The following is a 144,179-nucleotide window of genomic DNA, read 5'->3' as shown; positions in this document are numbered from 1 at the left end:
GTTAGAAAAAGAAACTGAATTCTATGACGGCCCACTCGATGAGTGATTAGACATAAGGACAGATGACATTCCGTCAAAAAAATACGACCCATTAAAAAAATATAAGTTGAAACAAGATTGCCATAGTACTTTTTAAGTTAAAATTAATTAGACATACTAAATTGTATTTTGAAGTAAAAGGATTTTGCCATTTAATGATTGCACCAATTTCAATTGTTCATTGTATAACCTCAATGTCGGTAATTTACGAGATGATTTTAATTTACGTAAATGTATTAATGTTTTGTATCTGTTTATTTTAGACACCCTGAAGAAGCAATAAAGTATTGCGAAAGCTTGGTTTAGAAAAAAGAGTACCACTTTTTTTTTCCTATCACAATTGAGCCTCTATTCCCTGAAGCATAGTGTTTATAGTTAAAAAGGCTCTTATCTCAGATTACTATATACAGGGTGAGTCTTTGACTTGTACATATATTTTAACCGAAGATTCTTGAGGTCAAAAGAAACACTTTTTTCATTTACCATTTTTTCCGATTCGGCCCTGTTAAAAAGATATAGCCATTTTAAATTTTCATAAGGAGCTAATTCACCCCTGGTAACCGGAACACTGAAGTTTTCGCAAGTATAAGATATACAATTTGAACCTTGGAAATAAGCTACTAGATTGAAAAAACCATCATAAACTCACTTTTAACATTCCATTTGTTGAACAAAGTAGTATTTATAATACAATTTCATTGACGATAAAGATTAAATATTTTTCTCTGGATTTTCTATTTCATTTTCGATAATCATAACGAATTGAGCTCGCTACCACCCATATTAGCTTAGCTCTGATACTCATAATTCATATCCATTCATTTATTGTATCGCATTTATAATATATTGTACAAGAATTGACATTTAACCTCACATTCTCAAATAAATCTGTAAAAGTTCTAACACAGACTAGTAGTCTGTGGTCTAAAGTTTGAACCTCAAATTTCGAGTGTTGCAAATTTAAACACAGCAGTTCGAATAATCTATGTTCTAACCTAAAATATTCATTTACACTGTTGTTGTTATTATGATGAAATGAAAATCATCGAAGATTTGAAGAATCCCAACAGAATATTGAAGTTCCATACATATTTTCGAGAAATTTAAAAACAATTTCCAAAATAATTGTGTAGATACAAAATAAATAAGTGTGCATTTGAATCCATCAGTGTGAAAATATGGAAATGAAGTTTTATAGCTCTGTAATCAATGGAAAATGTTAGACTCCACTTGTAATCAAATTTGTTCTATCCTACATTATAGCCAACTCTACTACTTGATTCTTCTTGATTTTGCCATTGAAAATAAATGAGAAGTATTCAATAATATCCACAGTTGAATATCCTGTTTCTTTCAACTCACCTATTTGTTTTCATAATAAAACAATTATGGCACTCTTTGAAGTATGTCAATCATATGCTCTAGGATGAATTTATGGAATAGCAAAAGAATAAAAGTATTTAATCTCAATCACATGAAAATTTGTCCAGTATGCACTTGTGGTATGTTTCGATGTGAGTTTGAATGACCCTCGAAGAATACAGTATTGTTCGATAGCAGCAGTCTTTAGTGGGATATTGACTGTTGTCATTATTATGGGACTATTTTGTGAAAACTTTTTTAAACATGGGCTTTATGGGAAATCTGGACTTTTCAAAATAGAATGTTGATTTTAATGAAGTATCTTCTTATTATAAGAGCTGTGTCAAAGCTCAGTAATTTGTAATCAAATAGATGAGTTGAGGTGAGCTTATTCAAATAACTTCATTTTCAAACTAAGTTGGCTAGTACTTCAATTCTAAAATCTGAGACATGACATCATAGTAAATATTCATTTCTGTGGTTTTTTTTCCACAACAGAACAGAGTTGCATTTAGCCAAAGTACCCAATTTTTCGAATTTCACAGATAATTTTTTTTTTTAAGATCAAGTTACTCGAAAACGGCGCTTCGTAGGAGAAAATATGAAGAATACTTTTATTTTCCAAATTAGCCAAATATTGTTCGATGAACGTTCAAATTACTTTTAAGAGTTGGGTTCTTCGAATTTCTGGTATTTTTATGTGATGTAATGTTCATAATGAAGAAATTGAAAGATGTGTAGGGAATCTTGTGTTAGGAGAAGATGTATCACATCAAGGAAAAGCTATATTCCAAAAATAATTTCCTTCAATAGAACCATTTACGAGATATAGCTGAAAACCACATTTTTTTATCGATTTTCATCAGCCTGTATCTTTGTAACCGGGCCGAATCGGAAAAAACTATACAGGAAAAAAGTGTTTCTTTTGACCTCAGGAATCTTCGGTTGAAATATATGTACAAGTCAAAGACTCACCCTGTATATATATATATATACAGTAAGAGAAATGATTTGCCGAATAAAGTAAGGAGGTGTGGTTTGGGTATCTAGGCAATTTGAAAAGATCAACAGTTCAATTCCGTCAGTACGTAAAAAATGCAAATCTCATATAAATATGGAAAAAATTATTACGGCATAATTTTAGGCTCTATTCAAATTAATTAATTATCACCCTATTCCGAAATTTTTTGCTCCTCAAATTACCGAGAACTCATGAGTGCATCTACTGCATTCATGCCAAAGAATACAGTGGTCTCGGTGATAATTTAAAATTTAACCGCCCAGCCAACTCCTGCCAAATTGGATGAACTTTCGAGATGACTTTATTATTTTCATATATGAGTTTTTCAGTTTCTTTGAAAAGCTCAATAACAAGTGCTCTGTTTACATTTTCTGGTCTTCCAGGTCTATTTACAATTTTGGAATTCATGGTACAATAACAACCTATACCACACTATTCGGGCTACTAGCTCTAAAGGCAATAGACAAACGATGCTGTTTCTTGAGAAGGGGAATGAGATTTATGAAACTTCCCCATCTGGTATTTTTTTACATAGAGTATTACGCATCATATAACATAAAATAGCAGTCCGCATCTGGTTTTTTCAGTCCTAGAGCAATAAAAACTGATAAACATGATTATTCTGGGTTTCTATCAAATTCAAGTTCAAAGTATAGAAATCTGTACTTATCCGAAACCCAAATAAATACCTGTAATGGGTCTATGTATATTGTAGTGTCCCAACGAAGGTTTTACTGGCGTCTATTGGAGAATCTATTGTATTTTGTAGGTTCTCATGTAATAGAACTAATTGCAGGATTTTACAAACGACAATTTGATTATGAAAATATGACAATGTTTTCGGAGAAACCAGGAGTTTGGACTTTCCAAAAATGACGAACGTTTTTACATTCATCATCAGATAGCGATATTACCTGTTCGTTAAATAGATCTGTTGAATAGTTATGCATATTTTTTTGCTAGATATCAACAAAGGTCCAGTACAGTAATAGGTGAAATATTCGAATGACTATTAACTGAATAAACAGTTATCATATCATGAGAGCATAGACAATATTCGATTAAACACCGAGTCATGAATGTAGTAGTAAAACTCATGAGTTCTCGGTATTCTGGGAGGCAAAAAATTTCGGAATGGGGTAATTAATTAGTTTGAATAGAGCCTAAAATTATGCCGTAATAATTTTTTCCAAATCCATATGAGATTTGCATTTTTCACGTATTGACGGAATTGAATGAATGAAGTAGTGGAACTCATGAGATCTCGGTAATCTGAGGGGCTAAAAATTTCGGAATGGGTTAATTAATTAGTTTGAATGGAGCCTAAAATTATGCCGTAATAATTTTTTCCAAATCCATATGAGATTTGCATTTTTCACGTACTGACGGAATTGAATGAATGAAGTAGTGGAACTCATGAGATCTCGTTAATCTGAGGGGCAAAAAATTTCAGAATGGTGTAATCAATTAGTTTGAATAGAGCCTTAAATTATGCCGTAATAATTTTTTCCATTTTCATATGAGATTTGCATTTTCCACGTACTGACGGAATTGTATGAATGCAGTAGCATTACTCATGAGATCTCGGTAATCTGATGGGCAAAAAATTTCAGAATAGTGTAATCAATTATTTTGAATAGAGCCTTAAATTATGCCGTAATAATTTTTTCCATATTCATATGAGATTTGCATTTTTCACGTACTGACGGAATTGAATGAATGAAGTAAGGAACTCATGAGATCTCGTTAATCTGAGGGGCAAAAAATTTCGGAATAGGGTAATTAAATAGTTTGAATAGAGCCTAAAATTATGCCGTCATAATTGTTTCCATACTCATATGTGATTTTCGCTTTTCACGTACTGACGTAATGGCATGAATGCAGTAGAAGTACTCATGAGTTCACTGTAATCTGAGGAGCAAAAAATTTCGGAATGGGGTAATTAATTAGTTTGAATGGAGCCTAAAATTATGCCGTAATAATTGTTTCCACATTCATATGAGATTTTCGCTTTTCACGTACTGACGGAATGGCATGAATGCAGTAGAAGTACTCATGAGATCTCGGTAATCTGAGGGGCAAAAAATTTCAGAATGGTGTAATCAATTAGTTTGAATAGAGCCTTAAATTATGCCGTAATAATTGTTTCCACATTCATATGAGATTTTCGCTTTTCACGTACTGACGGAATGGCATAAATGCAGTAGAAGTACTCATGAGTTCTCGGTAATCTGAGGAGCAAAAAATTTCGGAATGGGGTAATTAATTAGTCTGAATAGAGCCTAAAATTATGACGTAATAATTATTTCCATACTCATATGAGATGTTCGCTTTTCACGTACTGACGGAATGTCATGAATGCAGTAGAAGTACTCATGAGTTCACTGTAATCTGAGGAGCAAAAAATTCCGGAATGGGGTAATTAATTAGTTTAAATAGAGCCTAAATTTATGCCGTGATACTTTTTGTCAAATTCATATGAGATTTGCATTTTTCACGTACTGACGGAATTGAATGAATGAAGTAGTGGAACTCATGAGATCTCGGTAATCTGAGGAGCAAAAAATTTCGGAATAGAGTAATTAATTAGTTTGAATAGAGCCTTGAACTTATGCCGTATTAATTTTTTCCATATTCATATGAGATTTGCATTTTTCACGTACTGACGGAATTGAATGAATAAAGTAGTGGAACTCATGAGATCTCGGTAATCTGGGGGGCTAAAAATTTTGGAATGGGGTAATTAATTAGTTTGAATGGAGTCTATAATTATGCCGAAATAATTTTTTCCATATTCATATGAGATTTGCATTTTTCACGTACTGACGGAATTGAATGAATGAAGTTGTGGAACTCATGAGATCTCGGTAATCTAAGGGGCAAAAAATTTCGGAATAGGATAATTAATAAGTTTAAATACTGCCTAAAATTATGCAGTAATAATTTTTTCCATATTCATATGAGATTTGCATTTTTCACGTACTGACGGAATTGGATGAATGCAGTAGAAGTTCTCACGAGTTCTCGGTAATTTGAAGAGCAAAAAATTTCGGAATTGGGTAATTAATTAGCTTGAATAGAGCCTAAAATTATTATGATATTCAAATTATTCTGAGGTCTTTATTTACGATTGGGTTCTGCTAGCTTAACCGTAAAGCTAGCAGAACCCAGGGTTTTTTTTAAAAAACGTATATTCAGAAAATTGTTAATGGGTTCAAACGTGTGCCTAAAAAGAGCCTAAAATTAAGGTGTTATCCTATTTTCCATAATGCCCGCCACTCACGAAGCGTATTTTCGAGCGTTTGGTAGCTAGCGACGCGCGCTAGCGTTCATGTAGCTTGCGCCGAATGGTAGCTAGTCTGTCATCCCTTGCTGCCATCGAAACCTGCTACTCGAGAGGTTGTTTACTTATTTTATTGGGTATCCGGGTCGGATTTCAGACGGTCACAGACAGCTGGCAATTTATCAGGTACCGTCGGAACTTCGTAGCGTACCAAATTCTTGTGAAAAATGAAAGAATTTTTGATAGGTTTCATCGAAATATTTAGGCAAAAAACCTGTCGATGGAAAATAAAAAGTTCAGTATACGCAAACAGGAATATCAAAAGTAAATCCTATGGGGAACTAGTAGAATACTCCAAAGGAAAATTACAGAATTAAAGAGTGGATGTAAATTTCTATTTGGCCGATATCGTTTTCCATTGTTATTGTTATTATCTTCCTCTTTACATTGAAATAAACATTCATTAATTGGAGATCTTCTTTCCCTGAAATGTCCCATTGGAAGGTAGTCTTCCTAGTCAATCATTTTTACCAATTTGAAAACCGTAATCGAAAAAAAAATTTTTTTGCAACAACTTTTACCCATATCTGTAATGTGAGGAAATGAGGTTTGATAAGTTCGAACCAAATTACTCGAAATGATTTTTTTATTACCAATTGTTCTTATCTAATACTGGATTTTCTTAAAATGGAGTTACCAAGGAAAATGAGAGATTCCTGGAATAATTTTAAGAATAAGAAGTCCCATAAACATGAGCTCGCTTATGCATTATTGTCGAGATACAGGGTGTTTCTTGTGTAGTCGTACTTTGTCGTTATGATTTTATCAGTTTATCGAATCTTGATTAATCTTCGCTATAGAATGGGTAAATAAGTATAATAATTAATTTATTCATCACAGCTCTCTTACTGGATGTTTATAATAATGTGGTTTTTTTCTCGAAATCGATAGCAGTTACGACAAAACTACAACAAACCAAAAAATATAGAACTGGATCAGAATTTCTAATTACATTTTGCTTAACTACCAGTGGTTCACAAAAAATTGTTCTGGAGGAATGAAGTGTTCCAGAAAATATCACCCTGTAGATTTGCATTCAAAATTAACATATCACAAGATGAAAACTTTTATTTGGAATATCTATGCCAATTCAAGTTGAATATCTTGTGAACGCAAGGTGCTATGAGAAAAAACTTGGACCGGCATCTCAGGAACAGAGCGCTCGCAGACTCATGTTATAGGACAAAATTCTTAACATGATCCGAGAAATCTGTCATTTTCAATTTTACCTCCAAAATAGGATCATCGTATTGATATAGTCAATTCAAAACTGATATCTTCACAAATCAATAGCAATTTGAATGACACCCAATAAATTGTACAACACAATTTTTCGATGCAAATTACTCAGTTCAGTTTTTTGATAACTAAAGTATTGCAATCTTGTGACGAGAATGATACAAAAATCCGAAAAAAAACGGTTAAGTGTATAACGATGACGAATGCAAAAATCACAGATGGCAAATATGAGGCCGACAAAGCGGATAGATAAAGGAAAATAATAAATTTCGGACAAAGACGTGCTAGTTGTCCAAAAAAGTACTCATCTTGAAGGCGATAATAAACTCATAAACCGTAAAAGGGAAGATATGCCAATAACGATGGAAAACGATATCAGCCATAGAAATTCACATCTACTCTTTTTCTAGAACCCTTCATTCCTCCAGAACAATTTTTTGTGAACCACTGATAGGTAAGCAAAATGTAATTAGAAATTCTAATCCAGTTCTAAATTTTTGGTTTGTTGTAGTTTTGTCGTAACTGCTATCGATTTCAAGAGAAAATTCCACATTATTATAAACATCCAGTAAGAAAGCTGTGATGAATAAATTAATTATTATACTTATTTACCCATTCTGTAGCGAAGATTAATTAAGAATCGATAAACTGATAAAATCATCACGACAAAGTACGACTACACAAGAAACACCCTGTATCTCGAAAACAATGCATTAGCGAGCTCATGTTTATGGGATTTTTTATTCTTAAAATTATCCCAGGAATCTCTCATTTTCCTTCGTAACTCCATTTTAAGAAAATCCAGTATTAGATAAGAACAATTGGTAATAAAAAAATCATTTCGAGTAATTTGGTTCGAACTTATCAAACCTCATTTCCTCACATTACAGATATGGGTAAAAGTTGTTGCAAAAAAAATTTTTTTTCGATTACGGTTTTCAAATTGGTAAAAATGATTGACTAGGAAGACTACCTTCCAATGGGACATTCCAGGGAAAGAAGATCTCCAATTAATGAATGTTTATTTCAATGTAAAGAGGAAGATAATAACAATAACAATGGAAAACGATATCGGCCAAATAGAAATTTACATCCACTCTTTAATTCTGTAATTTTCCTTTGGAGTATTCTACTAGTTCCCCATAGGATTTACTTTTGATATTCCTGTTTGCGTATACTGAACTTTTTATTTTCCATCGACAGGTTTTTTGCCTAAATATTTCGATGAAACCTATCAAAAATTCTTTCATTTTTCACAAGAATTTGGTACGCTACGAAGTTCCGACGGTACCTGATAAATTGCCAGCTGTCTGTGACCGTCTGAAATCCGACCCGGATACCCAATAAAATAAGTAAACAACCTCTCGAGTAGCAGGTTTCGATGGCAGCAAGGGATGACAGACTAGCTACCATTCGGCGCAAGCTACATGAACGCTAGCGCGCGTCGCTAGCTACCAAACGCTCGAAAATACGCTTCGTGAGTGGCGGGCATTAGAGCCAAAATTTTCGATTGTTCCTTCACAAACTTAATTACATTTTCATAGGTAGGTATCCCATTACCCCTAATAGTCATTTCAAACGATCTCACCGTATCAGTATCAAGCTTAGAAAGGGCCTGATGCATTAAAATGAAGTCCGACATATCATCTATTTTAAGCTTTTTCAAAGCCTGTACCGCACAATCAAATATTTCCAAAAATATATTGAGACCCTTAGATGACTCACCCTGTATCGATTTGAACTCTAAAATTGGGCATAGATAATTAGTTGCAAGAGCGCGCTTATCCTGATATTTTTCCACAAGCGAATTCCAGATGATTTCATAATTTTCTCCAGTAGGAGCTAACGAAGAACAAATAGTCAACGCAGATCCTTTCAAACGACCTACCAAATAATTTACTTTATCAGTATTCGTAAGTAACTTATTTTCATGTATCAAACTCTTGAATATTGAATAAAAAGTTTCCCATTCTCTAATATTTCCCGAAAATTCCGGCAATTCAATCTTCGGTAGTGTAGGAAGATTACGTATCAAACTTCCCTGAGGTTCAACATTAACCGAAGAAACATCTTTCTGAATTTGTTCTCGTTCCAATTCAGCCGCTGAAACTTGAATGTGACAACTCATTTCATCAATGGTTCTAAATATATTGAAGTCTGGTTCGAACTCATCATTAATTTCAAAACTGAGCTCTGTTATATCGTCTATTATTTTCAGTAGGTCATTCTTTGTTGAATTAATTGAACTGACCATTGTTAAAAATTTAGATTTAGCTACTTCACTTGTTGATGACTTTGACAAATCCAATAAATTCTGCAGTATCGAAAATAAAGATTCTTTCTTAGCAATAAGCATCTTCATTTTCCATTCAGTTGACGTTCTACCCATTGTGTTGAAAGTCAAGTGAGCAGAATACTCGAAAACTAACCCCGCGAGTCTAAACTGTGAATTGAATACTTTTGTGTACGCTTGGCAACAAGGCTTACTCTGGGACCTGAATCGTATTTGACAACAGCTGAAAAAATACAAAAAACTACCGCACGTTTTTACTTCGGTCAATACTTTATGAACGAACAAAATAAACTGAATTAATATTTCCGAATACAATTAGGAATGAAATGAAAATGAGTTCCGAAACTCTGTATACCGATTGAAACCAAAATAAATGTAACTGAAACTTTAATTAAAGTTCAAATATCCCGTGCTCGGAAGGAACAAAAAATGTTGCATTTTCCCTATATTTGAACCAATAAAATGATGTTATAAATTGTCTTACCAATATAAAATGCTCTCTTGCTTCCACACATCACCGCACTGAATAAGGATGTAAGGGAACAGGGTAAGGATTGAAATGGAACAAAATGGGACTTTACAATGCAAACTGACCTTCTAATGAACTGTAATCCGAATATATTTGAAATGTCCGTGAATGTAATCAAAACCGTTTTATTAAACACCGAAAACTTTATACCACCAAACTTCAACCGTTCTTTCCGATAACCGATACATCTCATTACTTGATCTGTCAAAACATACGTCTCGATATTCCCAGAATCCGCGACGTTGCCAAAACTAAACATCATAATAACATAAAAAGGGCTAAAACAATAGTAAATATTCATTTCTGTGGTTTTTTTTCCACAACAGAACAGAGTTGCATTCAGCCAAGGTACCCAATTTTTTTAATTTCACAGATAATTTTTTTTTTCAAGATCAAGTTACTCGAGAACGGCGCTTTGTACGTGAATATATGAAGAATACTTTTATTTTTCAAATTAGCCAAATATTCTTAATGAACGTTCAAATTACTTTTGAGATTTGAGTTCTTCGAATTTCTGGTATTTTTATGGGATGTAATGTTTATAATAAAGAAACTGAAAAATGTGTATGGAATCTTTTGATCGGAAAAGATGTATCACATAAAAAAAAGCTATATTCCAAAAATCATCTCCTTCGATAAAACCATTTACGAGATATAGCCGAAAATCACATGTTTTTAACGATTTACAACAGCCTGTATCTTTTTAACCGGGCCGAATCGAAAAAAATGTTGAAAGAAAAAAGTGTTCCTTTTGACCTCACGAATCTTGAGTTTAAATATATGTACAAATCAAAGACTCACTCTGTATATACCGGTTGTAACAGGATCATGGTGCACCCCCCTTATCTCCGTTAGTTTTGAAGATAAAAGATTGAAATTTGGGATATCCCATAACCATAATAAGCTACACTTTTTGATCTGAAAATGATTTTTTTTTCACTTCCTGTTTCGCCGGAAGTGATACCAACTTACGATTTTCAAATGGAACACTGTATATTATTTCATTTTTGAAATCTGCATAAGTTTCTATATCCAATGATGTCACATAAGTGACATTTCAAAATCAAAATCAACATTTTTTATAATTTGATTTTCAGTTTTCCATTCAAGTGTGCAATGACGGTTCCGATTTATTTCAATTGAGTCGTCTAATAACGGAAAAATCAAAATCCCGTCAGAAATACCAAATTGCGTTTTTTATGAGCAAATAATGTTCATCGTCATTGTTCTGTGGGAAAAACTCAATTTTTTCAAATGGAACCATATTGATACCGTGGTACTATTTATTAGTAGATACTATTAATAAGGAATTTATCCAAACCTGGTAATAAAATGTGCGATCAATACAGTCAAAATTACAGCTAAAAGAAAATAAGAAAATACAATTATTTTGTTTTAGCTGTAATTTTGATTTTATTGAACGCACATTTAATTATTATTTTATCAACAGGTTATTAATAGAACTAATGAATGGTACCACGGTACAAATATGGTTCCATTAGAAAAAATTGACATTCATCCCAAAAACGATTACGATGAACTTTATTTACTCATAAAAAACGTAATTTAGTATTTCGATTTTTCTGGTATTAAAAGGATCAATTAGAATAAATCGGAACCATCATGGCACACTTAAATGAAAAACTTAAAATTAAATAATAAAAATTTTGACGTTTAAAATATCACTTGGGTGGCATCATTCGATTCAGAAAATTATGCAGATTTCGAAAATGTAATAATTTACAGGGTGTTTCATTTGGAAATCGGAAGTTGGTATCACTTCCGGCGAAACAGGAAGTGAAAAATAAATCATTTGTAGATCAAAAGGTGTCGCTTATTATGTTTATGGGATATCCCAAATTTCAATCTATCACCTTCAAAACTATAACGGAGATACAAGGGGTGTACCATGATCCTGATACACCCGGTATATATGTATAGATATATATATATACCTATATATTTTTTTTTTTTTTTTTTATCACCATTTATCGGGTTGGTACGTGAGACAACCGGGCTGATTCTTCAGCCAAGATTGTTCTCAGGAGCTGGTCAAGAACCTCCTGACTATCCTGACACTATATAATATATATATATATATATATAATAGATAAGAATGTTAGGATGTTTCGATCTAGGAAATTCAGTGATACACTTATATATCATCCAAGCTTTCGGTAAGACTTCTTACCTTTCTCAAGGATCTGCAATATACCTATATATTAAATATAAACATTACAAAAAGCAAGTTCACAAAACTAACGTACATATATTGTGGTTTTATTCCTTCCTGTTGATCTTATTTCAAAATATTCAAAAAACAAAATAGTTCAACCCAACTACTCTCTCACAGTAATAAAGATTAAACAAGTAACTAATATTATTGATAACACTCATATATTCTGTCAGACATCAATACGTGTAAGGTAAACAAACCATGACACCATCCGTCAAAGAGAGATATAAATGACAACTGTTTGGTTCCACAGAATAATATTCACTTTCTTAATTTTGTTTATTATTTTCAGGTGTTGAAACTACGAATTGGTGGATGCGAAATTTTTAGATAATTCTATCAAGTAGGAGTAGATGTTATTAAGATTGTTAGTATCTTGTTTTGTATTCATAGTATTGTCAGTCACTGCTATTGATAACATCTTCAAGAATAATCTTTTATGGTAATTGGGTTCCTTAAAGAGTAGTTTTGTGTTAGAATAATCTATTACATGGTCATTGTTGTTCACATGTATAGCCAAGGCACAAGTTCTTAAATTTCTTCTTGCATCACTCTTATGAGATGTTATTCTTTCTTTGATCCATCTGGAAGTCTGTCCTATGTATGTTCTCTCACAACTGCCACAAGGTATACTATACACGACTCCAGATTCATATTCTTCTTTTTCTTTGTCTTTCAAGCGGCTGAATACTAACTTAAATAATGGATGTTTCATAGTTTTAACAATCTTGATATGTTTGTAGTCCTTGAAAATCAGGGAAATCTTATTAGAGAGTACTGGTATGTATGGTATAGTGGCGTAAACGATGTCAGCTCGGTCTATCATGGCATCGGTGTTTAATGACATGGTGACTTCGACTGGGGGTGAAGATGATGTATTGCAAAGTAACTTATTAAGTAATTTTATCGGGTATCCATTCATTACAAATAGCTTTTTCAGTTTGAAAATACATTGACTATGAAAAGTTGGATGTGTCAACCTTAAGACTCTAGTTTTCATCTGTGTGACTAGATTTAGCATCATATTTTGTGGATGGCAAGATCTATAATGCAAATATCTGCCAGAGCTACTAGGCTTGTTATACCAATCAGTCCTCAACACTTCTCCCATTCTTATCACCCTGATGTCTAAAAAAGGTATGGAGTTGTCAACCTCTTCTTCTGCCGTGAATTGTAGGTGGGTGTTATAACTGTTGAAATGTTCCAGAACTGTAGCAAGTGATCCCTCTGGAATCATACATATCAGATCGTCGACATACTTTTTTAAAAAGGGCATAACAAAAGGCAAACCGGGCAGTACCGAAGTCAAAAGATCCTCCAGCACGTATTGTGCCAGGACGTATTGTTGAGGACTGATTGGTATAACAAGCGTAGTGGCTCTGGCAGATATTTGCATTATAGATCTTGCCATCCACAAAATATGAAGCTAAATCTAGTCACACAGATGAAAACTAGAGTCTTAAGGTTGACAATTCCAACTTTTCATAGTCAATGTATTTTCAAACTGAAAAAGCTATTTGTAATGAATGGATACCCGATAAAATTACTTAATAAGTTACTTTGCAATACATCATCTTCACCCCCAGTCGAAGTCACCATGTCATTAAACACCGATGCCATGATAGACCGAGCTGACATCGTTTACGCCACTATACCATACATACCAGTACTCTCTAATAAGATTTCCCTGATTTTCAAAGACTACAAACATATCAAGATTGTTAAAACTATGAAACATCCATTATTTAAGTTAGTATTCAGCCGCTTGAAAGACAAAGAAAAAGAAGAATATGAATCTGGAGTCGTGTATAGTATACCTTGTGGCAGTTGTGAGAGAACATACATAGGACAGACTTCCAGATGGATCAAAGAAAGAATAACATCTCATAAGAGTGATGCAAGAAGAAATTTAAGAACTTGTGCCTTGGCTATACATGTGAACAACAATGACCATGTAATAGATTATTCTAACACAAAATTACTCTTTAAGGAACCCCATTACCATAAAAGATTTTTCTTGGAGATGTTATCAATAGTAGTGACTGACAATACTATGAATACAAAACAAGATACTAACAATCTTAATAACATCTACTCCTACTTGATAGAATTATCTAAAAATTTCGCATCCACCAATTCGTAGTTCCAACACCTGAAAATAATAAACAAAATTAAGAAAGTGAATATTATTCTGTGGAACCAAACAGTTGTCATTTATATCTCTCTTTGACGGATGGTGTCATGGTTTGTTTACCTTACACGTATTGATGTCTGACAGAATATATGAGTGTTATCAATGATATTAGTTACTTGTTTAATCTTTATTACTGTGAGAGAGTAGTTGGGTTGAACTATTTTGTTTTTTGAATATTTTGAAATAAGATCAACAGGAAGGAATAAAACCACAATATATGTACGTTAGTTTTGTGAACTTGCTTTTTGTAATGTTTATATTTAATATATATTGCAGATCCTTGAGAAAGGTAAGAAGTCTTACCGAAAGCTTGGATGATATAAAAGTGTATCACTGAATTTCCTAGATCGAAACATCCTAACATTCTTATCTATTAGATATATTGCGATCAATAATTTTCTTACGAATTATATATATATATATATATATATATATATATATATATATATATATATATATATATATATATATATATATATATATATATATATATATATATATATGATGACTTGAAAAGAATCCACACCAACTGGATGGAAGCCGCACAGAATAGAGAAAGATGGAAATGCCTTGGGGAGGCCTATGTCCAGCAGTGGACGGTTTAGGGCTGAATGATGATGATGATGATATATATATATATATATATATATATATATATATATATATATATATATATGTATATATATATATATATATATATAGATTTATATATTCACATTACAGTTACAGTTAATGTGGCAACAACAAACAATAAACTTATCGTGAGTAATTGCACAAGTGAATCAAAATTACCGATAATTTTGCATGATAGCGTGTTGTCATAAAAAATGCATGAGTTCATTTTCATTTTTGAAGAAAGAGACCGACACCGAAGGTGGAGGGCTCCAAAAATGAAAATGACCGAATGCAGTTTTTCAAAGAAAACACGCTGGAATGCGAAATTATCCGGTCATTTTGATGCACGAGTGTAACTCGGGGGAATATTTCCCGAATAAACTGTTACATTACTTGTCAATCTGATTTAGAATGGAATTGACATAGATTCGAACTGTGTTAGATGCATAGAAACTAAGCATCTATGAACAGAACAATTATCGCAGTGCTGTTTCGCTTCCTACAATGCAATTATCGCTGTAATTCTCGATAATTATTCTCCAGATACATTGAATTTTTGACAGGAGGGAGATATTCAGTATAATTTGAGTGATTGAATAAAATCAATGCCTGTTAATTTGAGAGAAATCAACGATGAATCTCGAACCCTCACAATTATGACAAACTCATCATGAATGCTGTGAGGGGGGTACAAATAAAGACTCTTTATCGATAGAGTTAAGAAAAGTAACATCAAATGTTGCCAAGCAACCCTAGTGACCTTGAGAAATAATATGTTTTATTCAACTCACATTTTAGCGACGTAAAAACAAGAGAGTGTGTCATCACGAACTGAATCCAATAACCACACCACGAATCATCGTAGCTAACAACAGGTGAGTCGCGCTGGTACTGAACCCGAACAGCATCCTCATACCAATACCACAATTGTGATCTCTAGTTGCTGATATCGCCAGCGAGGGCACTACCTGTTAGTGGTTCCCAACTCCAAAGCCCCCACCACCTTCCAAGAACGCCTTCAATATTTCATATTGGTTATTCCAACGGATACGAGCTGGTGGTGACCAATATTTAGAGGGGGAGGAGTCGTTTCCCTTCAAAGTCGCCTATCAGAAAGTTGTCTTAATTGGTATTTGTGTATTTTTCAGGGCGTTGATTTATAATATTGATTCTGCACGTTTCATTTTCGCTATTAGGTAGTTAGGGCAGGTTTTCAATTCATTAATCTTTAGTAGGTTTTTTTGATCGAGATCCAGTCTACTAATGGCTTTGAATATGCATTATTAATAATTATTTTATTTGATATAGGTACAATTAACATTATTTTTAATTTTCGTTTCTCCTATAAGCTTGTCAATGTTACATAACCTTCGATAATTATTGATCTGACAGACCTATTATACCTATTATATTATAAATAAATTTTATTATTATTATTTTTATTATCATTAGATATAATGTTCATCCAAATGTAGTAATTTTTCGTTTTATATTATTTCTACACTACTATCAAAATTGAGTGGAATTTTTTTTGGGGAAATTCTATCATATATATCCCTCGTATTTGCCAAATTATCGTAAGTATCGTAAGTGCATCAAAATTACCGATAATTTTGCATGACAGCGTGTTGCAGTTTTTCGAAGAAAACACGCTGGAATGCGAAATTATCCGGTCATTTTGATGCACGGGTGTAATTCGGGGGAATATTTCCCGAATAAACTGTAACATCACTTGTCAAACTAATGTTTAATGGAAATGCCATAGATTCGAACTGTGTAAGATGCATAGAAACTATTCATCTATGAACAGAACAATTATCGCAGTGCTGTTTCGCTTTCTACAATGCAATTATCGTAAGTAATTGCACAAGTGCATCGAAATTACCGATAATTCTCCACCTTCGGTGTCGGGCTCTTTCTCCAAAAATGAAAATGAACGAATACAGTTTTTCAAAGAAAACACGCTGGAATGCGAAATTATCCGGTCATTTTGATGCACGAGTGTAATTCGGGGGAATATTTCCCGAATAAACTGTTACATTACTTGTCAAACTGATTTAGAAAGGAATTGCCATAGATTCGAACTGTGTAAGATGCATAGAAACTATGCATCTATCAACAGAACAATTATCGCAGTGCAGTTTCGCTTCCTACAATGCAATTATTGCTGTAATTTTCGATAATTGTTCTCCATATACATAGAATTTTTGACAGGAGGGAAATATTCGCTGTAATTTTCGATAATTGTTCTCCACATACATAGAATTTTTGACAGGAGGGGAATATTCTTAAGTAATGGCACAAGTGCATCAAAATTACCGATAATTTTGCATGACAGCGTGTTGTCATAAAAACTGCATGAGTTCATTTTCATTTTTGGAGAAAGAGCCCGACACCGAAGGTGGAGGGCTCTTTCTCAAAAAATGAAAATGGCCGAATACAGTTTTTCAAAGAAAACACGCTGGAATGCGAAATTATCCGGTTATTTTGATGCACGAGTGTAATTCGGGGGAATATTTCCCGAATAAATTGTTACATCACTTGTCAAACTGATGTAGAAAGGAATTGCCATAGATTCGAACTATGTAAGATGCTTAGAAACTATGCATCTATGAACAGAACAATTATCGCAGTGCTGTTTCGCTTCTACAATGCAATTATCGCTGTAATTTCCGATAATTGTTCTCCACATACATAGAATTTTTGACAGGAGGGAAATGTTCGCTATAATTTTCGATAATTGTTCTCCATATACATAGAATTTTTGACAGGATGGAAATATTCGAATATATTCCCTCCTGCACTTCGAGCAGTCGAGAAAATTATCTAGTATTTGGCGAGCACTCGGGATATAACTACTGAGTAGGTATAGTAAGTAGTAAAGTTGTAATTCCATACTTGGAAACTTTAGTTACAACTCAGATACAAATTAATGTATGTATCCTTTTCACTTCAATAAATATGTCAAATAGAAATGGTCTCAGTAAAGGATGAAATAAAGGAAGGACCTAGCCCGCATGTTGATATAGGGATACCTACCTATATTTGTTCCATCGAGGCTCGAACCATGTTGTGTGTTGATACAGATCTAGTCCAAAACTAAATGCTAAAAAAAGTTTTGAGGATCATGTTTCATTTTTTTGCTAAAATATCTTGTGGTGGACACTTTGAAGACTTGGATGGACAATATTCCTAAAACTATAAGAATTTCAACATTACTAGGCATATTCTCCCTTCTGGTGTTCTCAAGTGCTTTGATTAATAGATTACATTAAGGTAAAAGCACCAGTTATCGTCAGTTTAAGCCAATTCACGGATTGATATTTCTTGTAAATCTACATCACGATCACAAAAGATTTCTAAATTTTGATATATTTTCCTCAGAATCTTCATTTTATGAAAGATACGAATTATGTTAAACCAAAGATTTGATCAAAATAATAAAATTATAGGATTTTACCCGGTAATCGTCATATCCAACTTAACCTATCTTAGTATTCGTCACAGCAATGTCGGAATAACCGTCAGTCAGAAAGAATAAGGAAATTGAATCAATAAACTATATGAAAAACAGACAATCATCGCAAAAACGTTTTATTCTAATTTTTCTTCATTTGCAAAGTGAACAATTAAACTTCTTAGGACTCTTAGAAACTCCAGCGCATATTTCATGGATCCAACATTTGCAGGATAAACATTGTATCATATCTTTCTCAGGTTCCTCTTCACATATTTTGCAATACCATCTTGAGGAAACATTTGTTTTTCTCTTCGTATCCTTACACAGCTCCTTTTTTCCTGCTATTTTCTCCTCATGTTTTTTGTTTGCAGTTTCTTCTCTTTTTTTTTTAAATTTTTCTAATTTTGTCTTCTTTTTCCTGTTCTTTCTTGGAAAAATACTGTTGCCATTCCATGGAAGTTGCCACGGCAGGCACCTTTTCTTTATTTTTTTTTCTTTGAAGATTCGAACTTGTGGTAGATGTGGAAGGCCAATATAAAGTTTTTTTAAAAGGTGTTGGAAATTCTTCCATTATTGTAGATTCTTTTATAACGGCTTCTGATGGAGGTGACTCGCATGTTGGTAGTTTCCTTAATTTTTCTTGTGAAGGCTGGATGTAAAGTGTTGCAGAAAAATCACTTTCCTCTCGATTTTCCTGTTTTTCCAAGTTGGGTTCTGCCATTTGGAAATTTGTCTTGCTTTCCTAATTGTTTTGATAATATTTGAACGCTATCTAGAAGTTGTTCTTTAGTTACTGGAAAACGAACAGATGCTAGATGAAGGATCCATTTTTCCAATAACATTTCCTCTTCGCTGGATAAAATGGAAGGAAGTCCCATTTTTCTTATAATGGGTGTTTTTCCTCTTAATTTATCTGATAATGTCATTCTTGGTACTTTGAAAGCCTTCGCGGCTGAATAGATAGACATTCCATTTTCAACAGCCAAAAGAGCTTTATGCATATCATTTTCCGAAAATCTGAACCGCTTTGATTCCATTTTTCTTGCGTATATCTGAAAAAAATCAGAGTTCGTCAGGTATAAGTCCCTATAGTCATAAGATTTTAAGCTTTTCAATTCGACAAGTCTTTCATAAAACAATATGACGATTACTGATCCTCGTAAACTTTGGACTTTCAGCATAATTATACGAATAAGAGCTAAGTTATTGTGTTTGAACAAAGTTGTTTTATGCAACTTTGATCTTATTCGTATTCGTCAACTTCGACGGTTACTAAGACATATTCTATCTGTGATGTACCTGTGTTCGTCACACTAGAATTACTATGTTTTTCGGTAGTTTACTTCCCAATTTCATTAGCAATAACGTTATTTGTTACTTTATTCCCGAAATAATCAATAAAAACTTCATTTTACGGTATCGGGAATCTATAGTAGCAATAATAATGTTACCACCTACCTTAACAGAATTGCTTAGCAAACACTGTTAACCGGTACTTTCTCAAACTCTACTTTTTCAACCCTGTTAAAAAAACAGTGTTAGCCACATTATTGTAACTAAAGTAGATAACACAAAATAATCACATTTTGAATTTTAAGCATAATTAATCACTTAAAGCTAGATGTCTCTAGATATTTAATAAAACGGAAAATTGTGTAATTGGGACGAATACTAAATCACTGACGATCACTGGTTCTTTTACCTCACATAAATTGATATATCACTAGTTTTTCAGTTAGTTAGAACTGAAAAATTAGTAAAGTATTATGGGCATAAAACTCAAATAACAGTCAAAAAATATCAAACATTATCATATATGATGTATAGATAGATAATCAACTTTATTTCAAGTTTTACACAACAAAAGCTACATAAAAGATTAAATGACGTCAGAATAAAGAACTTGAATCAACAAGTTCTCAGAAACAAAATAATCCCCATAATTGTAAGGTTCCAAATGAATTAACATTCTCTTTACAGTTTTCTTAAATCTACATAAACTATCACAGCATTCAATATAATTAGGTAGTCTATTGAATATTTCAATACGCATATAATAAGGATCTTTTTCACTCAAGGTTGATCTATGATAAGGATAGATACAATAAATCTTGAGTTCTTGTATTATAATTATGACCAACTCCCATATCAAATTTATCCCTATTTTTAAAAACAAACAACAAACATTCATGAATATACAAAGCATATACCGTCAATATATTCATATTTACCCCTGCATGAATCCCTGTACTTCATTTAGCATATAGTTCTAATAATTCTTTTCTGAGCTATGAATATTGATTGGATTCTAGAATTGCCAATTCCGAATCTAATGATCGATTCACAAATCGCATGATATAAAATTTTCAAAGTACCCTCATTCATATACTGAGCAACAACCCTGATTCCATAACCAACACTGGTTAATCTTAAACAAAGTTTATGTATACAGGCTGGCCACTTTTTTAATGGGATTGTATTGGTAACTTGTAAACACATCTTCTCCGAACACAAGATTCCCTGCACATCTTTCAGTTTCTTCATTATGAACATTACATCACATAAAAATAACAGAAATTCAAAAAACCCAACTCTTAAAAGTAATTTGAACGTTCATTTAACAATATTTGGCTAATTTGAAAAATAAAAGTATTCTTCATATTTTCTCCTACAAAGCACCATTTTCGAGAAACTTGATCTTAAAAAAAAAATTATCTGTGAAATTCGAAAAATTGGGTACTTTGGCTAAATGCAACTCTGTTCTGTTGTGGAAAAAAAAATGAATATTTACATTGATGTCATGTTCTCAGATTTTAGAATTGAAGTACTAGCCAACTTTGTTTGAAAATGAAGTTATTTGAATAAGCTCACCTCAACTCTTCTATTTGATTACAAATTACTGAACTTTGACACAGCTCTTATAATAAGAAGATACTTCATTAAAATCAACATTTTATTTTGAAAAGTCCAGATTTCCCATAAAGCCCATGTTAAAAAAAGTTTTCACAAAATAGTCCCATTATAATGGCAACAGTCAATATCCCACTAAAGACTGCTGCTATCGAACAATACTGTATTCTTCGAGGGTCATTCAAACTCACATCGAAACATACCACTTAGTACATTATAGACAAATTTTCATGTGATTGAGATTAAATACTTTTATTCTTTTGCTATTCCATAAATTCATCCTAGAGCATATGATTGACATACTTCCAAGAGTGCTGTAATTGTTTTAATATGAAAACAAATAGGTGAGTTGAAAGAAACAGGATATTCAACTGTGGATATTTATATTGAATACTTCTCATTTATTTTCAATGGCAAAATCAAGAGAAATCAAGTAGTAGAGTTGGCTATAATGTAGGTACATATTATAGAACAAATTTGATTACAAGTGGAGTCTAACATTTTCCATTGATTACAGAGCCATAAAACTTTATTTCCATATTTTCACACTGATGGCTTCAAAAATATTGATGCAGATCATTATTTTTATGAGATAAATGGAACAAATCAAATGCTTCATTTCATAAAGGAATTCCTTTCTATCAGAATGCACACTTATTTATTTTGTATCCACACAATTATTTTGGAAATTGTTCAAAAAAAAAATTTGGTATCAGGTGTGTGAATAAGTCTTTCCCGTGTTTTTCCAATTTTGAGCCTTTATTGTGAAAAAATGGTTACAAATGAATTATTGAAAGTATTGGCCATCGCTAGCTACAACTTTTCCCCATCTTTCTGGCAACTTACGAATCCCGTTGCGAAAAAATTCGACCGGTTTGGCCTCTATCCAGTCATCCACCCATTTTTTGGCTTCCTCGTAGGAATGGAAGTGCTGGTCAGCCAGGCCATGCGTCATCGATCTGAAGAGATGGTAATCAGACGGAGCAATGTCTGGACTATACGGCGGGTGGGGTAGGACTTCCCATTTGAGCGTTTCTAAGTATGTTTTCACCGGCTGTGCAACATGTGGGCGAGCATTGTCATGTTGCAAAATAACTTTGTCGTGCCTGTCGGAGTATTGTGGCCGTTTTTCTCGCAGTGCGCGGCTCAAACGCATCAATTGTCGTCGATAGACCTCGCCTGTGATCCTTTCATTCGGTTTCAGAAGCTCATAGTAAACCACACCTAGCTGGTCCCACCATATACAGAGCATGAGCTTGGCGCCATGAATATTTGGCTTGGCCGTCGATGATGATGCATGGCCGGGTAGTCCCCATGATTTTCTTCGCTTCGGATTATCGTAACGGATCCACTTTTCATCGCCAGTCACGATACGATGCAGAAAACCCTTTCTTTTATGTCGCTGAAGCAGCTGTTCGCAAGTGAAAAAACGCCGTTCGACGTCTCTCAGCTTCAGTTCGTACGGCACCCAATTTCCTTGCTTTTGGATCATTCCCATGGCTTTCAAACGCTTGGAAATGGTTGTTCGGTCAACTCCCAATGCTTCAGCAAGTTCTTCTTGCGTTTGACACGAATCTTCATCAAGCAAAGTCGCCAATTCTTGATCTTCAAAGATTTCCGGCCGCCCGGAACGCTCCTTGTCTTCCACGTCGAAATCGCCACTTTTGAAGCGTCCAAACCATCCGCGAACACTTGAATCATCGACACAACCTTCTCCATAAGCTTCCTGAAGCAACCGATGCGCCTCGGCAGCAGATTTCTTCAAATTGAACCAATAAAGTGAAACTTCCCGCAAATGACGTCGACTCGGCTCAAATTTCGACATTTTCACGATTTCAAAAATTTATGATGCGAAAAAATTTCAACTAATGTGTTAGTGTGGAATTGTTGACAGATGAATAAGCTTTGATTATGACATATGTAACCATTAAATACTAGCACAGTATTGGTGGCGCCATCTCTTACAAAAAACGGGAAATACTTATTCACACACCTGATAATAGACAAGGGCAGAAGATATTTCAATTCAATAATAAATCCCCAGTAGCGCTCACCATTCTTCGCTGATTTTTGCTTGAAGGGAAGTGAAAAAATTACTTACCAAATGCAACCTTCCTCCATATATGTGTGATCATTGATTACTGTGCTATTGAATTTTTGTTGATTTTTATATTTTGTTGAAATATGTTAAATGAAATTGATCTTGATTTGTGAATTTATTTGAATACTGGCTACTGTATTATATTTTGATTATTTAGAAGTCACGTACTGGCTCACGCCTCTGTGATTATATGTTTATACCCTGTAGCTTACAGAATAAACCATTTTATTATTATTATTATTATATTTCTGGAAAATATGTATGGAACTTCAATATTCTTTTGGGATTCTTCAAATCTTCGATTATTTTCATTGCAAGCTACAATAACATAATATCAAATATCATAAATAACAACAACAGTGTAATCTGTAAATGAATATTTTAGGTTAGAACATAGATTATTCGAACTGCTGTGTTTAAATTTGCAACACTCGAAATTTAAGGTTCAAACTTAAAACCACAGACAACTAGTATGTGTTGGAACTTTTACAGATGAATTTGAGAATGTTAGGTTAATTGTACGAAATGAAATAAACAACGATATATTATAAATGCGATATAATAAATGAATGGATATGAATTGTGACTATCAGAGCTGAGCTAATATGGGTGGTAGCGAGCTCAATTCGTTATGATTATCGAAAATGAAATAGAAAATCAAGAGAAAAATATGTAATCTTTATCGTCAATGAAATTGGGATAACTGTATTATAAATACTACTTTGTTCAACGAATGGAATGTTAAAAGTGAGTTTATGATGGTTTTTCCAATCTAGTAGCTTATTTCCAAGGCTCAAATTGTATATCTTATACTTGCGAAAACTTCAGTGTTCCGGTTACCAGGGGTGAATTAGCTCATTATGAAAATTTAAAATGGCTATATCTTTATAACAGGGCCGAATCGGAAAAAATGGTAAATAAAAAAAGTGTTTCTTTTAACCTCAAGAATCTTCGGTTGAAATATATGTACAAGTCAAAGACTCACCCTATATATATATATATATATATATATATAGGGTGAGTCTTTGACTTGTACATATATTTCAACCGAAGATTCTTATATATATATATATATATATATATATATATATATATATATATATATATATATATATATATTTCAGGGAGATGGCCTGAGCCCACCATGGTTTTGCTTGGCGCTCAATATACTGAGCAAAATGCTGAATAGATCGGCATATGGATACAATGTCGATACGGAAAAGAAAATTACTCACCTTTTCTATATGGATGACTTGAAACTCTATGCGAGGGGACGAGCACAACTGGAGGGATTATTGGAGCTGGTTAGAAACTTCAGCGTGGATATAGGCATGACACTGGGATTAGAAAAGTGCGCGGCGATTATAGTTAAGAGAGGAAAAATTGTGGAAGAGGAAAACGTGAGGCTGAGAGATGGAAAAGAAATAAATACTCTAAGTACGGAAGAAAAATATAAGTATTTGGGCATACAACAAACATTTGAAATACGACAACAGGAAAATAAAGAACATGCTAAAACAGAACTACTTAGGAGGGTTAAGCTTATACTAAAATCACAACTGTCATCAAAAAATAAAATAATGGCCATCAACATCTGGGCGATTCCGTCATTCACATACACTGTGGAAGCACTCACATGGTCGAGAACGGATCTACAACTAATTGATAGAAAAATTAGAACTACAATGACACAGTTCGGCCTGCTGCATCCTAACTCGGCCATTGAGAGAATTTACTTACCTAGGAAGGAGGGTGGCCGAGGCCTCAGTTCCTTAGAAGACACCTGTAAAAAAGAAATAGTTAACATCAAAAAATATTTCAAAAATACCTACTTACCAATCCATCAATGGGTCACAGCACAGGAAAGTATGGCACACGAAGACGGAGAGGACAGAGAAAACTCAGCAGAAATGCTTAGACAGAATTGGCAAACTAAGCAATTGCACGGTAGGTTCTATGCAAGTCTGCATCTGGAAGAGGTGGATGTAGCTGCTTCCAATATCTACCTGACCCAGGGTTACCTCTTCCCACAGACAGAAGGAACGATCTTTGCCATTCAAGACCAAGTAGTGCCAACCCGAAATTACAGCAAGCATATCATGAAAAAACAGATAGAAAGCACGAAATGTCGGCTGTGCAATAATGCTGAGGAAACCACACAACATCTAGTATCGGGATGCTCAGTTATAGCCAGCACAAAATATCTGTCGCGACACGATAACATGGGGAAGGTGGTACATCAACTTCTGTGCCTGAATAAGAACCTCATACAGCATTTCACACCCCACCACTTGTACGTCCCAGCAGCAGTGATGGAAAATAACGAAACGAAGATATACTGGGACCTCACGATACTTACCGACATAGGAACAGAACACAATAGACCGGACATGGTGGTATGGGACAAAAAGAATAGAACGGCAGTAATTATCGACTTTGCCGTTCCGCAAGATCAAAATATGATGAAAACCTATGCAGAGAAGATAAGGAAGTACGAACCACTGTCAAGGCAGATGAGAGACATGTGGAAGTTGAGAAGGGTGGAAATAATCCCACTTATAATCAGTGTCAATGGACTGGTACTAAAGAAAACTGTCCAGCATATCAAAGATCTAGAAATGCAAAATAATACCATTACATGGATGCAAAAAGCCGTTTTGCTTGGCACTGTGAATATCATCAGACAGGTCATCTATCCACACTGAGGAGCAGATCTTCTCTTGGTAGAAATACCCGGGAAGCCCTGTAAGAAGTACCACTAAAGTGTGAAATTAAAAAAAAAAAAAAATATATATATATATATATATTTTTTTTTTTTTTTTTTTTAATTTCACACTTTAGTGGTACTTCTTACAGGGCTTCCCGGGTATTTCTACCAAGAGAAGATCTGCTCCTCAGGGTGAGTCTTTGACTTGTACATATATTTCAACCGAAGATTCTTGAGGTTGAAAGAAACACTTTTTTTATTTACCATTTTTTCGGATTCGGCCCTGTTATAAAGATATAGCCATTTTAAATTTTCATAATGAGCTAATTTATATATATATATATATATATATATATATATATATATATATATATATATATATATGAATTAGCTCATTATGAAAATTTAAAATATATATATATATATACATATATATATACATATATATACAATATATATATTGTTGATCATTTCAAATTGCCTAGATACCCAAATCACCCCTACTTACTTCATTCGGCAAATAATTCTCTTACTGTATTACTGTATATATATATATATATATATATATATATATATATATATATATATATATATATATATATATATATATACGAGACGGGAGAACTCGCTGGACAGAGGAAGAAAATATTCTCCTAATGAGAGTTCATTATATAGCAGAGGATCTTCAACAAACTTCCAACAGAACTTACCGAGAGATACTCACTACAACGTGGAATGATATCAACCCGAACAAGATATCATACCCAAATCTCCTCTCAAACAGAGTCCGATGGATCCTACAAAATTCGAAGTTCTCAAGTGTTGAGCTGGCAAACATCAAAAGAAGCTACAGACCCCACACACCAACACCAACCCAAGATCTCACAGAAACTGAGGAAGTCAATCGAGAAAACCAACATCAACAAAACCCTCAGATAAAAAACACCAGCAAAGTCTTCAACAGAAATTTGCAATTGTATAGCAAAATCTCCCCCCAAGATAGACCTGGAATCCCGAGACTAAGAGGATCTCGAAAAATCTTTGAAAGCGTGGGAAGAACAAACGAAGTCATAAGAATGCATATAAATAACAACTCAACTCTTGAAGATATTGTGGATTTTGTCTATGCCGGAGCGATCACAGTGTGTGAAGAGAACAACATAGGACGAAAAACAAAGAAACGAGAGACGGAAACACAAAAAGACCCTCCATGGAAAGCTCGTCTGGAAAAGAAAATAAACGGTATTAGAAAAAGAATTGGCACACTTCATACTTACCTAAACACCGCTTCACCATCTAGAAAGGTAATTAAAAGAGCACTCCACATTGCATCGGTATCAAACATCAGCAGAGAACAAATTAAGGATCGCCTCACAGTAGAATGCGATATTCTGAAACAAAAAGCGAAAGCATTAGGAAACCGATTGAGGAGATACAATGAGAGGGTCAAACGATACAGAAACAATAATCTTTTCTATAAAAACCCGAAACAATTTTACCGCACACTTGAAACAACAACAACAACAACATCTGAGCAAAAACACCCAACAAAGGAAAGCATACAGTCAACATGGGAAGAAATATGGAGCAGAAATGAGGAGCATGATGATGATGCGTTTTGGATAAGGGAAGCAGAGGAGGAAGCAAGTGGATACATTATGGAAGAGGAAAACATCACTGAACAAGACATAAAAACGGTTTTAAAGAAAACAAATAACTGGTCTGCACCGGGCCCGGATGGTCTACACAACTATTGGTGGAAATACTTCACCTCAACACATACATGTCTAGCAACAGTATTCCAAAAAGCCCTAAGTAAGCCTTCACTCATACCTGACTTCTGTACACTTGGTGTAACGCACATGATACCCAAGGGAACGAACAGCGAAGACCCCAAAGACTATCGACCTATCACATGTCTACCCACGGTATATAAAATATTGACAGGAATAATTACGAAGAAAATATGGAAACATGTAGGAAAATACAAAATAATGGCACAGGAACAAAATGGGTGCAGAAAAGATGCGAGGGGATGTAAGGAATTATTAATAATAGACACTCTAATAACAAAACAGGCCAAGAAGAAACAACGGAATTTGTCCATGGCTTGGATTGATTATAAAAAAGCCTTTGATTCAATACCACACTCGTGGCTACTCAAAACCCTGAAGCTCTACGGTGTATCTGAGGCCATAATCAACCTACTTAAACATCTTATGGATACATGGAGAACAAGACTACATATAAAAACCAACTGTAGCAACTATACAACAGATGAAGTCAACATTCGAAGAGGAATTTTTCAAGGGGATAAATTGAGTACCCTATGGTTCTGCCTAGCGATAAACTTCTTGAGTAAGCTCCTAAATAACTCCAGCTATGGTTATGTCATTGAGAAACGAAACAACACGAAAATAAACCATCTCCTTTACATCGACGACCTGAAGCTTTTTGCTGCGAATGAAGATCAGCTCCTAAGGCAACTCAAAATTGTAACATCATTCACAAAAACCATAAAAATGGAATTAGGACTAAAAAAATGTGCTGCTATACATGTAAAAAGGGGAAAAATATCCGGGGGAGACATGATGAGGATACAAGATGACTTGTCCATTAAAATTCTACAACCAGAGGACACATATAAATATCTAGGTATCCAACAGGGAATGGAAATTAGAACAACTGAAGCCAGGGAAGCATTCAAACATAAATTTTTCAACAGGTTAAAAAAAGTACTACAGGCCAAATTGAATGCCAAAGCTATGAACACGGCAATAAGCACCTGGGCAATACCATCCCTGTCTTATTCTTTTGGAATTGTGAAGTGGACAACAACAGATCTCAGAGCACTGGACATTCAAGTGCGAGGGCTCCTCACCAGGCATGGAATGCATCATCCTCATGCCTCAGTAAATAGACTATACATACCGAGGAATAAAGGGGGTAGAGGTATGCAAAATATCGAAACCATACACCACAATATAGTTAAGGATATGAGAGAGTACTTCAAATCAAAACACTTACCTTTCTATAAAGCTCTCTCCAGGGAAGATCAAGGCATTACGGCGCTGAACCTGGCTTCTGAACATCATCCGGCTGAATCTCCAACCATCGAGGAACTGTGCGAGGATTGGCATGGCAGGGCACTTCACGGAAGATATCCAACGGTCCTAAAAAATAGAGATATAGATACAGAAAGATCGCTCTCATACCTCAAAGCTGGATACCTTTTTCCAGAAACGGAAGGTAGACTGGCAGCGATCCAGGATCAGGTGGTCCCTACAAGAGCGTATCAGAAAAACATAACGGGCAGAAATCTTCCTAGTGATAAATGCCGTAAATGCTCTCAGGCACCAGAAACAATTCAGCATGTCACATCATCTTGCCCCGCGCTCGCTCCCAGGGAATACACTGATCGGCACAATGCCATGGCAAAAGTATTCCACCAAGCCATCGCCCTGAAATATGGATTATTAAAAACAGAAAGAAAAATACATGAATACTTACCAAAACAAGTTCAGGAAAATGATGCTGTGAAGGTGTATTGGGACCATCCACTGATAACTGATAGGCCAATCGCGCACAACCGGCCTGATATTGTCATCCTTGAAAAGATGGAAAACCGAGCCACTATAGTTGACATCACCGTACCGGCCGACGACAACACTGAAAAAGCGTACACTGAAAAGATAATTAAATATCACGATCTGGCATTTGAATTAAAAGAACTGTATAGACTTACCCACATAACGATACTTCCTCTAGTCATCATAGTCGAATGGGCTGGTTGAGATGCATCTAACTGGGAACACAGCCAAACTTGGACTTCACGAGGACCTAATAGAGAAGGCGCAGAAGGAGGTGATCTTGTGGACCACGAGAATTGTGAGGAGTTTCCTCACTAGCAATTGAGTGTTGCCTTGTTCTGTGAGGAACCGGCAACCTCGAAGCCTTACCCTACAACAGTGACAAAAAAAAAAAAAAAAAAAAAAAAATAAATAAATATATATATATATATATACAGTAAGAGAATTATTTGCCGAATGAAGTAAGTAGGGGTGATTTGGGTATCTAGGCAATTTGAAATGATCAACAATCTATATATATATATATATATATATATATATATGTATATATATATACGTGTGGTGTGGCCGACCCACATTTTCAAATTAGACACCTAGTATATTTTTCAATTTTTGGAATCAGTACAACACACTCTACAATTTTTCTATTCACGTCCCTATACCTATCTCAACTGGATTCCGAGTTATATGCGTTTATTAGATTTCACATTGATTCAATAAGTGTTAATTTCTTTTGTATTGTTATTTTCTCTTTGTCGTTCATAGATCGATATATCAATGAATCAGTTCAATCCATAAATGTCAAAATAAACAATTATTGCCTAACAGGTGTTTTGTTCCGAGGTTTTTCTATAAATAATGACTCAAGAAAGATATACACATATAACGCATATAACTCGGAATCCAGTTGAGATAGGTATAGGGACGTGAATAGAAAAATTGTAGAGTGTGTTGTACTGATTCCAAGAATTGAAAAATATACTAGGTGTCTAATTTGAAAAAATAGACTTTTTTACAATTTTGTAACTTGGCAAATGATGATTTTTTTTGGTCCGTCCTGTATTATTGACATCCATAATTCAAAAGCAGTGACACAGATCAGATCAATATCTAACGACTTGCAAAATTTCTGACTTAAATCTCAAATATTGAGTGAACTAGAGTCATTTTCGTAATACGCCAATTTGATCTTAAATTTCGAAAAATAATTAATAACTCAAAAACCGTTGAAGATAGGGATGGAAAAGTAAGAGTGAATAGATTCAATATTTCATGGAGTATCATAAAAAAAATAGAAATACCGGATGTCCTATTCAAAATAACAAAGTTGTTGCCAAATTGTCGTACATCCGGCAACACTGGAAATATGAAATTATTTTAAAAATGTACCTTACATGGCCAAATATCTATCCACAAAATTTGAAATCTTTACCATCAATAGTTTCCATAATAATCTAATAGGCCACTCACCTTGGGACACCCGATATATATATATATATATATATATATATATAATATAATATAAATTAATATAATAAATAAATATAATTTATATATATATATATATATATAAAATGATTTTGGGAACCGTGAATATCTTACGGAAGGTCGTATACCCCCATTGACCAAAAAGAGGGTTATCCTTGATGCCTTGGCGTCCGGATAACTCTACGAAACCCACTAATAAGTGTGAAATATAAGAAAAAATAAATAAATAAACACTATGCTTCAGGGAATAAATAAATATATATAAACAAATAGATTTCCACGTCACCCAAGAGGTACTATTTGACGACGCGTTGGTTTTTTGTTTTTAATGGGAAACCTCGCCTAGAATAGCCCTATTATAACCCAATATAAAAATGTTGTTCTCAAATCAATGAAAACTGAAATAAAAAGAAACTCTTGAAAAAACAGAAATAATAAAATATTCAATTATCAACATAACATATATATTTGAATAAACATAGAGAAAACCTCTCATGAATACATATAAATAAAAGTATAAAATAAAAATATAAAAAATCTTATAAAGACCACAAAAATATTGTGGAAATGACCGCATGTATTCTGGTCAAAAATGTATGAGCTTGCGTACCCTTTATTCATTTTTATAGATCAAATCAATTCGACGATCTTTCTTAGTCGCGAAGTCATCAATTATTTTCTCGAAAAAATGTTTCCTCTGGCTAGTTCTTTAACTAAACCTCTTTCGATTGATATCAGTGCCAGGTTATTTAAACGGTCTTGAGACATCGTGTTCCTACTGAAAGATTTTATTCTTTTGAGCGCTGAAAAACTTCTTTCTACTGACGCGGATGTTGGTGGCAGGGACAAAATCATACAAAATAACTTATATAATTCAGGAACATCGGAAACAATATTATTTGAGAAAATGAATTCCGTAATACCATTCAGCGTATTTGAATTGCCGAAGATAGCATTGTCCGAGTACAAAATTTGTAACTCACGTTTGAGTTTATCCTTATCGAAAAAGTTTTTGTAATTATCGATCAAAGATTTGAAAGGTATTTCCAGAAAATTACGAACGTATATATCAAATTTATTAAAATTCTTTATTTCCAAAAAATGAAGTGATGAAGTGTCTTTAAACCTTATTTCAATTTGAGTTATAATTAAATCCAGAATTTCACAAAAAAGCCGTTTCATTGAGGAATTATCCGTGAGCTGAATTTCGGAATCTATTTTACGTTTTCGACGTCTAGCACTCGGTGGCATTACTTCTGCGAGTTTTTCTACTTCTGAATATAAGCGGATGAAATACTCATCTTCTGTGCGAAATTTTTTCAGAGTCGATAATAAAGAAGTGATTCTGGCGTTGCAATAAGTTATATCTGATAACTTATGCTGGATTATAGAAAAAACGGGATCTGTGTATGTAAAAATCAAATCAAAAGAGTAGAGAATGAACAAAAATTCTAAATCATTCAACATTTTCTTCAGACCGGTAGCTTCACGTATTGTAATATCATCCCATTCATCTAAATTGTCGCTGATATGATCAAAAACTTCAATTAATTCTTCTCTCTTATCGAATATTGTTTTTACAGCGCGAGATTTGAAATTCCAACGAGTTTCCGAGCTAGAGGGTAATCTTTTTTTGCAAATTTCGTCTAGAATATTAGTGCGTTTACCTGTTTTAGTGAAAAACGACGAAAATCCTGGAAGATTCGAAAAAAACACACGACACTCATTGATTTTCTTGGTCGAATCTTGTAACACTAAATTCAATTTATGTGCATAACAGTGCGTGAATAGTGCTTGAGGAGCTATTGTTTTTATTCGCGCTTGTAACCCATTAATTTCCCCCGCCATCACAGCTGCCCCGTCATATGTTTGACCTATTAATTTAGTCGCTAAATTGAAATCTTTAAAATTGTCCAACAAGGCATTGAAAATATCATTCGCGGTTCGACCTTTACTAACATCGAAAAAACCCCAAAATCGTTCGGATATTTTACCGTCTCGAACGAAGCGGAAAATTACTGACATCTGACAAAAACATCATCCGTTGTTTCGTCTATTTCCCAAGAAAAGCACGCAGAATTATTTATTTCCTCGCGAATTTTCTCCCTCGAAATTTTGGTTATTGAATCTATTGAATCATTTTGTATGGTTTTTGACAAACCACAAAACACGGAAGGGAAAGGGTCAATAATTTTTTTAAAATCTCGATTTAAAGTGGCGGCGAATGCAGCGAGCTCCTTAAAATTCCCCCGATTGTCGGAATCGACACTTTCATCGTTTCCCCGAAAGACCAGCTCTTGTGTTGATAAAAAAATTATGATGTTCAATAAATGCTTCATCATTTTACGATTTTCTGCAACCTTATCGTTAAAGCTTTTAAGGAATTCGCAATGAGCACTGTCTAAACTATTGATTATATTTTGTTTGCCGAACAATTTGAATTTTAGTGAAGAATGGATAATATGCTCTTTGGTGACTTCATGTTTACCCGACGCGCGATGAATTTCTCTCAAATTATCGTACCCAGTCGAACAAGAAGGGCTTTTTTGATCCGAAAATAGCAGGCAGTTCCAACAAAAAAGTTTATTTTTAGTTTCGCTACCGGTAAACCAATAAAATTTTTCATAAATTGTTTTTGAAAAGGCCCGATTATGACTCATTGTGCGCTGGATCAGATTCGACATAGACGGTCTAGGAACAGGTAACTCTTTTACGAATTTTTTGTCGTCGTACGAAAGCTTGGAAAATTTGTTCTCTAGCAAAAAACTCACCAAGTCGCCGGTACTTGATACTACCTCTCTTACATTTGCCATCACTATAACTCGATAACGATAACTAACATAAACTAAAATTTTGTTATGAACTTACGGAAATAGCCAAAAGAAAACAAATCTGAGAGCACACGCGCCGCGCACTTGCTTCTATTCAATTTCAAATACAAACAACTGCGAAGCCATGTGCATGCAATTATCCCCCCTACTGAGATACGGCTGGCCGATCTTACCGCGAGGCGCGAATTACAGAACTTTTGAAATCAGGATGTTTTCAAAGTTAGGAATATATTAATTATATTTTCATGATCAGAAAATCAATACCTAACTACTATCCAAAGGCATAAATAAGTTCTTTTCTGATTAAGACGTAATATCCCATAATTAACCATTCATTTGAATATATTAATTATATTTTCATGATCTGAAAATCAATAGCTACTATCGAACGGCATAAATAAGTTCTTTTCTGATTAAGACATAATGTCCCATAATTAACCATTCATTTAATTATCAAATATTTGAAATAAACTGAAAAGTTGCTGCTTGACGCTCTGCAATACGATAACCGGCCAGCCGTCCCTGTGTATTGGGAAGCGACCTAACATCGAGTTGTTGTGCCGTTCTACTGAGTGGTCGTATTCTGGGCGTATGTCGTAGTATCTTATCCTTTACGTAGCGCTCTCGGTAGCGCTGGTTCCACCATCGGCTCTTGGCCGACCTAACGTGATGAGATGCTTTCATTCAGTGACATTCCAGGAGTTGCAATTGTATAATTGTAACATTTGTGTTACATTTCAGACCTAATGTTACGGTGTTACGTACAATTCTGGAATAACTTGTTTGGGGTGATGTTACGAAAAGTAACCATTCACGATTGTGGTTTGTTACAATTCATGAAAGGGAATAACAACGCTGGATGCTTTGGAAATCGAATATTAGGTGGGTCCGAAAGAAAATATTGGCCGGTATAAGTTATATTTTCCTGTTCTGAGTGGAAATATTCATTATCGAGGGAATTTGGATATCGAAATCGATAACTCCGATTTAGTTTGAATGAATTGAATATCTAGAATTATTTTCTATTTCCCGATAATTTTTGGGTCGGCCCGGCCGACCCTGCCGACCCTGACGAGCCGTCACTGATTCATAATACTTTTTCTTTGATCATACTATAACAATACAATTATATGTCCATAATCCGGTTCATAATGATATGCATTATGATACAGATTTTTCATAACGACACAGATTTTAAATCATAGTTATAGAAACCCATAATTTTTAGATCAAGCAGCTGTGCATTTGACGTTTCTTGTAGATTCCAGTCTAAAATTGTTTTATTTGACAAAATCAGTAGATATCAAGTTTCCGCAGAATATAGCTTAACTTCGATAATTACCACCTCCTATATTAATTATTATTCAGGGTGTTTCACGAATGATATTACAGGCTTTCAGGGCAGATGCAGGACATTTTGGTGAGTTTAAATCAGTGTTCGAAATATATCCTAACTATATTCGTTTATGAGATACAGGCTGTTTTATGTATTTTATAAAAAAATTTCAATCAGCATAACTTTTGAACGCCTAGATGGATCTCCATGAAAATTTTTGTGCATGAGTATAGGACAATGCCTAATATTTGCACCTAATGACTTAGTAATAATAATAATAGTAATAGTATTGTTTATTTCCAGAATTATTAGCATACAGACAATAGAATGGAAACAAGTCATATTGGCACATTATTGCCTAAAATCATTATGTATGTATCATGTATGTATCACAGAATACCTTGAATTCATAATAATGATAATAATAATAATAATAATAATAATTTTCATTCATGCTATTATCTTTCGACTTACATTCGTCACAAAAATTCGGAATTTACATAATTTTCTTTACAAGAAATTCTTCTATAGAATAGAAGGCATTTTCAAAAAGATATTTTTTAACAACACTGTTGAATTGATTCTTCATGTTCCTAATTGAATGAGGAATCCTATTATATAATTTATAAGCCCAAAAATTTGGACCATTTTGAGTCTTAGATAACCTACAGAAGTCATTTCTGACATCCAGCCTTGCTCTTGTCTAGTGATGGTGAATATCTGCATTTAGGGCACGTGAGTGCTTGTCATGCATGAACTTCAAGCATTCAAAAATGAAAATACTCGGTAGAGTAAGAATTCCAAACTTTTGGAAAGAGTTTCTGCAATCTGCTCTGTAATCCAGATTGTCTAAGATTCTGACTACTTTTCTCTGAAGTGAGAAAATCTTAGCGGCGTGTGGAGTGTGACCCCACACTAAAATTCCATACTTTATTAGAGAGTGGCATAGAGCATGGTAGGACGTCAGCAATGTCTCTACTGAAACCTTAAAGGACAGTGTACGAATTACAAAAATATTCTTGCTCAACCTCTTAGAAAGTTCTTCACAGTGAACATCCCAAGTAAGTTTATGATCCAAATATAAGCCCAAAAACTTAAAACTATGTTTCAATTCAGCGTCCAGTGGTTTCAAGGTACACACTAAAACATTTGTTTTGTTCTGATTAAGCATTAGACCGTTCTTACCGAACCAATCCTTCGCCGTCGACTGCGCATCGCGCGAACCCTCCATAACCTGATCAAAATCGCTACCCCTTAAAAGAAGTGAAGCATCATCCGCAAATAGAATAGACTCAATTGTGTCTGGAAGACTAGTTGGAAAGTCATTTATATATATCAAAAATAAGATCGGTCCAAGAATAGAACCTTGAGGTACGCCCAGTTTTATATTTTCTATATGCGATTCCTTATCATCTTTAACGACCTTTTGACACCTATCAGAAAGATACGATTGGAGTAGTTTGATGCTGTTATCTGAAAATCCATAGTTTCTGAGTTTGGCCAGAAGAATTCGCGGCGAGACGCAGTCGAAGGCCTTGCTCAAATCTAAAAATGATATTACAGTATAATCACCCTCTTCAAACCCCTGCATTATATGAGTAACAAGTCTCAAAATAGCCGAACCAGTGCTTCTATCCTTCCTATAGCCAAATTGATGATCGCTAAATAATTTATTTCGTTCAAAGTAATTCACTATTTGTATGTTCAAAACTTTCTCAAATACCTTAGAAAAAATCGGTAAAACTGAGATTGGCCTAAAACTTGAAACATTATTCCTATCACCATCCTTGAAAAGGGGCAATACTTTTGCCACCTTCAAGTCTGAAGGAAACATTCCAGCTTTGATACATTTGTTCAACATTTTTGTGAGAGGTATACATAACGTGTTAATATTACGCTTCAATATCTGAACAGAAAGTCCGTAAATATCTCTGGATTTTGAATTTTTAAGAGATCTGACAATATCCCTGATTCCCGTGTAAGTGACCTCCTCAAACTCGAACGTGCTACCGAATTTTTTATATTCAGGATCAACGTCAGCAAAATTTGGAATATCTTTCACAATTTTCGAATCTATACTGGAAAAGTAAATGTTAAAGTCATTAGGTGAAATAGAGGACGTAGTTGATAATTTTGTTTTTCTGTAATTATTGATGAGCTTCCAGCTAGCTCTAATTTTATTATTGGAATTTTTGATGTAATTTTCTGCAGCTCTCTTTTTCGCAGATACCAAAGCAATATGATATTGTTTTTTGAATTCATTCCTTAAATTTTTTATTTCATTTAATCTAAAATCTCGGTATAATTCTTGAAGAAATTGCAGGTGGCCCCTCATTTTCTTAAGATCATTCGTAAACCAATTGATGCCTAACTCACCCCTTACACAATGTTTCATTGTTTTCTCAGGAAATGAAGCATTGAACACATTAACGAAGCATTGGTGGAACATATGAAAACATTCATTTGAGTCGTTTATATGATTTACAAAATCCCAACTCATATCAGATAATATATTATGCATTCTACAGAATCCAATATGTGTAAGAGGTCTACTGATCCTCGATAGGGTACTTTGGTCTGAATTTGGAAACTCTACTTTTATTCGTTGACCTCTATGATCCGAAAAGTCAATGTCCACTGTATCTGCCTCAAAGTTTCCAAAATTGAAGTTTTTGAATATATTATCAGTATTTCTTTTCAACCTTGTTGGTTTAAATATCGTTCGTTCGAAACCAAAACTGGCAAATAAACACAAAAGAGCCTCCGACTCTTTCGGATCATCGAAGTTTACATTGAAATCCCCGGTTATAATACATTTTTTTCCTAAGTTGGTAAGAACATTTAAATTTTTCTCAAGTTGGTCAAGAAAAACAGATATATTTCCTGATGGAGAACGATAAATGACAGCCACCCTCACATCAATCACCGGAAAACAACAAGCAGTTATTTCTATATCCTTTTCTACACAAACTAAATTCTGTATAGGAATACAATTTTTATATAAAATATTCCTACACAACAATATGACGCCGCCATATTTGAAATTCTTTCTGGAAAAATAAGCCACTGTGTTCCAGTCTTCCAGTTTGTAAACAGATGACTCCATCTCATTAAGCCAGTGCTCACTCACACACAAAATGTCACAATTATTCAGTATAACCGATTCTATATGGTTCGATTTGTTTCGAACACCTTGAGCGTTAAAATGCACGACACTTAACACTTCACTCCTTTTTGTTTGGGCTAAGTCTTTACGTTGTCGAGTCTCTGGCGTTTCTGAAAAAACCTCGACACATATATTCCCCTTGGCCAAATGCTAGGATCCTTAGCTTTTTCTAGGTTAACTAAATCAATAATTATTTTGAATGAACTGTAGTGATACGGATATTTAGATGACAGTTTCCCGCACTTCACCTCAGGAAAATCGCCCTGTAGATAATTTGTGATATCATCAATTGTTGTTTCTGGAGAAAATACATAGAAAATACATAGAATAAGATAACTAAATAATTTTATTCCCATATACATTGCACTGCGTTCAGTAAGTGAGTATTTATGCACAGGAAAAAAATATGAGAACATTCTTCTAGTATTATTGCAATTCCTGTATGCATCCCAGTAATTATTATTTTTGATGAAGAATAACAAAACTCTGAATATATAAAGTCCTGGGAGTGTCATTATGTTATTGCTCCTAAATATGTCCCTGCATGTAGACCTGAATTTCATTCCAAACATAGTTCTCAATGCTAACTTCTGAACAATAAATATACCTTCTGCTTGTGAGCTACCACCACAGAATATAATTCCGTAGGACATCAGTGATTGGAAATTCGAATAATATAAGGTTTTTAATGTCGTAGTGTCAATTTGATATTTCAGGACTTTAAGAGAGTAAATCGCGATATTTAGTTATTTTATAAGGGCATCACAGTGTGGACCCCAATTGAGGTTTTTATCAATCATAATGCCCAGTACTCTTGTTTGTGGGCTTACTTGTATAGTCTGATCGTGGTGAAATATATGATTCGGACAAACTATGTTCGATCGTATGTTGTTGAAAAACACGATATTAGTTTTCGATGTATTGAGCACAAGATTATTGTCAGAGCACCAGTTCTCTATCCTACTCATGGTCTTCGTGATTTTGTTAGATACACTCACTACGTCATTTCCACTTACTATGACGTTAGTATCATCTGCGTATATGTAGGATTCTATTACACCCCCAGCTAATCCGTCATTCTCGACATGTTCCCCCAATTGCTGAAAAATATCCGGCAAGTCATTAATATGAACTAGAAACAAAATTGGCCCTAGTATAGTTCCTTGAGGTACTCCTGAAGTGATTTTGCATTCTGAGGATAGAAACTTTGAATTTACCCCATCCAATATCACTCATTGCTTTCTATCAGATAAGAAGCTTTTCAATAAATCCAGTGTTGTTCCCCTAATTCCACATTTATTCAGTTTCAATAATAAAGTTTTATGGTCTACTCTATCGAAAGCTTTAGAAAGATCTACAAAAAGCCCAGCGGGTATCTTATCATTTTCGATTGAATCAATGATCATCTGTAATAACTCAAATACTGCTGTTTCAGTGCTACGACCGAGAATGAAACCGTGTTGTCTGCACGAAAGTATCTTAAACTTGGTGAAAAACTTTATTAGACGATTCGCTAAGATTTTTTCGAATATCTTAGCGAAAGCTGTTATTAAACTAATTGGTCTATACCTTGAAAAATCGTCAATATCTCCCTTTTTAAAACATGGCTTTACTATGGCAAGTTTCAACATGTCCGGAAAAATTCCAGTTTTAAAAGCACTATTGATAATAAAACAGATTGGATGGACTATTTTCGTTATATGCTTTTTAATAACTTTGATGGGAATGTCGTCGTGTCCGCATGAATTCTTGTTTTTCAATCTACCAACAACCGAGACAATCTCCGCTTCCGAAACCTCAAACAAGTACCTAGAAAGATTTAGTGGAAATTTTCAAATTTTCCTGCCTAGTAATACTAGATTTTGCAAGGTTTCCTGTTGCAATATTTGCGAAAAAACAATTGAAATCATCTGCCAATTTGCACATTTCATATTGGCCAGACTCGTCCCCGAATTTTGTAGGCAGTTTTCTTCTGGTATTCATGTTATTTCCTGATAATTGACCAATTATTCTCCAAGTAACTGCCGATTTATTTTCCGCCTTATCTATGATCGTTCTATAAAAAGCTTGTTTACCCGAAATTATGGCAGAATCATAACGTCGTTTAACATCATTATAAATTTTACAGAATTCAGGTCTACATCTAGAGACAACAAATAATGAATTTAATATTTTTTTTTAAATTTTCGATTTCAGGGGATGAATTAATTTTACGTTTTTTAGCTACATCTAAATTTTGAATTGGAAAAGCCGAATTGAAACATAAGTCAATATTCTTAGAAAAAAACGCCCACATATCATTAACTCTATTCTCAGGAATATCAAAAATAACAGACCAATCAACATTATCGAGCAGATTTTCGAATAGTTGATGATAACTTTCGTTATATATTCTAACATTTCTAATTAATCTAGATTCATTACGCTTCACATCAGCTTGAAAGACGAATTTTTGTCCTGAATGATCAGACAGGTGTTCATCAACTATGGTTACCTTACCTTCTATACTTGAAATAATATTGTCCAAACAAGTAGCTGAGTTTGTGGTTATTCTAGTTGGTTCCTTGATTTTCAATTCCAGGTTATAAGTTTCAATAATTGATAGAAACATTTTCGCATCCTTTGAGTGAGATAGGATGTCAATATTAAAATCACCTGAAATTACCAAATCTACACCCTGTAAAAAACATTGATCAAGTACAAGAGAGAATTTTTCGAAAAAGAGAAATACATCAGCCAAAGGCCGCGAGTTGGGGCGGTAAACACACACTATTAGATACTTCTTATACTGTATTTCAATTTGGCAGGCACAACACTCGATTACACCTGGTACACTAAGTGACTTGATATCCGGTCTTTCCAGACACTCAATCCCTTGCTTGATAAAGATTGCACATCCACCATGATGACCCTTATCTCTGCAGTAGGAAGAAGCAAGAAAAAAATCTTCTGGAGTATAGATTCCTATCTCCTCTTCTGACCTCCAGTGCTCAGTCAGACACAATATATCTACTTCATGATCCAGGAGGGCTTGCTGTAATCGCAGAAAAGAATTACAAATTGATTGTATATTTTGATGTAATATACATAGATGTTTGCATTTCTTGTAGAAATTTTTATTGTTGAATTCGTTGTGTACGAAAAAAATTTGAAAAGTTGAATTCTCTCAACGTAACATCTGCCGGCCAGAAAGTTGGGTTCTGTAATTTTTCGAGAAGGACATCGTCTGGAATCCCGATACTGAAAGCGGAATTTGTTCCTCTTGTTGGAAGTTTTTTCACTTCTATCGTATGATGATTTGGTAACTTTGATATACAGGGTGTTTCCTAAACATGCGGCAAAAATTCAGGGGGTTGTTCCTTGGACTATTCTAAGAATATTTTGTTCTTTGATGATTTTTGAAAAACCTATTTGTTTCGAAGATATAGGGGAAACAAAATTTCAGATAATAACATTTTATTATGAAAAATTACATGAAAATTTAACTCAACCTACAAAAACTGTTGAAAATGACCACCTCTAGCCAGCATACAAGCATCCAATCTTCTCCTCATTGACTGCCGAACCCTTTCAAAAACACCAGGATCATTTCTTATTAAGTTACACCCAGCAATGATCCGATTTCGCAAGTCTTCCACATTTTTTACTGGACTTATCAATTTTAGTCAAAAAACTGGCCGTTTTTAGTAATTGGAATGTTGTTAAACAAATTTAAAAATAAATTGTACCTACTTAGTAAACACAGTGCGGTACGCATTTTTATTTAAACTATTATTAATTTTAAAAATATGACAAATGTTGTTCGCCCTGTGTACGAAACGTACAGAAAATCCTATTCATATCATAATTCTCCAATAATATTCATACAAATTAATTTCAGAAGGTATTTCATATTTCTCAATCAAACGTAGATTGAAGGATGTGTGTCTTCAATTTGTCTACAAAATCAGCATTTTCATTTCCGTTCGAAGTACGTTGACCAGAGAAATACCTAGTTACTTTCATATTTCCGGTGAACTGTGGAATTCGTATTGTATCAATAAATATATTGTCATCATATTTACGCTTGGTCTTGACGTCACTAGAATTATATTATAAATAGTTGTTAGTTTTAGAAATAAAGTGCATTTACACATGATCTGCCTTTCAGTCATAACCCTTGAGTCCTTAACAAATCCTTTACTTTGAATCTCAAGGTAACGTTGTGACGCTACCCCAATACCCTGTATCTTCGAAACAAAGAGGTTTCTCAAAAATCATCCAAAGACAAAACATGCTTAAAATAGTCCAAGGAACAACCCCCTGAATTTTTGCCGCATGTTTAGGAAACACCCTGTATACTGTTTTATGTCTTCAGCATGAACGTCATCTCCTTTTATCCTGCCTAGGTATATCCACTTTTTTCTAACTGCTCCTTTAATTTTGGAAGATGGATCAACATCCCCCGTACAAAAGGTTGTTGTTCTAGACTTTTTCTCAGAAATATTTTTCGAGATTGATTGTGGTCTCTTAGTAGTCTTCACCAAATTAAATTTATCATTGTTCCTTTTCTTTACAACAGTGGTCCATGAATTATCATTTGCATTCTTTTCTTGTGTATTATTGTCATTAGTACCATTATCTTTGTTTATATCGGCTTGCTCTGGAGTTGGAACATTCAACAGTTGTTGACGGCGCATGTTCGCATTTTCAGAACTACTCGATGTCGACGTCTGTCGTGAAATTTTACGTTTCCCCGACAGTACTTCATCATCACACGGAGTAGGTAACATTTCTGTAGGTAATTTGTTTTCAGTTACCTTGATCGATAGACTTGGCTGACAAGAGTGACAAGAAGAACCTTGTTTACCTTTTTTTAACCTGGTAATTTCACTCTCAAGATTTTTCATCTTATCAGAAAACAATTCGCTATTTTCCAATACAACCAAATTTTTGCTTCGTACTTCATCGAGCAATTCACTCAGTAATTTCACCTGAATACTTAGATATTGTTTCACTGGGTCATCTTCAAGTTTATTCAATTGTATTGATCCACTTGATATTTCATCGGGAATTTGAACACTTACATGGTAACATGAAGAAGTTTTCTTAGAGTTTGAAGTGTTCCAACAGGAAGGATGTAAAACTGCGCTGCATTTGGTACACTTCATAGCACCAACCACTTTTCTATTACAGTGACTGCATAAATTCGAATTAATTTCACTAATATTCGATTTTTTTCGCTAAGCTATCGCTCTCTTCACCTTCACTTGCCGCCATCTTGCGCAGAACTTATCGATAGCGCAGGTCCGGACTGAGAAAATTACATTCTTTATCACACATCTTGTATAACACCCTGTACATCCAATTTTCCAAAATCGAAATTCTCCTCAGAATCTGCAATGAATACTTTCTCAAACAAGCCTATTAGGATCAATGGCACACTTCACATCATCATCTCATGAACAATTGAATATTAGGAATTTTCAATTTATACTAGATAATCTCCGAATAATGCGTCTATTCATATTGAATTCTCAGTAACATAACTTAGGTATTGTGCTGCATCTTATTCCATACATACATGGTAGGGGCAACATCAAATATGTTTTGCAAAACTAAATTCAACCGAAAACTCGAATTAACATTGAACATTCAATTGGACTATTATAAAATGGACTTAATAATAAAAATATGCGAGGAACTGAAAAAAATTGACAATAAATAGGAGAAAAAATTATAACTTGTTTTCGAAAATAATCTCTTTCGAACATTTTCTAGATCTTGCGATCAAATGAGCTACAACTTTCTTCAATATTTCTGGTCAAAATTGCTTCACATGCAGATTGAATAGATCCCTGTCTCTGATTTCTTCAGAGTGAACTGAATTTTTCAAGTGCCCCCAGAGAAAATGATCCAAGCATGTAAGATCTGGGGATCTTGCAGGTCAGTCATGAGGTTCCCCTCTATCAAAACAATGATCTGTATAAAGTCCATTTAAATGCGCTACAATTTCACGGGTAAAATGTGCCGGAGCTTCATCATGTTGGAAGTACATTCCTCTTGGAATATTGCTTCTATCATTCAAGAGCTCTGGAAAATGCTCGATTAAAATTGTAGATATGTCACACCATTCAGACTGTGTGGAAGAATATGTGGTCTAAGTAGGCGATTTTTGTAAATTCCACACCAAATATTGACTGATAAACGATGTTGTGAATTGCGTTTCCTAGTAACTATCGGATTTACTCTGGCATTGTGAACATTCAAAATGCCATCTTTTATGTAGGTCGCTCCATCAGTAAAAAGGGTTCTGAAGATAGCTCGCAGGTTCCGGAAAACCCATCTGCAAAAGCGCATCCTCGGTAGTTCATCGCCTGGCTCCAAGGTTTAGAAGGATTGTAAATGAAATGGATGTCACTTTTCACGGTGCAGAACCCGATAGACCTGAAAATGTGGCAAACCTAAAACTGAACCAAGACGCCGAGTGCTGGTTGAGGGATTCTCTTGGACAGCTTCTATTATCTCTTCATGATGTACCATCGAACTTGCTGTTTCTCGTTTACTTACTGACGGAAAGTGTCCAGTTTCAAGAAGTGAGCGATTAACATGTTCGAATGTTTGGTTAGGCATTTGACGATACGGATATAGCCTTGGTATTTCCTAGCAGCTTCACGACCATTGCACTTACAAAATCCATAAACTAACAACATATCAGTATACTCAGTATTTGTAAATGACGGAATTTCGATAATTCTCTTAATGAAAATTTTATGAAAACACAACAATCTATAACTTGCGTATTTTTTTCAATAATTACTCGACAATGGTATAAAATGTCAAAATTCTTAGCATGAGCCACTTAGATTTTGAAACGGGTTGAATTCAGAGTAAACGAATTTTTTCTGTGATCTTTCACATAAAATTTAAAATAAAGGATATACTAAGCGTCAGATCGACTCAAGCATCATGTATTAAGATAAATAGTGGACCAAAAAAAAAGGCTAATGAAAGCTACAGAACATTCAATACAAGAGCTAGCAGGTGTCGAAAAGAAATATGGAAATTTTCGAGAACCAATCACACACCGAAATTGATGGAGGAAGGAGTATAAAAGAATTTTTTTGCGAAAGTGTAAATGAGATGTCGGAGTATTTCGTTTTGTATGCGTGTGTCTGATTTCGGTCAGTTATTAATTTTTCCAAATATCTAAAATTTTTCCTTTCGGTATGCTCTCACTACGGGCGTAGCCAGGTTTCAGTTTCGGGGGGGTTTTACATATTATAAAAAAAATCTCATGTTTTTCTTTTTAAATATATCAACTTTAAAAGAGCCAACCCATTCAGTCTACTTTCACTAGTTTTATTTTTCAAGTATGTTTTGAGAAAAAAAGCATTTTCAAAATCACTTTTTGAAATTTAGTTTATTTCTTCACATCGATTCCTATAAATATATTTAGGAAAAAAATACCGTCGTAGTATTTATACAACAGAGTACTCAAATTCAAATTTATGAGTAGAAAGTTTATATGCAAAAAACCGGTAAAAAATGATAGTTATCACCTTTTTTGCATTTTTTTCAATGTTTTATGATGAAATTTTGGTGGCAAACTTCAGCTTTGAATTCTGTACCCCAGAAACAGAGATAATAATCGAAAAAATTAAAACTACCCCATCAACTGAGTTTCAGCAGAGATAGATATAATACGCCAATTTTGAACTATCGTTTGAGCCAGGTTTTTCAGACAAAAAACTTTATGGAAGAAAACGTCAGAAGATTAAATTTTTTTTGTATATTTTTTTTTAATTTTCCGTCACAGAATTTTGGTGCTAAATCTCAGATTCGGATTATCCGCATAGACCAATGACTTTACATAGCCCCACAGAAAGTAGTCTAGCGGTGTTAAATCACAAGATCTTGGGGGCCAATTGATCCAAAACGTGAAATTAGGCGGTCACCAAACGTGTCTTCCAATAAATCGATTGTGGCACGAGCTGTATGACATGTTGCGCCGTCTTGTTGGAACCACAGCTCCTGGACATCATGGTTGTTCAATTCAGGAATGAAAAAAATAGTAATCATGGCTCTATACCGATCACCATTGACTGTAACGTTCTGGCCATCATCGTTTTTGAAGAAGTACGGACCAATGATTCCACCAGCCCATAAAGCGCACCAAACAGTCAGTTTTTCTGGATGTAACGCTGTTTCGACATACACTTGAGGATTCGCTTCACTCCAAATGCGGCAGTTTTGTTTGTTGACGTAGCCATTCAACCAGAAGTGCGCTTCATCGCTAATGGAAGTAGTGCGCGATACATATTCCGCACAGAACCATTATTTTCGAAATGAAATTGCACTATTTTCAAGCGTTCTTCAGGCGTCAGTCTATTCATGATGGATTGCCAAACCGAACTGAGAATAAATCACTCGATAGCTGTTAAATCGGTCGCCATCTTGAACAGTAATGCCAACTTAAAGCTATATACCTCGAAAAAAACACCTGTTACATACGATCGAAAAAATCAAACTAACCCATAACTTTCCTTTGAGGGGCACATGTGAGCACAAATTGACTGGATTACGTAGAGGTAATTTAATTCAAATTCCACATTACTAATAAATTGAACTGAGAGTGATAATTTCATTCACTTTTTACAAATTCCATTAAAAAATATTTTCGAGATTTAAAAAAAAAAAAAGTTTTTTTGACATCTTTAACATTTCGGGGGGCGGTTTGAACCCCCAAACCCCCCCCCCCCTTCTGGCTACGCCTGTGGCTCTCACCCCCTTAGGGGGCGCCCCACATGTTTGAAATTCCGCCTCAAGTCAGGATACTGAGAAATTAAATTCATTCAATATGAATAAACACATTATTCGGAGAAACACAAGTCCGTGTTTACTATGAATCGAAAATTCCAGATATTCAATAGCTCATAAGATATTGATGCGATGTGTCATATTTCAAATGAGCTCGTTTGAAAAAGTATTCATTGTAGATTCTGAGGAGAATTTCACTTTTCGAAAATTCGATGTAAAGAGTGTTCCACAAGATGTTGAATAAAGAATATAATTTACTCAGTCCGGACCTGCGCTATCGACAAATAATTAGGTGCAAATAATAGGATTTGGCCTATACCCATTCCCCTCAAATTTTTATAGAGATGCATGCAGGCGTTCAATAGTTATGCCGATTGAAAGTTTTTGATAAAACACCCTGTATCTCTCAAACTAATAAAGTTAGGACATATTTCGAGCACTGATTCAGACTCACCTAAATGTTTTGCATCTGCCCTGAAAGCCTGTACAATCATTCGTGAAACACCCTGTCTGTTGCGATTGGAGGAAATGGAGAATTAGAGGAGGTAGGTCTATCATCTTGAAAATATTATTATATCCACTAAAATCTGATGAATCGTTCGATAAAACATATCAATCAAAGATAAGCCAAATCAAAGAAATCTTCAAATCATGTGGAAACATTCATTTTGACAAAATTACAGCGAAATCCCGCGAACGAACAAATATTTTTTATGATTTCTTTGATTTGGCTTATCATTGACTGATATTATAAGTAGGTATTGAGTACTGTTAATTACTATTATCCTTTTGAAACTTTATGCTTGGAAAGTATTCTGCCAGTCTCCGTGCAAAACACGAAATGCAAATCATTTAAAGAACTATTCATTTTAGGCATAAGGCGCAACAGGTACTCATAAAAAATAAAGACTAGGCACTCACTAGAAAAAGAACAGATCAACACTAGAACAGGCAATATGAGATCAGGGCATGCATTTTAATAAAGGGACTAATTGATATAGGTTTATAAAGGTCGTTTTCGAAAAATTGCAGTGTCCTTCGGACCAATTGTAGAGTGATCTGTGAATTTGCAAAGGACTTCAAAACCTTGGGGGAATTCAATTGAAAAAAAATCAAATAATAAACTCGAATGGTTTTCAAGATACATGATCTTTGATTTAAACCATTATATCCATGGAATCTTTTTAAAAAAGTAGCCTACGTCAAAAAGTTCCACAAATAATTGAGTGAGTTATTTCCAAATCAGAATTTCATAGAGATAATGGGTGTGATTTGAAAATTAGACATTCTCATTTGAACACAGAGTGGTATAGTTTTTCGATACTTTCGGACCATCCTGTAGAGTCAAAAATAATTTGAGATTATGCGCTGAGTACTGTAGATTCCGTCAAAATTCGAATCATTCTCCCAGCCAAAAATTTCCAAGAGTTTTGACCAATCGTGAACTTTTGACTCGCCCTGTATATCTTTACAATTAATATTAGCATTATGCAATTATTTTTTATTCTGAAAAACATATAAATTTTTTCAAAAATTATCATTTACGAGTATGCGCGTGCTACACTGATGAACATAAAAATTCATTCTATGAAAGTGAACATTTTAATTCCTTCTTGTATTTCGTCAAATCATTTTCGACTTCACAAATATTGGGGACGAACATTTTTCTATTTCAACAGAAACATTTAGTCAAACCAAGACATACTTTTTTATTCGTAAAATCGTCCAACAAATGCGATTTCAGAATATTGAAACGTTGTTCTGAAACACCCTGTATATTTATTATTATGGCTCGGCTCATCATCACCTATGAACTATGTACGACCAGTAAACATACTGGTTTATTTTACCCAACGTAATCCGTGATCGAAATCTTCTTCTTCAGCCCTCTTTCATCCAGTGTCGGACATAGGCCTCTTCCAGTTTTTTCCATGCTTCTCTGTCTTTTGCTGTTCTCATCCATTGCTTGCCGGCTACACGGAGTATGTCATCTATCCATCTTTTTCTCGGTCATCCTATGCTTCTTTTCGCCTCTCGAGGTCTCCAAAACGTCACTTTGTGTGACCATCTCTCCACACTCTGCCTTGTAACATGTGCCCCCCACTGCCACTTAAGTTTCGCTATTCTACTATTGATGTTAGTTTTCTGGTCTTTTTTCGTATTTCGGTGTTCGGAATTTTATCCCTCAAGCTTATACCCAGCAAAATCTTTTTTATGGCTCTTTGAGTTAATTTCAGTTGTTCTGCCACTTTTTTCATTATTGTCATAGGTTCTAGACAATATGTTGCCACTGGTAATATACAGCTGTCGTAGGTTTTGCGTTTTAAGTGTAGAGGAATTTTTTTGTCCTTAAAGATGGAACTCAGTTTGCCGAAGGCTGCCCATGCTAAGGGTATTCTTCCCCCAATTTCCAATATCTGATTTTCTTTTCCATTTTTAATCATGTGCCCCAAATGAACATATTGTTCCACCTTCTCTATGCTTATGTTTTCTATAGTGATATCTTCCTGACTATGGCTCATTATCTTCGTTTTGTCAAGATTCATCTTTAGTCCTACTTCCTTTGACTTTTTATTCAGGTCGTGTAGCATCGATTTCAATTCATGGATGTCTGTGCTTATCAGAACTATGTCTTCTGCAAATCTCAAATGATTGAGATACGCCCCATCGATTTTCAGTCCTTTCCGATCCCAAGCTAGCTTTTTTTCTTCTCGGTCTTTATGTCTCCATCTATTTTTACGTTGAAAGTCGCTTTATCGTATATATTTCTTATGAGATCGGAGTAGCTAGAGTCGATATAGTGATCGAAATAATAAAGATGAAATGTAGAAGGTCAAATTCGGAACGTATTTCGGACGAACGAAATGTATGTCAGTTTGTTTTCCCATCTTGCTCGAATTCTCATCTCGCCACTGATTTGAATATTCGGCATACGCCGTGAATTGAAAAGAAGAACACGTCATTTGAAAATCTGTTACAGTCCATATAATTGAATGAGTTAGGGTAAAATTTACCTCTCCACGCCAAATTAAAAATTAGCAATAATTGCATTGTTGGAAGCGAAACAGCACTGCGATAATTGTTCTGCTCATAGATGCATAGTTTATATGCATCTTACACAGTTCGAATTTATAGCAATTCCATTCTATATCAGTTTGACAAGTAATGCAACAGTTTATTTGGGAAATATTCCCCCGAATTACACTCGTGCAGTTCTTATTATAACACGCTGTCATGCAAAATTATCGGTAATTTTGATGTACTTGTGCAATAACTTATGATAATTGATCTATGCAGATGTGGAAAGCTGGGATGAATGATTACGTGTGAAATCTAATACGAAATATTGTCATTGTTGCACAATAGGTGGTATTCCCTCGGTTCGATATTTCAAACATTCTTGAAACAATCATCGAGACAAAGAATAATGACGATTTCTTATCAGCAACAATAAACAACATAAAATCCAAATCAGATCAATAGTATATAACATTTTATGTCAAAAATTTTATTCAATTTTCTATTATGAAATATTTCGAGTTCACACTGGATTCAGTATTCTATTATTGAGGTTTAATGAATACCTGCGAATTTCGACGATGGTGACATCATTATAATGAAATTTAATCTTTTTCAATCGAGATTTGCTCTAGGGACAAAAGTTACAAAATTGCACATTGTAAGAAAATATCATGATAAGAATAATCTACAAGAAAATAATGGCTGTTCTCTGAACTTAACTTCTGATTCTGCATAAACATTCTGTACCTCCAGATAAGAATCGAACCAAATATGTAATACAGCAACATATTATATATGAGGAAGATCATTCTATTTGATAGCCGAACCTCATCAGTGTATAATGATGATGTGTTTTTGATGACTGATCTAATTTCTGAACATAAATTGAACAACTAGTCCAATCGAGAATTCCCGACTTTTCGAGTGTATGCTATAATTAAATCATGAAGTTGATCATACCGAAAAAGAAAATGTTGTATATCACTTTTAGTGGCGTATTATTGATTATTTTGGGAATTATACTTGGTTTCAAAGTCCTGCCAAAAGTGGTGGAGAAAAAAGTTTGGGAGGTACGTAAAGTTATATTCTATTGATTGGCTACAGATCAAAATGAACAGAGAACTTTTTGGTATAACTCCATAGTTATACCTACAAAATCATAAAGCATTATATATTCCATAATATATATTGCTTTATGATTTTCCCTGATAATTTATTGTTGTATATTCCATTTTTTTTTGCTGGAATGAAATATTAGAAGTGCGGAAGTGTTGAAAGTAGAAATACTGTAAGAAAGTATTTTATTAGGTATCATAAGATTATTTATAACAGAATACGTTTCGACTGCATGTTGTATGGTAAGTTTTCCAATAATTTTTTGTATTTGATTCCTAGATTTCCTCCGAATATATTGGTTTCGTAGCTCCAGTCGATGAGTGGTACACATCGTCGATGCAATGCCACACCCACGAATGTGCAAAATCAGCGTTAGCAAATATTTGAGTTTTAAACTTTCAATTAGTTGTAAAAAATCAGGATTTTAAGCAAATTCTTTTTTGTACTTTTATCAACAGATGTAGGAGTTATATTTTAGAAATATTAGCAGAGATTCACGAAAATATCCATTAATTTTCGAAAAAAGCTACATTCGTGATTGTAGCATTGTAATGTTTTTAATAAAATGCATATAAGTGAAACCATATCAATCTTTATTATGGTAAAACTGGAACAAAAAGAACTTTCTAATATTAAAAACTACAAAGATAGACGTAATAATAATATAGAAGAAAACATCATTTGTTAGAATAATTTATCTTTCATCTGAATCCTCGCTTTCATTTGTCTCCGGCAAATTATCTCTTATAATTTTATCGGCCTTTATGGAATTATAAAAGTTATGATAGTTCTTTGGAATAGTTAAGTCATTACACATTTTCTGAAGATCTTTATATTTAGCAATCGCAATTGGCAACTGCTCATCATAGGCTTTCTTTAAATCATCCTTTTTGGGTCGTCCACGGCTTTTAATGCTGTTTACTCGTTGAAATTCATCTCCAAAATTTTTTTTATAAGACATTGTCACCACGTCATCGGTTTTAACGTATTGTAACCAGCAAACTTGTTGCCAGGGAATTTGGTTCAATTTATAATTTCTTGTTCCAAATGACTTGAAATCGAAGATGTCATCAAACATCATGTATCTGACTTCAAAAGGACGAGGGTGTGTTCGAGCACTTCTTATTATCTGAGCCCAACCTTCAGGTGAATAACCAGGAACATATTTTGACTTCTGCTCAATTTTCGAGTGGAGTGAATCACACTCCATCTCGGTATGTCCTGACTCAAAAAACCTGTGATCAATAGTTCGTAATTTAGTGTGATCCGTAAGAAGTTTCAAGCACATAGCAGCAAAATGAGAATTTTTTTGTTGCCCGCCACACCCGTCCGACATCATTCGAACCTCAGTAATGTTTGGTTGATTGATAATGTAATTGTAAATACACGAGGATATCTCGTTTGACCCTCTTTTTCCTTGGGTTTCATCCCAAAGGTAACAGATTCCGTCCTGATTCCCTAAGTTGTATATGGTCAGGTTGTAAATAGCCAATTTTCGTAGATAAAATATTTGTCCTGTTGGACCCTTTGGAGTCGTAAGCACTGCTTCGAGGTCAAAGTTAAATGACAGTACCGCTGAATTATTCTTTGCAATTTCCTTGTCTTCATCTCGAGCTTCACGAGCTAATTTTTTCCTTAGCATGTGTTCGTGATGAGCCTGTTCGTGTGTTTTTTTTTCATCCTCTGTCATGTTCGTGTATTTCAAGCACTTTTTGCACTGGTCCTTTTTGGGTTTATGAAACCCCAAGTTGTAACTTCTAAATACTCGTCGATACTTTTCGAAAGAAACTGGATGGACATTCAATTCTGAGCACTTTGATTTATACAGCTTGTGCATAATAGAGACATTGAGTGAAGAATCCAAATACCTTTTGGTACTAGATGCCCTACAATAATGAGACTCTACGGCTGGAAATGAAAGAATGTGCTAGCGAATCAGTTGTTCATCAGCATCTTTCAATTTGTTGTGTGGGACCTGTTTTCCACGACTTTTTTTTTCAGTTATGCCGCTAGAAGAAAGCTTCGTCATAGATCCGCGCATAAATGCATCTGTAACGTTGAGCGTAGCCATAAAAAAGGCTCGGCATACTTTTCTTTTCTCCCCATTGACGGTAACCGAGTAACTCATGCTGACCGTTCTTCTTGAACTTTCAATGTTTCTAGTCACTCTCTTTTTTACTTGTCTATCAATATGACTATTTAAGAAAATTCGCTGTTCATCTACCTAAATCAGTTGACGGAATTCATAGTAAATTTTGCGTCGGTTTTCCTCGTTAATGAAGGTGTCACATTTGTGCTTTGCTTTACCTGAGCACGGGGATGGTAACATGGGACGGGCTGGTCTCTCTTTATTTCTAGAACAAACATAAGACTCTCCTTTTAATATTTTTTGTTTCCTTATGTTTTTCTTCCAAGCGTTTATGTTTTTCTTCTTCCTCTTAGGGCCCTTACCTCGAAAGAAAAATAACTTTAGAATAAATGCATGTTTGCGTCACACCTTTCTCAAAAACTTACTTAATGTATTTTCTTTTATTTCAATCTGATCCTCTGATTCTGAACTTGTATCGCTAGAACTCGAACAAGAAGAGCAAGAAGAACTGCTAGAACTTGAGTCTTCTTTGGGATTATAGTTATCTGATGAAGAGTCAGAGAAGTCACTCTTGTTTGAAGCTAGTTCGTTATCAAACGTCGGTCCCCTACTGGAGGTGCCCGTAATCTCTACCAAAGGTTGTGCTAAAACAAATTAGTTGTTGTTTTTATCAATAATGTGAAATTTTATGATAGAAAGCAGTACCTTCTAGTTGGATCTCTGAAACCGTTTCATTATTTGGTATAAAAACAGAAACGTTTGATGTTCCGGCTCCATTTGTTTATTTGGTGTGGTGTTCTTCATCAATTTTCTTTGAGACCTAATGAAAAAACAGTTAAACAAGTTGCCAAATTAATGGCTAAAGTGCAGTGCCTCATATTATTTTTATTATTTGGAAATTTAGCAGAAATCATTTCTTTTGCAGCCGGATTCTCAAATGCAAAAAATTTACAAATGATATAAGATAATGCACTCTATAGGCTTTAAAATGCTCATTTCTATCAGGCAATCACTGAAATGTACAAAATTTTATTTTCATAATGGCATATTAACATCTTCCTACCTCCTGTTCATGCTCCTTTGGTGAATCCAGACGTGATTGTCTCAAGTTTGCGAATAGTTTAGCAGTGTGGGAGTTCATTTTTTCACACAATACTGAGAAAGGTTTAGTAGAATCAAGTCAACGAATGTAAAACACATGCGAAATATAATAATAATATAGTTTATTTGCTAACTGGTACATAGAAACACAATATCACATTCAATGTATTGAATACCTCAAAATAAAATTATAAATGCTCCTAAGCTTCCAAGACAAACTAAGGTAAAAATTACACAATACAAATAAACCAGGAAATGAGGTTGCAGTTTCAGATGAAACGGCCGCCTGTAAATTATTAGCAGAGTCTCCTCATTCAGAGCTATATGTCGAAAACAAACTTCCCTCCTCCTCGTGTCGCACATCATCAGTGAAAAAAGAAAGGACATGCTCGGTAAAGTTATCATCATCGGAGGCAGTATGTCGCAAATCAGGAAAATTTTGTCCAAAATCGGGGGCGTTCAGTCGAAGATCAGGAAAATTTTGTTACAACAACATTAATATATGGTTTTCTATTTTTTCTTGTATTATGGAGGTATACCTCTAGCTCCTCAATGAAATACCTTACCCCTGTGTATGGAGATCTGTAGATTGCACTAACTGTAACAAGCAACCCATTAATGTTCAAATTTATGACTAATATATCAGTGCAGCCCAGAGAAACAACCTGATGATCCAATAACATGTAGTCCCTTACATAAACCAAAACTCCATTATTCTTATTCACATTTCCCATATGGTACAATAAAACATATCCTAGAGCCGGATATGTTTTATTGTACAATATGGGAAATGTGAATAAGAATGATGGAGTTTTGGTTTGAAACAAATATATTCTACTTGTTCGATCTTGTTGTCTTTTTTGTCCTCACTTCCACCCTAAGTTCCTTGTTCAAATTTTTATCTTTCACATGTCTCACCTCCCTGGAACCAACTATCTTCTGGTGGGCCTCCGCGTTATATTCTTGAGTTTCCTCCTCAACTGGTGAAGGGGTGGTACCTGCAGACTCAGAAATTTCTTCTTGTTTGTTTATTTTTCTTATATCATCCACCGTGTATATTTCATTACCAATTATCAACTTGTTACCCTTAACGTATCCCACATCACTGGTGGTTTCTCTTATTTTCCTCAAGTAATTCCTAAGTATTTTCTGTTCTTCTCGCTGTTGCGATGTTTGATCTTGAGTTATATAAATATTTGTTCCTTTAAGTTTCTTAGAATTATCCAACAGTACTTGTTTTTTCCTATAAGTAGCGAATTCAATTTTCAAGGGTCGATTTTTGGCCCTTCCTAGCTGGTATATATCACTAATTTCTGATTCGGCAATATCTGTCTCAAGCAGACGATTCACTTCCCCTATTACACCTTCGGTTGAGACGTTTTCTCCGTTTTGCAGTCCATATATCACTATATTGTTTTTATAACATTTCCTCTCTAAATATTCTACTCTGTCCAAAAGTTGTTTATTCTCTTTTTCCAAGTTTACAACTTTACAATTCAACTCTTCTAGTCTCTGTATTGATTTGCTTTCATTCTCCGAAATAAGAGCCCTTAGTTCCTTTCGAGTGGTTTGAATTTCATCATATATTGTCTTCAACGTTATTTCATCATTCATTTTCGTTTAAACAAATAACACACACTTTTAAATATCAACGTGTATGTACCGCTTCACCATCAGATTCACCGAGCCGCCAGATGACCGCCTCGATTGTTTATCCACTTGATCAATAACAAATCTTATCGAAAAACACAGTTTTCTAATTGCGTCTCACTCAAAAAGGGTCAATTCGAGATGATGAGATCTTCGAAAAGAAACGGAGTTTACAATCACAGTTCACTATGAAAGAATATTTTCTACAGATTATTTTCTGCGAAATTTCGAAAATTTTCAAGACCGAAATTATAGACTGCTTTCACATTTAAAGCTCACCACACATATACACCGCCACAAACACGAAAATGCCACTTTCGCGATATGCACGTCGAAGGTCAACTCGATCACTACTCTGCCACAAACACGAATTGGTACATTCGCGATGCACGCATTGCAAGTGAACAATTTAGACTGACTTTCGTTAAAGTGCATATCCCCTGCCCACCACTTCTGAGCCTTCAATCACATTCGTGATCTTGGAATGGCTGGGACATTGATAGTGATGTACTTAGGTGAAAAACTAAAATTTTGCACATTCGTGGGTGTGGCATTGCACCGACGACATATGGTTTCTTTCGAATCCAATTTAGAAATTCTACTTCTCCTAACTCACACAAACTATTAGCGTTTCAGATGTATCACAGAGGTCCAGCAGGATTGTATTAAAGTAATTCCTCTAACTATTGAAAATTTTTGTATTACCAAGTATAATGAACTATATACTTTCCTTCTCTCTGTTTCAATAACAAACATTCAAATAAAAATTTTATCTCTTAAATTTTCATTCTACTTTCGGAACTATTTTCAGAAAATTATGTGAGCTATTCGCATGAAATCTAGTTACTGTTGGACTTATAAATAGGATCGATTAATTTATGGCTTCAATTGGTGGACTTCATATCAAACATACCAACGGGTGTGATCCTAGCAGACCGTTCTACGGAAACACACATCAGTGGCGTACTGACTATTAAATTTATATTGAAATAACGTTCAAAGTTTCAAAATGCAAACTGGGCTTGGGGATCTCGGAGTTGATGGAGCAAACAAATAATAATAATAATAATATAAGTTTATTCGCTCAATTCAAGAATACAAGCCAAGATACATATCACTTCTATTTAATGTGTAGATGTATAATCTAATCTTCTTTTTCATGAGACCTACAGAATTTATCGCGATTATATCCCTCCTAAGAAATTCCGGAATCAAGTTAAATAATTTCCTAGATACATAAATAAATATGGGTTCTCTGTCCAATACTTTTCTTTGAGGAATTCACCTTTATATGGAATTGAGTCTTCTGTCTCGTTTGGCAGGTGTGGTCTAATGAGTCAGTTATTACAATTCTCCGCTTTTGGATATAAATCATAACATTGAAAAAGTATGTCTGTCTTATATCGAATATCCTCGATTCAGTAAAAAGATCCTCGGTAGGGTAGTTCTTTTTTTTTTGTACATAAGTTTCAGAAAATATTTTTGTGAGATGTTATGTCTTTTTAAGGCCGCGTCCAATACACTACCCCAACCTAAGTTTCCGTATTTCATCCTCGACTCCACAAGTGCAAAATACAAAATCCTCAGATGTTGGATTTTTAATATTTTCAACAAATACCTAAACTTAAATAGCATGGTTCTGAGGGTATCCACAGTATAATTCACATGTTTGTCCTATCTTAGATGTCGATCTATGGTTACAGCCAAATATCTGATCTCAGAAGCCAAATCAATTTTTACTACTCCATTGACGTTCACAACCATGAAATCAAAAATAGTTAGTTTATTTTTGTAGCAAGATAACAGGATATACCTTATTTTATCGAAGCTAGTAGTAACTTCCGGAAACTGAGCCAATTTATAACCCCCACCATATCCTTTTCAGTCTTATATATCAGGCTGTCCCAATGCGCTTCCCTGTAAAAAATGGCGATATCATCCGTGAAACTTATCATATCACCAGCCGTATCAACCATAAGAAGCTCATTCAAGTACACCGTAAACAGAATCGGAACGAGGACCGTACCCTAAGGAACCCCACACAACACTTTGTCGAATATTTTGGTAACCGAGGATATCAAGGATATTGGTCTGTAATTGACTGGTAAAGTTTTATCACCACTTTTATAAATAGGCTTGACCACCGCTAGTTTGAACTCACAGGGAACCCGACTTCTCAACATTATCTCATTTATCAAGTGGAACAATTGCTCAGAAATTTCTTCTGTGATTTCTTTCAACGTTTCAGCTCTTATCTGATCATGACCGGGGGTTTTATTTATTTTAAAATTTTTTATAATCGATTCAATCTCCAAACAGTTTGTTGGTTTAACCTTCAACTACTCGCGCCTCTTTCCTTAACGTTACTGCTCGCATGGTGTATTTTAAACACCATTTTCGTTTTTCACAGTTAGTCAGTATTTTTTCATTTCAAACAGATTCCTTTCGTTGTCATGAAGAAGAAATGAATGTTTTGAGAATTTTATTGAAAAAAAAATGACAATTAATTCCAGCTACATCAAACAAATTCACCCTGTTTCGTAAAATTTCCAAATTTGTGCAATAAATAATATGTTCAATCATCGAAATATCCAAAATTTTCGTAAAAGCCATCATTTCATCTGTTATGACCCTTGCGCAGTGTTTTGGACCAGGAAATATTTCAAGTAAAATTTTCATTTCAGTTTTAGTTGATTTACGTGTATTAATTTTGTACCAAATTGTCTTTTTGTCTTCGGCAACATATCGATCCTTCAGAATATGAGCGATATTCTTGCCCATCCTTTTCTTTGGTATCGGACTCAAACAATGATGACTGCAAACAACAAAACTTGCGAATAAGAACTCGATAAAATACTCATATGGTGTATTCTGTACATCATAAAATATAACTAAAACTGCGACACCTTAAACATTACATGATTTGACCGATACTGCAGATGCGCAAAGAAGAAACATTGTTTTGAGAATAAATAGTGAGATGAATGCTGATTGAGCATTCGTATCACACTATAGCAACTTTCACAAGAAATCCGAGATACCAAAAAAGAGATTAGAAATTGCTTGTCCGCATCAGAGGCGAGGTTACTTTTGAAAATTCAGGCTTTGAAAAATAAAAATGAAATTCTGGAAAAGAAAAATGCTGATTTGAATAAAAGGCTGGAAAAGACAGAACGCTGTTGCAACAAAAACATCCAGTGATTTTTGGCCTGAAGAGAAATTCCGAAATTACGAACAAATATATTTGCAACGAAATTACCCGCTTATTAAACGTTGGGATCGAGGCAACTGAAATAAGTGACTGCTATAATTTAGGTTACAGGGAGAATACTCCTATGAAGGTGGAATTCGTTTCATACCAAACCAAAAACTTATTCTCAAATCCCTTAAACTCCTTGAGGGTACCGCTGTATCGATTGCAAACGATCTAACGCCACAACAACGACAGGAAAACCAAAAACTTAGGTCGTTTCTGCTCGAAGCTAGAGCTGAGTCATCAGAAAAATCTTGTATGAAAGGTTATAGACTTGTGGCGGGGCAGAGAATATATGATTTGGAGGAGCTGGAAAGTTCAGAAGAGGAGGGAAGGACGAATAGCGCCCAAATACACCTACATCAGAAAATTCACGTAGTGCTACAGACGTCTGGCCTGGTTCATAGAACACGAATGAGCATTTCTGTAAAGGAAAATTAATAACACCCCACGTAGCAACTCACAAACAAGAATATATAAATAAGAAGAGAACACCTCCAAAAGAAAACACTGGTAGCATGAAACTCAGACAAAAACAGCCAATTAAAAAAAGAGTGAACAGGCTTGGAGACCTTGGATAACAAAAAGAAAATAATTAATAATAAAACAAAATAAATAAATGAACATGAAAAAAAAAAATTGATTGATTATAGAAAATATGTGTATTTGTGATCTTGTAATTAGTTAATCAGGGTAGTTCAGTTGATGTTTCAACTATAAATCCAACAATTGAGGAAGTAAATATGGATGATTTTATAAATAACTATTAAAGTGAAGACTATGATACTATTATCATAGATAATCTCAAATCCATTGAGTTCATGAATATAAATAAAGAACTCAAGATTAGGCAAATGAATATTCGAAGTATGCAAATGAATTTCAACGAGTTTAATGATAATAATAATAATAACCCCCGACTTTTGCCTATACGCGTAGGATTTCTCCTAGCCGTCGGCTTCTCACTCCTCGCTAAGAGGAAGATTCACTCAATCCCAGATATTTAAAATATCAGAAGGGCAGAGCTCGGTCGTGTCCGGTCCTTGTGGTCCCCCTGGTTCTCGTCGAACTTCTGGTCCTCTTACACGCGATCCTTGGACCTGTCCTTCGCTTCCTAGGAATTTTCTCACCGTCCTTGCAGTACCTAAAAGAACAGCTTTTTGCATTATATTACATATATTCTCACTAAATTCTAGTTGCTTGATATTTCTCTTGAGGTTTTTGGGTAATATTCCTGTTGTTGAGATGATAATTGGAATAGTTCTCGTTGATATCATTCCCCACTGGCGCTTTATCTGAAATTCGAGGTCCCTATATTTTGAAATTTTTTCGACCTCTTTTTGACGCATGTTGTTGTTATTAGGTATTGCTACGTCGATGAGTATTGCTGCCTTTTGTTGTTTATCAACTAGCAATATATCTGGCCTGTTGTGAGGGACTGTTTTATCAGTCAAAACTGTACGATCCCAGTACAGTTTATAGCGTTCGTTTTCCAGAATGGTTTCCGGTCGGTACTTGTAGTATGGCACTTTTTCAGAATTAATTAGTGTTAATTTAGTTGCCATTTCTTGGTGTAGTATCTTTCCTACTGCATCGTGTCTCTCTTTATATTCATTTCCTGAAAACATTTGACATCCTCCCGTAATATGTTGGATTGTCTCGTTCGTTGGACACCCATAACGGCATCGATCGTCAGTAATAGTTCGATCCTTTATGATATGTTTGCAGTAATTTTTTGTTGAGATCACTTGATCTTGGATGGCTAAAAGAAATCCTTCCGTTTCTGGATACATCGCACCTGATGTGAGCAAATAGTTCGACGCTTCAATGTCGACATGATCCTGGTTCACCTCGTTGAAATGTCGTCCATGTAGGGGCTTTTCTCTCCATCTTTGCAGTTTTTCTTGGATTGTCTGGTGGTTGTATGACAATTGCTCCTTGTGCAGTTGTAAAGGTGTTGATTCGTCTGCTTCACACAGTACTTTGTAAATCTCTGACGTGCCTGATTTGTCTTTGAAGTATGTTCGTAGGCATTCAATTTGAGCATGGGCAAGTTCCATGAGGTCTAGCAGACCTCTGCCTCCTTTATTTCTCGGCAGTGTCGTCCTCTCAATGCTAATTTTCGGATGGTGCTTGTGTGCTTTCGTCATCAAGGTTCTCATTTTGCGTTGCAGGTTTTCCATACCTGTTTTGGTCCATGGAATGATACCGAAAAAGTATGTAAGAATTGAACATGCATATGTATTGATAGCTCTCGTCATGTTCTTGCTGTTGAGGTTTGTTTTCAAAATTTTGTTGATTCTCCTAATGAACTCAGTTGTTAAGTCTTCCTTCATTCTTTGATGGTTTATTCGTCGGTTTTGTTTCATTCCTAGGTATTTATAAAGATCGTCCGATTTCATTGCTTCTATCTCCTGTCCATTGGAGAGAGCTATCGGTTCATCTTGAATTTTTCCACGCACTACGCTAATAGTACGACACTTGTCCAATCCGAATTTCATCCCCACGTCTTCCGAAAAATTTTCCACCAGTTTGACCATAATTTGCAAGTGGTTTTTGTTGCCTGTTATAAGTTTGAGGTCATCCATGTATAGCAAATGATTGAGTGCAATATTATTTCTGTTTCCTTTCACATTGAAACCTTTTTCAGTAGCATTCAGTTGTTTAGAAAGGGGGTTCAGCGCCAAGCAGAGCCATAAGGGACTCAACGAACCTCCTTGGAAAATTCCCCTTTTTATTGGAATATCTTTAGTAGTTATGTTCGCTGTAGAGAGTTCGATATTCGTTCTCCAGTTTCGCATTGCATACTTCAGAAAGTTTATTGTAATTGGATCGATCTTGTATATTTCCAAAATTTTTGTCAGCCACCCATGTGGAATAGAGTCGAAGGCCTTCTTATAGTCAAAATATGTCATAAAAAGATTTCTGTGTTTTTTGAAGGCTTGGTTGCATATGATGGAATCTATTATCAGCAGTTCTTTCGATCCTAGTACATTCTTGGAACATCCTTTCTGCTGTGCTGTCATTATTTTATTTGTCTCGCAATGTTTGTAGATACGAGATGCTATACATGATGTGATGATTTTATATATTGTTGGTAGACATGTAATTGGTCTGTATTTTGATGGATCCGCTGTGTGTTGCATATCCTTCGGTAAGAGGTAAGTGATCCCTGTTGTTAAAAATTTGGGCATTTCCGTTGGATTACTTATAACATCATTTATGGTTTCAACTAGCCTGCCGTGTATACACCAAAATTTTTTCAACCAAAAGTTGTGGATTCCATCTGGGCCGGGTGATTTCCAATTGTGTGTGTTTTTCAATACTTCATGGAATTCTTCTATAGAAACTGCGTTATGCGGCATTTGTTCCATTGTCTCATAGGATTTCTCTTCATTTCTTATCCAATCGGCCTGGGAGTTGTAGTGGGTTGGTGTAGCCAGTTGATCTGTCCAAAAATTCTCAATATCCTCGACGGTTGGATAACTTCCTGGTGTTGCTGACATATTATTGTTTAACATTCTATAGAATTTTCTTTCGGAATTTTCAAAAATCATATTATCCTGTTTTCTTCTATAGCTCTCATTGTATCTTTTGAGTCTTTCGGAGTACACACTAAGTTTTTGTTTCAGTGTGTCTAAAATTTGTTGAGCATTTTCATTGTTTGGATCATACGTTGTATGTTGCCGGTGACGATCCATTATTATATTCACCATTTTTTGTAATCTTCTAGACGGCGAACCTTTTGCAAATTGGGTGAGCCTCCCAATTTCTTGGCGGATGCTATGAACTTTGTCTTCTAGCCTTTTTTGCCAATGTGGTTTATTTTGTTGTTTTTCTCTGGCTGATTGCTGACTTTTAGGTTTTGGCTTCACACCTAGCACTGTTGCTATTGAAAATGCTGCACAGTATAAGATGAGGTGTAATGATTCGAGATCATGGTAGTCAGAAAGATACTTGGGTATAATCTCCTTGTTGGTCATGACCAGAAGATGAGATAGTTTCTTAGATGTCCTCAATCTTGGCAGAATCGGTCGTCTCAATGGATCTGTGCCCTCAAAATCTATAACGCATCTATTCATTGTGGCAAATAATCGCTCCAGTAGTTCTCTTTGGTCTTCTTCTGGATTTACGACGGGTGCAGCATATATATTTCGTCGTTGAGCATCACTTATTGCTAACACATCTGCGTTGTTTTGTTCCTCAGAGTTTATTTGTGCATTGATGTTGTGTTGGTTTTCAGCACAATCGTAGTTTTCTTCAATTGTCGTTTCGTTGTTAGTGAGGTTCCTATTCTGTAGCCTCACTTGGACTTCATTTTTTATGGTGTTGAGTCTCTCATCGGGTACAAGTTCATTTCTCAATATGACCCGGTATTGGTCGGCTACTCTTTGCTCAGAAACTTGAAGTTCGGGATAGTTTCTGTGGAATTCTGCAAATAATTTTTGACGGTAGCCTATTTATCCTCTTCCATATTAGTCACTTCATAATATATGCGCATGATCGTTTCATTTATCGAACTTGTCCATTTCATGCGTCTTCTTGGTAGACCTGCTTGGGTGAGTGCTGGTTGGGGATCCTGCGCAGCACCTTCAGCGGTCGGAGAAACTCGTGTTATTCTTCTCCTAGAATGTTGAGATTGTGGAGGCGTAGCATTTTGTTCGACAGACGCCCGTCTCCTTAGCACTCTGTCACCGACGTCCCGCATACTGTCATGTCCAGCGCCGGCTCCAGTCACGCCCTGACGAACCTCAGGCAGCGGCTCTATATTCCTTTTCCTTAAATTCACCATCATTCATGGGTTCCTCCGTGTCGTGGGGGAGACGGCCTTTGATCGCTTTTTACGATCCGCAGAGCTACGGTGGGAGAATTCTTGAGCTACTTTCCACACGGCTTCGTCCGCTACCCTGGACAGGGACCCTTCGACAGGTTTCAGCTTCCCGGGTCAGGGAGCTCCTGGAATCTGCGGTGGGCAGGAGTCGATTCAACTCTCCTGATAGGTGAATCGCTAGAGATTCACCTACCGCTACCCTTATTATTATTATTATAATCATTTTTACCAGAGTCAGTTAGGTTTGACTAACATCACCTCAATTTCACAACTGTTGGATATCGGAAGACAACTCGAGGCTCGCAAGGAATCCATCGAATCCTTCGTACCTCCTCCACGAAATAGGAGCTCTTTGTTAGAACCTGATCTAGCATACGTATATGCAGAACAACATTCTGTCTCTTCTGTTGATATGAGTACTTCTTCTGCTGATGTAAGTACCTCTGCGGCTTAGGTAAGTGCAGTATTGACTTGCTGGAATTGTAAACAACCTGGTCATGCTGCTAGGGATTGTAAGATGGCCAAGAATAAGTACTGTTTCAAGTGTGGTCGTCCAGGTTCCACTGTTCGGACCTGTCCTAAGTGTAAGCCGTCAGAAAACTGAGGGGGAAGGCCTCTAATGGCAGTATGTGTGCCTTCCCTCATTTTTCTGCCTGTGATCGTTTACCTTTGCACCAAAAAGCTCTGTTGGATTATGTGTTAGCGCATGCGCAAAACGATGAACGCCCATATTTGTCTGTTTCTGTTTTTGATGTCAACCTTCTTAAAGGAGACGGCACATAAAGAAAGAAGTTTTTGATGTTGATTTGTTAGGTCTTTTGGATTTGGGTGCTTCATGCACGATTATAGGAGGCCCTGGATGGGCAATGTTGAAGAAATTGAATCTTAGTATTAATGTCGATAATGTTGTTTCTTGTAGAGTCGCTAATGAACAAAGTTGTTCAAGTATCGGTTTGGTGGATTTACCGATTAAGCTTGAAAATAAAGTTAAGATGATTTAAGCCTTAGTAGTTCCTGAGTTGCCGCACTCTTTAATCCTGGGCATTGATTTTTGGAGGAAGTTTGGTGTCGTACCGGATCTTCGTTGTGGGAAATGGGTATTTCAACGAGATGCTGATGACTCTGTGGATGCGATTGCATCAGAGGAACACCTTACCCCTGAGCAATCTAGGATTTTGAATGAGGTTGTGCAGGAGGCTTTTCAGAACATGGGTGATGAGTTAGGGTGTACTAAACTGGTGGACCATGAGATTAAAACCTCGTGTCGTCCCATTAAGCAGAGGTATTATCCTGTGAGTCCGGTAATGCAGGGTCATATTGATGCAGAGTTAGACAACTTACTGGAGCAGGGAATTGTTGAACCTTCGACCAGCCCCTGGTCATCCCCGATTCTTCTTGTTAAAAAGAATGATGGCTCGTACCGATTCTGCGTTGATTACAGGAAATTGAATGCCGTCACAGAAAAAGATGCGTATCCTCTCCCCTATATAAATTCCACCTCGGATCGGCTCCGCAACGCCAAGTTCTTGTCCTGTATGGACATTAAGTCGGCTTATTTTCAGGTGCCCTTAGAAGCATCCTCTCGCCCTTTAACTGCGTTCACAGTACCCAATAGAGGTTTGTTCCAATTCCTCCGTCTGACTATGGGACTGTCTAATAGTCCGGCTACCTACCAGCGTTTGGTTGACAGAGTTCTTGGTCCGGATTTGGAACCATATGTGTTTGTCTATTTAGACGACATAATTGTCATTACTGATACCTTCGAAAAGCATGTAGAGGTATTAAAGGAAGTCTTTAAACAACTCAAAGCGGCTAACTTAACTGTTTCAAAGAAGAAGTGTCATTTTTGTCGACTGGAACTCTTGTACCTAGGTTATGTAGTGGATTCAAAAGGTCTAAGAATGGATTCAGCGAAGGTTCAGGCCATTTTGAACATACCGGTCCCCACTTCTGTTTCGGAGGTTCGACGTATACTGGGTTTGGCTTAATGGTACCGGAGATTCGTACCAAACTTTGCGGATCTGACTGTTCCCTTAACGGAGCTACTCAAGAAAAATCGATCCTTCAGATGGAGTTCCCAATGTGATGAGGCTCTGATTAAGTTGAAGGAATGTTTGATTAGTGCCCCTGTTTTGTTTTGTCCGGATTTTTCGAGGTCGTTCACCATTCAGTGTGATGCTTCCGGTTATGGGATTGGTGCTGTCTTGACTCAGCAACAAGAGGATGGAGAAAAGGTGATATGCTATCTTTCCAGGTCTTTAACCCGGTTAGAGCGCAATTACACCACCACGGAACGTGAATGCCTTGCCGTTCTATGGGCGATTGAGAAGCTGCGACCGTATATTGAAGGGTCACATTTCTCGGTTATCACCGATCACGCTAGTTTGCTCTGGCTGGATCGACTGAATTCACCTTCTGGAAGATCAGCCCGGTGGGCCATCAGACTTCAACAGTATGATTTGTAACGGTTATATTTTACACCATTTAGATTTCGGTTGTTACTGCGCCCTCTGGAGTTTGATTGTTGATTCAGCTCGGAATATTCCGTATTAATATAAATTTGAATTTATTATGGAACAGTTATTTCCGGATAAGTGAGGTCGAATATCATTACCGTTGGGAAATATTTTATAATTTCTGGATTTCTTGTATTACTTTTCTTCTGTGTGGGAAGTTTCGTTTGACAACTGGTAGATTCTGTGGTTATGAATGATTGTCAGAAATAGAGGTTATCGGCGATTTGTGATAATTTTGAGAAACGGCTTTTGGAAAAAATTGACCAAATTTGGAGAATATATGATCTAGAATCATCCTTGTTATAGGCGATTATTTCTCCAATTTGGATAATTCCCTGTATGGTTTATGGTATTGTGAATATTTCTGGGAAATACGTTTTATACGTGATTATAAAATTTTCTTCCACAAGGCCCATCTCTTGTACTGAATTTACTCTGAAGATCTGAGAGGATTCGCTTCCCGCCGATTAGTTCGAATAACTGCTGAACTTATACGAAGAATATCAAGAAGATCCTTTTCCCTCGAACAACAACTGAGAGGGTCCTAGTGCCTGGATTACTGTTTGGAATCCTAGTGCCTGGATACGTTGAAAATCCTAGTGCCTGGTTGAATTGAATAATCCTAGTGCCTGGTATAGTTTATTCAAAGTCACTTGAACTAGTCCATAAAAACGCTTGACCATAGATGTCCCTTTGAAGTGGATACCGCGATCTGCAAAATACCGGGGTTCACCTGAAAGTATTGTAAGGCAATGAATTCACTGGCCCCAAAGGAATTTCTGGAAACTTGGGCAAACCTTGTATAATCGAAATATTCATCTTCCTCCAAGTGACTTTGGATATACTATAAGAGTCTGGTTGGATTTGAAGAGTCCTAGTGACTGATTACGTTCAAGAGTTCTGGAGTCTGGTGTATGGTACGGTTGGAGTTTATGGTATTATTTTCTGGTATATGGTGGTACATAGTATATTTCTGGCATATGGTGCAGCTCGAGTAGATGGTACATTCTACGTATAGAGATCTCACCGTTAGATTTGATGTCAACCTTCAATATTGACTTTGTATCAGGTAACCGGTGCTTGCACTGGCTTTAATGAGTATTGTACTGAGATTTAGTTTTTGAAAGTAACGATTTAGTGTACTGATAGTTAATCAGATATTTGAATAGGAGTTAACGGTTTTATTATTGATTTTCTATCCATTGATAGTTATATTGAAGTTATAAGTTATATTGAATAAAGGTTGTTTCATGCTTATTATACACTGTTGCAATTGTAAACAGTTTGCGGTGAGGTGCACTTCACTAACTGGCCATTTATTTCAACAACTATAATACTTGTGTATCCCTTCAGGATTTGTGACTGGAATTTATTATTACTTTATTCAACCTGCTATTTTATACCAGCCAGTTATTACAACCACTGTATCTGTATAGTCCTTCAGGATCTGTGGTTTAGGTCAATCTTCTTGTTTACTTGGTTATTTGTCCTGTTTATTATCTGGTATATTTGGAGTTTGTTGAACTCCGTTTACGTTTAGTTTTGGTACTGAAGTTTTAGGTTTAGCCTAAGCCAAGTGTAGGCTGATATAAGGATTCTGTTTTCAGGATTAGTTTAGGCATTATAGGTTGTAGTGAGCCCTTCTGGCATTTGTTGTTGATTATAGTTTAAAGGAAGCCTTCTGGCATTTGTTAGTGTTAGGTAAAGTTTTTGGGAAGCCCTTCTGGCTCTTGGTAATTTAGAGAATCCTTTTTCATTATTTTTTTTTTATTATCAACCACTGCATAAATTTTAATTTTATTAAACGTTTGACTTGAGTGATTTGTTTTACTGCTACTCTGGTAGAGGAGTACGCAATTTATTCTTAAGACAGGCATATCTCTACCTGGCGCCCATTATTACCTTCCATCTAATTTTGAAGAACTCACTCCCATCTTCACTGAGTGTAGTCGCGAGCCGAATTTAGCCTTGTGACCGGCTTACTCAAGGTCGACACGTCACAGATTATACCATTATCCATCGTAAAGGTAGAGGTAACATCATACCGGATACTTTATCAAGGTCGGTACCTATCATCGATACTGTTGATACTTCTCAGGGTCATTCCACGGATTTGTGGTATGACAAACTTCTGGGAAAAGTGACTCGTGCCCCTCACCGGTTCCCATCCTGGCGAATCATTCAGGGTAAGCTTTTCAAGAATGTAACACCTCGAATTCCTGAATTGGCCTCTGACTCGGATTACTGGAGAGAAGTTGTTCCTCGTCCTCGAAGAAAATCTTTAATTAGGCAGGTCCATGAAACTCTACTTCATGTGGGAGTTTTCAAAACCTATAGTAAGTTGGCACAACGGTATTACTGGCCAAAGATGCGATATGACGTGGCTTCGTTTATTCGCTGCTGCAGAACCTGCCATGCCATCAAACCGAGCCAGGAGAAGCCTTCTGGCCTCATGCTCTCCAAACAGGTCTCAATTTCTCGACCATTCGAGCTACTGTCTGCGGATTTGGTTGGTCCTTTACCTCGGTCTCGCTCCGGTAACCAGTATATTTTTGTCGTCGCGGATTGTTTCAGCAAGTTCCCTCTTCTTTTCCCACTGCGTACGGCTACCGCGTCAGCCATTGTAAAGATACTGGATACACATGTCTTTCCTGTCTTTGGGTGTCCCAATTCCATCATTGTCGATAATGGCGTACAATTTCGGTCTAAAGAGTTTGTTAAGTTTTTACAATCTTATAATGTTACCATTCAGTATACCGCGCTATATCATCCCCAGGCTAATCCGGTCGAAAGAATTAATAGGGTTATAAAAACTATGTTGAGGTCTTACCTGTCAGAAGATCCCAGAGGTTGAGATAGACAGTTAAACCAGGTTGGGTTAGCTATTCGTTCCTCAAAGCACGAAGTCACCGGTTACTCTCCAAGTTTTATTGTTTTTGGAAGGAAGTTTCGTGTAAGGGTGAAAATACCTGCCCTGATCAGATTAGTTTCGACAGGTCTGCCTTGACTAAAGAACGGGAAAAAGCCTTCGCGAGAATATATGGTGACGTTAAGATTAAGTTGGCGAGAGCGTACGAGGCTAATAGTCGAACTTACAACCTTCGACGTCGGGATGTCCAATACACTGTTAACCAGTTGGTGTGGAGAAGAAATCAGGTGCTTTCGGACGCCGCGAAATATTTTACAGCTAAGCTGGCACCGAAATATGTTGGACCTTTCTTGATTTCAGCGCGGGTATCCCCTTGGACTTATGAACTGCAGGGTGAGGACGGTAAACACCAGGGAGTCTGGCATATAAAGGACTTAAAAACTCATCCACCGGAGCTACTGACGGATGAACAATTGTCTGACTAATTTTGGCTGTTTTTGTTTTTGCTTGGGTTAAAGGATGGTTAACCCTTGCCTTGGGCATAAATTTACTAGGGTGGTCACTACCCCCATCTAGTGGTTGACATATGCTTAACATCTTTCGTATCGTCAGAACCACGATAGCAACATGCTATATTGTCCATCTCTGTTTCACTTTGGTGATATTGGACTTTTGAAGTTAATTCAAGTGTGACAATTCTGGTTTTGGTTGTGTCGGTATTAGAGTTTTGCTGGTGTCGTTTTCTTTGGGATTCATTGAAGTATTGTCGGTATTTGGTTTACCGTATTTGGCTTTTTGAAGTTACTGGCAAAAAAAAATTTGACCCTTCTGGTAAAATTTTTTTTAAAGTAAGGGGGGATTTGTAACGGTTCAATTTACACCATTGGATATTTCGGTTGGTGGTGCGCCCTCTAGAGGTTGATTGTTGATTCAACTCGGACTGTTCCGTATTAATATAAATTTGAATTTATTATGGAACAATTATTTCCGGATAAATGAGGTCGATTATCATTACCGTGGGGAAATATTTTATAATTTCTGGATTTCTTGTATTGTTTTCCTTCTGTGTGGGAAGTTTCGTTTGACAACTGGTATAGTCTATGGTTGGAAATTAAATTTTCAGAACCAGATAGAGGTTATCGGCGATTTGTGATAATTTTGAGAGAAGGTTTTTTGGAAAAGAAAATTTGCCTGATCGAAGAATATATGATCTGGAATCATCCTTGTTATAGGCGATTATTTCTTCAATTTGGGTAATTCCCTGTTTAGTTTATGGTATTGTGAATATTTCTGGGAAATACGTTTTATACGTGATTATGAGAGTTTTCTTCCACAAGCCCCATCTCTTGTATTAAATTTACTCTGAAGATCTGAGAGGTATGATATCATTCCTATATCTTGTGTCATTATCTGAGATTTCTATTTTATTAGGATTCCCTTCCCGGCGATTAGTTCGAACAACTGTGAAACTTACACGAAGAATATCAAGAAGATCCTTTTCCCTCGAACAACATCTGAGAGGTATAGATTCCTTTTGTATTCTGTGGACAATATCTTATAGTCTTTTATTAGGGTCCTAGTGCCTGGTTGGATTTGGAATCCTAGTGCCTGGATATTTTTGACAATCCTAGTGCCTGGTAACGGCCTGGATACGTTGAGAATCCTAGTGCCTGGTTACGTTCAGGAGTTCTGGAGTCTGGTATATGGTATGGTTTGAGGTTATGGTACTTATTTTCTGGTGTATGGTGGTGAATTTCTGGTGCAGTTCTTATGTATGGTACATTCTGATATATGGTACAGTTTGAGTGGATAGTATATTGCTGGCATATGGTGTAGCTCGAGTAGATGGTACATTCTACGTATAGAGATCTCACCGTCAACCTTCAATATTGATTTTGTATCAGGAACCTGGTGCTTGCACTGGCTTTAATGAGTACTGTATTGAGATTTAGTTTTGGAAGTAACGATTTATTGTACTGATAGTAAATCAGTCCTTTGAATAGGAGTTAACGGTTATATTATAAATTTTCTATCCATTGATAGTTATATTGAAATATATTGATCAAAGGTTGTTTCATGCTTATTATATAGTGTGGAAATTGTAAACAGTTTTCGGTGAGGTGCACTTCACTAACTGGCCATTTATTTTAACAACTCTAATACTTGTGTATCCCTTCAGGATTTGTGACTTGAATTTATTATCACCTTATACAACCAACTATTTTATACCAGTCAGTTATTACAACCACTGTATTTGTATATTCCTTCGGGATCTGTGGTTTAGGTCAATCTTCTTGTTTACTTGGTTATTTGTCTTGTTTATTATCTGGTATATTTGGAGTTTGTTGAACTCCGTTTACGTTTAGTATTGGTATTGAAGTTTTAGGTTTAGCCTAAGCCAAGTGTGGCTGATATAAGTATTCTATCTTGAGGATTAGTTTAGGCATTTTAGGTTGTAGGAAGCCCTTCTGGCATTTGTTGTTGATTATAGTTTATAGGAAGCCCTTCTGGCTCTTGGTAATTTAGAGAATTCTTTTTCATTATTTTTTTTATTATCAACCAATGCATAAATTTTAATTTTATTAAACGTTCGACTTAAGTGATTTGTTTTATTGCTACTCTGGTAGAGGAGTACGCAATTTATTCTTAAGACAGGCATATCTCTACCTGGCGCCCATTATTACCTTCCATCTAATTTTGAAGAACTCACTCCCATCTTCACTGAGTGTAGTCGTGAGCCGAAATTAGCCTTGTGACCGGCTTACTCAAGGTCGACACGTCACAAAGGTGACGATGAGAACTCACATCTTTTTGAATATTTCAGCAGAAAAAGCCTTTTTAGAAAAAAATTGTTTTTTTTCGTTTACGCAAATACCTAGTATTATAAGACTGTTTTCGGCTTGGGCCAAAAATGTACAGGGTGTTTATAAGAGGATCATGAACTTGAACAACTCAAATTCATCAAAACTCAAGATTTTCAAATCAGAACCTATATTTTTTATTATTTCTGTCGATTCAACGTACAAAAATAGTGGGGGTTACTTCAGCAAACCCTATACCTAAAATGAATACTTCAAGAGTTATCGAGGAAGAACTTCAAATGAGGAAAAACCGCTATTTATAACTGTGGGAATAACTGTCTGTTACCTCCGTAAAACATAGAAAGAAAATAAAATTCGATGTTTCCATAACTAAATTTGACATATCAAGAATTGTAATGAATTATTCGTAATTCAAAAATTGTATTGGTTTATGGATTTCTCAACAATACCAACGAAAAATTACTTAAAATTCATGAAATGTAAAATTTAGTTATCCAAACATCGAATTTTATTTTCTTTCTGTGTTTTACGGAAATAACAGACAGTTATTCCCACAGTTATAAATAGCGGTTTATCCTCATTTGAAGTTCTTCCCCAATAACTCTTGAAGTATTCATTTTAGGTATAGGGTTTGCTGAAGTAACCCCCACTATTTTTGTACGTAGAATCGACAGAAATAATAAAAAATATAGGTTCTAATTTGAAAATCTTGAGTTTTGATGAATTTGAATTGTCCAAGTTCATGATCCTCTTATAAACACCCTGTACATTTTTGGTCCAAGCCGAAAACAGTCTTATAATACTACGTATTTGCGTAAACGAAACAAAACAAATTCTTTTCGAAAAAGGCTTTTTCTGCTGAAATATTCAAAAAGATGTGATACCTCATCGCCACCTTTTTTTTCATAAGAATCCCAATAACTCATGAGCCGTTGAATTTTCACCCAAGGTATGGCATATTGCCGAAATTGCCATAAAAAAAGCTATCTAATGATGCAATAATATACTGGGTGTGCCATTTGAAATAAGGAAGTAGTAGTCTGTTTCCGGTATAACCGGAAGTTGTAGAGATCTGAAAATATTATAGGGGAAAAGATCATTGTCTCAAACATAGTGTATATAAACACTATGCTTCAGGGAATAGAGGCTCAATTGTGATAGGAAAAAAAAAGTGGTACTCTTTTTTCTAAACCAAGCTTTCGCAATACTTTATTGCTTCTTCAGGGTGTCTAAAATAAACAGATATAAAACATTAATACATTTACGTAAATTAAAATCATCTCGTAAATTACCGAAATTGAGGTTATACAATGAACAATTGAAATTGGTGCAATCATTAAATGGCAAAATCCTTTTAATTCAAAATACAATTTGGTATGTCTAATTAATTTCAACTCAAAAAGTACTATGGCAATCTTGTTTCAACTTATATTTTTTTACTGGGTCGTATTTTTTTTGACGGAATGTCATCTGTCCTTATGTCTAATCACTCATCGAGTGGGCCGTCATAGAATTCAGTTTCTTTTTTTAACAGATAGCTGTATATATTACTTAATTTTTTAGTATCAGATTTTTTATTTATAGAGTTTTCTCTTTTATTTATTTGGATCATTTCGTGGATAAGTCTTTTGTGATAATTGTTTTCAGTTTTTAAAATTTCTAAGTTTTCAAAGTCAATTTGATGGTCTAGGTTATGCGCATGTGTCGCCAATGCACATCTATCCTTACCGCTTCTAATGTCTGATCTGTGTAGATTTATTCTGTTTTTCACCCATTGGGAAGTTTGGCCAACATAAATACCGTGACAATCTTGACAACTTAGTTGATACACAACATTACTTTTCAATGTCTTCTGTATAGTCTATATCTAAATATATATATATATATATATATATATATATATATATATATATATATCAACAATTTTAATTCCCAATATACAACAATAGTTATAAGTTAGATAAGGGGTGTGGGAAAATTGATAAGTGTTATAATGTCACTCTTCTTTATTTCATTTAGTCGACGTTTCGATCCCGATGGGGACCTTCTTCAGGACTCTACAATAGCAATAAAAAACAGTCAAAATAAGGCAATCACAAAACATGTAAAAATAGTACATACCGAAATACAGAGTTGTAAAGATCTTATTTGAAAACAAATCAAAAGCTCTCAAGAAAGCAACTAACAAGAACATCAACAACTTCAGCGAAAAAAGATCTGATACTTCGTTAGTAAAGGAGTAGAAATCAATTATAATAAGTAAATAAGGTAAACAGAATAATCAACAAAATGAGAGGTTGTCAAAAATGTTGTCAACCAGACTTGCCACAGAATACACGCACATGACAGATGAAACATAGAGTAGCATTAAATCACATCGGTTGCAGTAATTCACTCTCACCGAACTCAGAACAAATGCGATTTTTTGAAAGATTCCATGAACCGAAACCAATCCCCTCTCACAGAAATGGCCTAGAACACAGAATTCATTTTCACGTTATCCCTACGACTGCTGAACTTGTTGAAATTCTTTCTGTATGTGATCCATCCAATTCTCTCCCACCGAACTGGTCATAATGAATCAAATAAGAATAGATGGAGCTGATATTATTTACATCCCTTCTGTAGTTCATCGAACAGGTTTGGCGTTTAATATGATACATCTCTAAGATATATATATTATATATATATATATATTATATATATATATATATATATATATATATATATATATATATATATATATATATATATATATATATATATATATATAATATATATATATATATATATAATATATATATCTTAGAGATGTATCATATTAAACGCCAAACCTGTTCGATGAACTACAGAAGGGATGTAAATAATATCAGCTCCATCTATTCTTATTTGATTCATTATGACCAGTTCGGTGGGAGAGAATTGGATGGATCACATACAGAAAGAATTTCAACAAGTCGACGTCGACTAAATGAAATAAAGAAGAGTGACATTATAACACTTATCAATTTTCCCACACCCCTTATCTAACTTATAACTATTGTTGTATATTGGGAATTAAAATTGTTGATATTTAAGCATGGGGTTTTATGCAGAAGTGAGAAACAACTATGGAAGAGTAGCATGTGAAGCGTTGAAGTCATGGTCGTCATATAATATGAAACTGGCATCTTATAGAAACCGAAGAGTGTTCCTTTTGGAATGCAAAAGACAGGGTTTACTTCCCAAACATATTTCCAACAATATGAATTATTTGTTCAGCTCAGCAAGTGATTCAGGTTCGTCCAGACAGGTTCAGGCTATGTTGGAGAAATCAAGACGTCTCGTTCTTCAATTTGAGATCACTGTGACTGTGAGCAGGATAGGAAGAATGGAGTGTGATTCTTCCAGGTTGTGGCAGATCTTGGAGGGGTTGCTTCCACCAGAGATGCTAAGTCGTTTTGAAACTTACCAGTCCAGAAGGTACAGAAGAGAATTTGCTACTATTAGGGAGAGAAATCTGATGAAGGTGAGAGCTCTGTCAGATGAACTTTTAAAGAGAGTAGAACCACAGGAAAGGTGGATTAAGAATGTTAGTACTGTTATTGTACCAGATAGAATATTGAAATTTCTAGCACTGGGCCCCAAATTCGGCATTGATATTCCTTTAAGGGAGGTGTCCATGTCGAGGCTGTTGTCAGATGTGGAGGGCATTATTGATCTTAATGATAGACTGTCAGATGAGGGAAAGAACATCAAACGTTCCCAAGCTGTTAATATTATCACAAACTACATCAAACCTGGAAAAAGGACTAATAATATTTTCCAGAGAGAATTTTACCACTGTAAGAGATACCTAAGTGAACATCAAGAATTGCTTGTGTTACGGGCTGATAAAGGCAATGTTACGTTTTTGATGGATAAGGATCAGTACATAGAGCTCTCCAACGAAATTTTACTTAATGTACAATATTACCAACTTCTTACCAACAGAGATCCAACCGTTACAATACAAGGTAAATGTAATGCATTGATTAAACGATGGGTCAGTGAGGGCCACATAACACAAATACAAGGTAAATCACTGTACATTTACAATTCAGTTCCAGCTAGATTCTACGGTTTACCAAAAATCCACAAACCCATTCTTGCCTTGAGACCAATAATATCATCTGTTAACACCCCCACATCCAAACTGTCAGTTTTTGTTTCAGACATCCTGTCTAAATGTCTTTCTTCTACCAGAAGTAGATATTTTATTGAAGATTCCTTTGCTTTTGCCCAGTATGTGAATGATTTCCAGTTACCTGTTGAATATGTCCTGATCAGCCTGGACGTTGTATCTCTTTTCACCAACATTCCTGTCGAGTTGGCAGTTTCAGCTGTTGAGAATAAGTGGGATACTATCAGAAACCACACAAGTCTACCAAAAGAAGAATTCATCCATGCCATCAAGTTCCTGTTTTCTTCAAACTATTTTCTTTTTAATGGTAGGTTCTTCAAGCAGGTGCTCGGTTCCCCTATGGGTTCCAACTTCAGTCCATCCATTGCTGAATTAGTAATGGATTTCCTTCTGGACCGCATTCTTGTTAGTATTCCTTTTCACATTCCTTTCATCAAGAAATATGTTGATGATCTAATATGTGCTGTACCTAAAGACCAGGTTGCTTTCGTTCTAGACAAGTTTAACAGTGAACATGAAAGTATACAGTTTACTTTGGAGGAAGAAACAGCGAATGGAGTCCCATTCCTGGATACAAGGGTGATTCGAACACTGGAAAATAGGCTGATTCTGGATTGGTACCGAAAACCAACAAGTTCAGGGAGATACATACACTATTTTTCTAATCATTCACATGGACAAAAGGTAAACATGATTTTAGGATTGAAGAATCGTATAGAAAAGGTTGCCCATCCAAGTCTAAGGCGGCAGAATCTGAGGTTGTTGATGCAGTTGATGCTAGAGAATGGATACCCAAAAAGGTTATTGTCCAGATTGATTTATAATACCACTCCTTCGACAAGGCCAACGAATGGAGAGAGGAGCGCATCCACCACTGTGGACACTGAGAACACGGGTAGAATTCTTTACTTGTCTATTCCCCTAATTAATGGTATGACAAACGCATTAATTAACCTCTTAAAGACCACAGAAACTATGCTGATTCAGAAATCTTATTTTAAAATTGACAGATTATATAGTCGAGTGAAAGATAGGATGACTGTTGATAACATGAGTGGTGTGGTATATTGTATTCCTTGTTCAATATGCAGTGAGGTGTACATTGGTCAGACGTCTCAGCTTCTGAAGAGAAGGATTGCTCAACACAAAAGCGACATCAAGAATTCAAGTAAGATTTGTGCCCTAGCAGACCATACCCGGGACAAAGATCATCCAATGAATTATGATTCCACCAAAATCCTAGAAATTGAAGTTAGTGGAAGAAAAAGATGTTTCTTAGAGATGTATCATATTAAACGTCAAACCTGTTCGATGAACTACAGAAGGGATGTAAATAATATCAGCTCCATCTATTCTTATTTGATTCATTATGACCGGTTCTGTGGGAGAGAATTGGAAGGATCACATACAGAAAGAATTTCAACAAGTTCAGCAGTCGTAGGGATAACGTGAAAATGAATTCTGTGTTCTAGGCCATTTCTGTGAGAGGGGATTGGTTTCGGTTCATGGAATCTTTCAAAAAAAAAAAAAAAAAAAAAAAAAAAAATCGCATTTGTTCTGAGTTCAGTGAGAGTGAATTACTGCGACCAATGTGATTTAATGCTACTCTATGTTTCATCTGTCATGTGCGTGTATTCTGTGGCAAGTCTGGTTGACAACATTTTTGACAACCTCTCATTTTGATGATTATTCTGTTTACCTTATTTACTTATTATAATTGATTTCTACTCCTTTACTAACGAAGTATCAGATCTTTTTTCGCTGAAGTTGTTGATGTTCTTGTTAGTTGCTTTCTTGAGAGCTATTGATTTGTGTTCAAATAAGATCTTTACAACTCTGTATTTCGGTATGTACTATTTTTACATGTTTTGTGATTGCCTTATTTTGACTGTTTTTTATTGCTATTGTAGAGTCCTGAAGAAGGTCCCCATCGGGATCGAAACGTCGACTAAATGAAATAAAGAAGAGTGACATTATAACACTTATCAATTTTCCCACACCCCTTATCTAACTTATAACTATTGTTGTATATTGGGAATTAAAATTGTTGATATATATATATATATATATATATGATACATCTCTATTATATATATATATATATATATATATATATATATATATATATATATATATATATATATATATATATATATATAATAGAGATGTATCATATATATATATATATATATATATATATATATATATATATATATATATATATATATATATATATATATATATATATATATATATATGATACATCTCTATTACCTCTCTCTCTCACAATCACCATATAGGGCAGGTAACTCCTAGTGCCGGGCATTTTTTTTTGCCAAAGCGCTTCAGAGGGACGTTAAGAACTTCCTCACAAGCCTCGTGTTTGCGAGGATCACTTCTTTCTGCGCTGTGCTTACAAGCTCTCTATCTAAGCCCAGTCTCAGCGTGTTCTCAAGCAGATGTTTTTCCACCAACCCATTTGTTGACATGACCAGCGGGAGTATAGTAGTCGATTTCAGGCCATATATCGTCTTCATCTCAAATGCCAGATCGTGATATTTCGTCAGTTTTTCGACGAACGCTTTAGTCATATTTTAGTCATATATATATATATATATATATATATATATATATATATATATATATATATATATATATATATATATATATATATATATATATATATATATATATATATAATAGAGATGTATCATATATATATATATATATATATATATATATATATATAATATATATATATATATAATATATATATCTTAGAGATGTATCATATTAAACGCCAAACCTGTTCGATGAACTACAGAAGGGATGTAAATAATATCAGCTCCATCTATTCTTATTTGATTCATTATGACCAGTTCGGTGGGAGAGAATTGGATGGATCACATACAGAAAGAATTTCAACAAGTTCAGCAGTCGTAGGGATAACGTGAAAATGAATTCTGTGTTCTAGGCCATTTCTGTGAGAGGGGATTGGTTTCGGTTCATGGAATCTTTCAAAAAATCGCATTTGTTCTGAGTTCGGTGAGAGTGAATTACTGCGACCGATGTGATTTAATGCTACTCTATGTTTCATCTGTCATGTGCGTGTATCAGTTTTTATATATATATATATATATATATATATATATATATATATATATATATTTATATATATATATATATATCTATATATATATATATAAAAACTGATTGAAAAAGCGCAGAAGCAGGTCATCTTATGGACCACCCGAATAGTCCGAAGTTTCCTGACCACCAGCTGATAAATGTCTTGATCCGACCGATCCGGCATTATCGACAGCCAAACCCTATTAAGGTGATTAAAAAAAAAAAAAAAAAAAAAAAATATATATATATATATATATATATATATATATATATATATATATGAAACATGTAAAGGACTTATTCATTGGGTATCTAGGTTGAAATATTTTTTTTTTCCAATCACCATATAGGGCAGGTAACTCCTAGTGCCGGGCATTTTTTTTTTGCCAAAGCGCTTCAGAGGGACATTAAGAACTTTCTCACAAGCCTCGTGTTTGCGAGGATTACTTCTTTCTGCGCTGTGCTTACAAGACTCGTTGAGACGCATCTGGCTGAGAACACTCTTAGGTTGGGACTGGAAGAGGATATGATTAGCATTCCTCAGGAAGAGGTTATTCTCGCGAGTACACGAATTGTGAGAAGGTTCCTTACCTCAAATTGATAACATCCTCTGGAGCTGCTTTGGCTAGAATATCCGGCAGTACCATTGATTGCCAACCCCACGAGGTGATATACATTTCTGCACAAATATATGATTAGTTTTCCATAAACATCTTAATTGGTCATCGCGGTGATTCACTTGTATACTAAATCTCATCCTCCTCGGATTTGTTATCCGGGAAATAGTGAGTTCATCTTTTCCAATACCAAAAATCCCAAGTCCCCCGGTTTCGTGTTTTCTGGTTATCCGATCAACATGGAATTGTGGATAATGCTTTGAATTGCTATTCTTTATCTGAATGCTATTTTTATCGCGATCAGAACTATAGTTTTGGAAATCATAAACATATTTGCGGAACCCCTGGTCCGACGATTTTGTCCGAAATTAATTGCAGCATTCAAGATCCGAACTCATCTCCGATAAAATGTGTATGTCCTTCCATTCGAGAAAATTATCATTTTTACGAGCAGCCGGACGGAAAACATCGAATCTGAGGACGAATTTATCATCAGTTTGTCATCGTCTGTGATCATTCTTTGCTCAAAATTCGAAAATTACAGACATTGTGATTGATATATAAATAAACGATCCGTTCGGAGAACGCTCAAAAATATTTTGAATTTTTTTTTATTGGACGTAGTTACCTTATTCTTATTCATGAAACTGCTTCAACTTCTACTTACGCATTATTTTTTTATCATATTCAGAGTGTAGTACTCAAGGAGAAAACAGAGCAATGGGATTTATTCAAGGAAATGCCATTTCCATTCACTTTCAAAGTCTACTTCTTCAATGTAGAAAATCCGGAGGGTATAATGAAAGGAGAGAAGCCAATTGTTTCTGAGAAGGGACCATATGTTTATGAGTAAGTATCATTTGTTTCATAATTTCGAGTTGATTCTTTCAATGCTTGTTCTCCAATTGCTCAACATACAGGATGACTAACGGAACAACGACTCATTGGAGATAGAGGGCCCCGAACTGAACGAGAATTGGGGTTTAAATGTCCCAGAAGAGCTTAAGCTATGAACTCTCATATCTTCATTATTATGGCAAATTTTTCACAGATATTTCATAGCTTCTCTATCCGCTCACAAATAAAATTGCTGGTCCATATTCAAAATAACAATTTTTGTGTCAGATGAAACAATCACTCAGTATATATGAGAAAAAAAGTCGAATAATATTTAAAAAAAAATTAAAAAATTGAGTGCTCTGTGTTTGAACATATCTTCAGTACTTCAAATTCAGTGTTATTGTTCTACCAAAAATATTATTACATGAAGTGAAAATGAGAATGTTGTAATATTCCGTTCTCAACATATAATGAAAACCACACAAAAATGTGCCATTCAAACATAAAACAGATATTTTGCTGAATTTTTCTCGCTCTTTACAGATTTCTATTCAAATTTCTTCATACCATATCCGAGTGATATTTTTTGACACGTGATTTGAAATTTTCGAAGAACGATCTGCAATGTTTTGATTTTTTTGTCAGCAGATGAAAAATGCATATGTGGAATATCTATACAAAAGGACCCCGCACGTTTAGTAGGGAAAATGGCTTTCCGTGAATTTGGCTGAATTTTTGATATGTTGTAGTTCTTGATGAACTGATCAGAAAAGTCCTCAGCCATAAAGCTCAAAAATGGACAGTTTTCGAGATATGGAGCTTTGAAAATGGATTTTTTGCAATTTTCGGCGTTTTTGCTCATCAATCAGGGAGCTCTCATTTCTGGTTTTTATGGAATTTGGATGTTCGGCGGCCAGAACCCGACTGAGAAATGATCTTCCTTGGTTATATTAGGCACCGCCATCGATAATTTTTTATACACTGCTCCACATTGGCTATGAAATGAGATACAAAATCCGAGATGTTCCATACATCTTTCCATGCCACAAGATGACGCCAGAATAATTCACATGATCGAGAAACGACATATTGTGAGATTTTTTTAAGAGAGACCATAATAACTGAATCCTCATATATCTGATGTCCAATAATATCAAATATGTTAGCCGAAATGTTCATAACCAGGCATCGCGAGCTGTAATGGGGGAAAATGGGAAAATCATAATCATATATCCTCAGGGATAACAATTGTGATCACTATTGATGTCATTTACATATGATATGTGATTTGTTTCTCACAAATCTCGATAATCTGACAATGGGGTACCAAGACATTTTCCTCAGAATGTCTCGAAATTGATGATAGCATCTCACAGACAAACGAATCCGTGAAAATGTCTGCAGTTTTGATACAATATAGTACTATCCTGGTAAAATATAGAAATCCAAGTGTTGGAAGCAAACTATGAATGGAACTTCCGATATTAACCCACGAATTCTTGAAAATATTTTTTTTTTCTATGAACTTTTTGAACTTCACACATACGAATGAATACTGTCTAATAATATGATCGTTGGCAAAATGAATGAGTAGATTAATCAAAAACAATATAATAATGAGAGTAACATTCATAATAATAATAACAATAATGATAATAAACAAAAAACTTTTAAAATTATATTAGCAATCGCAAGAAATCATTTAGAATATTATGAATCGAATCGGGGGCAGAATTAATGATTTGATAACATAAAACTATATCAACGAACGTAACACAATCACAAATCATCTCAAAAATAAGAAGAAAAATCAAGCCTTTCACGCCATGTAAACTCCTATCTAACTACTCGATCTTTGGTTGGGTGGATACTACCTCATCAAATCATAATATCATTGATTCATTCTGTTGGCAGCATCGATCACATAGTTCAATAAATCGGAATTTGGATACTTGACTCCTTGGTTATGGCGAGCATAACCAAGGAACCATAAAACGCTAGCAATGTGAGCACAGCATCCTACGGTCCCGGCACCCGATTTGCATGTGCAATAATAGTCCTGTATTGACTCTTCATTTTCGTCGTTAGTATACACAATCCAGAGCTGATATTTTGCTGCGTTCCGGAATCTGGAATAAACTCATTATTATATTGTTTTTGATTGATCTACTCATTCATTTTGCCAACGATCATATTATTAGATAGTATTCATTCGTATGTGTGAAGTTCAAAAAGTTCATAGAAAAAAAATATATTTTCAAGAATTCGTGGGTTAATATCGGAAGTTCCATTCATAGTTTGCTTCCAACACTTGGATTTCTATATTCTACCAGGATAGTACTATATTGTATCAAAACTGCAGACATTTTCACGGATTCGTTTGTCTGTGAGATGCTATCATCAATTTCGAGACATTCTGAGGAAAATGTCTTGGTACCCCATTGTCAGATTATCGAGATTTGTGAGAAACAAATCACATATCATATGTATATGACATCAATAGTGATCACAATTGTTATCCCTGAGGATATATGATTATGATTTTCCCATTTTCCCCCATTACAGCTCGCGATGCCTGGTTATGAACATTTCGGCTAACATATTTGATATTATTGGATATCAGATATATGAGGATTCAGTTATTATGGTCTCTCTTAAAAAAATCTCACAATATGTCGTTTCTCGATCATGTGAATTATTCTGGCGTCATCTTGTGGCATGAAAAGATGTATGGAAGATCTTGGATTTTGTATATCATTTCATAGCCAATGTGGAGCAGTGTATAAAAAATTATCGATGGCGGTGCCTAATATAACCAAGGAAGATCATTTCTCAGTCGGGTTCTGGCCGCCGAACATCCAAATTCCATAAAAACCAGAAATGAGAGCTCCCTGATTGATGAGCAAAAACCCCGAAAATTGCAAAAAATCCATTTTCAAAGCTCCATATCTCAAAAACTGTCCATTTTTGAGCTTTATGGCTGAGGACTTTTCTGATCAGTTCATCAAGAACTACAACATATCAAAAATTCAGCCAAATTCACGGAAAGCCATTTTCCCTACTAAACGTGCGGGGTCCTTTCTCATAATAATGAAGAAATGGAAAATCATAGTTTTAGCATTTTTTTATTGATCATCCTATCCTAGATGCTTACCTATGGAAGATTTAAATATTCTTTCAAGTTGAAGTCTTCTATTGCTGCTGTGGAGGAATCCTACTTAATTATTATCGATTGACACCATAGTTTAGTAGGATACCACCACTGAGCCGTTATTCCCTACATCACCAGTCACCCTGTAAATAGTAACACGAAATCAATTTGATGTGGGGAGAAGGAAAGGATACAGATCATTAATCAATATCGAAAAAAAACTAGTTTGACTTTGCGACATTCCAGCAAACATCTTTCAAACCATTTCTATGAATTGAAATAATACCATGTTGTCGATCATACATATGAATCATAGAAGTAGAGTTGTTGAAATTATGTAGAGATGCGGGACCGGTAAAATTTGAATTATCACCTGTTTTAGCCCTTTTCAAGTTATTATGATGTTTAGTTTTGGCAACGTCGCGTATTCTAGGAATATCGAGACGTTTATTATTTAGATATATTAATGAGATGTATTGTTATCGGAAAGGAAAGTTGAAGTTTAGTAGAATAAAGTTTTCGGTGTTTAATATAACGGTTTTGGTTTCATTCACGGACAGTTTGAATATATTGAGATTACAGTTCATTAGCAGGACAGTTTGCATTGTATAAATCCCATTTTGTTCCATTTCAATCCTTTACCCTGTTCCCTTACATCCTTATACAGTGCGGTGCTGTGTGGAAGCAGAAAGCAGGTTTTATTGGTAAGATCGGTAAGATTTTATTGGTTCAAATAGAGAAAATGGAACATTTTTTTGTTCTTCGAGCATGGGAATTGAACTTCAATTAAAGTTTCAGTTAAATTTATTTTAGTTTCGAACTATAAACGGAGTTTCGGAACACATTTTCATTTCATTCTTAATTGTATTTGGAAATATTCATTCAGTTTATTTTGTTCGTAATAAGGTATAGAGCGAAGTAAAAACGTGCGGTAGTTTTTTGTATTTTTTCAGCGGCTGTCGTAAACGATTCGGGTCGAAGAGTAAGCGGTGTTGCCAAGCGTACAAAAAAGTATTCAATTCACCGTTGAGACTCGCGGGGTTAGTTTTCGAGTATTCTACGTACTTTACTTTCAACACAACACTGAACGAAAAGTGTACGTAAATACAACGAAAAAGTACGTTGGGCCAATTTATTTATTCATCGAAATAAAGCCAGTGGAGCAGGCGCGGATCCAGGCCCCACTTTTGGGGGGGGAACTTTCAGATACTCAAAATACTGGAAATGTGGATCCCAGACACTTCCGCTATTTTCGGACGTCATTTTTTTTGCCGTTCATTAATATGGGTTTTCACAAAATGTAATGAAGGTGAAATTCTTGATGATCTTGTAATTATTCGAGCCTTAGTATGTCAAATTCTAGGAGGGCCAGCAACATTTAAGAGGTGCCCGGGCCATTTGGGGGGGGACGTTCCCCCAGTTCCCCCCCCGTGGATCCGCGCCTGCAGTGGAGGCGTCCATTGGACAAACGAATTATAGTACATTGGGAGTATGTACCGAATGTGCGTAAATATTATTACTATGATACACTACGGCAACGTATGATAATTCATCGGTCCAATGAACGAGTTTCGTTGTCGCAATGAAATTTGTTCATTGGATTAACGAACGTTGTACGTTAATTCAACGTACGAATCCGTTGAATCAATGTAAAATATTTATTATTGGAATGAACGAGTTCGTTGGCCCATTGATTGTTTGAATTAACTTGGTACGTAAATTCAACGTACGTATATATTGAATCAATACTATTCGGTTTTACAAGAAGTTGAGAAAATCGTCATCAAAGGTTCATAGCCCTTTTAATTTGAATAAAATTATTGGTTTATAATCTTATCCAGAATTAAAGTAGGAACCTTTGACGGCGATTTCCTAAACTTCTCGCAAAACGGAATTATGATAGTTTCGTTGAATTCAATGAAAATTCGAACTTCATAATATTTGGATTTGTGGAAACATAACAAAGCATAGTTTGAAGATATTTATGAAATAATTTATAGAATACATCATATAAAATAAACCCCCATAAAAACATAAAACAACAAAAAATTCAACACTATTTTTTTTATATGTATAATATTATGTAAGTATTAAATATCATGTTTTATTTTGTACACTTTTATTTCTTCTGATAAAATATACACACTAGAAAATGTTGAAAAGGTTCGGAGCTGGTGAAAAAAAGATCAAACCATTTAGGATTCTCTAGAAAAATCTAGGTAAAATATATAATTTTGAAGCAAAAATCAACCACTTTGAAAAAAACTATGGAATTCGAATCTTCTGTGATCAAAATATACAAACAATTCATTTATGAATTTAATATCATCTTCGATGCAATACCTTTCATGAATGGCTGTATGAGGTTGTTCATTTTGTTTTCCAATATTCTATATGATCTTTCACTTCCTGAATCTACCTTCAAACAAATCCCTGAGAATTTGTTTTTGTCCAGTAAGGGCATCCATCGTAGGCACCAAATAAGCAAGTAAGCTCCAAACAATTAAAGCATCTAGTCCATCTATAAAACAATTAAGTATAAGAACTCCTAAAGAAACAGAACTAGGTCCAATTTAAATCGTACAGGTATTTTGATTTGAAAAGAATCTTACTTTCACTGAAATTTCCTTCACTAACAGTGCCCAGAAGTTCTCTCACAGTTTTTTCTTTCTTGTTTTTCTCTATCATGAGAAATGTGATTATGTTTTGAAAGCACCTATCCTAAACTGTGAAAAGAGAGTTTGATTTACCAAAAACCATTTGGAAATTCATGTCAACCTGAAAACAGTGTATTATGGAATGGGTCAAACCAATTCCGTTAGCTCTTGAACACCGCACAACTTAAATTTTCTTACTAAATATTTTCTCAGAGAGTGTTTTTGAGCATTTTGAAGGTTCATTCTTTCTGTTTCGTTCATTGATATGTTTGGAAATTGTATCAGGTGTGTGAATAAGTCTTTCCCGTTTTTTTTCAAATTTTGAGCCTTTATTGTGAAAAAATGGTTACAAATGAATTATTGAAAGTATTGGCCATCGCTAGCTACAACTTTCCCCCATCTTTCTGGCAACATATGAATCCCGTTGCGAAAAAATTCGACCGGTTTGGCCTCTATCCAGTCATCCACCCATTTTTTGGCTGCCTCGTAGGAATGGAAGTGCTAGTCAGCCAGGCCATGCGTCATCGATCTGAAGAGATGGTAATCAGACGGAGCAATGTCTGGAATATACGGCGGGTGGGGTAGGACTTCCCATTTGAGCGTTTCTAAGTATGTTTTCACCGGCTGTGCAACATGTGGGCGTTGTCATGTTGCAAAATAACTTTGTCGTGCCTGTCGGAGTATTGTGGCCGTTTTTCTCGCAGTGCGCGGCTCAAACGCATCAATTGTCGTCGATAGACCTCGCCTGTGATCCTTTCATTCGGTTTCAGAAGCTCATAGTAAACCACACCTAGCTGGTCCCACCATATACAGAGCATGAGCTTGGCGCCATGAATATTTGGCTTGGCCGTCGATGATGATGCATGGCCGGGTAGTCCCCATGATTTTCTTCGCTTCGGATTATCGTAACGGATCCACTTTTCATCGCCAGTCACGATACGATGCAGAAAACCCTTTCTTTTATGTCGCTGAAGCAGCTGTTCGCAAGTGAAAAAACGCCGTTCGACGTCTCTCAGCTTCAGTTCGTACGGCACCCAATTTCCTTGCTTTTGGATCATTCCCATGGCTTTCAAACGCTTGGAAATGGTTGTTCGGTCAACTCCCAATGCTTCAGCAAGTTCTTCTTGCGTTTGACACGAATCTTCATCAAGCAAAGTCGCCAATTCTTGATCTTCAAAGATTTGCGGCCGCCCGGAACGCTCCTTGTCTTCCACGTCGAAATCGCCACTTTTGAAGCGTCGAAACCATCCGCGAACACTTGAATCATCGACACAACCTTCTCCATAAGCTTCCTGAAGCAACCGATGCGCCTCGGCAGCAGATTTCTTCAAATTGAACCAATAAAGTGAAACTTCCCGCAAATGACGTCGACTCGGCTCAAATTTCGACATTTTCACGATTTCAAAAATTTATGATGCGAAAAAATTTCAACTAATGTGTTAGTGTGGAATTGTTGACAGATGAATAAGCTTTGATTATGACATATGTAACCATTGAATACTCGCACAGTATTGGTGGCGCCATCTCTTACAAAAAACGGGAAAGACTTATTCACACACCTGATACAATTAATTGATTTTCTCATATTTGGGCACTTGTTGTTGAGTCTTCCCTGTTTACTCGTTCGATGAAATTCCTGGAATTACAAAATTTTTCCTACAACTGCTATGAAAAGTAGCGTATTCTGCATAGTTAACACAATTGAAAAACTATGTGTTGCGCATACTGTGGGAAATATTATTCCCCACGGCACTTTGCCCACACCTCGCTTGGAAGACCAATGAAATTGGACTTTTTAGTCGTTTCTATGGAAACGCAATAAATTAGCACATACTGTCAACGAAGGTCATTTTGATTTGAATAAAGTCCATTACTTGAATTATTGAAATTCGTACAGATGTAGGAAAAGTATAGTGTGCAACATAATATGGAGAAAGTCCTTTTCTCGCTCGTGTGTTTGCGGCACTCGCCTTTCAGGCTCGTGCCACAAACTTCCACACTCGCGAGAAAAGTTGGACTTTCCCCACTTGTTGCACAATATACTTTTAATTGTTTATTTAATTTTGAAATGAATAGGATCTCACCAATTTTTCAGTTGGAAATTATTCCAATATTCCTTTTTCAAGACAGTAACTCGGAAGGGTGCAATCGTTGGAATTGATGTTATTCGATCATCTTGAAATTTTTCAAATTTTGTATAATATTCATAGAGCATTATTCTTTTTAGGATTTCATTGCGGATATTGGATAAATGAATTACACTGCCTTCATCCTATTGTCGCCAAACTCCTAGCTTCTGCTGGAACCTAATTCGTGAGCCCATATCACATATAACTTTTACTTATTACTTTGAGATCGTCAACAAATAATTTTTGAGCTGGAAAACTCATTGAATTGCTAAAATAATTCTGTACAGGGTGGGCAAATAAGCGAGGTAAGCGGCTATATCTCAGGATCCACTCATCGTAGAGATTTGCGGTAAAAAATTTTACCACTAAAGTAAACAAAAGAAAACACTGGAAATTGTTTTGAAGTTCATACCTCCACCGCTAGGGGGCGTAATAGCTATCGTCGAGTAGAAAAATGCATTTTACTCGAAAAATTTTCATATTGAGTTGGAAAAAAAATATCATCACTGTAAACCTTGGAAAATTCTCTATCTGTTTGAATTGTCACTTTCGATTTTGCGACATCAAATGAGGGTGGGGGAAAGATAGAAATCTGACTGATTGAAATGTCTGTAACTTCAGTTTGGCTCAACATTTTTGAGCAAATTAGATCTTATTTGAGAGACAACATATTGTTGATTAAGGAAAAAATATACTCATAATGAATTTGATTCAGCTGCTTCCGATAAGTCAGAAGTTCATTGCTTTGTTCATTTTTCTCTGAAATTTCAAGAGTAATGATAGGATTTTCTTAACATAAACAAAAATTTCATTGAATTTGCATGAAAAAACCTGAAGGTCGCAAAGCGATAATTTCAGACGTTCTGAAGTTATGGCCGAAAGAAGATATTCTTCAACTGATGCACTGCGAAAAACCAAATTGAGTCTTCAATTTCTAACAGAAACAGAAATCCCATCAAATTTGTATGAAAAACCCAAAAGGTCGCAATGCGATAGCTTCAGGCGTTCTCTTGTTATGGACGAAAAAAGATATTCTTCAACTGATACACTGAAAAACTAAATTGTGTCTTCTTTCGGCCATAACTCCAGAACGCCTGAAGCTATCGCTTTGCGACCTTTTGGTTTTTTCATACAAATTTGATGGGATTTCTGTTTCTGTTAGAACTTGAAGACTCAATTTGATTTTTCGCAGTGCATCAGTTGAAGAATATCTTCTTTCAGCCATAACTTCAGAACGTCTGAAATTATCGCTTTGCGACCTTCAGGTTTTTTCATGCAAATTCAATGAAATTTTTGTTTCTGTTAGGAAAATCCTATCATTACATTTGAAATTTCAGAGAAAAATGAACAAAACAATGAACTTCTGACTTAGCGCTCCCTATCGGAAGCAGCTGAATCAGATTCATCATGAGTATATTTTGTCCTTAATCAACAAGATGTTGTCTCTCAAATAAGATCTAATTTGCTCAAAAATGTTGAGCCAAACTGAAGTTACAGACATTTCAATCAGTCAGATTTCTATCTTTCCCCCACCCTTATTTGATGTCGCAAAATCGAAAGTGACAATTCAAACAGATAGAGAATTTTACAGTGATGATATTTTTTTTCCAACTTAATATGAAAATTTTTCGAGTAAAATGCATTTTTCTACTCGACGATAGCTGTTACGCCCCCTAGCGGTGGAGGTATGAACTTCAAAACAATTTCCAGTGTTTTCTTTTGTTTACTTTAGTGGTAAAATTTTTTACCGCAAATCTCTACGATGAGTGGATCCTGAGATAAAGCCGCTTACCTCGCTTATTTGCCCACCCTGTACATAGGGAAATATTAGTCTAACCTAAGAGATGATTATATAATGATTCCATATTCCAGTCACTTAGTAGCTCATGGAGTTCAAGCGATTCCTAGGTATGAGAAGGAATATGTGAACTTGACACAAACTAATTTCCTCCTGAATAGTGCCTAATTCTCGAATGGTTCCTGATTCTTGAATTGTTACAGTGGATGATGTACTATAATTATAGATAAGCTGAATTATTCTATCGAATCATGAATCTTAAGAAATAGAATAATGTACTATTTGAAGAAATAAAGGCAAATTTGTTCTACTTTTGGAGTGCCTCAGTACAATATTGAATGCACCAAACAAATCTCATTTGAACACCATAAAACTCGAATTTTTTTACCAAATGTTTTCTCAGATAGTGTTTCCAAGTATTTCGAAGGGTTCTTTCCTTTCGTTCATTGATATGCTCGGAAATTGTACAATTCATTGATTTTTATATTTGAGCACTTGTAGAGTTTTTCCATGTCACACGTTCGATAAAATTCCTGAAATTTGAAAATTTTAATTACTTGTTCAATATTGATAATGAATAGATTGTCGCCAATGGTAATACTATGGAAGAGAAAGAACTGATAAAATCTTACGAAAAAAATATGAACTTACTATTTTTGAGTCCCAGATTACGCATTCTTATAATTTCATTAGTTTTTTTGAAAAAAATTCACAATATTTGCACCTTGTAGGTTGGGGTTTTTATTTGTACTCGTTCAATAAGACACATACTCAATATTTCAATTATTTTTTTTGCATAAATTGCTTCATTTCATAAAAAAACAATGACAATCGACAATATTTACCGCTCGGATTTAATCCAAGGTTGAATGCTATCAGCTGTTTGAAAAGCGGCGTTGCAAGGCTATTGAGTAGTTCGAATTTGAAAGTGTTCATTTGTAATCATAATGAAATTACCCGTGTACTTTCAGAATTATAGAGTAACATGCCTTATATATGTTCAATCAGGATTTTATGGTAAATACAAGCAGATCATTGTTCTCAGACCTGAATGTACTAAAATAAGGAAATCATTGGGTTGAATTTTACTGATAAGCTAGTGAGTTTTTTATTCAACTCACCTATGAACTTGATAATACTTAAATATATAAGTATTGAATATTTTTAGAAATATTTAAGTATGGTCGAATTGATAGGTGAGTTGAATTGAATCCAGATAATTAATATCTATACTTGGATCGATGACCATTTGTTTGTTTATAGGAAATGAAGAACCGTTACTACTAATTTATATAATTATTTGTTGATCAAATCCAATACCCAATACATCAGAATATCTATAATTATCTCAAGTTTAATGAGTCTTCTTGATGAAGGATATTCAATATATATGAAAAAATTTGACAACTTTGTGTCTAATCCTTCACATTAATATATCTGTATGATATATTTAGTTTCTTTTTGTCATGGAATATATTCCAGTTCTATAAATGACAAATTTAATTATCAAACAAAAGAAAATTCATAACGACCAAAACCGCACAAACTGAGTTAACGGTCAACAAATTGAATAACTAGTAGCTCATTCGAATGGCTGTACCAGTTCAAATTAATTCAAGCTAATTATGTCATTTAGCACTACAAAAATTCGAATTAATTCGCACTGGTGCAGTCAGTCGAATGCGCTACAAATTATCATAAAGACAGACGTACGTTTGGTTAGTTTGTGGTTTCTCAATTCCGGTTTTTGTGAAGGGGGTATTCAAGTAGTGAGTTCGTAAATTCAGTAATTTTTTTTAGCTATAAGGCACTGATGAGGAAAAATTGTATTATTAAATAGAAATATTCCGAAACTTGCGTCTGTCTTTATATTAATTTAGTTATTCAGTTTGTTGACCGTTTGTCGATTTACCTAGTTTTTGATGAAATAAAGCATATTTTGCTGAAAAAATCCTTGAAACATTGTATATGCCCTATATTGAACGATTACAGATGAAAAAAAAAAACAAAAGAGGTCTATTTTAATAGATATTCCCACCTTCTACCTGTAAACTTCGTGAATTTTTTTCTCGAAAACTAATAAAATTATAAATTTCACTATTAAATATTCATAATATAAACACTTTGCAATGGCAAGATCACAGATTACGGATAACAGGCAAGTTTAAGAAACTTAGGAACAGCATCGGTAAAATATCCTAACATTCCTAAGCTTAATGATGGTTAAAATGGAGGTATATTTGAGAATGACAGTCGATCAAATCACAGAACTATTATTTTTATTATTATTAATATTTACCTAACACTCAGCTATATTTATTTCAATCGACCACATATATAAACAGCATTATTAAATCAAATTATGGGAAAATAAATGTAATGTGATATTAACTGATGATTATTGGTGGGATTCCAAATAAATTCTTTATTTCCATGAAATAAATATTTGTCCATACGTCCAATACATTATTCATCAATTATAATGCATTTTCGACAATATCAGAATTATTTACGAATACTTTCCTTCAACAAAGCTTGATATAGTAGCCGATTGAAATAAATATAGCTGAGTGTTAATATAGTATTGAGTAATAATTAATAAATATCATTGATTTGGAGCATTTTATCCAATTTCAGAAAACACTAATCAAATATCAATAAAGCTTGTTAGTATTAATTTTTCATTTGATAATTGATGACATGCATCATTTATAATTCAATATAAAATAAGAATAATATATGAATAACGTATTTGTTTGATAGTTATTTGGGCTGTTTCTTTAATTTGATTGTTTGGTTGTGAGAAGAACCATTTGCCAAACCAGGTCGATCTGGCCTTGTACCCATCATATTTTTTCAGACTTCGTTTTGGGTAATGAGATTTTAACTCTAGTCATCTCGGTTGCATCCATTCACTGATCAATAATCATTACTCATCACTAAGCAGGTACAAACGATCCAAACCCAAAAATTCAGTACAGATGGGCTCAGCAATATTCAATAAGCCCACAGTAACACAAATTTTTAGTTTGAAAAAGAAATAATGATGGAAATTGTGTGTATACACGGATTTTAAGCACGTAAAAGAAGGCTGTTCATATATGTGATCGCTAGAATTTTTTTTTTAGTTTGTTAATTAATAATAAATCCCATATTTTTAGTGGATATACATATTACTGAAGTAAGAGTTTATTCATATATAGCGAGTGTATGTTAACTACCGGTTGAAAATTTGTTGACAATGAATTTATGTTATGTAAGTTCATATAAATCAGTTATATTATTACATAAATACCTTGTAAACGAATATTTTATTCTCTATTAATAAACTTTTTTCAATGCATGATTCATCTTTCAATGAGTAAGTATATCAAATATGAATTTGCTGTAATAGTTGTGAATAAATATCTTTCAAATAAATGCTTTATAATAAAAAAAGATGGATTTCTCTCAGTGTAAAGCAGTAAATTAATATTTCCAATCGAACCACCAAACATTTCTAATTCGGATCGGTTTTTCTTTCATTTACGTGAGTCACGTGATCTGTTAGCAGGTAGTCGGCTATGTTGATGAACAAATTCATTGGGCCAACGTATCAAGTACATTGGAGGGATGGATATGTTTCATTCAGTTGATGTGCTGTGTATATTCCTATGATGAACTGTTAATCCAAAGCCGCGTTAGCACGAAAACCGTCAACGAACGCCTGTTCATCGGGACAACGAAACTGTACGTAACATGAATTTAAACTTAAACGAATTTGTTCGATGGCATAATGAAAAGTACATTGTATCAACGTACGGAAGGTCGATGAACGGCATCATTCATTGATATTACGAACAATATTTCTTTCAGTGAATGGGTGGAACATCAACTGAACGGAAAATGAAGATGCTTATTGCTAAGAAAGAATCTTTATTTTCTATACTGCAGAATTAATGGGATTTGTCAAGATTAAGTTTGAGGTAATCATATCTCATTTAATTAATTTGAAGATTAATTGGTAAGAGTAGTTTTTCCTCCACGATTTCGTGCCATCATTAACAAGTGAAGTAGCTAAAACTATATTTTTAACAATGGTCAGTTAATTCAACGAAGAATGACCTACTGAAAGTAATAGCCGATATAACAGAGCTCAGTTTTGAAATGAATGATGAGTTCGAACCAGACTTCAATATATTTAGAACAATTGATGAAATGTGTTGTCACATTCAAGTATCAGCGGCTAGGTTAGAACGAGAACAAATTCAGAAAGATGTTTCTCTAATTCTGTGGTTATTCCGTTCATTCTTCCACATCTTGTAGAACAAAATCGTGCGAGAATATATCAGAAACGCACAGTTTTCATGGTTATATTTTATTATTCTATGTTGGCACTCCGAACTTTCCGCTACGGCTTTATCTGTCAATTCATCAAATTGCCTTAAAGAAATCAGTTCTGCCAACCAACATTTTTCAATGCAAAAATCACTAAATTATATTTATGGAAATATTTCATTAATTTCAATGAAAATGCAATGAATTAGAGAAAATAATGTATAATACTCGTACAGAAGGCTCATTCTACCACTCGTTCATTCCAAAACTCGCCACTTCGTGGCTCGTTTTTGAATTTTGAACTCGTGGAAGAATATCAATGCCTTCTGCACTTGTATTATAAATAACTATTCTTCGATTAATGTTGATCTTCGGGGAAGTTCTGGATTGATACGTAATCTTTCTACACTACCGAAGATTGAATTGCCGGAATTTTCGAGCAATTTTAGAGAATAGGAAACCTTTTATTCAATATTCAAGAGTTTGATATATGAAAATAAATTACTTACGGATACTGATAAAGTGAATTATTTAGTAGGTCGTTTGAAAGGATCTGCGTTGACTATTTGTTCTTCATTAGCTCCTACTAGAGAAAATTATGAAATCATCTGGAATTCGCTTGTGGAAAAATATCAGGATAAGTGCGCTCCTGCAATTATCTATGCCAAATTTTGGAGTACAAATCGATACAGGGTGAGTTCTCTAGGGGTCTCAATCTATTTTGGAAAAATTTGATTGTGCGGTACAGGCTTTGAAAAAGCTCAAATCAGATGATATGTCGGACTTCATTTTAATGCATCAGGCCCCTTCTCAGCTTGATACTTATATGATGAGATCGTTTGAAATGACTATTAGGGGTAATGGAATACCTACCTATGAAAGTATGATTAAGGTGGTTAAGGAACAATCGAAGGTGATAGCTATAAAACTCGTAATTCGAAATCCTTTTTTGTACATCGAAATAATTCTTGCGAAGGAATAGATTATAATAATAATAAACCGACTTTATTTAACAAATGTACATTCATTTGCCCAGATCGATCGGTCGAATATATGTATTTTTTGTAATCGGAAAAATCATTCGTTGAGTTGATGTGATAAATTTAAACAACTGTCGCCATCTAAACGATATGCTACAGTACGGGATAACCACTGGTGCTACAATTGCTTATCGTCAAATCACGGGGTAAGAGATTGTCCTTCAAACAAATTATGCTCAGAGTGTTCCAGAAAACACCACTTCCTACTACATATGGGACGTATACAGGGTGAACTAGAAAAATATCCAAATTCATCATCGGATTCGAATAAAATACGTTGGTTTCAACAAATAACAATTTTATGCTACTGCTTTGGGCGATCGAGATACTCATACTGTTTTATAGTCGACGGTTGTGGTAAATGTTTTAATCGGTTCGGGTGGTTTGAAAACAGCTAGGTTTTTAGTAGATAGTGGCAGTCAGGTTAACTTAGTTACTTATAGATGTTGTAAGAAATTAGGATTGAAGTTTTCACAATGTTCAACGTCAATTCATGGGGTTGGATGTAATTCAAACTCAATTAAAGGTTTTACAAGTATTATTGTTTCGTCTAGGTATGATTTTAATAAGAAATATTCGATTGAGGCATTTTTAGTAGATAAAATTACGGATAAACTTCCAATAGCCAAAATTAATCGCGGTGTTTTGAAGAATTTTGGAAATATCCAATTGGAAGATGAACAATTTGACGAACCGGCTGAAGTTGATGGCATTATTGGGGCGGATCTTTTCGTGATTATTGTGGGTAATTCGGTACCATCAGCATCGGGGTCTCCAGTGGCGGTTCAAACGGTATTTGGTCATATGCATATGGAAAAAGTTCATAAGTTAGAGTCAAAGAGGTAGTTTGGTGTATTCTTTAGTTTAAGAAAGGAGTGCAGGTTAAATGACTTGATTTATAAATTTTGGGAGATGGAACAAGTTCCAAAGAATATTTTGCCGGACCCAGCAGAAGAAATATGCGAAAATTTGTTTTCTACATCTTTCAGTAGAGATTATGAGGGACGTTTCACGGTAGCGCTTTCCTTTAAGAATTCTCCGAACGCTTTGGGTAATTCTAAAACAACGGCATTGATTCTGCTCTATTCATTAAAAAGAAGTTTGTCGAAATTTCCCGAGTTTCGTTTGAGTTATAATGCGATAATGAAGGAAGCAATTCAGTTAGGTTATATGCATTGGGTTGAGGATAAATATTTAAATGATTCAGAACCTGCGTATTACATTCCACATCATGCTATTGTTAAACAAGGTAGTTCGAGTACGCTAATTCGTGTGGTTTTAGATGCTAGTACATCATCCGATAATGATGTTTCGTTGAACGAAATTTCACATAGTGGTCCAAAACTACAAACCGATCTATTTTCTTTATTGCTGAATTTTAGGTTGTGTCGAATAGCACAGCGGATATTCGACGAATATATCTTCTTCTTTAAGTGCCGTCTCCTCAACGGAGGTTGGCGACCATCAACTGGAATTTCTCTCTGTCTCGTGCCAAATGGATGATCGTACTGGCCTCTCTTATATCAAACCACTGGCGTAGATTTCGCAGCCAAGAGAATCTTTTACGCCCGACGCCTCTTCGTCCTTCGATCTTTCCCTCAACGATTAGTTGCAGAAAACTGTACTTGCTGTTCCTAAAAATATGGCCGAAATAAGCTGCTTTTCTTCGCTTTACTGTTGTTAAAAGCTCCTGTTCTTTATCCATTCTTTCGAGTACCCTATCATTTGTTACTCGTTCGAATATATACTATAGAGCAATTGATAAAAGAAAATGGATGTAGTTATCCTTCAGCAACGAAAATAGTTTAGACAGATTTGTATTCACAATCAGTGTCATTATTCGCAGAACGAAAATTCGAGTTAGTTAAGTGGTCTTCTAACTCTCTCGATCTATTGAAGTTAATTGCTACCGATCAACAACTTGTAAATCCGGTAACATTTAGAACAGACACAAAAATTTTGGATATGTACTGGAACCCGGAGACTGATTATTTAAGATTTTTCTTTCAAGTTCCAGAATCAAAATGTACGAAGCGTATAATATTGTCCACTGTGGCTCGGTGGTATGATCCATTGGGACTGCTGCACCATTCATATTTTATATTACACTTAAAACTTTTAATAAAGCAATTGTGGAAACGGACTTTGGGTTGGGATGAGGATGTAACGGAGGATATATCGAAAAGTTGGTCAATATTGAGAAAAGAATTACCGATATTTGAGCATTTTCATTTTGCACGACATTCTGGTGTTGTGACAACAACTCCTATTATGTTGATTGCTTTTGCAGATGTGAGTAAAGATGGATACGGTGCAGTTGTATACGTGAGAACAATCGGGAATGATGGTAAAATCGTTGTTAATTTATTATGTTCAAAATTTAAAGTATCCCCGACTAAATTAATTACAATTCCTTGATTGGAATAAGTTGCGGCTGTAATTTTATCCCAATTAGTAAAACGTGTTACAGAAGAGTTTGAAAAACGAATTATCATCTCGAAAATAATAGCCTTTTCAGATTCTTCGACGGTTATTCAATGGTTGAATACTGTATTTCTGAAAGACATATATGAGGCGAATCGGGTATGCCAGATAAAAGGAAATAGTCCAAAAGCACAATGGTTTCACATCTCCGGAGTAACAAATCTCGTCACAATTAATTGATAATCTTTTGTGGATGTCCGGTCCAATTTGGTTACAATCTTCAGACAGAGAGTGGCCTATCACTAGGGAGACTAAGAGATTCTGAAGAAAAAATAGAGCAAACTGGGTGGTATTTATCTATTCAAAATGTAGTGAAGGAACCGTTTTATACAATGTTTTCGAGAGTTTCGTCGTGGATTTCTATTTTGCGGATTACGGTTTCGGTACTTAGGTTTTTGAAGAAGCTTCCCAAGAGGAAGCAGATGATTTGAAAAAAGCGGAGATCATATTGATGAAAATTGTTCAGAATAAAGCTCTGATCGGAAATAAGGTTATTGAATTCAGAAAAAGAGATCTATGGAAAATTACGCAAATTGACTCCCTTCATCCAAGATGGAATTCTCAGGGTGGGGGGGCGATAAGAAAATTCTTCGCTCAAGTTAACTAGCCAACACCCTATTCTACTTCCAGGCAAAGATCCTTCTACAATAAAATTAATTAATTACTATCATAAAATAAATCTCAATACTGGTTCATTTCTTTTGGAAGCGTTGTTGAGACAAAAATATTGGGTAGTGGGTGGTCGTAATGTTACGACAGCAGATACATGCCTGGAATCGTTGTTTTAGGGTGAAGCCTAGAAATGACTATCCTCTAATGGCAAATTTGTCTGCTTCAAGAGTGAATCCAACTAAAGTGTTTTCTCAAACGGGGGTAGATTACTTTGGAGCGTTCGAAATATCACTCGGAAAAAATAGAAAAACTCAAGTATATAAGGGACATGTTTGTTTGTTTATATGTATGAGCGTAAAAGCAGTTAATTTGGAACTCGTCAGTTCCTTATCTACAGATCATTTTTTATCTCGAAGGGGTACTTGTAACGTTCTGTGTTCAGATAGTGGCACTAACTTTGTGGAAAGCATTAACACCTTTACATTTTCAACATTATCACCATTAAAATATCTTCCATCGCATGATTTGTCTGATATCAAGTTGAATAGGCTTGATCATTTTCAACAGATTGACTGGATGGTTGAGGAAATCTGGAAGCATTGGAAATTAGAGTATCTAACGACCTTACAAACTCGGGAGAAATGGCATTTGAAATACTCAAATATTGATGTTGGCACGGTTATCATATTAAAGTGTGAAAATTCGCCACCACTGCATTGGCCATTTTCGATAGTCACAGCGGAAAAGATGTAACGCTGAAAACGAGTAAATGACCTGTAGTAAAGGTATGTCCTTTACCGACCCAGTAGTCAGAAGAGTTGACCACTATTTTTTTTTTTTGTAGGTTAATTTTTGTTTCTTTTTGTTGAGATTTTTTTCTAACAGAGGATGATTTTGACAAGTCCATTTATAAAAGTTATTTGATTTCAAAGTGACTGAAATTGACTTTTCTGGGCGGGGGGTATGTTTTAGCCCTTTTTAAGTTATTATGATGTTTAGTTTTGGCAACGTCGCGTATTCTAGGAATATCGAGACGTATGTTTTGTTAGATTTATTAATGAGATGTATTGTTATCGAAAAGAAAAGCTGAAGTTTGGTAGAATAAAGTTTTCGGTGTTTAATATAACGGATTTGGTTTCATTCACGGACATTTTAAATATATTGAGATTACAGTTCATTAGGAGGACAGTTTGCATTGTATGAGTCCCATTTTGTTCCATTTCAATCAAAGGATTGAAATGCATTTTTTCTATTTGAACTAATAATATGATGTTATAATAGTCTTACCAATAAAACCTGTTCTCTGCTTCCACACAGCACCGCACTGTATAAGGATGTAAGGGAACAGGGTAAAGACCTTGTTCCCTTACTCGAGATCTCGAGATTATTTTGGAATTTGATGTATTTTCGGTACACACTCATTTCGCCATGACAAGCGATTGTAGAAATATGTTAATGTTTCAAGCATAAATAACTTCAAATACTGCTCAGAATCATTAACACGTTGCTTTTGATTGTTTGTGAGCTCGCGCGCCACCCATTTTGCACACAGCTTTCTTACGTACAAGTATTCATGAATGATATGATGTACACGTGCAAATCTTTCTTCAAATGAAAAAAGTACTTACACTGACATTGTAATATCTCACAAACTTAGGAACGGACTGCTGTCAAATTTCGACACGTATCGTTTGGAGGTTGGTACTAACTAAAAATCATATGGATTTAATACTAGCACGGCTATTTGTGCATCAGACCAGGGACTTTTCAATTGGCCTAATAGCTTCCTTATAGTGGATATATTTTCAGCAACCAAGAGATTTCAATTTTCCCTCTACCGCTGGGAATTTTTTTTTGATTCCTTATTTTCTCTTATACTTATACTCATTCTTGAACTTATACTTATTTATATTAATGAAACACTTTCACGGGGAACTTTCGTCTTGATACCGACTGACGTTTCAAGAAATTATACACAATATATATATTCTATACAGGGTGAGTCTTTGACTTGTACATATATTTTAACCGAAGGTTCTTGAGGTCAAAAGAAACACTTTTTTCATTTACCATTTTTTCCGATTCGGCCATGTTAAAAAGATATAGCCATTTTAAATTTTCAAAATGAGCTAATTCACCCCTGAAAACCGGAACACTGAAGTTTTCTCAAGCATAAGGGTACGGCCATGGTGAGCCGCTTCTCGCGTCTCGCTTTATCGCGACTTGCTAGCGGGTGATAAACATACGAAGAAATGATCTGGTATGGACATAGTGCGCCTGCTCGCCCGCTTCCGAGTGCTCAGCCAGCTTCTTCTCGCTTTTACCGGAATGAATTACTAATTCTTTTCTCGCTTGCCGGTAAGCCCGCTCGATTGATTTCATAAAGGAATTTGGACGTAGTAGTGAATAAATATCGATAGGATGTGTTGCGTGGTCTTGGAGCGACCATAATGGAAGTAGACAAGGGTTATTTTCGATTTTTTTTTTGTAATGAATTGAGCTGTACTAGGTTTGTGATACTTTGTTAAATTGATTTTTTTTTTGTTAAATACGACTTTGAAAATATTTCCCAAAACATGTTATTGGGATTCAACGGATGAAATAAATTTTTACTACATGTACTGAATATTACAAAATTCAATTAAAAGCTAGGCCAGCACTCATTTCATAAATTTTTTTGGTTTCACAGGAACACTCAAAAATTAGAAAAATCTCAACCCAGCACATCTGTATTTCGATTTTTCTTATGAAAATATGTGTAAAAATTGTGCTGCACTTATGAGAAGTTGTGCTCCTGATATTTCCGTAAAAAAAAATTGAAGAAAATCAGTCCTGCACTTTCGTTTTTCTTCGGCGAAAATTGATTCGGATACTTTTGCTACATTAGTGCAGTTGTCTTGTTCTGATCAGATTTTCAAAAATAACTCTACTTTTTCTTCAAAGGATGGAAATCAGTTATCATGAAATTGTTTGAAAATCTGACAGACATCAGTCAGCAGAAATATGTATATAGTAGCCCAACTATACAGAGTGAGTCTTTGCAGGTACATATATTTGAACCGAAGATTCCCGAGGTCAAAAGAAAACGATCAGGGGATCGAGGGGGCCAAGCTACATGTCCATCTCTACCAATTCATTTGTTTTCAAAAATGTTTGTCAAATATTCACGCACTTTACTTGAGTGGTGCTGAGGAGACCATCACAATGTTTTCTAACAAACCAGGCCAAGTATGTTTCGAGCAATTCTTATAAATTTCTCCTGTCAACCTATTTTTCAAAAATATGAGGGCCAATCAAACGATTGTTGTAAACACTGCAGACCTTCATTGAGAAACTTGCAATTTTTTTGAATTACCGAACTTGGATTATTCTAAGCCCATGCATCAACATTACAGGAATTGTTGATTCAATCCCTAGTGAAATGCGAACTGCAAAATTTGAATTTAATTCTACTGATAAGTTTATCGAACAATGAAACTCCACCCATAAGGCAATGTTTATAGATCACCCTGTATGACGGTGCCAATAATGGTTTATGAATTTTCTCTATGAATTAATTATTTGTGGTTACGAATTCGAGAAAAGTGCACGTACAGGGTGATCCAATATTTCCGAAAATAGATGGCTGAATAGATGAAAGTTGCACCACTGTTTTTTTAAACGATTTTCTATTAGATTCAAAATATACTTAAATGTCAATTCTTGCATGCGGAAATATTCGAAAAATTTTTCTGGATGGGCCGTCAGCTGTGAAAACAAGGTATGATATTCACCAACTTTTTGGCGTGATCTATTTATTTCATGAACGTCAGTAGACCTTCCATGTTTTAGTTACAAAGAAACATTATCACTAGCTATTAAGATAGCCAAAAGATCCTCACGGCATAAATTCATGATGAAAAATGAATTATGCTGCAGCGGCAAACACAACGAGACGTTTTGACGAGCGGTGCACTATGACCACCACCTGCTACAATCTAGCAGGTTCACCAGTCGCCGAGCGCTAGTCTAATCAGCCGCGATAAAGCGAGACGCGAGAAGCGGCTCACCATGGCCGTACCCTAAGATATACCTCTTGAACCTTGGAAATAAGCTACTAAATTAGAAAAACCATCATAAACTCACGTTTAACATTCCATTTGTTGAACAAAGTAGTGTTTATAATCAAATAAATGAGTTATTCCAATTTCGTTGACGCTAAAGATTAAATATTCTTCTCTTGATTTCTATTTCATTTTCGATAATTATAACGAATTGAGCTCGCTACCACCCATATTAGCTCTGATACTCATATCCATTCATTCATTATATTTCATTTATATGATATCGTTGTTTATTTTTCGTGCAAGAATTAACCTTAAAATCTCAAATAAATAATATTCATCTATGAAAGATCTAACACAGACTATAGTAATCTGTGGTTTTAAGTTTGAATTTCAAATTTCGAGTGATGCCAAATATAAACACAGCAGTTCGGTTCGAATAATCTATGTTGTAACCTAAAATTTTCATTTACAGTTTACACTGTTATTGTTATAAGATATTTGTTATGAAATGAAGCATTTGATTTGTTCCAACTATCTCATAAAAATATTGAAATGCATCAATATTTTTGAAACCATCAGTATGAAAATATGGAAATATGTAAAATATTCTGGCTCTGTAATCAATGGAAAATGTTAGACTCCACTTGTAATCAAATTTGTTGTTAATGTGTACCTACATTATAGCCAACTTTACTACTTAATTCATCTTGATTTTGGCATTGAAAATAAATGAGAAGTATTCAATGTAAATATCCACAATAGAATATTTGGTTTCTTTCAACTCACCTAATTTGTTTTCACATTAAAACAATTATGGCCCTCTTGGGAGTATGTCAATCATAAGCTCTTAGGATGAATTTATGGAATAGCAAAAGAATAAAAGTATTCAATCTCAATCACATGAAAATTTGTCTAGTATGTACCTAGTCCTAGTGGTATGTTTCGATGTGAGTTTGAATGAGCCGAAGAAGAATACAGCATTGTTCGATAGCAGCAGTCTTTAGTGGGATATTGATTGTTGTCATTATAATGGGACTATTTTGTGAAAACTTTTTTGAACATGGGTTTTATGAATAATCTGGACTTTTCAAAAAGAATGTTGATTTTAGTGAAGTATCTTCTTATTATCAGAGCTGTGCCAAAGCTCAGTGATTTTTAATCAAATCGAGGAGTTGAGGTGAGCTTATTCAAATAACTTCATTTTCAAACTAAGTTGGCTAGTACTTCAATTCTTAAATCTGAGACATGACTTCATAGTAAATATTCATTTCTGTGGTTTTTTTTTCCACAGTAGAACAGAGTTGCATTCAGGCAAAGTACCCAATTTTTTGAATTTCACAGATAATTTTTTTTTTTAAGATCGAGTTATTCGAAAACGGCGCTTTGTACGAGAAAATATGAAGAATACTTTTATTTTTCAAATTAGCCAAATATTCTTCAATGAACGTTCAAATTACTATTAAGAGTTGGTTTCTTCGAATTTCTGGTATTTTTATGGTATGTTATGTTCATAACAAAGAAACAGAAGAATGTGTATGGAATCTGGTGTTCGGAGAAGATGTATCACATCAAAAAAAAGCTATATTTCAAAAATCATTTCCTTCGATACAACCATTTACGAGATATAGCCGAAAATCACATTTTTTTAACGATTTTCAACAGCCTGTATCTTTTTAACCGGGCCGAATCGGACAAAATGGTAAAATAAAAAAGTGTTTCTTTTGACCTCAGGAATCTTGGGTTAAAATATATGTACAAGTCAAAGACTCACCCTGTATATGCGCCGGCATATAGAGAAACGTTTGAATTTCATGATTGATGCAACTCTTTAACATTTGTGTGCGGAAAAAACCCTTGTTATTCACTTCCCGCATGCGTATGCTTGCGGAAAGTGAATAGCATGACTCTTTTCTGCAAGAACTTAGAAAAGTTACTTACTTTCCAAACATCAATGCTTGTAGACAATAATATTTTCGAAACGTATTATTGAATCATTACCCTATTCTTCAGTTTATTTCACTGGAAAACAGACATTTCTGTGGAAGAAGAATTCATATCTTTTTACGACTGGACCAACTTTGTTTTCAATAAGCAAGCCTCAGGAGAATTGAGGGAAGACGATGAGTTAACTCTCTTGAATGCGCCATTCAATGTAAGTATCAATTTCCTCAGAAAAACTCATACAATTTTGAAGTGACCATATACTGTACACAATTATATATTTTTTGGTTTTTAGTATATTTTCATAAAATCAAAGTTTGTGAATAGTGATTTCAAATTTCAAAGTTAAATCAAAGCACCCCTTTTGGAATTATTCAATGAAAATGAGAAGTACATACAATGTTGGGGCGAACATGAAACAATCATACGATGATCAAACAGATCAAACAGAGATATAGCTTTTCGGACCACTTAGGCTGATACGAGTAATTTATACATCATTTGTGACTGGACAATACCGCAATGTATTAAATATCAATGGATGGAAGGCTTACACACAGGAAATACGCCAGACTTGACATATCAGGTGCAACAATTATTGAAGATGCATTGTATCCGGATCGACCATCAGACCACGTATGAATTTTGGAATGACATTTAGACAAATCGATGGAAATCATTTCTAATCGTCTGTTGTGGTAGAAGAATAAGACGATCGCCAAGATAATCTTTTGGGATTGTGCTATAACTGATCGGTGTACATCGAAATATCATCAGTCTGAATTGAAAGCAAGATTTTATCTCAACGTGCTTAGGTGGTCAATATGAATCATGTGATTCATTTTTCATTGATGTTTATTCCCATTTTTCCTATAGTGGCTTAATTGAACATAGTGGCGACAATCCGCCAGTAAAGTTATTGCAAAGCAACATTGAAAACATCTGAAATCTAAATAAACATTTAGAATTTCAATGAAATTATTATTAAATTATAAAATTCGCCAGATGAATAAGTGTATTTGTCCAAAATTCAGGAGATATAGATATACTCATAACACTATATTGAAAAAAAATCCAACTCTGAATGAAAACCAGCTCCGAGAATTGTGGTTTCAACAGAACGACGCTATTATACCGCTGACGTCACCATCATATTTGATAAGAACTCAATAAATCGTCCACTGAATTATCCAGCTGAATAGCTTCTGTTGACAAAACTCTGAACTGATAATACATATAGTTACAGGATTCAACCGACATTGCTGAAGCTATTAGTCAGTCTAGTATTTGTTTTTCATTTAAAATGAAATCTCATAGCATTAATTGAAACATTATTAGAGTAAGGAGCATCAGTTCTGATGTTACAATAGCCGGTCCTTTTATTGAATGAAATCTTGGAGCATATCGAGCTTCCACCAGCAATGCATTCACCTAGAAGTTCTTAATCATCTGGTGTTCATACTAGGTTACAAGATTCGGGACTGTATCCACTGTTGCCGTTATATATTAATTCAATTCTAGCATTATTAGGTGATTATCAGTATCATTCATTTCGTAACTTCATTCAGCCTTTTGTTGGACATCTAGACCTACAATTTATAAAACTTTGATACCAGAACTGTCCATACAGTCGGCTAAGTGAAGCATCTATCCCTTGTTACTCATAAAAGCTTGAGTGATGAAAATAAAGAGTTGAATTTGAACCTTCCAGTTCTGATAATCTCAATTTGTCACTGTGGTTCATTCTCGGGTGTCAATTAAAAAACAGGGTTATTCCGGAATTCCTTACAATCAAATTTCAGATTCGAATGACAATTTGATAGGGATACTTTAATTTAAGGGCTTATTCATTCAAGTTGAGGAAATATCACCCAATGCACTTGAAGGAGTCAGTTCAGCTGCTGAGGGCATATTTGGCGATAAAAACAACTTATTCATAGAAGTTAAAGTCAAGGATTATCTCTTCAATGGATATCCGGTCTGTGAAAATCCTAGTGATAAGGGATTTCTTATAGACACCGTGTGCAAACAAATGAAAGCTAAAGCTGGAATTGGTTTAGTGATCGATGGTAACAGATTATTATCAGCGCAGCTTCGTCACGTAAGTTTTCTTCTTATATTTTATAATTTTGTATTAGCTGTCTGAAATTTTAATGATGGATCAAAAAATAAACGTAACCAAACCAAGAAATCTGAAATTTAAGTAGATACATAGGTATTTTAATCCTTTGCTACGAAGGCGGACTTAATAAGTAAATACTTTCTCAATTTTTTTTTTATTTTTGTTAGATTCAGAGAATGCTTACTAATATTTACATTTTAGAATAAAATCGACAATGCTCACTTTTACGTTGCTTTGTATTGCGAACTCAAAAACTGAATATTATCAATTTGCATAAATGTTCAACGTAATAGTAAAATTCAAAAAAGAGAAAATTAATCTGTTCACAATAACTGGCATAGTTCATAGTAAAAAATTTTAAAATTCAAAGCCAAGCACTAAACACAAAAGAATTCAAATCAAACACGTGTTCAGTATGAATTGTGATAATATAAGTTCGCCCAATCCAGTCATTTCTGATCAATTAATGAGAAATTCACTTTGAAAACTATATTCGAGTTCTGTAAATAGTTATTTATTTCTCTTTTAAATTAGTGTAGGTGGCTGATCGTTCTTAAAAGTCTGATCTATTAGGATATCAATAAATAGGACAATATTTTCTTCAATATCAAATAACCCAGTATTATATCAGTATGTTAAATGGAGAGATGTTTCAGAAAAATATGACTCATCTTGGAAGGTTCACCATTAATTCTGGATCTAAAGAGAAGGAGAAAGTAGCAAACTTAATAAAGCATGAAAATGCTGTTAACTCGAATACGTGGAGAGGAGGTATTGAATCTGAATGTAACCGAATTAAAGGTGTTGTTTCTTTTCCAGCATTCATAAAAAAAAATATGAGATTCGATACTTTCAGTGAAGATATATGCAGGTAATTATACATAATTTTATTCCCAGTCAGAAAGGTTCTGTAGAAACAAATTTCGTTAGTGATTTGAAATGTCTACTTCAATTTACTATTTTTACAGTTAGTAATAAATTTTTATCTACCATACCATACCAGCATATCGACTTAAAAATACTGCAAAATTATTTTTTGTGAGAGAATCCGACTCTTATGATTTCTAACCTTCTTGAGAGATTTATATTTCTCGTTAGGATTAGTACTAGAATAAATAGGAAAATATTGGGAATTTTGGACACGATTTTATTCTATTGTTTAATTTGTAATAACGCCAACGTTTCGAAACAGTTCGTTTCTTTTTCAAGGCTAAAAAATAAATAAATATATAAGGCATACAATATGACATAATATGATAACACATTACCTAGTTACGACGAATAATATCGTACGCTTATTAAAATCATTAAGACAATTTTCAAGGAATCAAAAAACTTTCACACCGCAGATAATCAACATAAACATCCATCAAGTTATTTCCAATATCACAATGACATAAACATACGATCAGGATAAAAATATTAAGTGGACTTAACACTATGTCTTAAAATATATCAGAATGTCTTTAGAAGCATTCACATATATTCTATAGTTAATTCATAAACGCCATTTGAAGATATACTGCAATTTACATCAACAACCCTTTCATGTAGAGGCACGACTTGTGATATCAATAAGGTGAGGAAACTAATCACTAGCAACCGTATGCTCCATTACAGTTTTCTATCCACGTATTCTTTTTTTGTGTAAATCATATAAAGCATTTTTGAACAAAATAAAAAAAATATTGTTTTATCAGTCTTTTTCTTATAAATTTTTTTCAAAGATAGACTAAAACTAATCCAATTTCCATGAGAAACTGATTGGTAAAAGAATGTTTTACAAAAATAAAAGATTTTCAACAGAAAAAAAAGTTACAGTAGAAGGAACGAGAGGAAGCGAGTTTGGAGTAGCTTCTATTTGAGTTAGTATAGTCATAAAGTCCTCATAATAATATAATAACCTTTATTCAACAAATACAAAAAAAATAATGTTTCACAATAAAATAAAATGAATGAACAAGGTTGACGAGCGATAAGTGTTCTTTCACTTGTTTCGCATAAGTATAATTATCTGATTTTTGGCTCCAATGAAGTTGGATCCATTATCCGAATAAAGATTTGTACACATTCCTCGCATAGATACAAACTGCTTGAATGCTGCCATAAACGCTTCAGTGGTTAGTTCACTCACGAGTTCAATATGAATCGCCTTTGTAGACAGACACACGAATATGCATACGTGACATTTTAGGATTTTTCGGTTTCTATATTTTCCATCTTTCAGAAGAAATGGTCCAGCATAGTCAAGACCACAATTGGAGAAAACGCGAGAAGGGGTTACGCGTGGAGCAGGAAGGTTGCCCTTTTGATTCGAAGGTATTGGTGGGTTGGCTCTGAAACATGGTATGCATTGACGGAGTATATTACGTACCGCATCTCGACCATTTAATGGCCAGAATCTTCTTCTTATAAAAGAAAGGGTTGCCTGACAGCCAGAATGAAAATTAATTTCATGAACATGCCGCACTAGCATCGCTGTGAAGGGGTTTTTTTTTTTGGAATGAGAATAGGATGCTTAGTATCGCGACTAACGTTTGCATGTTTCAATCAGCCTCCCACACGGATTATGCCATTAGTGTCTAAAAAGGGGTTTATAGATTCCAGACAACTGGAAAACTTTACCGATTTCATAGATGTTGAATCTTTCAAATTATCAGTGAACGAGTTTTAGCAGCAAATTTTCTGTGGTTTGCCACTCAAAAGGACTTATTTTTAGTGAGTTTATTTCAGTATCTTGTTTTCCTCTTGACTTTTTAGCAAATCTCAAACAATAAGTTATGACGCGTATCATCTTAGAATAGTTTGAGAATCTTTCGAAAATGAAATTGTTACCTGACATTAGCATGAAAGTGTGGTTTTGATTATATTGGTCAAGTGTTGAAGGTGTACGCGAATAGTTCGAAATATGACGTAATTGTGGCCAATTATCTGAAGCTTTAGATAAAAAATGTGGCCCATGCCACCACAAATTAGCACCTTCAAGATCGGTAGGATTGATCCCTCTAGAAATGATATCGGCAGAATTTTCCTTTGAAGGTACATGATTCCAGTTGTTGGTGTCAGATAGACCTTGGATTTCAGAAATTCTATTGCTCACAAAAGTTTTCCATGTACGAGGTTCGGCAATCAATCATGCTAAGACAATGGTTGAATCAGTCCAATAGTAAACTGACTCAAAGTTGAGGTTCATGGACTGAATAACCTTTTTTACCAGCTTTGATAGTAGTAAGGCACCTGACAACTCTATTCAGGAAGGGAAATGGTCTTGAGAGGGGCAACGCATGATTTCGCACATAATAGGTTGGTTTGTATAGTACCGTTGCGATTTTGCGATCTCAAATACAGGGTGTTTCATCATAAACTGGACAAACATATATATTTGTGTAGAGGACATCGGGAGAATCATTTTTGCCTTATACATTATATCCCGTTTTCGACGCATAAGCGAGATACAGGGTGTTAAACGTCAATATTGAGCAAGATTCTTATGGGTATGGTCAGTTTTGTATAACACTCAAAGAAACGGTTTTTGGTGAAATCTCAGTATTTTTGGGTCCTCTATTCAGAACAGTTGATGAAATCCGAAAAAAGAATTACAAAATGGCGGAAAACCTGCAACGTTCCTAATTTTTTTTTCCGGTGGTCAAATTGAATTTTAGTTTCTGAATGAACACAATTTTCTAAGAATTTCTGTGCAAAAATTTTTTCAAAAATCGAACACAAATTTTTTTTTACATGTCTACAGCGATAAAAATATTCCACCCGAAATGGATGAAATTTTGTACAATTGTACTCCTTCAATTATCAATCACGAATATGAAAACAAAATTGTAAAATATTGAACGGTTTCGTTACTACAGCCATTCAAATGTTTCATTTAAACCTCCAAAAAAAATTCAGAATGCCTTCTTAGAGTCAAAATTATTAAATTATTGCTATTTCCAAAAATTCCGGATGCTGAAATGTATTTATACCAAAAAAATTCGGTGAAACTTAGTTGGGAGTCGAACCCTCGATTCCAACGTAAGTATTAATGAAGAAATTAAGACAGTTCTAAGGGTATTGATATTCGTTGCTAAGCAACGGAAGTTCGTAGCTCATAGAATTCTACTGCTTATTTGAATTTCACTGAATATAATTTCGCAAGTATCTTGACACGAATTTGTTTGGAAACGAAAATGAAATATTCTCTTTTGGAAAAAATGTCATGGTTCATGCTCATTAGTAAACGAATTATTCAAGGAATAAACCTGAATTTTTTACTAATAATTCTACATTTTATAAACACAAAAAAAAACAGATTAGTGGAAAAATCAATTTATAAATCGTTTTCGAAGATGTTTCCATTTTTAAGAATACACATTCTCGCCCTTTACCGTGGCATGCGGATTTTCTCTATGCCATAAAATATTATTTTTTCTGTTGAAGAAACCATCCCTATGAAAAGTAGTTTCATCCGTAAATAAAATTTGATGGAGAAAATCCCTATTTCCACGTACTCTTCTCAAAATAAACTGACAGAATTCTTTTCTTCTATGAAAATCACCGTCTTCTAAAGTTTTGCAAAGTTGGAAATGGAACGGATGGAAGCTGTTCCTTTTGAGTACTCTCCAAACAGTAGTTTTACTTTTATTCACTGAAGGGTGGTTCGAAAGAGTTCTTGTTGAAATCATTGGGTTATCTCCTACTAAATTAAGGATGCGATCATCGTTTGTTCTTATTGTTTCCTTCTTTTTCCGGTGCAAATCTCCTTCTTCACGTAATTTGCGTACCTACTGTTTCATAAAAAGTTTTGAAGTTTGGCAAATTTCTGCTTGGAAATCTGCGGGAGTAAATTTCCCTTGCTTTTCTACCTGAGCCATTCACTTCATAATAAGCCTGCACAATATCATTTTTTCCTAAAAGAGAATATTTCATTTTCGTTTCCAAACAAATTCGTGTCACGATACTTGCGAAATTATATTCAGTGAAATTCAAATAAGCAGTAGAATTCTATGAGCTACGAACTTCCGTTGATAGCAACGAATATTAATATCCTTAGAACTGTCTTAATTTCTTCATTAATACTTACGTTGGAATCGAGGGTTCGACTCCCATCTAAGTTTCACCGAATTTTTTTGGTATAAATACATTTCAGCATCCGGAATTTTTGGAAATAGCAATAATTTAATAATTTTGACTCTAAGAAGGCATTCTGAATTTTTTTTTGGAGGTTTAAATGAAACATTTGAATGGCTGTAGTAACGAAACCGTTCAATATTTTACAATTTTGTTTTCATATTCGTGATTGATAATTGAAGGAGTACAATTGTACAAAATTTCATCCATTTCGGGTGAAATATTTTTATCGCTGTAGACATGTAAAAAAAAATTTGTGTTCGATTTTTGAAAAAATTTTTGCACAGAAATTCTTAGAAAATTGTGTTCATTCAGAAACTAAAATTCAATTTGACCACCGGAAAAAAAAATTAGGAACGTTGCAGGTTTTCCGCCATTTTGTAATTCTTTTTTCGGATTTCATCAACTGTTCTGAATAGAGGACCCAAAAATACTGAGATTTCACCAAAAACCGTTTCTTTGAGTGTTATACAAAACTGACCATACCCATAAGAATCTTGCTCAATATTGACGTTTAACACCCTGTATCTCGCTTATGCGTCGAAAACGGGATATATTGTATAAGGCAAAAATGATTCTCCCGATGTCCTCTACACAAATATATATGTTTGTCCAGTTTATGATGAAACACCCTGTATATGCATGCGCCATATGCCTGAATAGATGCATCAAAAAATTCGTGTATTTGTACACTTATCGGATCTCTTTGAATGACATGACGTGGGATTTCCAAAATTTTGGCTCTTTGTAGATGTTTAAAAAAGTGAATCCAAGCCTTGTGAAGATTAGTTGGAATAGGATCATCCCAATTGAGATTGGCTAGTCATAGCTGCTGGAGTAAAATTTTTGCCTGAACTATGACAGGACCGTCAGGACCAAGGAGACCTGAAGGGTCAAAGATTTGGGAAATGGTTGACAAAATGTTCCTCTTCGTGACTGGATTCGGATAATCAAGGGACAATTGTGAGTTATAGATGAAGCAGTCTGATGTGGAGTTCCAAGAAATTCCCAAAGTTTTCGTACTTTGTGATTCGTTTACGAGATGTTTGATGGAATTTCCTTCTGACCCACAAAGTTCAGCAAGGATATTTGGTTCATTGGAACTAAACTTTCGCAATTCAAAACCTGCGGCCTTAACCCTCTAATGCCCAAATTTTTTTTTTCGATTTAAAAATTATTTTCGTTTGATTTCAACATAGTTTATATATAATCAACATCTTTTACCCGCAAAAAGTTAACTGATTTAGTTTTACACCTGATTAAGGTGTGGCCGCCTCAAGGCGGATCTGAGCATTTAGGACAAAATATTTGATCATATTTTCAGATGGAGGCAAGATTGAAATACAAATGTTTTATAGAGATTTTATTTCTGTAAAGATACATATGCTACTTATTTGGAATGGAACAATGAAAAACAATTTTTTGCAGCAGTGCAACATAAATTTATTTTGCATTTAGAACAGGCACACTGAGTTTCTGACTTGCACCCAGGTAATTTGCATTGACGCTTACCGGAACGATCAAGCCACTCAGGCCAATGATCAAATGCATCCAACCTTGTGTCATCAGTTGGTAAATACGTTTTTTTGGGTAATTTCTTAACAACTTGAGGAGATGGCGAAGCTCTTGGACGACCAACACTTTTCTTTGTTATATCTTCCCTGAGATGCTTACAAAGTATTGCAGCTACCTCTTTCCTAAAAGAAGGTAGCTGTGGCTTCAATTCTTTTGGATATGTTTCATTTATTCTTCTATGTAGTAGGTATGCGTTAACCATAGCCATATCTATCAGGTGGAAAAATATTCGGTTAGTCCATTTATTAGTCTTCATTTTGATTCGGTAGCGACCTATAAGACCATCCATCAAGTCTACACCACCCATATGGGCGTTATATTCGCGAATGATAGTTGGACAATCAACTTCTATCCTTTTCTTTTGCACTCTATCATATCGTGCGATTTTCTGTTCTACTTCAGTCTCATTATCTTTGATGAATTGTTTCATCCCCACATATGTTGATGCTAATCTCACACATTTATTATCTTTCCAAAGAGTAGTGGAGATATCGACACCATGACAAGAAGCTACATATTCTTCAGAATATCCGCGTTTTTCTTTTTGGACTTGCTTGTCCGTAGATAATTTGCAATTGGCAATTCGATTTGTTCGAATTGTTCCCAAGGAAAATATGCCTCTGCTATACAAATAAATCATCAATGGTATTGCCGTATAATAATTATCGAAATAAAGTATATGCTGCTTATGATCTGGTATTATTTGTGACAGTCTTGATACCACATTGGATGCTGCTCCCAAATCTGGTACTCCACTTGGGACCTTATTATCACCTGCGCCAGAATACAACTCGAAGGCATATGAAAATCCGTAAGAGTCGCAAAGTACAAATAATTTCATGCCCCACTTATGAGGTTTGGCTGGCATGTGTTGCCGTAAATGGGATGCCATTTTAGTGGAACACATTTGTTCATCAACACAGAGGCGTTGATTCATAGGCACTAACTGAAATCGTTTGTTGAAATAATCAACAATCGGTCGAACTTTATATATCGCATCGAATCTAGGATCATCTTTTTTTGACGGAATTTCATCATTGTTGTTGAAATGAAGGAAGCGACGAATTTCTTCGAATCTATTTCTTGTCATAGTTTGACGTATGGGTTCGAAGGAATTTTGAATGTTGACTAAATTTTTTCGTATCATTATTATCATGACGACATGTTTCTAATAAAAAAATATCAATAAGTATTTTAATATTTGCATCATTGAGAAAAGTCTATTAGAGTTTGATCATATACTTTTTATGCTTGCGTTGTACTATACAAAGAAATATAATACCTATATTCTAGTTAATTATTTTGATCTCTTGCAATAAGATATTTTTGAACTTTTTGCGATTCCAAACATGAAATATTTTATTATACAGGGTGTCCCGAGAAGAATGCGACAAATGGATACCATAAATTAAGGATATCATGGAGGACTCGTATCAAGAGGTTTTGATCTCATGAGTGCCTTCGTTTGGGATATACAGGGTGATGTTCACAGTTCAATTACTCTTTAACTAATCGACCGAATAATTTCAGATTTTGAAGTTTTGTCACCCTTCACTAACGCCTTCCCTCATAATATCTGAAATCGTGTAAATCAGATCCGGACAAAAAAAATTTCAGGCTTTTCCTATTTTTATGGATATTGGATCAAAATTTGAAATTATTCGGTTGATTAGTTAAACAAGTTATCGAACTGTCAAATTTCATTCATGAGATGAACATCACCCTGTATATCTCAAATTAAGGTACTAAGGCGTAGTGCGACCAGATTTAGTAGAGTTTTCGTATTTTCATAAAGTTTTAGTTGGAAGAAATCATTTGGTTTTCAAAAATCTAACCGAAACGGCTGGGAATGACTAGACTCTAGAATGTTCCGATGAATCAATTCATTGTTCAGTGAGGTTCTTCGTTCTACTGCCCGCCACTCACGAGGCGTTTTTTCGAGCGTTTGGAAGCAGGCGTTGAAGAGATTCAAGTCGGGCAGTCAAGTTCATTCTCTGATTCACAGTCGTGCGACCGTGTCCCGAGCTGTCTGACTGTAAAATTACCCGAACGCTCGACTATGGGAGCCTCGTGAGTGGCCGCCTTACGTGAATCTACCTACTTAAACGTAATGAAATCATAAAACTTCTTTGGTGGCTGTCGGCTGAAAATAAATACAAAGAATGATGGAATATCCCAAGGGCACCTCATTAAAAACAGATGGTGTTTGAACTTCAGTCGAAAATATACCAATATCTCAAATTTGTTCTATTTAGTGAAAAAAAATTATTGTAACTGGAATTTCATTGACAAATTTGAGTGGCTGAATATTTCAAATTTAAATATATTCATTTTACATAACAAAATCGTTTTTTTGATGACCTTCATTTTATAGAGAATTTTTACGAAGATATATATTTGTATTTCCAATCAATTCAATTATTTAGATTCACATTTTTTTATAATATGTGGCTATGGGAGCAATTGTTCAATTGTTGAAAGCACATAAAAAGAAAATCAAAAATATACTGCCGTTTTAATTGAAAAGAGCGTATCTGCAAAAAAGGAGATTTGAGATATTTGTCTTTGAAGACTTTCATTTCATCCACAGATTAAATTGAATTTTAATATGAAAAAGAAATACATGATAATGCATGTTTACTTACAAACTTCAACCCTATATATCACTACATAATAGGATCCTTTTGTTAGTATTTCACATTCAATTTCGAAACGTATCTTGTATTTAGTACCCCGAACACTCATATTCAAAGAATTGTGTATTTGATTATTTTGTACTGGGTTTCTTTTATATCATTGCCGATGATTGCATTTTTTGGCATTATTCTAAGTTATTTAGGAAAATAACTTTTATGGAAATTCGATCCATTCTTTCACGATTTCCTCAAAAAATTTCTTGTTTTATTTTCGAATCTGTACGCATCTCTACTATCTATCCAATTCATGAAGTAAAATTCAACCATAAGAGACATTAGCACGGGCGTAGCCAGGTTTCAGTTTCGGGGGGGGTTTTACATATTATAAAAAAAATAATATGTTTTTCTTTTTAAATATATCAACTTTAAAAGAGCCAACCCATTCAGTCTATTTTCACTAGTTTTATTTTTCAAGTATGTTTTGAGGAAAAAAGCATTTTTGAAATCACTTTTTGAAATTTATTTTATTTCTTTACATCGATTCCTATAAATATATTCAGGAAAAAAATACCGTCGTAATATTTATACAACAGAGTACTCAAATTCAAATTTATATGTAGAAAGTTTATATGCAAAAAACCGGTAAAAAATGACAGTTATCACCTTTTTTTGCATTTTTTGCAATGTTTTATCATAAAATTTTGGTGGCAAACTTCAGATTCGAATTCTGTACCCCTGAAACAGAGATAATAAATTGAAGAAATTAAAACTATCCCATCAACTGAGTTTTAGCAGAGATAGATATAATACGCCAATATTGAACTATCGTTTGAGCCAGGTTTTTCGGACAAAAAACTTTATGGAAGAAAACGTCAGAAGATTAAATTTTTTTTGTATTTTTTTTTTTATATTCCGTCATAGAATTTTGGTGCTAAACCTGAGATGCGAATTCAGAACCCAAAAAAATAAAGGGTGTTTTTTTTAGAGCTATAGAACTTTAAATTGCAATAAAACAATGATGGATTATTCGATTGATATGAATTAGATTTATCCGCAAGATAATCTTGTGGCATTACATTTTAAATATGATTTCTGGCATATGACCGACAAGGCTGGCTCGGATGTAGTCCAATCTGGACATCCAATTTTCGATGACTTTTCCAACATTTGTGGCCGTATATCGGCAATAACACGGCGAATGTTGTCTTCCAAATGGTCAAGGGTTTGTGGCTTATCCGCATAGACCAATGACTTTACATAGCTCCACAGAAAGTAGTCTAGCGGTGTTAAATCACAAGACCTTGGAGGCCAATTGGTCCAAAACGTGAAATTAGGCGGTCACCAAACGTGTCTACCAATAAATCGATTGTGGCACGAGCTGTGTGACATGTTGCGCCGTCTTGTTGGAACCACAGCTCCTGGACATCATGGTTGTTCAATTCAGGAATGAAAAAGTTAGTAATCATGGCTCTATACCGATCACCATTGACTGTAACGTTCTGGCCAACATCGTTTTTGAAGAAGTACGGACCAATGATTCCACCAGCCCATAAAGCGCACCAAACAGTCAGTTTATCTGGATGTAACGGTGTTTCGACATACACTTGAGGATTAGCTTCACTCCAAATGCGGCAGTCTTGTTTGTTGACGTAGCCATTTAACCAGAAGTGCGCTTCATCGCTAATGGACGTAGAGCGCGATACGTATTCCGCACAGAACCATTATTTTCGAAATAAAATTGCACTATTTTCAAGCGTTGTTCAGGCGTGAGTCTATTCATGATGAATTGCCAAACCGAACTGAGAATAAATCACTTGACAGCTGTCAAATCCGTCGCCATCTCGAACAGTAATGCCAACTTAAAGTTATATACCTCGAAAAAAAACACCCGTTACATACGATCGAAAAATGTGAGCACAAATTGACTGGATTAAGTAGAGGTAATTTAATTCAAATTTCACATTACAAATTAATTGAACTGAGAGTGATAATTTCATTCACTTTTTACAAATTCCATTAAAAAATATTTTCGAGATTTTGAAAAAAAAAAAGTTTTTTTGACATCTTTAACATTTCGGGGGGGGTTTGAACCCCCAAACCCCCCCCCCTGGCTACGCCCGTGGACATTAGAATAAAGTGTATTATAAATAAAGTGAATATATAATGCAGCGCTATCTGTGAAATTTTGTCAATAATTATGACAGTAGATTTTTGATAGATTTCTGAACGGTGTTGGTAAATTTTTAGTATATTTCTGCGGCAAGTTTATAGTATAGGATCCCGATATAAAACGACCTTCACCGAGATGCTTATTTGATAAAACGTATTTTATATTTAATTTAACATGTCAATAAATATATCTCATATGGGTTGCCTAACAAATTTTAGTCCAGAGTAGGTTTAATTAATAATTTTAAAAAAATTTTTTTTCGAACATCGCACCGGTTTGCTTATTAGATAAATTCTATACCAATCGAAAGTATGAAGCCCATAGAATGTGCAAACGTTAGGTTGCCTATTTTTTCCGGTCACAATTCTCGGGTTGCCAGGTATAAACAGGTCAATCTATACTAGCATTTTGCAACGGTCTGACTATTTAATCAAAATCAATAAAATTAAAAATTATTTCATTATGAACACGGTGGTATAGGGTTGCCTGCGAAAAATCAGTCCAGAATCCCGGTTGTCGAATTTTAAAAAGTTAAATATTAATGCGGTTGAATGTGTGCAACTGAGAGGCATCGTGACCAGGTTGTGAATCTACTAAACTTGCCGCAGAAATCTACTAAAAATCTACATATTTTTTGACAAAATTTCACAGATGGCGCTGCATTAGATTTTAACATTATTCAGAATATACTTTATTCTTATGTCTCTTATGGTTAAATTTTACTTCATGAATAGGATATACAGTACAGATGTGTTCAGAGTCGAAAATAAAACAAGATTTTATTTCAAAATTTGAACGACAAAAAAAAAAGGAAAAACAACCGAACGAAAACAAATAGGATCAAAATAGCAAATATAAACAAACAAATTTATATATTTTAATAAACAAAAGGATATAAATAGAAATAAAAACTAAAATCTTTCGGATAAAAATAACATTAAATAAAGAAATGAAATACTACAGTTGAAAATAAAAAAAAAATTGAAAATTCAGTATCAATCTGCAGTCAAATCATAGTCTTTAATATCCATACATAAATTTTCACTCGAATCGAGCATATTTTTTGTAGGTTGAAAACGACAACAATCACCTTTCTCTTTAGCATGTTATAATAATGCTATATTTTTATTTAGAAATCTGTCTCTATTTTTTGTTTTGATGCGGTTAATAGCCGAAAATATTCTCTTGCATTTGGCATTCGAAATCTGAAATATGCAGCCACCCAAATTTGTCGATGGAGTTCCAGTTAGAAATATTTTTTTCCACTGAATAGAATACCAAATGTAAGATAATGGTATATTTTCAACGGAAGTTTACACACCATCTGTTTTCACCTGAGGCACCTTTCGGATATTCCATCATTCTTCGTATTTATTCTCAGCCGACAGAAGTTTTATGATTTTATTATGTTTAAGTAGGTACGTTCTTCTAGAAACACGTAAAACGTACAACCTCAATGAGAATGAACAATGAATTGATTCATAGAAACAGTCTAGACATCCGAATTCCCATATTCTCAATCGTCTCGGTTATATTTTTTAAAACTACCAAAATCTACTACAATCTACCAACGGATTTCTTCCTACTAAAAACTCCATGAAAATGCGAAAAATCTACTAAAAAAGTAGATTTCTACTAAATCTGGTCACACTGTATACGAGTCTATCGCTACATTCAAAAGAACAAATAGCATGCTCACTCTCTTTCTTTCACTGCTAGCTGCTATGCTGTGTCCTCACTCGCAGCAATATTTAACTTTTTAAAATTCGACAACCGGGATTCTGGACTGATTTTTCGCAGGCAACCCTATACCACCGTGTTCATAATGAAATAATCTTTAATTTTATTGATTTTGATTAAATAGTCAGACCGTTGCAAAATGCTAGTATAGATTGACCTGTTTATACCTGGCAACCCGAGGGTTGTGACCGGAAAAAAATAGGCAACCTAACGTTTGCATATTCTATGGGCTTCATACTTTCGATTGGTCAAGAATTTATCGAATAAGCAAACCGGTGCAATGTTCGAAAAAAAAATTTTTTTTAATTATTAATTAAACCTACTCTGGACTGAAATTTGTTAGGCAACCCATATGTGATATATTTATTGACATGTTAAATTGAATATAAAATACGTTTTATCAAATAAGCATCTCGGTGAAGGTCGTTTTATATCGGGATCTTAGACTATTAGTAGATTCATCATATTCCAATCTGGTCATGCTGCTCAGGCGATTGAAACCTCTTGATACGAGCCCTCTATGATGACCTTCATTCAGGGTATCCGTTTGTCGCATTCTTCCCGGGACACCCTGCATATGAATGATAGATGTTTTGCTATCATTTTCATTGGAATATATATCATGAAATTAAGTCCGAAAATGGTTCTGTGAAATGGTTTCACAGAAATAAACAGATAATCTGTAATTTTTTTTACAGTGTTCGACCTGATATTTCAAACAACCTTTGAAGAAAACATTGAAATCCGAAAATGCACGTTATATTCATATATTGATGTGATTCTACGTTTAGGATTTCAAAAATAAGAATGATTCAGATATAATATATTGATGAATGTGATAAATTTGTCGATTTCTTTATTATTAATAATAATAAAAGTCTTTATTTCAAATCACTCTATGTTACAACACAAACAAAATTTGAAAGTGTCCGGAGAATTTCCATCTTGACGTGTTCTATCTTCAATTCAGTATAGATAAAAATATTTTAACTGCATTTCAGATGTAAATACGGCTCTCCGCTGTTATTGTTGCCTATCGGTATGTTTGATTATTTAATTACTCTTCTTTGTAATTGGTAGACCCAGTGCACTAATTCTTCTAGGGTTTTTTTCCGAAATTCGAAACAGATTTATTTCATCCGGGTTTGCATTTTTAGAATCCCGAAATATAGATGAATACACAAAAAATTCCTTGATGAATTTTTTTTCACTTATCTCTTGAAACATCATAAGACGTCGAAAATATATTTAACGTTTATATCTAACATCGTTGAAAATTTGTGCAGTAAAACTGTCGGCGCGAAAATTTAAAGTACACATCTCAATTTAGTTTTTAGTGGTGTTTCCGAATTTTAAAACAGATTTTCAAAATTCCGATGTACAGGATGTTGTTTCGAGGATTCAAGCGATTCATAATTTTTTGTTAACCCGGACCTGGATTTTCGAGGCGGCTATTGCATGATACGTTTGGGCTCTCAATTAGGAAATATTTGCCAAATATGAAGAAAATATACCGGGTGGTTCGTTTCATATGGCCTCAGAAAGAAACGAGCAAAGTTCATATAACACCCTGTATCTTCGCTACGAAGACAATAATACCCAATAAATGGGGTATCTTCCTAACCGCCTTGGTGCTACCTATGGACCTGTGAAGTATTTTCATTTCCCAATGAAACACCCTGGTATATCATATAAATCCCTATAGTTCAGATGTTACGGAATCCTATAATCATCAAGACGTTCATAATTTGAGTTGGTTGGATGGTTCAAAAGGAATTTCTATTTCTATCTTTCCTACCAGATGTTGTTAATAAATATTTTCTCCATTCATTCGATGCGGCTTGGGTAGGTCATAAAAAGTCATAAAAGCTGTTCGGGATTTGCCAAAAGAACGGTTCTATAAGATTTGTTCTGGTTTGAAAAGAAATTTTACCTTGGAAATATGCATTTAAAACAGAAAATGATTAAAATATGAACTTCAACTCGAATATACATTGAAATATACAGTTATGCAAATGCATATTCATCCGAAGCCTAGTTATGGTTTTACCAAACTAGTCGATTTTGTGATCAAGGAAATATTGGATAATTTTTTCAAGATATTTTGTTTGAAATTTTTATGTTTCTGGTAGAGCTATCCGCATAATATTAATTACGACTCTTGAAATTGTTATTTAACATCTAAAGGCAACATTTGATTTATATTGAATTGAAAGTTTCGAAATCTCCAGAAAAAAAAATTCGAACGACTATATCTAAGGAATTCCTTATAGGATTTTGATTAACTAAACAGCAACATTCGTTATTCGAAGACATCCTGAAAATTTCAAGTTTGAATATCTCTTCGAGAATTATCATTTTTTCGGCCGGACGAACAGAATCGAATTTCAGGACGGATTCATCATCAGTAAATCAAACCCTCTGTCGAAATTTATTGTTTTTGACCATCTCTGGCACAAAATTCATAAATTACAGACATTATGACGAAATAATGAAGCTGAACGACAGCTCAAAAATATATAGTCATAAGTTTTCAAGTATGGAATAATAACTCATCACATTTGTCCCTTCCGTGCAGGTTCCTGCTATTTGATATTCAATCTATATGTTGGTTAACTAGTATCATTCATTTTTGTGACAATTCAATTTTTACTTTCATTTAAATATTGTCAAACATTTTTCTACAAATAAAGATTAAAGTGTTAAAAATTCAGAATCCATATTTGAAGAACTTGTTCTCTTTCATTTTCATTATGGCCATTCTTTTTTATTTTGATAATCCTGTTTATATTGTCAACTCTGAAAAATAATCACCTCATTTTTTTCATTCGCGAAAATTTACTATTTCGAATCAGATCGCTTCTATAAAGTTCTTGTGAACTTCTCCTTCCTGTCCATAATCTTACATATGTTTATAGGAACACTATTTATTCCGATTAAAACACTTCACTTTCAACAGTTTCTACTAAAGTAGCTTAGTGCTTAGTGCTCGAAATTTCGAATTACTTCTACAAAGTGCTAAGTAGTCGCGAGTCTTTTGTGAAAATAGGTGCTTAGTGATTGGTGCTCGAAGCCCTTTTTTTTCGAGTGCTTAGTGCTCAAGCACTTTTTTTCAGTGCTCGTCACAGCTCTGTCCATAGGTAACTTTATATATTCGTTGGAGACTACGCTGGTCAGGTTGACCTGGCGATACATCATACTAATGTCACCAATTAATACAAAATTGTGTTCTCTAAGACGCAATATTATGGTGAAGAGATCATTTTGAATCGTTGGACCAACTTTGAGAACATCATTTAACGAGATGCCTGAAGTTGTCTTTGTAGAAGCATCAAAAACTACTCTAAGCTTCGTTGTTGTGCTATTATGTTTTATTACTGAATGATGTGGTAGATGATAAATAGGATATTGACTTTGATGATTGCGATTTATTTTAGTCATATGACCTAAATTTTGATATTGAGCGATAAATTCAGAATATTGAGCCTTGAGTTCAGGGTTTTTATTGAGTTTCCTTTCAATTGCGTGAAATCTGTTGATGGCGGTTTCTTCAGAGTCACCTAATTTGAGGTAATTTTCTTTTGAGGGTAAACTAACTGTGAGTCTTTCGGTATTGTCTCTTGTGAAGGTTTCAGAGAAATGAGATTCACACTCAGCTTCTTCTTTGGTACTGAATTGTTGACCTGCAAAGTTTTCCTCGATCTGCCAAAAATCTTGTAACTGTATATTCAAATCAAATCAAATCAATTTATTCAGGAGAGTAATATACAAACAAAGTTCAATATTTGGACGAGACACCTATAATAATAATAATAATAATATTTATTGCCATCAAAAAAATTGTAATTACATGGCTCGTCAATAAGAACGTAAATACAAGTATATTACAAACAAATCTAAAATCTATACAAGATAACTAACACTTTAAAATTTGAAAGGATTTTACAATTATATTACATTACCCAGTCAAAAAATTCATTAACATTATAAATCGTTTTCTCCAACAAGAGGTTCCTAATTTTTCGAGTGAAACTTCCATGAGGTAAGTTCTTCAGATTGTCCGGAATGTTATTGTAAAATCTTAAACACCAGAAATTAACTGCGACTTGCGTTGTTTTCAGTCGATGATATTCTACCACCAAATCATTCCTCTTTCGTGTGTTGTATGGGTGACAATCGCCATTTCTCAAGAATTTTTCCCTATTGCCATGGACGTATTTCAGACACTCCAATATATATACAGACGTTACGGTAAGTATTCTTTCTCTCTTAAAATATTCTCGACAACTTGTTATCTTAGATATGCCACATAAAATTCTAAGAGCTTCCTTCTGTTTCAGAAGAATTCTACTCAGTCCAGGACTATGTCCCCATAATATAATGCCGTAAGTCGCAATTGAATGAAAATTGGCATAGTAAGTTGTTTTGCAGATGCTTCCTGTGCTGATCTCCTTCATACGTCTAACAGTAAACAGAGCTGTTGATAATTTACCGGTCAAAGTTGTTATGTGGCCATTCCAGCTTAGGTTATCCTGAAAAGTTATCCCCAACAGATTCAAAGATCCCGCTTCGTTGTCACCCAATACAAACTTCAGCTTTTGTGTCTTTGCCATGTTCACTTTCAGGCCATTGACGTCAAACCAGTTCTCCGCCGATCGCAAAGACGCTTCCGACTGCTCCCTCAAGACATCACGGTTTGGTGCGAAATTTAAAATGCTGGTATCGTCGGCGTATAGAGAAATAGCACCAGAGGAAACATTCGCTGGTAAGTCGTTAATGTATATCACGAAAAGAAGAGGCCCCAGAATGGAGCCTTGTGGTACACCCATATTAACACTTCTCTCATCTACCATTTTTCCATGAAACAATTTGACTCCTGTCTGTCAGATAGAAATTGAACATTCCAAGAGCCATCCCTCTCACTCCATAGTATTCCAATTTCACCAACAATATCTCTCGTACAACACAATCGAAGGCCTTGCTGAGATCCAAGGCCATCACTTCAGATATTTGTTTTCCATCTAAAGCCTGCGAAATTCCCACCACAAGCTCAATCAGTGCTGTAGTATTAGATCTTTCAGGTCTAAATCCATGTTGTGAATCACTGATTGCCCCCTGTTCGTTCAATACTTCCTCCAATATCTTCGACATGGCCGGTAAAATGGAGATCGGCCGATAATTGTTACAGTCATTTATGTTTTCTTTTTTGTAAATTGGGACTACCCTGGCCACCTTCAATCTTCGAGGAAATACACCCTGAACAATACACATATAAAAAATCTCGCAAAGAGTGGTTAAAACAATGGGAAATACCCTCTTCAATATTTTAACGTTCATCCCATATATATCTGAAGACTGTTTATTTTTGAAATTCAAAAACGATTTTTGTCAACTCCTCCAGTGATACGGGTCTCAAAAACAAGGATTTATATGTTGGTGAACTCACCCTATGAAATTTGAGTAATCGCTTTGCTTCCTCCTCTGAAGATGCACATTGGGCAGAAACTGTTTCACCAACCCCCGCAAAAAAATCATTCATTTCATCAGTGGTCAAAGAACTCTTATTTTCAACATTCTGCCTAGATTTACCGGTATTCCGTCTAATAAGCTCCCAGATGGCCTTCGATTTATTCTCTGCAGCCTCTACAAACCTAGAACTCCTAATCTTTTTGGCGTTCCCATAGCTGTTACGAAGGGCCTGTTTGAGAATAGACAGTAGTTCGTAAGAAGGTTTATCTTTTTTCACTTGATGTATCGTCTGGGCGGCATCAACTGCCCTCTTGAGACCGTCAAAGTCTGATTTGGTACGGGGACGACTAGGACTGTGGCCACTTTGGATGGTAACTTTGGGAAAACACATATCAAAATTGCGCTGAAATTCGTCATGAAAGTTTTCATAGTATTTTTCAGCATCTTCATTTTTCAGATTTTTCCAGACAATGTTATTCAGGCATTCACAGAATTTTTCAACATTCTCATCAGATATTACATGTTTCACTACAACTCTTTCTACCCTTTCAGGTTTCACGTGATCCAGCACAATCTCCTGAGCCATATGGTCAGAGAGATATGGCTCAGTAACTTCAAAACGGTAAGTTGAATCTTCGAAATTGGTGACAATATTATCAATACATGTGCGTGAACTAGATGTAACTCGACTTGGCTCATCAAAAACAACACTGAGACCATATGAACGAAGTAACTCTATTAGTTCCCTTCTATCTTTACTCTCCTTGAGGAAATCTACATTGAAGTCTCCCAAAACACAAACAGGACTATGATCTGTACTCTGTACCTGGTTTAAGCTCTCGTTGAGTATAGAGAAGAAACATTCGAAATTTCCTCTTGGCGGCCTATAAATTCCAATAACGATCAAATTCCTGTCAGTCACCCGAACTCCAGACACTTCTGCATGGCCCTCCTTAGAAAGCAATTTTAGTGACGGTATTTGCTCAAATTGAATTTTTTCTTTTAGGATAATGGCAACTCCACCATATTTACCTGCCTCTCTAGAAAAACTCTCTGCAACAATGTAGTTTGGTAAGTTTATTCGCTGAAGAATATCGTCAGAAGCCCAATGTTCCGTTACACAGCAAACACTGACATTTCTCTCGCTTAGATATACAGAAAACATGTCAATTTTATTATTTATAGACTGTACATTCAAATTTGCGATAATAAATTTTGAAATTTTACCTTGTGTTTTGCTACTTTCATTAATCTGTTCTCCCTTGTGGCCGAAAAAACCGAAAACGCCTGACAGTAGTATCCCTCGGCCAATTTTCGCCCCTATATAATTGTTCAATCATCTCCATATTGGCGCCAACCTTAAATGCTCGACTTTTCGCAGTTTCTTTCTGCGGTAATTTCTCGACAGAAAATCTTTTATTAGGAAATTTATTTTCAAGATGCTTGAGAACTGTATCTTCCGTTGTTTCGAGGCTTGCTCTTCCAACGTAGATCCATGCCATCCTTTTGGCACCCTCAAATGTTGATGTTGATTCGGTACCTTTTATAATGTGTTTCCTATGGGTATTTCCCTCTCCCTGCGACTCGGATGATGTGCGTGCCAGTTCCTCCCTTTGGCGACCAACATCTGCGGGCTTAGATGTCTTACTTGATGAAATATTAACAACATCGACATTCATAGATTTAGAAGTCTTACTTGATGAAATCTTTGGATTATTGACAAGGGTGTTCAAATTTATTGCCTTATCATTTTTATTCACATTCATTATTGAATTCTGAAGTTCAATAATACTCTTTTGATGGATGATTATTTCCTGTAAACTACTCACATGTTGATTCGCAGATTCCAACTTTACTTTTACTACTTCCATCTCACTTTTTAGTTTAACATAATGAATGTTATTTTCGAGGATAGGATGAGGGATTTTCCCGGTTGCATCGAGAGAACCATCTCCTGTCGAATCTACAATATGGTTTTCAACCTTTTCACAAATAGTCACACCATCGGGTAATCCCCTATGAAAAATTATTTCGATTAACTTATTTTTAGTCAATTTATTTAGTTCGCTGTAAAATTCATCCAAAGTTGCCATGGTTGTTTGTATGGTACGTTTATTAATTTATTCAATAAGCCAAGCTTGTGTTGTGTAACTTCGTCCAAGTGTACCTAATAATATGAACTCCAAAAAAATTACACTAGGCAAGTTCAATTGCGAGAAAAAAAAATTAAATTCATAAAATAGTGAAAACATAAAAAAATCGGAATGAGAAATCAAGAAGCAGGTGAGGCAGGGGATGTCGGGAATTAATCTAAAACAAATCCATAAAAACTGGGATATTCTCCACTAAAAACAATTTTAATCTCTCAACTTTTCTTTTAGTACTTACATCTCTCATTGAAGTAGGCAATATATTGATGAATTTTGTTCCTAGATACGAAATGTAATGTTTTGTATGCGTTCTTCTATACAATGGAACTACTAGAGGCATGTTTACCCTAGAGTGAGTAAAAACCTGATGGGTATGATATTCTAAAGATGGCGACTTCAACAATCTCATAAGACAGCGATAAATGTATATCATCCGCACCTCGCGCAAACCGGATTCCTTGTAAAGGGCATCTGTAGGAAATCTTCTTTCTTTTTTCAAAATGATCTTTATGAGGGTTTTTTGGGCAATCTCCAAAATGGTGAGATGAGCTTTGGCAAGACCTCCCCATGCTGTGATACAATAACTAACTATGGACTCTGCCAGTGCAACGTAAACAGTTTGTAGTAATTTTCTATCTAATATAGCTCTTAGTTGGTAGAATTTATAAATTAGTTTTCTTAGCCTTTCAACCAGATACCCAGCGTGTAAACTGATCAAGCATAACTCCTAAATACTTAATTGATGCTGTTTTCTTTATGACTGGGCAGTGGCAGAGTGAGCCCGAGATACACTTGAATTCATGTATCCTAATTGTCTCTTTTTCTGGTTGGTCTTTGATTGTTGAGGAGTGGGTCATAAATTTTGTTTTTTGTATGTTCAAACTCAAAAGATTGCATCTTAGCCAACACGCAATTTTCTTTAAACAATCCTCGGCTTTCTTATAAACAAGATTCCAATCATCCTCGGCGAAAAGCATAACAGTGTCGTCTGCATAAGATATAATCAATGCATCCATATCCAGAATATCGAAAACATCATTGATATAAATCAAAAATAAGATGGGCCCAAGTACCGTTCCTTGTGGAACCCCCATGGTTATAGGAATCGATCCACTATGGTGCTCTCCGATTCGGACTGTTTGATTTCGACCCGTTAGATAGTCCGTGAACAGTCTAAGAGCTACTCCCCTAATACCCATTTGTTCCATTTTTCGTAACAATCTGGCGTGGTTAACCGTATCAAATGCTTTCGCAAGGTCTAAATATACAGACAAACATTTTTTATTTTTATCACAATTTTCCAAGATAGTACCAACCAGATTATTTACTGCATCTCCGGTAGATCGATTTTCCCTGAACCCGAATTGACCCTGCGATAAAATCCCACTTTTCTCCAGATAATTTACTAATCTTTTTTTTACACATTTCTCGAATATCTTTGCGAAATTACCAATGATAGAAATAGGCCTATGGTTAGTTACCAGTCTTCTATCACCACTCTTGAATACTGGTACGGTTACCGATTGCTTAACAGAATCCGGGACACATCCGTTCATGAAACACATATTCACTATGTGGCATAGGGGGGCCAAGAAAAACTGATGAAATTCTTTTATAATTTCAACTGATATACCATCAATACCTGTAGCAGCCTTATTCTTCAATGTTGAAATAATTTCTATCAATTCATTACACTGTACAGGATAAAGAAACAGTGAACCACGAACCCTTGAGTTCCTGAGGGGAATCTCAGACATATTTGTTGTATTTATTTTATTAGCCATAGTTTCGCCAACATTAGCAAAAAATTTATTGAAGTATTCTGCTTTTTCTCCATCACTATTTATATTTTTTCCCCTCTCATCAATAACACGGTATTTATTACTCTCAACCCTCCCGAGCGCCGTATTCGTTACCTCATTTATCTGTTGCCAAATTTTCCTATAATTATTGTCCGCTTGTTTAATTTTGTCCTCATAAAATTTATTTTTTGTAACTTTTATAAGACTGTTCAAAAAATTACGATATTTGGTATACTGTGTCCATGACTCAGCAGTTACCTTCTTCAAATATCTTTCCTTCAACCTATCTCTATGTCTTATGGAATTTATTAGTCCCTGTGTCATCCACGGTTTCAACTTAGTATGAACTTTCTGAAACATTCTTTGAACCTTTGAGCATTCTTCGATACTAGCAGAGATCTTTCGGATAAAAATGTCAAATGCATAATTACAATTATCCGAATTGAAAATATCCGACCAGCCTATTTTCTCAAGAACTTTTTTCAATTCACGTTTATTTAAACTAGTTCTGGTCTTTGCTTTAACAAAATTAGCTTTTACTATTGGATCCCTATTCGAAAATGATAATGACAATGTATAATGATCAGTTAAGTGAGTAGTTATGACATTCGCTGTTATATCAATCTTTTTTATTGCCTCATTAGTAATTTTAACGAAAATGTGATCAATCAGAGAAGAAAAATTCGCAGTTACTCTAGTAGGCCTATCTACATAAGAAAAAAAACCCAGCCCCTGCATTAAATTAACGTATTTGTTGACTCCAATATCAGAAGAATTTAGCAAGTTTATATTTATGTCGCCCATAAAAATATTAATATCAAATTTTCTAAGTGACATCAGGTAATGTTCAAGTTCCATCATATAACCATTCAAATCTAAAGAAGGTGGCCTATAGCATGCAATAAGGCTGTAAGACATTTCATTCAACGAAAATTCTACCTCCAGCAGTCTGGTATTAGTAAATTGGTATATGTTACTCGAATAATCGATCGATTTTCTCACATACACAACAACACCGTCATTTTGATTGAAATGAGACTCATTATATAAAATATCAAAGTTGGGCAAACTGAAGTCAAGAACGTCCTCAATCTGCCACGTTTCCGTGAGAACAATTATATCCAAATCGTTTACATCCGCTGATTCTATGTATAGTAAAAATTCATTGAAGTTCTTTTTCAAACTTCTGATATTCATATGTAAAATGTTACAAAGTTTCCTACCCCTTATATTCAAGATACTCTCACTTAGACTCCCGCATACACCTGCCCCCCTCCTTACATCATCCTCAAAGTAATCAAAAAATTCCATAGTTATCAACAATAATAATCAATAGTAACAACAAAATAATATAATTAGTTATTCAATGAAGAACAATTATAGGTAGTTGCTCCTTGAAACTTTTTAATGCTATTGAAACAAACAAACATCTAGATTAAGTATTAACTACAGAATAAACACAAAAAGAACAATATTCCATACCATTGCACTTAAAAATATGAAACATATCACCCTTGTAACAAAATCGTAATATCAGTAGATGCATTTATACTTATATATTTTCCCTTGAGTTTGGTAAAAACACTACCATTTGAAGTCCAGACGTTCTTGAATCCCAACATTTCCTTTGCTTCCATAAGTAATTTTCTTCTATACATGGTTAGATCTTCTGTAATGAACATCTTCGATCCCTTCAGCTTGTAACTGTTTTTCATAGGTTTTATTTTGATATCATTTTTCGCAAGTCTAATGATTATAGTTTTTGGTTTCGAGTTGACCCCGGATGATATTCCAACTCTGAAACACGATAACATTTCCTCAGCAGTCAAATCAATCTGTAGGTTGGACTTGATCAATTGAATAACACCATTTTTCAAGTCATCAAATTCTTCAGAGACTCCGTGTATACAAATATTATTTCTTCTTCGATCTTGTTGTAAACGATCATTGAATATTTCCATTCATTGACGTAGTTAGAAAAGAAGAGTTCGTGAAAGCGGGTGGAATGATGGACAAAGGTCCGGATATTATCAAGCCTAGCTTTGTTTCCTGAAGTATGGGTAGCCCTTTACCCAATTTGATTTGTCCACAAGAAAGTAGATCAAAGAATATGCCAGCACCTAGGAGCATGTCAATATCAGAAGGCTCGTCAGAAGGTATATGAAATGTTAGGTCGGCAAGACAGATATTGCCTGTAAATTTGAAATGGCTTAGAGGTATTTTCTGTTGAGGTGTAAGGCCGGTGATTTTATCAATTATGAGATAAGGCAATTTGAAAGTGTAATTGTTATATATAGATTGGGTTTGGATTGTGGCTCGGTTGGAAATGTTTATGAGATTTCGACTCAAACCGGAAATCGGTATATTTACAGAGGTAAAGCCTAAATTCAGCTTATCGAATAATTTTTTGGTAATAAAGTTTGATTGGGAGCCACTGTCGAGTAAAGCTCGGCATTTAATTGTTTTTCCGTTTCTGTCTAAAATATTAAGAATTGCAGTGAAGAGAATTGTGTAGGTACAATGACTTACTTGAGATGCCACTGAAAGAGTTTGCAAATTTTCGTAAATATTCTCCGTGTTCAACTTAGACTCTTGATGAGTATGAGACTGATTGCTGGAGGGTTGATTATTGATTCGACTTTTGCTGGTATCATTCGAGTTATCATGAAGTAGAGTGTGATGTTTTTTCCGGCAAAACTGACAGGAATATTTTGATCGGTAGGAATAAATTAAATGTCCAGGTCTTGAACAGTTCGAGCACAACCTAAGACGCTCAATCTCAGCAAATCTTTTTTCTATAGGAATATCTAGAAATTCTTTACATGAATAAATAAAATGAGATTGATTGCATAATGGGCATGGATTATTTTTGGTAAATAAATGAGAGTGTCAAGGAATTTCTCTAGATTTGTTGTTTGATAGATTATTTCGGTCAGATGTATAGGCTTTTGTGTCCAAAGATTCTAAGAGAGAACAGCGTTGAGTGAGAAATGATAGGAAATTTTCAATTTTTGGGGTATTATTGTCATTAATGAAGATTTCCCATTCCTTTCTGGTTGACGAATCTAATTTGGAGCTGAGTAGAAATATCAAGATAGTATGCCATTCATCAACATTCTCACCTAAGCTTTTCAAGGATCTAAAATGTTTTTGAAATTCATCTAAGAATTTTTCCAAGAGTGAGGGTGATTCTCTAGGAATATTCGGTAAATCAAAAATTGCCTTCATGTGCGAATTTATAATAGCTTTCCTATTTTGATAGCGTTCCCGAAGTAAGTCCCAAGCGATTTTATAGTTGGCCTCGGTTGCATTTATTGAAGCAATTATTTTATTTTGATTGATTAAAGCATCAAATGTTTCTTGGAACTGTGTCCACTTGTCATAACTACCGTTAAATTCGATCAATTTAATGTCAGGTAGCTTTACATTTGTCATCGGATGATGTGATACGACACTGGCGGTCGATGTTACGGGCTTAGACAATTTCATTTTCGCTAGAGAAACCAATATTTCGTTTCGAATTCGTCCCGCTCTAAATCATGTACATCTATATCGTCAAGCTCTAGGCACTCAATTTCTGTTTGTATTGAATTATATTCAGATAAAAGCGATATAATAGCATTCAAGCAAGTTTCTAAATCAAATGTTGATTCTTGAGTCAAAGGTTTAGCGGATATTTTCTTCAGATATTTATCGAATCTTGTGATTGAACTTTTTATACTGACTCTGCGAGGAGTAAGCATTCTTTTATTATAGATTTCAGTCATATTATCAAGTAAAAATATTCAGTAAAATCTGAAGAGTGAATTTATTATGTAATAATTTAAATGGCCTAACGAATATGGAAATTTATCAAATTAATGAAACAGTAATACTCTAAACTCGTTATAAATGAAGGATAAATTATGGGTTTATTTGAGAAATGGGTAATATAAAATTGAAAGGACTGACCTTTATTTCCCGTGCTGCTAAACTCCAACAGCGGTGGCGTCTTCATATCGTAAGTGCACTTGAGATGGGACCCTAGCGAAGCGTTGATTTTGTCGTTCACAATATAGGTTTGTTGTTATGAATTGGGGTGTGGTTGGTTTGAAACACAAATTCTAATTTTATGAATAGATGTTTATTGGTGCACAGATCACATACAAGTTGCACCAGCCTGACGCTTATATACACTTTATTACGACACTTGTTCAGTCGTGAACTACGGTCGTATTTCTTCTCGGCCGACCCCGGTAGAATCTGATTTCGTATCGGCTGTGAGAGGGGAATTAGAACAGATTTTAACATCGATCGTACGTGCTAATACAGAAAAGTTTCAAAAGAGACAAATGAATTAATCTTCTGATAACTCATCATAATTGACATTAATTTATTTTCATCTATCTTCTTCATCGTCATCTACTAGTGTAAGTGAACAAAATAATATTGAACAACTATTCGTGAAGTGCCCTGAATTTATCATCAACCAGGTGAAGCCATAGGTACTTAAGGGAGGTAAATTCCCCTGAATTCCCTTCCCTGGAACCTCCCTTTTGGAACCAGATTAGCGGTGATTCGCCTAGGTTTCTTCTGCAGCCCGTTGGGGTAAGTTGCATTTCACAATTTTTCGGTTGTTCAATATTAGTAGCAAAATTCATCTGAAATTGACCGCAAACCCCTTTTTGCGGACAATTATTGGTGCCGAAACCCGGGAAAATATCTTAAAACCCCCTAAATTCAGTCTAATTGTCATTTCCGTTCATCTGATTGAATTCGTGATTTGATTTTCATTCATTTATTGGGTAGTTATTGAAAATTCATAACACGGTTATCTTATCGCGTGTCATCTGTTCATTATCTTCAACGATAAATACATCGTCTGTTCATCTTAGATTTTTCGGAATTAATTTATACCGATATACATAACGGGGTCATTCGACAATTTAAAATGCCGTCAATGGATAAATTGAAGGCCTCTTTAGCAACATCTGTCATTAAGTGCGAGAATGCATTTTCTCCGGTATCTACTCTTCTTAAATTAATAAACGATTTGACCACAGAAGTCGATGTGGCCAACATGTGTCTGGCTGAGTTGGTCAAAGTGGAAAAGACTTTCAGGGAGGCTGATGAGTTAGTTGTCCAACTCAATTCTCAGCTAGAGGAGCCTGGTCAGATCGTATCACCATCAAAATTCGAGGCATTTTTTGAAATTTGCCTACATGTACGTGTCGCCCATAGTTGTCTAACCGCATCTACGTCTGTTAAGGCGCCATCATTGTCATCGGCTGAGCTACCTATTCCGCGGGTTGACCTGCCTTGCTTTCAGGACAAGGTTGAGGAATGGCCCGGATTCATCGCTCTATTCGATGCCTTAGTGCATCAGAACAATTTCCTGGCGCCCGTTCAGAAGTTTCACCTCTTGGCATCTTCCATCTCTGGTGAAACAGCATCTGTCATCTCTGGCTTTCTACTAAATTCGGTGAATTACCCTCTGGCCTATCAAGCCCTTCACTCCCGGTATCAAAACCCTTGTCGGTTGGCGAATCTTTATGTGAATCAGATCTTGGATTCACGGCCCGCATCTGTGTCTTCCTTACCACAGTTGAAGCAATTCGTCACGACGCATCAGAATGCCATTCATGCCATCAAGGCAGTACCCATTTCAGATCTGGCTGACTTCCTCTTGTTTTCTCTAGCTTTGCGCAACCTCGATATACCATCTCGCCACTTGTTTGAGGGGCAGTTATCCTCTGATGACTTTCCCACTCTCGCTCAGTTGCTCGAATTCACCAATCGACAGTTGCGAGTGTTGGAGAGCACTTCTGTCACCTCATCCATTGCGCCGAAGGGATCATTAAAACCTCAATCTCCAGCAGGCTCATCTGTTTCCCCATCGTCTGTGCCTTCATCCTCTGGTGTGTATCCTCGCCGCCCTGCTGTTACTGGTTCGTGCCCTTCATCGTCTTCCGCGTGTGTGTTTTGCTCGGCGAATCATTCTGTTCGCCAGTGTCGTGAGTTCAAGGCCATGAACGTTAATCAGCGACGAGCTTTTGTGACTGAAAGGTGACTATGTAGAAATTGCATGTCGTCTTTCCATGCCACCGCTAAGTGCAGTTCGAGTCAGAGCTGTCACACATGCGGGGGACGACACCATACTATTCTCCATCTGGCATCTGCTGCCGCGGCATTTGCTGCCACTGCATCCCCTTCCGTTTTCTATGCTGGACGGAAATCCCTTTCAACGGAAGAACGTTCTTCTTCGCCCTCTGTTTCATCAGAGCAGCCAACCCGTGCTTTCACCTCTCGGGGCACCTCAATAAGGGCTCGATCAGCACGGAGCCCTGCAGCCCTGAGGCGGCAGGTTCAGTGTAGTCTCGAGCCTCGCCAGCTTCACCACCCCTTCATTCTTCCCACTCCTCTGGAAGTGGTTCCGAATGACTGCACTGGTCATCTCGCGGTAGTCTTACTCCGTCAAACAAACATCTGTCTTCGTCTTTCCGTCTGTTCTCTTCTTATCATCTGTCTTCATCTCCGCGGTCTTCTTTGCGTCAGACCAATAATCCTGACTATCTCATGCCTACCGCTTGGATACGTCTTGATAACCGGCGGAATGTCGTGTTCGGCCGTGCTCTCCTGGATTCCGGCTGCCAACACACCCTCATCACCCGTGAGTGGGCCTCCATCTTCGCACCTTGAGTAACGCGGATCAGTTTCGCATTCGGGGGTACGCATACGTCACTCTCTATCACCAAGGGGATCCTCCCAATCTTATCATCAAAGTTTACGTTATTGACAGCCAAATAGATCCCCTTCCTGTCAAAGCATTCAACGGCCGGTGGCCTGAGTTTCAGAAACTCAGCCTGGCTGATCCATTCTTTTTTCTTCCTCGTGCCATTGGAATGTTGATCGGCTCGGATGTGCTTCCTCATTTAGTTCTTCCTGGCACGTTGTGCCCATAGTCTGAGCTTCCAGGTTCATTATCTACCACCTTAGGTTGGGTACTTTATGGGCCGTATGCTCGCCATCGGAGGAAGGCAAAACACGTGTCATTTTCACCGGCCACTGTTCATGGTCGCATTCGACCTTCTAAACAAAACACTTTTCCTTCATTTTCAGCAGGGTCATCATCTGCTGTGTCTTCTCCATCCCCTTTTCAGCCCAAAGTCCTTCTATCAGAGGCCGCCTGCCATGTTCCTTCGAACAATACTGATTCTTCTGATGCTTCTGCCCGTATCTCATCATCTGATGTGATAAGTTCTCCTGTCGTCACGGACCCTCTGAGCTCCCCGCGTCATTCAGATCAGGAACTTGTCAACATCGTTCGGCGTTTTTGGGAACTAGATAAAGTACCTGACGTGCTTCCTTTGACCCCTGCCGAGAAGGAGTGCGAAGTTCTGTATCGCGCTGAAGTCACTCGTGACTCCACTGGCAGATACACTGTTGGTTTGCCCTTCCCATCTTATCGTCTGGGTACCTCTGTCAATATGGCGACTAGGCAGTTTCTTCGATTAGAACATCGTCTAGAAAATAACCCTGATCTTCGTGTCGCATATCATGAGTTTATGCGAGATTATCTCTCGAGTGGTCACATGGAATTGGTTCCTGAATCATTTGACCATCCTCGATATGAACCTTATTATATTCCTCATCATTCTGTACACCGTCCAGATGATCCTGCTACTAAAATTCGAGTTGTCTTCAACGCCTCTTGCGCATCTGCTAATGGCAAATCCCTCAACGATCTTCTGCTTACCGGACCGAAGCTTCAAGCGGACATTTCCACTCTTCTGCTTCGTTTTCGTCTACATCAATTTGTTTTTACTGCCGATATAAGACAGATGTATTGACAGATCCTGATACGCATTGAGCAAAGAGATTATCAACGCATCGTCTGGCGTTCCTCCAAACGGGAACCCCTCCAATATTATCGTCTGAATACAGTCACCTATGGAGTTTCCTCGGCTCCTTACCTAGCACTTAGAACCCTTCAGACGACGGACTCAGATTTCCTCCGGCAAGGCAAGTCTTGCTGAATGAGATTTATGTCGATGACATCTTGACCGGCTGTTCATCCGAATCTGAAGCTCTTGAATTGCGAAAGCAGGTTGAAGACCTGCTCATGGCGGGTGGTTTTGAGCTGCGCAAATGGGCTACTAATCATCTTCCTCTGCTAGACGGTATCCCATCTGATCATCGTAGGGAATCCTCCTCTATTGACCCCCTTCTTCTGGACCGTGAACCAAGTCTCAAAATTCTGGGACTTGGATGGAATCCTGCATCTGATCACTTCTTTTATTCCGTCCGTTTAAACTCAACGACAGTCACCAAACGGAATGTGCTGAGTCAGATGGCTAGAATCTTCGATCCTTTGGGATGGCTAACTCCAGTCACTTTCTATGCCAAAATCTTCTTTCGTCAGCTCTGTCTACTTCATCTAGAATGGGATCAACCTCTCTCGAATGAGATTCAAAACCGGCAGTTTCAATCCCAGCTTCCCACTTTGACAGAGCTTCACATACCACGATTCATCCCTGCCGTTTCTTCTTCTGCTCATCGCTTCATCGGCTTCTGTGATGCCTCTGAATCCGGCTATGCTGCAGTCGTTGACCTCAGCATTCCTACATCGTCCGGTCGATTCCACGTGTCTCTTCTAGCGGCCAAATCCAAAATTTCTCCTTGTGAGGCAATGTCCCTGCCTCGTCCAGCACTCCGAGGTGCCCATCTTCTCGCAAAAGTCATGCATCATTTGTCTACCCGCGTTTTACAGAATCTCAGTGCTGACTATATTGCATTTTGCGATTCTTCCGTTGCCTTGTCGTGGATTCGTGGTGAGAGTCACAGGTGGAGGACATTTGTTGGCAATCGAGTCGCTGAGATACAGGATTTGATTCCTTCTAATTGCTGGAGGCATGTGATATCTGAAGACAATCCAGCTGATTGCGCCTATCGAGGATTGATGCCCTCAGATATTCATCACCACCCATTGTGGTGGCGTGGTTCTCCTTGGTTGTCTCTCGAACCATCCTCGTGGCCTCTTTCCTCTGTCGATTCATCTCAAAATGAACAGGTGGACGACGAAGCAAAGCCGATCTCCTCCTTAATGTTTGCGGCCATTTCCAATGAACCCACCTTCATAGAACGTTTTTCTTCGTATCTTCGTCTCAAGCGCGTAACTGCCTTTTGTCGACGTTTCATGGTGAATGCTCGTCGTTCATCTTTCCCTCGATCAGGTTTCCTCTCCTCTATTGAGCTTCAAAAAGCTGAAATTTGTTTGATATGTCTAGTTCAGTCTCTGCATTTGGCTGAGGATCTAGCTGAACTTAAAAATCCTTCTTCTCGTCATCGGCTTGTCATGAAACTCCATCTCTTTCGCGACAATCATGAACTTATACGTGTCGGTGGTCGCCTTTCAGCCTCCTTACTACCTTATAAACACAAACATCCTGTTCTCCTACCCAAAAATCATCATCTCACGCATCTGATCATTGATGATGCCCATTATCGTCTACTTCACGCCGGTGCTTTAGCTACGCATTCGTTCATTCGTCGACGGTTCTGGATCTTAAATGGCCGCAACGTAGTTCGTAACCGTCTACGAAAATGTAACCGATGCTTCTCCTGCAAACCTGGTCCTCTCATTCAGCCAATGGGCAATCTTCCGCCTGAGCAGTTATCTTCTGCTATGGCTTTTCTTACCACTAGCGTTGACTACGCTGGTCCATTTTATGTGACGAGTGCGCGACTGCGCAGAGCCGTCAGCACCAAGGCATATCTAGTCGTCTTCATCTGTTTCACAACTAAAAAGGTTCAGCTAGAATAAGCGTCTAAGCTATCCACCCAAGCTTTCATTGCTACTTATCGTCGCTTTGTTGCACGCCGAGGTCATCTTTCTGTTATCTTTTCGGATAACGGGACCAACTTCGTGGGTGCGCATAATTACCTTCGTGACCTTGGCCGCTTATTGGCTGCTCCACAACATCAGCAAAGTCTGTGTGATGCCGCCTCTTCCTCTGGCACTGACTGGCGATTCATACCTCCCTCCAGCCCTCACTTTGGCGGCCTTTGGGAGGCTGCTGTCAAATCTGCTAAGCATCATCTCACTCGCGTTATCGGCGAGCAAAAACTCACGTACGAGGAATTTCTCACCGTCTGTACTCAGGTGGAGGCAATTCTCAACTCTCGTCCTCTGTGTCTCCCTTCGTCTGATCCTTCTGATATTGAAGCTCTCACACCAGGGCATTTTTTGGTTTTTCGCTCCCTCACCGCTCATCCTGATAACGATGTAAGTTCCGTATCAGTAAACCGTCTGTCTCGCTGGCAACTAGTTCAACGATTTCAGCAGGACTTCTGGAAGCGTTGGCGTACCTGCACACCTTGCAGCAACGTCACAGATGGTTGCACCCATCTACTTCTATCCTTCCAGGTACCGTTGTCGTCATTCGAGATGACAATCTTCCTCCTCTAAAGTGGCCTATCGGTCGTATATCATCTGTTTTTCCGGGAGCTGATTCCACAACCCGCGTTGCTGATGTTGCCACTGCGTCTGGGACAATTCGGCGACCAGTCGTTAAATTGTGTCCTCTTCCAACTCAGTAGATTGCTCCTGAATTATTTCGTCTGTTCACTTGTTCAGTTCAGTTATCTTACTGAAGGGACACTTCAGGGCGGGCGGCATGTTCAGTAGTGAACTACGGTCGTATTTCTTCTCGGCCGACCCCGGTAGAATCTGATTTCGTATCGGCTGTCAGCGGAGAATCAGAACAGATTTTAACATCGATCGTACGTGCTAATACAGAAAAGTTTCAAAGGAGACAAATTAATTAATCTTCTGATAACTCATCATAATTGACATTAATTTATTTTCATCTATATTCGTCATCGTCATCTACTAGTGTTAGTGAACAAAATAATATTGAACAACTATTCGTGAAGTACCCTGAATTTATCATTAACCAGGTGAAGCCATAGGTACTTAAGGGAGGTAAATTCCCCTGAATTCCCTTCCCTGGAACCTCTCTTTTGGAACCAGATTAGCGGTGATTCGCCTAGGTATCTTCTGCAGCCCGTTGGGGTAAGTTGCATTTCACAATTTTTCGGTTGTTCAATATAAGTAGCAAAATTCATCTGAAATTGACCGCAAACCCCTTTTTGCGGACAATTAACACTGGCTTTCAATAATAAACGTCTAGCGTTAACGTGACCTTGAGCGCACCAAGCATATATCGAGAGTTTCAGGCCTCATGCCTACGGAGAGTCCTGAAAACCAAATCGATTCGATTCCTCGGGAAAGGAAAGGATCGATGAGATGGTCGATACTTCACTATGAATTCCTGTGACATGTCGGCGAGTAACAACGTATTTAACGAGCCTGTTCAAAACGGTCAACAAAAGTGTTCCGAAAATGTAACCGAAAATTCGGGAAAGGCGTAAAATGTTATATATGTCAAATTATTGTCAAGTTGGAGGAAAACGCTGATGTTGGTGATTTCAAGTATGAACAATGTGATTTGCCGGAATTGGACTTCTTTGATGCCATGGAAGATACCACTAGCTCCGGCAGTTTACACTCAAAAATGTTCGTATACATAATAAAACAGAAAGATTGCTTCATTAACGAACTACGAGATAAAATATTAATATTAAATGATCAAATAGAATTGTTGAATAAGGTTCATTCTTCATTCAAACAATAACACGTGCAATGACTAAAATTTCTGAGGTCAGACCACAACGATTCTACAGTGATGCCAGTTCGACTCAAAAGTCTGGTATTACACCGAGAACAGGTGCGTCAAGTTGGTGATCCACTCCCAGAATTTTGGTATCAAATGGTTTTGGGTATTTTGTGCCCGTTTTGTGCCAATTTTTGCCGTATAAAAAAATTTTTGTGCCCATTCGGTTTTCGAGATATTTCTGGTTTTTACCGTGAGTCACCAACTTGACGCTGTGACTCATACATGGAAATTTTAAAATTTTTTTATTTGGGAATTTTGTGCCAATTTTTGCCGTATAAAAAAAATTTTGTGCCCATTCGGTTCTCGAGATATTTCGAGTTTTTCCTGTGATTCACCAACTTGACGCTGTGACTCATACATGGAAATTTTCAATTTTTTTTATTTGGGTATTTTGTGCCCATTTTGTGCCAATTTTTGCCGTATAAAAAAAATTTTGTGCCCATTCAGTTTTCGTGATATTTTGAGTTTTTCCTGTCAGTCACTTACTTGTCTGGCGGAAATTTTCTTATTTAGATGAATTGTGCTCATTTTGTGGCGTATGGTATGGATTTTGTTCCCCTACAGTTTTCCAAATTTTTGTACTTATTCCAGTGCGATGGATAAATGTAGCACACTTCATCGACGAGCATTGTATTATAAAATTACGCTTCGGATAAATCTGCATTTGCTTAACCTCATATGCAAATGCGTATAAATTTGTGTCTCAAATGATATATTTTGCCTTTCAGTGCATATTTACTAATTTTCGGTTGTATTTGCATATTTTCAAGATAAAATTTATTTTAAAACCAATAGAAACAAGCCAAATAGAACCGTACGTCGAGAATATATTTCACAAATCCCAACCAACTTTTATGAGCTATTGACTACTAACCCCAAACACTCCCTGTTTGGAGAAAATATTTATCCCGATTGCTAATATTACTAACATCTGTTAAGTATTACAAGGGAACACATAATCGATGTTAACTTGGTAAACTTCAAAAACAAAATAGTCGAACAATGGCAGAGCAGATGGAACAAAACTGGAAGTAAATCAAGATAATTCAAACGATGTTCAATATTCTTTAAGACAAAATAAAGACGGTAAAATAAGTCTGACAAACACATGTGCTTTCGATCAATTGATTCAAGGCCTTGCAACAAATGTTTGTGTCAATCAAGATGAATTGAACAAGGGCAGATTTTACAAGTGATTTGTAACAGAAAATGTCATAAAACACATGGTCGAAATGTTAACGGTAATTCTTCAATTTAACATTTCTTGATTTCACGGAATTTATCACTTTTTTCCATGAAACCAATTATATCTTATTCATTTCAGCATTTTCATCGAATTTGATCATATATTCCGAAAGAGCATTAAATTTGCCTTAATATGAAAAGTCATGAGTAGCAAAAGAGTTTTACTGACGAGTGTGGTGAGGTAGTGAATAAAATATTCTGAAGAGAGCGAAATAAGTCGTATCTCTCCAATCGTTTTATGAATGAAAAATTATTAATGAGAATATGTTTTCTTTGTAGTAAAAACTTCTTCATTTAGTAGGCTTTCGAACGGCATATCAAAGTTTTGTGCTAGCTACTTTCCTTCTGCTGTAATATCATGGCTAACGCGATGACAATGAAAAAGACAAAAATCTTAAACTTTCCTTTTTTCTATTTCAGAGCTTCTTTCGATCGGATAGTGAGATATTTCTCAAGGAAATTAGTAATTTCTACCAAACTTAATATTTCATACAATATAAACAGGTATTTTAAAAGATAACCAAATTTGATTATTAAATACAAAAAATATGAACGAAACAGATGAAAACATTAAAATAATTGTTCAAAATGTCCTCTCTTTTGTTCAATACATTTTCCACATCTTTTTCTTGTTAAACCCTCCACTCTTTGAAGTTCACTACATTTTTGATGCATTCGTTCACGTGGAGTTCGAGTGGATTCTTTCAATAAATCTTCTTGAGTCTGAACTCTTTGAAGTGTTCCACACATAAAAATCTAAAGGGTCAGATCGGGGCTCTTGGGTGGCCATCTCACTGGAACGTATCTTCCGATCCAACTCATTCCAAAATATTGGTTTATTAATTCCGCTACATTCCGACTATTATGGGCAGGGCATCCTTCTGAAACCAAACATTTTGTCTGGTAGGCATTTGGTCTAATATGCCTGGTAGGTTCTCTATGGAAATATTTTTTAATTCGTCAGAATTAAGTCGATCTGGAA

General features: G+C 35.4%; 8 protein-coding genes across 11 annotated transcripts in view; 5 read left to right on the top strand and 3 right to left on the bottom strand.

The window, feature by feature from the left end:
• LOC123673717 (vitamin D3 receptor-like) overlaps positions 1–15,784 on the bottom strand; it is a 307,940-nt gene extending 292,156 nt beyond the window's left edge. Inside the window, exon 1 of the mRNA XM_045608363.1 lies at positions 15,663–15,784. The gene's annotated coding sequence lies outside the window, so the exon portion shown is untranslated. The remainder of the gene's footprint in view (positions 1–15,662) is intronic.
• An 8,802-nt stretch (positions 15,785–24,586) lies between these two features.
• On the top strand, positions 24,587–26,047 carry LOC123673337. The gene has a single exon (XM_045607822.1). The coding sequence runs from the start codon at positions 24,587–24,589 to the stop codon at positions 26,045–26,047; it is 1,461 nt and encodes a 486-aa protein (XP_045463778.1).
• Positions 26,048–51,202: 25,155 nt separating this feature from the next.
• On the top strand, positions 51,203–108,447 carry LOC123673336 (sensory neuron membrane protein 2-like). The gene is made up of 5 exons (XM_045607821.1): positions 51,203–51,350; positions 81,127–81,284; positions 105,520–105,661; positions 107,291–107,551; positions 108,229–108,447. Exons 1-5 carry the CDS (start codon positions 51,225–51,227, stop codon positions 108,445–108,447), a joined length of 906 nt encoding a protein of 301 aa, XP_045463777.1. The 5' UTR covers positions 51,203–51,224.
• LOC123673940 lies at positions 51,733–87,471 on the bottom strand. 4 transcript variants are annotated; one of them, XM_045608711.1, is made up of 7 exons: positions 87,282–87,471; positions 87,039–87,204; positions 86,770–86,947; positions 84,430–84,569; positions 54,191–54,305; positions 53,911–54,129; positions 51,733–53,847 (listed from the first exon to the last, which is right to left on the bottom strand). In XM_045608711.1, exon 7 carries the CDS (start codon positions 53,231–53,233, stop codon positions 52,091–52,093), a length of 1,143 nt encoding a protein of 380 aa, XP_045464667.1. In that variant the 5' UTR covers positions 53,234–53,847; positions 53,911–54,129; positions 54,191–54,305; positions 84,430–84,569; positions 86,770–86,947; positions 87,039–87,204; positions 87,282–87,471; the 3' UTR covers positions 51,733–52,090. The 4 variants fall into 4 exon arrangements, with proteins under 4 accessions (XP_045464667.1, XP_045464668.1, XP_045464669.1 ...); XM_045608712.1 differs by having other exon boundaries at positions 87,039–87,471; XM_045608713.1 differs by lacking the exons at positions 84,430–84,569; positions 86,770–86,947; positions 87,039–87,204; positions 87,282–87,471 and adding an exon at positions 54,549–58,691.
• Positions 108,448–113,516: 5,069 nt separating the features above from the next.
• Positions 113,517–115,160, bottom strand: LOC123673335 (piggyBac transposable element-derived protein 1-like). Its single transcript, XM_045607820.1, has 2 exons — positions 114,206–115,160; positions 113,517–113,578 (listed from the first exon to the last, which is right to left on the bottom strand). The coding sequence occupies exons 1-2, from the start codon at positions 115,158–115,160 to the stop codon at positions 113,517–113,519; spliced, it is 1,017 nt and encodes a 338-aa protein (XP_045463776.1).
• A 20,005-nt stretch (positions 115,161–135,165) lies between these two features.
• LOC123673334 lies at positions 135,166–136,284 on the top strand. Its single transcript, XM_045607818.1, has one exon. It carries the CDS (start codon positions 135,166–135,168, stop codon positions 136,282–136,284), a length of 1,119 nt encoding a protein of 372 aa, XP_045463774.1.
• Positions 136,285–137,222: 938 nt separating this feature from the next.
• On the top strand, positions 137,223–138,064 carry LOC123673333. The gene is made up of 2 exons (XM_045607817.1): positions 137,223–137,229; positions 137,334–138,064. Exons 1-2 carry the CDS (start codon positions 137,223–137,225, stop codon positions 138,062–138,064), a joined length of 738 nt encoding a protein of 245 aa, XP_045463773.1.
• Positions 138,065–138,336: 272 nt separating this feature from the next.
• Positions 138,337–140,037, top strand: LOC123673331. Its single transcript, XM_045607816.1, has one exon. It carries the CDS (start codon positions 138,337–138,339, stop codon positions 140,035–140,037), a length of 1,701 nt encoding a protein of 566 aa, XP_045463772.1.
• Positions 140,038–144,179: the final 4,142 nt, after the last annotated feature.

The sequence above is a fragment of the Harmonia axyridis genome, chromosome 2 (genome assembly GCF_914767665.1).
Source record: "Harmonia axyridis chromosome 2, icHarAxyr1.1, whole genome shotgun sequence".
NCBI classification, from domain to species: Eukaryota; Metazoa; Arthropoda; class Insecta; order Coleoptera; family Coccinellidae; genus Harmonia; species Harmonia axyridis.
The sequence above is the reverse complement of the archived record's forward strand: the minus strand, read 5'-3'. Positions and strand labels throughout refer to the sequence as shown.

What these genes read in the sequence shown, in the direction of transcription:
- LOC123673335 (XM_045607820.1), bottom strand. Translation starts at nt 115,160, where the DNA reads ATGGCATCCCATTTACGGCAACACATGCCAGCCAAACCTCATAAGTGG. An exon ending in TGAGTGGCTTGATCGTTCCG is followed by an intron (nt 113,579 to 114,205) that starts GTAAGCGTCAAT and finishes TTGACCCTTCAG; the next exon opens with GTCTCCTTGGTCCTGACGGT.
- LOC123673336 (XM_045607821.1), top strand. Translation starts at nt 51,225, where the DNA reads ATGAAGTTGATCATACCGAAAAAGAAAATGTTGTATATCACTTTTAGT. An exon ending in TCTTGAATGCGCCATTCAAT is followed by an intron (nt 105,662 to 107,290) that starts GTAAGTATCAAT and finishes CTTTAATTTAAG; the next exon opens with GGCTTATTCATTCAAGTTGA. An exon ending in TATCAGCGCAGCTTCGTCAC is followed by an intron (nt 107,552 to 108,228) that starts GTAAGTTTTCTT and finishes GAGATGTTTCAG; the next exon opens with AAAAATATGACTCATCTTGG.
- LOC123673331 (XM_045607816.1), top strand. Translation starts at nt 138,337, where the DNA reads ATGGCGGGTGGTTTTGAGCTGCGCAAATGGGCTACTAATCATCTTCCT.
- LOC123673940 (XM_045608712.1), bottom strand. Translation starts at nt 53,233, where the DNA reads ATGCACAAGCTGTATAAATCAAAGTGCTCAGAATTGAATGTCCATCCA.
- LOC123673334 (XM_045607818.1), top strand. Translation starts at nt 135,166, where the DNA reads ATGCCGTCAATGGATAAATTGAAGGCCTCTTTAGCAACATCTGTCATT.
- LOC123673337 (XM_045607822.1), top strand. Translation starts at nt 24,587, where the DNA reads ATGGATGACTTGAAACTCTATGCGAGGGGACGAGCACAACTGGAGGGA.